The sequence below is a fragment of the Ranitomeya variabilis genome, chromosome 1, assembly GCF_051348905.1.
Source record: "Ranitomeya variabilis isolate aRanVar5 chromosome 1, aRanVar5.hap1, whole genome shotgun sequence".
Taxonomy (NCBI): Eukaryota; Metazoa; Chordata; class Amphibia; order Anura; family Dendrobatidae; genus Ranitomeya; species Ranitomeya variabilis.
Genome location: NC_135232.1, coordinates 114844053 through 114988231, shown reverse-complemented (window position 1 = coordinate 114988231; position 144179 = coordinate 114844053). Strand labels below are relative to the sequence as shown.

At 44.1% G+C, this 144179-nt stretch overlaps 2 protein-coding genes across 2 annotated transcripts in view; both read right to left on the bottom strand.

The window, feature by feature from the left end:
* The window catches only part of MRPS27 (mitochondrial ribosomal protein S27), a 116493-nt gene extending 102115 nt beyond the window's left edge, over positions 1–14378 (bottom strand). Inside the window, exons 1-2 of the mRNA XM_077287901.1 lie at positions 14230–14378; positions 10851–10928 (exon numbers count right to left, since the gene is read on the bottom strand). Coding sequence (XP_077144016.1) covers positions 10851–10928; positions 14230–14305 — 154 coding nt within the window. The 5' untranslated portion in view covers positions 14306–14378. The remainder of the gene's footprint in view (positions 1–10850; positions 10929–14229) is intronic.
* A 20937-nt stretch (positions 14379–35315) lies between these two features.
* ZNF366 (zinc finger protein 366) lies at positions 35316–124052 on the bottom strand. The gene is made up of 5 exons (XM_077280761.1): positions 123917–124052; positions 53108–54416; positions 50206–50397; positions 39701–39875; positions 35316–36268 (listed from the first exon to the last, which is right to left on the bottom strand). The coding sequence occupies exons 2-5, from the start codon at positions 54407–54409 to the stop codon at positions 35826–35828; spliced, it is 2112 nt and encodes a 703-aa protein (XP_077136876.1). The 5' UTR covers positions 54410–54416; positions 123917–124052; the 3' UTR covers positions 35316–35825.
* Between the last annotated feature and the right edge of the window lie 20127 nt (positions 124053–144179).

Below are 144179 nucleotides of genomic sequence, written 5' to 3'. Positions count from 1 at the left end.
AAAGACCCCTATGAAGCACCACGTCCGACCTCTCTATCCGTTTCAGCGATTACAAATAGACTTTATCCAGCTGCCAAAAAGTAATGGGTATGAGTATGTGTTGGTGTGTGTGGACATGTTCTCAGGGTGGCCAGAGGCCTATCCAGTTCGGAAGGCTTCAGCTAAAAACACTGCTGTAAAGCTAGTTGCCGAACTGATACCCCGTTACGGTCTCCCTGAAGTGATCGAGTCAGATAGGGGTACTCATTTTACTGGAGAAATATTTCAAAATGTACTGAAAATGTTGGGTGTTGAAAGTCAGTTACACACTCCATACCATCCTCAAAGTTCTGGTAAGGTGGAACGCATGAATGGAACTTTAAAATTAAAAATACAGAAAGCCATGGCTGAAACAGGAAAGCCTTGGACAGAATGCCTTCCACTGGCCCTTTACTCAATACGCAATACCCCAAGGGGTAAGACTAAACTGTCTCCATATGAAATTTTGTTTGGCAGGACTGCCAATTTAGGATGTTATTTTCCACAACAACTTGTGTTAAATATTGAGTCATTGACTTCTTATGTGCAAAACCTCCAGAAACAATTAACTAAGGTGCATGCACAAGTTTTTGCTTCCCTTCCAGATCCTGACAACATTGAAGGAAGTCACAAGTTGGAACCAGGTGATCAAGTCTATGTAAAAAGACACACCAGAAAGGCTCTTGAACCAAGATTTGACGGACCCTTCCAAGTCCTGTTGACAACACCTACATCAGTCAAGCTTGAAGGAAAGGCATCATGGATACATGCAAGCCACTGCAAAAAAGCAGTACAAAACTCATGATATTGATGTTAATAGTATTATGAGTATGACATTTAAATTAAAGGATGTACAACGACTCAGAGATCAGTATGACAAAGATAATGACCAGAATAAGGATAGCTGGTGGTCAGATACCTTTTCTTTTCTTAACCCAGCCAACTGGTTCAGAGGAATCGGTGGGTGGGTTGCTGGGATTATGCAGAGCATAATACATATAGTTATGATTATTGTAGTCATATACGTACTATTCCAGATTGTGCTCAAGGGTATCTCAGTATGCACAGATAAACTTTGTGTAATAGATGCAAGAGTATAAAGTTTTTTTTCTTTCTCCTTTATTCTTATGTTATCCTCTAGTGATTCTGATTAATATTACTGTACTAATTTTTGTTTTTATATTTTAGTATACTGCTAAAGAAGAAAATAATTTGCGATAGAAGAATTAATACTAGATTTGATTCTCTTATTAATAATATAAGTGTGTGCATGTGTAATACCAAAAATAAAGGCTTTGTCTTTGGCCCTATGGTAATAAATAAAAGGAATATGTCAAAGGGGGGAATTGTAGAGATTAGACTGAAAGAATCCATTGTATCTTTCTCCTGAAACATCTGGCTCATATCAAGAAACTTGAGCAAGTTGACATTTCCTTTTTATGCACGCATTCCTTCTGTTATTATAGCCTTTTACCTACATACTAGAGGTTGTAAATTTCACAGTATAGATAAGCTTTGTAAGAGAATGTGAAATAATGAGCGCTTGTGCGCATGTCTGTAAATGCATAACTCTTTTTATAAAGGAGGGGTAAAGCCCAGAGAGTCAGACGCGCTCCTGAGCTTCCCCTGTATATGATCACACAATACTTTGTTTGCGTGTCATTTACCTGGAAGCTTACCTCCAGTAAGCCAGGGACTGAGAAGGACTTAACAATGGGGATGACTCTTGTTCTATGCGGGAACGCTTTGCACGGTCCTTGTGATCCAAATATTTTTTTAAATTAAATTCTTCATCAGTTGATGAGGGTGAAGATGTGGCAGGACGACCAAATTCTTCTTGTTCCTCCTGACTGTTCTGCATCCCTTTCATCCTTACTGCTATTTCAAACAGAGCTTCTTTTCCTTTAGTTAGCTGTTGATCATCTAGAAGAATCCGATGCATTGGGTCTACATTAAACAGCTGCCAAAAGAATGTTATTTTGTAATAGTAGCTCCTCTCTCCGTTTCATTGATGTAGCAATGCCACTTGCAATTAACCCTCCTCTTTGGGACAGGCGAAACATCAGGTTCTTCCACTCCTTTAAGAAAATACCTGGAGTTAAGTCCTCTGCTTGTAACTTTTTAGTCACTGTAAATGGGTGCTCTAGCAATTTTTCCAGCTCAGTCACCTGATTCCACTGACTTTCATTTAGCGTCAGTTGAGGGTTAGCCATGTCTACAAGAAAGGTTTTCAGTTCAACCAAGCGCTGAATCATTAAGTAAGGACTGCCCCATTGTGTGGCTTGATCAATTATTGCCCCTTTTCCAGCACGTCTCTTCAAAATTGAGTCAACTTTAGGGGTTCTGGCAGCAGTAGCCAATTTTCTCACCTTGCCAATCAGTGCAGCAGCATGTCCTTCTTGCAGACTCTCTCTTATAGCCAGCGGTAGCGTATGCACAACACAGCGCATGTGATGAATGAAAGAACGTATTGACACAGTTTCAACAAGATCATCTAAACTATCATGTTGCTGTTCATCTGAAGCAACTTCAGTTTGCTCCTAAGTTACAATACTGTGTTCCTCTATTTCAAACATTTCTGTGTCTGTGGACCCAGAATGTTCTTCTAGCTGCTGGTCACCATCATTACTCTCATTCATTAGCTTAATAGTACTTATCATATTTGAAGCATTGTCAGTTACGACAGAAAGAACTTGCTCTTTTTTAAGTTCATAGTCTTGCAGAACCTTTTCCACCAAGACCTGGAGAAACTCACTGGTGTGATGAGCTTTGGTGTCTTTTACTGCCAGTGTCTTGGTAACTATTTCATTTTTGTCACAAACAAATCGGAAATTGATGGCAAAATAGTTCACTCTGTGACGTGTGCAGGCATCCATTTTAAGAAACAGAAAGCGTCCCTTGAGAGTTTTTTAAGTTCTTCCTTTTGTTTAAAAGCTTCTTGGATTACTAATTTTCTATTACTCTCTCTCTCTCTCCAGAGAAACACCAAGCTTGCGGGCCATTTCCCCATTCAGACACATAAGAGCTAATCGTGAAAATAATGAAATAGGCACACTATCCTTTACAACAAGCTCTATGATCTGTTTTTTAAATGTATCTACTTGTCATTGTCACAGTAACTGTCACTGACAAAATATCTTGCAACTGATGGCTGCAAAGTTCTCTGCTCCTTTGTTTGGCTGGAAGAGCTGGGCACTGGTTCATTGGTTTGGATGCAGTCTCTCTCATCCACTGCTTTCAGTGCTTCTGGATGAAAGCGCTGTAAATGTCTCTTTAGATTAGAAGCACTGGTAGGAGAATTTTTATCTTTGCCTGAATATGCACTGATCTTGGCTTCACAGCATTTGTTTTCGTCTGGATCATTTGTCATACACTGACAGACATAATGTTTTCTATCTTGAGTGATGGTGAAATGTTCAAATACAGCTGATTTAATGTGACGCTTCTTTGACATTCTCAGGTTTTTAATTCTGCATTCACAATCCAAATGACAATTGTTTTTCCTAAAAACAATTGTACAAAATTATTGCCAGGTCGTACAACTGATATAGTGGTCAGTAATACTGTTATTTCTCATGTACTCACAGTTAACTGATGCAAAGTTTGTTGAAAGGATAATACTTCTTACAGTCTTCCTCTTCTGAGAAGCAGCTGTGAGATGCTTGGAAGAGGCACACCTAGTAAACATCTAGTCTAGAGGAGGAGCTTTACTACTAAGAATTTGCAACACATTTTCACTTTCAGTTTCATACATTGTAAGTAGGGGGGTTGGGGCACCATGAGGTTAACCAAGTATAAGATTAGATAAGGGCAGTGGAGAACAGTGACACACAAGAAGTAAGAAATGTCTCTATCTCCAGCAGAACTGCTTATCACTGTTGTTCATAGTTTGATAGAACATATATATTTGAGTAACATTTATAAAATTCATATGAAAGTTCAATTATGAAATATTAATACATTTTTTTAAAGCTGGAGTCGGAGTCGGTACATTTCTACTGACTCCAACCAAAACTAACTCTGACTCCACAGCCCTGATCCAAACCCTAATCCCAACCCTAACCCCAACTCTAACCCTAACTTTAGCCCCAACCCTAACCCTAAGTTTAGCCCCAACCCTAACCCTAAGTTTAGCCCCAACCCTAGCCCTAAGTTTAGCCCCAACCCTAACCCTTGCCCTAATTGGAAAATAGAAATATATACTTTTTTTATTTTATAATTTTTTCCTAACTAAGGGGGTGGTAAAGAGGGGGGGGGGGGAGGTTATTTACTATTTTTTTTATTTTGATCACTGTGATAGGATCTCACAGTGACCAAAATAAAACAAGAGGAAGAATCTTCCTCTGGCGGCCGGCATATCATGTCGGGCGCACTGCGCATGCACCCGCCATTTTCTTCCCGGAGGAAGAAGCCGGCGGCCATGAGGGGACGGAGAAGGACCCAGGGACACCGGTAAGTATGACAGGGTTCCCGAATCCCCCTATTTCTCTGTCCTCTGATGTGCGATCACATCAGAGGACAGAGAATGACACGCTTTTTTGGGGGGTTTTTTGCGGTCGCCCGGAAGCCGAGACCCCAAGGATCTTCCGGGTGCCGGTAGCACTGCGCATGCGCCCGAAAAAATTTTCCCGGAAAAAGATGGCGTCGCCCATCGGGAGCCACGAGGAGCATCGGGGGAGATGGGTGAGTATCGGGGGGCTATTGGGGACCCTATTTCTCTGTCCTGTGATGTGCGATCACATCGGATGACAGAGAAATTTAATGGGGAATCGCGTTTGGGTTTTTTTGCGGCCGCCGGTATACTGTTATTTACCGGCGATCGCAACCCGGGGGTCGGTAAAAACCGACCAGAATCATGTTCTCTGGGGTCTCGGCTACCCCCCGGCAACTGAGACCCCAGAAAAATTCACACTCTGGGGGGCTATACACTTTTTCCACAGTGCCGTTAATTAATGGTGCTGTGGTTTAAGTACCCTTAACTGCCGTTAAAAGGAGTATCGGCAGTCGTTAAGGGGTTAAAAGAATCCCAAACCCTTCTCTCAACAGCTTTCATTTTTGTTTCGAACACATCGTCATTCCTCAGTTTCCGAATATCCAGACCCACAAAAATGACTTCCTTCAGTTTTGCTTCTGACAGTCCCTTAAACTTGGTTCAAAGGTACTTAAAAGTCTCACCATCTTTCAGTAAAGCTTTCACCAACTGTTTCATCAGTCCAAGTTTGATGTGGAGTGGTGGCAGGAGAATTTTAGTGCGATCAACTAAACTTTTCCAACTATGTTCTTGAGTCCAGGTTGCAATGACGTTCTCATTGGCCAACTTTTTTGGCTCCAGTGATGGGTCGTATCTCGGCTGTCCCAGTCACACAAAATCATGGGTACTTCGTGTATCTTCCTTGCTGCCAAGGAACAAATAGAGAACTTTCAAATCACCACATACTGACTATCCTTGATCCTCGTAGTTACGTTTCCTGAGAATAAAGTCTAAATTCTCACAGCTTTCCTTCAAGTGCACAGAATGCCCTACAGACACTGAATCATGCTTGCTGCCAATGTGCAGCAGCACAGTTTTCAGACTTTTTTGGATGAATCAATGAAGAGTCTGCACTTGATCACCTTTTACTCAATGTTACATTTTTCCATCAGGCCAGGAACATCACCGCAATACACTAGAGCACAGTCTTGAGAAAAGTATGGAATTAATTCCTTTTCTCTGCTTCTGTACCATGAAAAAATATTTCTAACCAAACTAATGACAACAAGATCATCCACTAAAGGTCACACAAAGGGGTCAAAGTATGGTGCAAGAAAAAACCTGGAGTCCGTGTTTGTGAAAAAACTTTACATGATGAAACTTTTTTGATATTTTTACTGAGTTCAGCGATCAGCAGTATCTACAAATCACCTCTTACTTTTCAAAAACATTTACCCTGGCAGACCTATGATAAAAGCAGTGTATATAGGTACACTCATTTCAGTGAATCCGTCCAAAAACATCTGCCTCTATACATATTTGCACTGGATATACTGGAAGTAATAAAATAGAATAGGGATACCCTCCTGCGCAACGACTGCAGTAAAAGTATATACTGGCCTGAAGGGCGATTACCCCTACCATTGTCTGGAGCAGTGGTCTACCAAAACTACGGCTATCAGAACATGATGTAAAAAATATGTTCTTTGGGGGGTTGAACATAAGGGTAAAAAGCATATTTACCGTATATACTCGAGTATAAGCCGACCCGAGTATAAGCCGACCCCCCTAATTTTGCCACAAAAAACTGGGAAAAATTATTGACTCGAGTATAAGCCTAGGGTGGGAAATGCAGCAGCTACCGGTGAATTTCAAAAATAAAAATAGATGCACCATACCGTTCATTATGGCCCCATAGCTGTGCCATATAGTGCTCTGCACCATCCATTCATTATTGCCCCATAGCTGTACCATAGAAAGCTGTGCCATATAGTGCTCTGCACCGTTCCTTATTGCCCCATAGCTGTGCCATATAGTGCTCTGCACCGTTCCTTATTGCCCCATAGCTGTGCCATATAGTGCTCTGCACCGCTCCTCATTGCCCCATAGCTGTGCCATATAGCGCTCTGCACCGCTCCTTATTGCCCCATAGCTGTACAATAGAAAGCTGTGCCATATAGTGCTCTGCACCGTTCATTATTGCCCCATAGCTGTGCCATATAGTGCTCTGCACCGTTCCTTATTGCCCCATAGCTGTGCCATATAGTGCTCTGCACCGCTCCTTATTGCCCCATAGATGTGCCATAGAAAGCTGTGCCATATAGTGCTCTGCACCGTTCATTATTGCCCCATAGCTGTGCCATATAGTGCTCTGCACCGTTCATAATTGCCCCAAAGCTGTGCCATATAGTGCTCTGCACCGTTCCTTATTGCCCCATAGCTGTGCCATATAGTGCTCTGCACCGTTCATAATTGCCCCATAGCTGTGCCATATAGTGCTCTACACCGTTCCTTATTGCCTCATAGCTGTGCCATAGAAAGCTGTGCCATATAGTGCTCTGCACCGTTCATTATTGCCCCATAGCTGTGCCATATAGTGCTCTGCACCGTTCATAATTGCCCCAAAGCTGTGCCATATAGTGCTCTGCACCGTTCCTTATTGCCCCATAGCTGTGCCATATAGTGCTCTGCACCGTTCATAATTGCCCCATAGCTGTGCCATATAGTGCTCTACACCGTTCCTTATTGCCTCATAGCTGTGCCATATAGTGCTCTGCACCGTTCCTTATTGCCCCATAGCTGTGCCATATAGTGCTCTGCACCGTTCATTATTGCCCCACAGCTGTGCCATATAGTGCTCTGCACCGCTCCTTATTGCCCCATAGCTGTGCCATATAGTGCTCTGCACCGTTCATAATTGCCCCATAGCTGTGCCATATAGTGCTCTGCACCGCTCCTTATTGCCCCATAGCTGTGCCATATAGTGCTCTGCACCGCTCCTTATTGCCCCATAGCTGTGCCATATAGTGCTCTGCACCGCTCCTTATTGCCCCATAGCTGTGCCATATAGTGCTCTGCACCGTTCATAATTGCCCCATAGCTGTGCCATATAGTGCTCTGCACCGTTCCTTATTGCCCCATAGCTGTGCCATATAGTGCTCTGCACCGTTCATTATTGCCCCATAGCTGTGCCATATAGTGCTCTGCACCGTTCATTATTGCCCCATAGCTGTGCCATATAGTGCTCTGCACCGTTCCTTATTGCCCCATAGCTGTGCCATATAGTGCTCTGCACCGTTCATTATTGCTCCATAGCTGTGCCATATAGTGCTCTGCACCGTTCATAATTGCCCCATAGCTGTGCCATATAGTGCTCTGCACCGTTGCCCCATAGCTGTGCCATATAGTGCTCTGCACCGTTGCCCCATAGATGTGCCATAGAAAGCTGTGCCATTGCTGCTGCTGCTGCAATAAAAATAATAAAACACATACTCACCTCTCTTGCTTGCAGCTCCTCAGCGTCCCGGCGTCTCTCCGCACTGACTGATCAGGCAGAGGGCGGCGCGCACACTATATGCGTCATCGCGCCCTCTGACCTGAACAGTCAGTGCGGAGAGACGCTGGGAAGACAGAGCGGCGCCCGGCGTGTGGAACGCGGACAGGTAAATATGACATACTTACCTGCTCCCGGCGTCCCGCTCCTTCCCCCGGACAGATGGTCTTCGGTGCCGCAGCCTCTTCCTCTATCAGCGGTCACTGGCACCGCTGATTAGAGAAATGAATAGGCGGCTCCACCCCTATGGGAGGTGGAGCCGCCTATTCATTTCTCTAATGAGCGGTCCCACGTGACCGCTGAACAGGGGAAGAGCTGCGGCACCCGGAGACCGTGGGACGGGCAGGGGGAGCGCCAGGAGCCCCGGAAGCAGGTAAGTATGCCTCAGCGCCCTCTCCCCCTCACCCGCCGACCGTGACTCGAGTATAAGCCGAGAGGGGCACTTTCAGCCCAAAAATTTGGGCTGAAAATCTCGGCTTATACTCGAGTATATACTGTAATTTCCTTATTAAAGTAAACTCTGAGCAATCTCCAGGTCTGGACTAGAACCAGAATTAGTATATAAAAAAAAAAAAATACTAAACTTTCATAAATGAAACAGAACTTAGGCAATAGCCTCCCCTAGTGTTCACAAGGCAAAGGGCAACAGAAGAAAAACAGGCACACTTTTTTCTTTGTAAAATTGTGTGGAATCAAACAGGTAAAACTGTGCATCTATGTAGGAAAGTGAACTCTTTTAGTGATACAGTAAAAAAGTCTCATCAACCTCTATAGAGGAGCTATTTTAGAAATGTTCATAAAGAACCCAAGAACTTGAAATTTTATGTTGTAGGCCAATGTATTAAACACCGTATTTTTCAGACTATAAGCATCGGGTCACAGGAGGCTGGAGCCGGTGGTTGCTGCTAATCAGAAATGAATATGCACTGCAGTCCACACCCATGGGCGTGAAATGCAATGCATATTCATTTTTCTGGCATCCTGGTATAAATAGCCCCATCCTGTTCCTGGTATTATTGGTCCCCTCCTTTTTCTTTTATAATTGGCCCCATCCTATTCCTGGTATCCATGGCTCCATCAGGAAGATTAAAAAACAAACAAACAAACCATTACACTCACCTACACAGCGCTCCCTCGCAGCGTCCTGCTCCGGTGCCAGCAGATGCTTATTGTAAGCAGCGCATGGCAGGGACGTCATGTGCTGCTCACAAGCAGAGCACAGCTGCAGGAACACTCACCGGGACCGTTCATTGCAGAGAGAGGTGAGTATCCATTCCTCTTCAGTAGCACGCACTGTCAGCCGCCTGTTTCCTGCTGTGGCCGGCGGTCACGTGTGCCGATACCTATGAGAAATGAATATTCAGAATATTATTTGTCAGCACACGTGGCTGCCGGCCGCAGCAGGAAGTCTCCAGCTGACAGTGCGTGCTACTGAAGAGAAATGGATACTCACCGCTCTCTGCAATGAACGGTCCCGGTGAGTATTCTGGCAGCTGTGCTCTGCTTGTGGGCAGCGCATGACGTCCCTGCCATGCGCTGCTTACAATAAGCATCTGCTGGCACCGCAGCAGGACGCTGCGAGGGAGCGCCATGTACGTGAGTGTAATGTTTTGTTTGTTTTTTAATCTTTCCTGATGGGGCCATGGATACCAGGAACGGGAAGGGACCAATCAATTATAAAAGAAAAAGGATGGTGCCAATCATACCAGGAACGGGACGATTTATACCAGAAAAAGGATGGGACCAATCATACCAGGAACGTGATGGGCCATGCATACCAGGATAGAGATGAGGGGTTCATGTGTATCAGAATGGGGATGAAGGGACCATATATACCAGGATGGGGATATTACAGTACAGAATTGACTATTTTTTGCTTCAATTTTTTTTCCCTAATTTCCTCCTCTAAAACCTAGGTGCATCTTATGGTCCGATGCATCTTATAGTCCGAAAAATACGGTATATAAGGATGCTCAATCTTTACATTAGCAAAGAAGGTAAGACACAAAGCTTTATAAAAATTATTCTATTTTATTCAGTCTGTATCCCATAATAGCGCTTTAGTTGCATTTCCTAATTTTGTAGGTTTTTCCACTATGAATACATGAAAGCGTTTTTTCACGTCCTGCCTGCCTTAGGTGGAACTGAGACATCTACGTTTTACAATCCAGAAACGGTACACAAAGCACTGATAAAACACGGGTGTCCTGACCCAAAATTGAAGCCTCATATATGGCTTTTAGCTCGGGTGCGGTCTGTCTACACACTATGAAACATGGACATCTGAATTGACGCTAAGAAACGGATACTAAGAGTTGCATTCATATTACAATATAATTCCTATAATCCAGTGGATAGCGGCTAGATTATCACACTGTGATAGAAAAGTATATCCCGATTGTGTCTCTCTACATAGTTTTCTGCATCTGAGAAATTGCACATTCTACAGCCGTTTTGTACTGAAAACAAGTCCGAGATCATGAGACTTTCTGGGTCTGAGAAATTATACAGTACAATCAGATGCCCTCCCGCACTAATTTCTGACTGCTGCGTTTTTGATACAGGTGGCACCACGGACTCATGGTCACTAACAGCTGCCTGTAGTGTCAATCACAGGGCACAAAAAGACAACATCTCACTAATCTTCCTGATGATGTAACCTTTTGTATCAGTGATTGTAGAGTATATGCAAAAACCAGACTAGTGTCATGGCAATGTCAATGTCATAGCAAAATGTTTGAGGTTCAGGTGTGGAGGGACACGAACTCCTATAGCATAATATAATTTACTGATCTTACCAGGACTTACCTAAATCATGGGTCTCTTTCTCCCATTTCTCCCATGCTTTGTCATTGATGTATGCTGGAGAAAGTAGGAACCTTTTTCCTGCAGAATAAAGAAGCCACTGAGTAAATGACACATAGGGTCACAGGTATATGGGCATTTCAGGGCATGTACTGCATTCAGGTCTGTAGTTAGGGAAGGCCTTTATTATAGTTCGGACTCAGGGTGCTGCACACATTACAGGAGACCTAATGGGGTATTTGAGAGACCCCATGTACAACTACCTAGATGCCACTGTTGCTATTGCGTGGCTGCTGCGCTGGCATGTCAGATGTGTATTATAGTAGGCATCTGTTGCTGATCACAATGATAACTCCGGCAAAAGCTGGGTGCATGAATGAGTTAACATATAGCAAATTAGAGGTATTGCTCATTTGAAAAAAAAAAAAATTTTTTATTTGAAATATAATTATACACAGCAGACTAATAAACCTAAATGAAAAAAAAAAAAGAAGATGCACTGATCCTACCAGCTCCACATCACTGCTTTGTTTAGTCACAGAAGGCAGTTTCTAATGTTGGCACATGACCAGGGCAGAGTGTAAAGAGGAAGGCTGACCGGCCAATCTGAATATTTAACCCACTCCTCTATCTATTCAGCAGCCATTTCAGAACATGAGGTTGGGATAACCATTAAAATGAACAGTCAGCTAGTCCCCCTCCTACATGCTAATGACTGGGAGAGGGAGGACTCATGTTTATGAAAAGATGAAAATGGAGATGCTAGGACTGCTTGCAATATAAAGAGATGAAGGCAGCTTTACAATGATATTGGTAACTTGTATACATTTATATATATAAAAAAATACATCGGAAGATTTATTTTAAGTGGAAAATCTCTTTAAAGTTTATAGGAGAGCGTTTTTTAATCACACCACTTATTTTGTACATGAGTTGAGTGATCTTTTATTTTTTTTACTGCGGATCACAGCATAGGTTGTTATAACATTACATTAGTATGGCAATAACATACATTAAGGACAATGTTTGGGTACAACTAATAACACCATTAACTTTCCAACATATACTTAGGCATCTGAAAAAGAGAGTAAGGGTGTGAACCGGGAAGGAACAACCACGGGAAGGGCAGCATCCAATAAAGGAAAACATCCAATAAAGGAAGACCACCTATGCCAAGCATGGTATCCATCCACAGACAGGTGGATGCTTGGCATAGGTGGTCTTCCTTTATTGGATGTTTTCCTTTATTGGATGCTGCCCTTCCCGTGGTTGTTCCTTCCCGGGGAAAGGCCTGGCTATTCACTGCTTGCGTTGAGAAACACGTGATGGTGTCTCCGCAGCTACTCTACATGCATTTGCATATTTGGGGGCAGTGTTCTGGATCACTGCGTTGAGAAACACGTGATGGTGTCTCCGCGGTGTTGGATGTTTTGGTCTCCCCGAGGTCAATCATCCGTGCCTTTACAGCCTTTTTACTAGGCACTGCCCCTAATAGCCAGTTTCCTACTCCACACTGATGAGGGGCAAAACCCCCAAAACAGCTGTCTGTGGATGGATACCATGCTTGGCATAGGTGGTCTTCCTTTATTGGATGTTTTCCTTTATTGGATGCTGCCCTTCCCGTGGTTGTTCCTTCCCGGGGAAAGGCCTGGTTATTCACTGCTTGCGTTGAGAAACACGTGATGGTGTCTCCGCAGCTACTCTACATCATTGAGTCCCTGTCCTGCATGTTTCATGGCTGTTAAGACACCGAAAAAAAACAAACATGCAAGGATCTGTGACACTCCATCCATACTTGATGCAAACTCGAGTAGTGATCACTTGCACGCAACACTAGCCGTCATATCGTCATTTTATTTTATTTTTTTACTTTTGAAACCCCCCAATTCTAAACCCTAAATCAACCCGTCGCATTTTGGCACTGTCCAGGTTGAAACATATTTATCCCCAGACATTGTTTACGGCATGGGACAGAACGACAGACAGGTGAGGGATATGGTTGTTTTATATTTTTGTTTTATTAAAGGAGACACGGACACTGAACGTTACTGTTTGGGTTTGCCCATCTCTACTTATGACTTTTGGCAAGGCTCCTTAAAGTTACTTTTAAGATTAATACTTCCAATAGGTGGCACTACAGTTACAATCGTCTCCTTCTCTGAAGAGGCAATCTGAATATTTAATTTAAAAGAGAAGCATGCATGACATTTGTGTCCTCGCTCTGACATGCCAGACCTGGTCTGCCACTCTCCACAATGAGATACGTCACCCCTTATATCTCACTCTATAAACAATCACTCATGCTGTCATCCGCCCATGTAAAAAGGCCTTAAAGAGTTTGTCAAGCATAGCTCACTTTTGCCTAGGGAGGACAGTGGCACTTCTGACCTCCACCCCCCAGCAGCACTCACCTCCACCGCCCCCCCAGCAGCACTCGCCTCCACCGCCCCCCCCAGCAGCACTCGCCTCCACCGCCCCCCCAGCAGCACTCGCCTCCACCGCCCCCCCAGCAGCACTCGCCTCCACCGCCCCCCCAGCACCACTCGCCTCCACCGCCCCCCCAGCAGCACTCGCCTCCACCGCCCCCCCAGCAGGACTCGCCTCCACCGCCCCCCCAGCAGGACTCGCCTCCACCGCCCCCCCAGCAGCACTCGCCTCCACCGCCCCCCCAGCAGCACTCGCCTCCACCGCTCCCCAGCAGCGCTCACCTCCACCGCCCCCCCAGCAGCACTCGCCTCCACCGCTCCCCAGCAGCACTCGCCTCCACCGCCCCCCCAGCAGCACTCGCCTCCACCGCCCCCCCAGCAGCACTCGCCTCCACCGCCCCCCCAGCAGCACTCGCCTCCACCGCCCCCCCAGCAGCACTCGCCTCCACCGCCCCCCCAGCAGCACTCGCCTCCACCACGCCCCCAGCAGCACTCGCCTCCACCGCGCCCCTCAGCAGCACTCGCCTCCACCGCCCCCCCCAGCAGCACTCGCCTCCACCGCCCCCCCAGCAGCGCTCACCCCCCCAGCAGCACTTGCATCCACCGCCCCCCCCAGCAGCACTTGCCTTCTGATCACATCTGTTGCTTCCCTTATGTTACATAGAGAAACTGAGAAGCTCTGATCTGAGATGTAACAGCTGCAGCCACAGCTCAGTGTCAGGACTCTGCAGCCCCCGTGTCCCCAGTCACTGACAGCAAGCACAGACTGTGATATTGGTGGGGACACACATGACATCGCCCCCCGCTCATGGACTCTGCCTCTCATGTGCACTGACACTGGAGCGGTCAAAATGTCATGTCAGAGAGGGCAGCGGGTACAACGCCATCATCTCTGCAGCCACCATACAAACGGCCCGCAGCGCTCCGGAAAAGTCCACTCATTACTGCGCTCCTACCTGTCACAGCGGCGCCTAACGAGAGCCCCCGGCGGCGGGAGAGAAGCATGCACCGGCTCAGCATGGAGGCCGCCATCTTGGAACGTCACCTCCTACTGTCCCCTGGTGATGACGTAGTGGGAGGAGCCACCTGAGCCCGGCGTTCGCTGCATCTTCTAGTGCTTTCCGTCAGACTGTCACTCACCAAGAGCGCCCCCTAGCGACATAGGGGCACGTTACACGCACATTTTATTATTAATATTCTGCACAGTTTTATTAACCCCTTCCCCTGCAATCATTCTGCACCTTAATGTCTTCAGCAAGCAATTTTGTTATATATTTAAATGGGTTGTCCAGATAAAAAGTAACATTGCCCCGGGGCTTGAAGAAGAGTTATACGATATCAAAAATAATGATGGACACCCACCCGGATCCAGATCAGGTCATTCTGTGGAAAACGTCATCGCTCATCCAACCACAATACCTCAGTGGCCTGTGATTGGCTGCAGCAGTCAGGTGACTTGAACAGTCTTTAGTAGGAAAATCATTGGATGACGTGCTGCTCAAGTCACCTGACCGCTGCAGCCAATCATAGGCCACTTCAGTCCTGTGGATGGCTGATCGATGACATTTTTGGTTCCGTGCAAACCATGGAGCGGCCTGCACTGGATCAGTCTGGATGCCAGTAGGGGTCATTGATTTTGGTATTTTATAACCCCTAAGCAATGTTACCTTCTGCCAGACAACACGATGAATAGGTTATCATTTTATAGGAATTGTATGTATCGCAGTGAATTTCTTTGGGTGGGTGAGAGGAAGAAACAGGGCCTTCATGTGGATATATCCAGAACTAGAGATGAGCGGATTGCTGGTCTACGGTGCAGGTCGGTGCACACTGGTCATGGACAGGACCGAATTTCCTGATCTTCCTGGATCCTGTGCTCGTCCTTTGATTTGCTGAGCTGGTGAGTCATCACCATTCCGGTGCACAGATGACGTCACGCCAGGCCGGTGAATCAAGCGCTGCAACCAAGGAACCCAAAAGATCAGAAGATTCGCACGGCTCCTGTCTATGCTCAGAGAGCACCGGCCTGTAGCATGGACTGGGATTGCGCTGAGTGATCGATTTGCTCATCTCTATTCAGACAGATGTGGAAAATATTCTGCAAAGTAAGAAAGCTTTAAAAAATCGAAGTGTTAATAGTTTATTTACATCAATAAAATGCAAAGAGAATGAATAAGTGAGAAATCTAAAATATTTGGAGTTATCGCCCTTTGCCTTCAAAACAACGTTTGTAAAGGAACTCAGCAGGGAGGTTGTTCCAAACATGTTGGAGAACTAACCACAGATCTTCTATTGATGTCACTTGTGCAAATTCTTCTATGTCGTCATGTAATCCCAGACAGACTGGATGATGTTTAGATCAGAGGTCTGTGGGGTCGGATCATCACTTGTAGGACTCGTTGTTCTTAATGACAACTTTGGCACATTACAGAACGTCGATGGACTCAAACACGTCACAGAAGACTTCGGCCAATATTAGATTTTTTCTTTAATTTTAGCAGCAACAACGTGTGAGGAATTTCTCTACTCTGTGAGCTCCTGTCACGCTGTGTATTAAGGCTTCCAGCTAACTAAGAATTTCAGCAAAGTTGAGGAGATTTATAGAAATCTCATGCCCACTGTGTCTTCATTTTTTACTTAGCATAAACTGACCTGTGGTGCTTGTTTAAAATTCACAGCATGTCAATTTCTCTTATGCTGAGTCTAAGGCTACTTTCACATTAGCGTCGTGCACTGCACGTCGCAATGCGACGTTGCGGTGCACCGACGCATACTGTGGAAGCGCCGCACAATGGGGGCAGCGGATGCTGTTTTTCTACGCATCCGCTGCCCCATTGTGAGGTGCGGGGAGGAGGGGGCGGAGTTCCGGCCGCACATGCGCGGTCGGAAATGCTGGACACGACGCACCAAAAAACGTTACATGCAACGTTTTTTGGTGGCGATGGCCAACGCAACACGTCGCAACCGTCGCACGACGGTTGCGACGTGTGGCAATGCGTCGCACTGTGTCGCTAATGCAAGTCAATGGAGAAAAAACGCATCCTGCAAGCACTTTTGCAGGATGCGTTTTTTCTACAAAACGACGAATAGCGACGTGCAGTGCACGACGCTAGTGTGAAAGTAGCCTTATTTGCAGATTTTCCCCATAGACTTGTATTAGGCCACGCTCACACGTTGAGTTTTGGTCAGTGTTTTACCTCAGTATTTGGAAGCCAAAACTAGGAGATGAACAGTCTGTGGAAAAGTATAATAGAAACATGTCACCACTTCTGTATTTTTCACCCACTCCTGGTCTTGGACATACTGTATCTACAGTTAAAAAAACAAGCATGCCCTTATGGAATTACTCTTATCAGTGATCTCAGAATTTCCCTTCCAAGGGTAGTGAGTCGCCCGCCAGGGCCGTGGGGTACCCGGTACCGGGCCCAGTGTTCACAGGGGGATGTTACGGTGGTGACCCAGTCCGTGGCCCTGGGCGCCCATGTAAAAGGGAAATTGAATAAAGTTTATGTTCGTGACGCCACCTGTGGTATTCGGTCAGTGGGGACCGACGCTGCCTTAAGGGGTCCTCTGGGGTGATGTTATGGCAGCTAGTTGGTATAACTTCCCACAGGTGAAGTATATCCCCAGGGCTCCCGGTGTGTAGATGGAAGATGGTGGTGAATGATGTGGTAAGGAACAAGGACACAGGTTTGCAGTCTCTTTACCTGGTTTACTGAAGACTTCAGGCAGCCACAGTCCAGGGTACAGATCACAGGACAGGTAGAGTCCGCCCGGCTTGGAAGCAAATCCAGAGTCCCCTTTTCCAGGTGGAGATTAAAGCCTTCCCTCTAGCGCAGTGGTATTGTTGTCCCTTACTGCCTGTGGCTTCAGATAAGGTCCTCACAGTTCTCTCTGTCCCCCATATAGGATAGGACAATACCTGTATGACAGGTAAATCGAGCCTTTTTACAGGGACTCTAGCACGCCCCGGGCTCTATGTGTTACTGTGTCTTCAGATGTGTGTGGCGGACAGGTAACTTGCAATTCAGCTGTCCTGCCGGTCTCTGATGTAAGTCTTAGAGTCCCTTACAACCTCAGTGAGCCGGCTACCGGTTGTCTGCGCTTGGCCAGGGAGACAGTCTGCTCGCTGCTGTCCTCCCCCTGGTGTGCTCGCCTGTGCTCCTCTCTCCTACATACTCACTGCAATATGTCCTGCTTTCGGTATCTTCTCTGTCCAGGAGCTGCAGCACTTTCTCGTGGTTGCACGGCCCCTCTGCTTCCTTTCCCTCTGTCTCTCTGACAGGAACTCATTAACTTTCCCTCCAAACCACAATATATATAGGGGAGTCACCTAGGAATAGGATCAAAAGCTCCCCCTTGTGGCCTGGAGTGTGAACATGTTGCATGTTTGTGTTTACCTGGTCAAAGTTATCCTTCCTTGCCTCCAAGCGTGACATCACTCTCCCCGTGAGAAAAGCAACGCCACTGTGACGACCAGGACCCTGGGGCGCCACAGTAGTCTTCCCAGAAAATTTCTTTCTTTTGAAGCCCTAAGAGTAGGTGCAGAAAACAGTATTTTTAGGAGGATTCTACTTGTAACCCAGCTAAAAAAGCACCAAAAAGAATAAAACATAATGCACAGATTTTGGCACTTTTTTTAGCCAATTCTGACTTAGAAAACTGTGAAGCGGCTAAAAGAAGTGATGGGCCCATTCTCCTGGCAGTTTCTGTTTGGAAGCTGCCACTATGTTATATATGGAATATAAATAAAAAATGCTGGCTGCAACAAACTGCTGATGTTTTCCTGTAGCATCTTCTGCTTAAAAAAATGATGCAGGTATGTCAGTGTCTAAAAGACATCATATGCACATACATGTAGTGCCTGAAAGCTCACGGGCAGAAGACCAAGATTCTGCACTGTTGAAAATAGTTCCTCAACATAGAGCAAATGGAGCTCAAATTACTACAGAATGTCCGAAAGTTCTAGACACGTTTTATTTACTGAGAAGGCAGGGACTTTTCCAGACAGTCTTTTGACATTACCCTAGGAAGTTGCATCTGCCACCTAGGGTTTACAGATGTAAGGTGCCCAGGGCTTTAGCCGTGGATGAGCCTCTGCTTGTCCACACCCTGGCACCCCACAAATAAAATGTGTCCCAGTTCACATGTGCTGTGTATAGTGCAGAACACTTCTCTGTCTCCAGGCTTCCAGATCCAGGAACAGCCGCACACAAATACACAGTACATTTTCATGTTCTCCGTTTGTTCAGCCTGAACTATCTCTTCACTTACTCGACTCTTCAGCCTCAGGGATCTTCCCTTTGGCTCTACAGTATTCTGGAGACTCGCCCTGTCTCCCTCTTTTGGTTCCCCATCCGGCTTCCACTCATTGGAAGGGATTAAGGCACTTTTCCTAGCACCTAGTTCAGGCAGTAGGCTCCAGACGTTACAGGAATGTCCAAAGAAAGTTGTCAACGTTCTCATACTGCCAGAACAATATGTACTTCTCGTGGCTCCAGCCCTCAGGCCTTCAACTCTCACTAACACTATATGATCTAATCAGGAAGTACTCCCCTCTTTATATGACCTTGCTCCCTCTCATGGTGGACTGGTTCCAAGCAAATTAACTGTGGCTTAACTCATGCACTAGCTCCTGCAACTAATATGCCAACCACTTCATATTTCCTTTCCTTAATATAACTTCTAAGCCCTATGCTACACCTTTTGTCCTAAACCTAACTCTATACTTTCCCTATACGTTACACATTGCTCAAATTGTACAATAATTACATCACATTACAATAATCGCATCAATTAGTTCCTGTAAAGTTCTATGAAATTACACATATCACAACAGTCATAAAAATACAATAAAATCAGATGTCCAAACCATTTTGCAAACATTGTCTTTTAGGTGAAAAGGCACATGACGGCTGTCACACTCTTACACAGCCACATGCATATGTAAAGTCCAGCTCACCAACACTTCCAAATGGATCCTGCCAGTTGGTGGTTGGTGCTCCTCAGATCTCACATGTGATCCTCATCAGGCTGAAGATATGGAAACAAGCTGTATCCAGCTCTGATTGGAAAACGTTCAGTTTTATCATTCCAAATAGGATAACATCAAATCCAACAAGTAGCTGCTGTTGGGTTTGATGTTTTTCCATTTGGAATGGTAAAGCTGAAATATGTTTAATGAGTGTGGCCTGAGCTCTGGATAAAGCTTGCTTCCCTGCCATGCAGGGTTTAATCCACACTGTTCTCTTTCCAGCAGTGGACTAGGGAGGAGCAAATCAGCTGAAATTTGAATTTAACAGATTCACTTGAATTTGCCCTGGAAATATAATTTTCATCAAATTTATTGAAGCAAGTCAAATGGGCTTTGCTATGGCCTGAGGTCTCCCCAGACCCCAGAGCATAATAAATATATAAGGCTTTCAAATAAAAAAATATATATAGACCAACATCTTGCTGCCTCACCCTCACGTTCTACTCCCAGGTCATATCCAGGTCCTCACATTTCTGATCCAGTCTTCATTTCACAGATCTTCGGTCTTCATCTTCAGCTCAGACTACGATATATGTCATGGTGATGAGTGAGGCCCAGGCAAAACTGGAGATGCCGAAAACTGGAACTATGAAGATAAAGATGGAAGGCCTGTTAAGAGAAAACCAGCTTTGAGAAATGGATAGAAAAGATAAGTTTGTTTTTTTTAATGTAACTCGTTCATGGTCCTTTTGCATCCAGGAAAATGGCAACCAGTGAATTTGAGGTGAAATCAATTTTTCTCAAATTAATTTGCTCACCTTTTGTCAGAGCCAAAGATTTGGCTGCTAACTTTGTCCAAACACCAAAAGCGCTTAACAGGTATTCCATCACCAGGTCGATATTGTTAGGGATTCACCTAATTAAGGGAGTCTTTAAGCTGTGGATCAGGGTGTGCAGCATGGACCAGAAGTGTTGATGCAGCAGAGCAGGAGTTACTAGATTGAACATTAAAGGGAACCTGTTACCCCCAAAATCGAAGATGAGCTAAGCCCACCAGCATCAGGGGCTTATCTACTGCATTCTGGAATGCTGTAGATAAGCCTCCCAATGTATCCTGAAAGATGAGGAAAAGAGGTTAGATTATACTCACCCAGGGGCGGTCCTTTTCCGGTCCGATGGGCATCGCGGTCCGGTCCGGGGCCTCCCATCTTCTTACGATGACGTCCTCTTCTTGTATTCATGCTGCGGCTCCGGCGCAGGCGTACTTTGTCTGCCCTGTTGAGGGCAGAGCAAAGCACTGCAGCGCGCAGGCACCAGGAAAGGTCAGAGAGGCCCAGCGCCTGCGCACTGCAGTACTTTGCTCTGCCCTCAACAGGGCAGACAAAGTACACCTGGACCGGAGCTGCAGCGTGAAGACAAGAAAAGGACGTCATCCTATGAAGATGGGAGGCCCCGGACCGCAACGCCCATCGGATCGGACCGCCCACCCAGGTGAGTATAATCTAATACTTAATCTGATAAGCCCCTGATGCTGGTGGGCTTAGCTCATCTTCGATTTTGGGGGTGACAGGTTCCCTTTAATCAGTAGGGACCAGGACAGCAGGGTAATAATAATAATTTTTATGTCCATAGCGCCATCATGTTCCACAGCTCTTAACAATTCAGAGAGAACTTGTACAAACAGGATAAGACATTATAGAGTAACAAATAGTTTACTTTTGGTGTCATGAGAGGCAAACCAAATCTTTATCTAACCTGGGAAGCATCAGAAATGTACTGTAGCTTCTTCTGGGAGTGAAGTCAGACCTTATGTCCTTAGGATGTTCAGATGATACCAGGGTATGTTTGGATAATTTGGTTATAGCCACTCCATATTTTACTCATTCTACCAAGTATATGTTAGGAATACTTACCATGGACGCAATCGTTGTTCTACGGTTTCCGTACTGCTCCGCCGGTCTTTCTGCGCTGTGAGGAGAGCTATCATGCACTTGGGTGGTGCGAGTACTCATCGTGGTACATCAAGTGTAGAAGTGGTGAGAGATGTGGCATCACGGGACGCTGTGCTTCCCACTTATTTTGCAGCCCAGGAGACATGGGACTCTGTGTCTCCTGGTTGCCAGGCAGCACAGGACGCTGCCTTGCCTACTGTGAGGATTATATCTTAATTACTCAGATGACTATTTTTAGTAACCCAAGAATAATATGCTGTTATTTATACTTTCTTGTAAGCTGATATTTCATATAACATAGTGTGCGCTTATCATTGATGACTAGTGATGTTTGCTGATATGCTAATTATGCATTGTATTATGGAGCCAATTTGTTGACTTTGAAAGCAGAGAGGGAAAAGCTATGCAAATAGATTAAATAATCAAGTAATGCTACGACCATTGTTCCCTTTATCTTGATGCTGGACTGAAGGACACTTGCTAAATCTAAAAATAAGTTACATGACTCTGTATAAAGAGACTCAGAGACAGAGACCCTGGGGGAGAGAGACAGCCAGAGATTCTGCCAATACATATACATCCAAAGGACCAGAGACAGGACAGCAGCCAATATCATGGCACCTTCACGATGGATACAGATCTATCATTCTACAGGAAACAACCTGTAACATCTGCCATTATCCCGGCGGGTCAGCAAAAGGGTTAAACTCTGTAATGTGCACCATCTGGTGTACTGTGCTTGGACTTTTCTATGTGTTATCTGCCTGTTTTGTGGTTCAATAAAGTATTGCCACACTGTTTTATCCTCACCCTGTTTTGTCTGAGTAGCGTTATGCTCATGTTAATGGGAGAGCGGACGTTAGGTGGGAAAATCCCTGGTCCATGCGGTTCCAGCTAGCAGACCCTGGGGTGCTCCCCCCTGCTCCCCACGTGTCTCCACACCTAGTGTTAACCATTGGTGGGAATGTGTTCACCCTATCGTACAGGTGAGCAGGATTTGGCTCCCTGGACATGACTGGGAGGAATGCACCATCTGATTGTTGTACTTAGATTTGGGCTGGCTATTTAAATCCTGCTTCAAATCCAGTTTAGTGCAGTTTATTCAGTTCCCATGCATAGTGGTATGGTGAGTGATTCCTGGTTGAGATATGGTTGCTTCACAGTAGTTGCTAATGGTCGCTATTGTTTCTTGTTTATTAGAATCCTGGGGGTTTGCTTTGGTTTTCATTTGCGTTTTATGCTGCTAGCTTTGGATTTACTCTTGTACCTGACTGCATATTGTTCGTGTCACTAGACGCCAGCTACTCTGTGAGGGCAGTCTGAGAAGGGCTTTGTAAAGCCTCCCTCCCCTTTGGGAGTGGGTAAAGAATATCCGGGCTTTAAGGACTTGCCTAGCAGTGGTGGCTTGCGCAAGGTGCATCTGTGTATTGGCTTTTGCTGGTCCAATGCAAGTGACAACAGAGTGGTAATTCCTGCACATAACAGCATATAGGAACTTGAACCTTTTATTCTGGAGTGGGACTCTGGGGTTTTCAACTCCAAAGACAATAAATCTGAGAGGGAGCCATTTACTTTGTAGAACTTAGACATATAGAGGTGCATTTCAGATGGCATCTATTCCCAGAACTCTTTATATGAGGACAGTCCAGACTGGACATTTATAAAATAAGTCAAATTTAGTTTACAGCGAAAAGAGAGGAGGCAACTAGACTGATAGTGCCGTTATCAAAAAACAGACACTAGATGGCAGTGGACTAAAGATAGAAAGGCGTAGTTTAACTATCCATATATCTTTCTACATCTATCTATCTCATTCCCTCTATCTCTATCTATCTATACACTTCAAAAAAGCAGGCAGCACTCCTTATTCTTTTGGTGATATGCAGGATTTATTCAGACCCACATTATGTGGGTCTGAATAAATCCTGCATATCACCAGAAGAATATAGAGTGCTGCCTGCTTTTTTGAAGTGTATGGACTAGAGACAACCAGTGGAGGGGCTGTCTGGGGGCTTTGCACCCGAAGATAAGTAAAGGATTTGTGCTGTTACTCTTTTTATTATTATCTATCTATCTATCTATCTATCTATCTATCTATCTATCTATCTATCTATCTATCTATCCATCCATCCATCCATCCATCTATCTATCTATCCATCCGTCTATCTATCCGTCTATGTGTGTAATGGAGTGTGGGTTGGACAAATGTAAAAGAGGAGGTTGGACAAGACATGACATCACAAATCTTTTTTTTTTTTGTTCAATAATACATCTTTATTTAGCTTTCAAAAACGCATAATAAACCGCATCAAAAAACGCGCAAAAAACGCACCTACGTTTTCTGCCAAGAGCTGCGGAATTAGTGCAGAAAAATCTGCAGGCAAATCTGCAACGTGTGCACATAGCCTTAGCTCCTGTATTTTGTGGTTGAGGAAAGTGTGCGTGAAAATGGGTGTGTCTCTCAAAATGGGCATGGTTTCTAAACACAAACAGGGAACCTGTTGTTAAAAATGTGAATACCACCCTTGTGTGTGAGCCACCATATAGTGTTGGGACCTCTGTGCGGGGCCCTAATAAAGTGTGAGGGCCAGTATACAATGTGGGGTCATTGATTGCGTTGTCATCATTGATGTGCCGCTATAACCTGCTTCACAGTAATGGTAATGCATGTGCGAAATTAGGTCATTCATGTGTTGTGAAAAACAGCAAGAGGCGGCAATGAAGGTAACGTCAATAAGGAACACTTTAGATTAGACAATCTCCACAAAATTGTTGACTTTGCTTCCTTCTGCTGGCAGAGTCAATTTGATCCTAATAAACTCTGTGTGAATTTAAAATTCCCTGATGGCAATGAAGAGAAATGTATTACCCTCTGTCATTGATGTGCATTGCCCCTTATGTGACCATGTGAGGTCCATAAGTTGCCTCAGTGCTGGAAGAACCGGAGCCCTCCACAGGGCAGCAGGAAACTGAGGTGGAAGCGGCATAAAGATTTAGGTGAGGGCCAAGGGCAGAGGAGTAAAATGTCTTGCTTTTCCAAAATCTGAAATGTTGGGAAATTCATAACAAATTCAACTGATTATGGTTCAATTCACTCATCTCTAAAGACAGCAGGCATACTCAGACAGAAACAAATCACTTGTACCATTAACATCATCTGATAGAGGAGCCAGCAGGGTAACATGTTGGTGTCAGACTCTTGGCAGCGGAACGCAATTTTAAAAGGCTATAAACCACAAAGCTGCCTGAAATAGTTAAAGAAGTTGTTATATTTCCAGAAACAGCGCCACTGTTGTTGCTGGCCTGGGTCTGGTACTGCGTCACAGCCAAATCTAGAGTTTTAATCAATAAATGCCTCTATGATAACGTACTGTAAACCTTCACAGTTAGCCACAATGAGAATACAGTCATCTGTAGACTAACAACCTGAACATAAGAATCCCACAAGACGACTCAAACCACACAGCAAAAAGAAAGGAGAAATTCAGCAGAGAATAAAAGGCCAACAAGGAACTGAAATGGGGAAAGTGGAAGTTTTCAATTGAATTGATAATAATCGTATACAGATATTGAAGTGGAAAACAGGAAGAGAGAGAATGAAGCAGAGGTGAACGTGTTCCAAAACCTTCCTGACATGAACACAGATCGTATCTTCAATCCTATTCAACTTCATTAACTCACAGTTTTCATTACCTAAGTTCTTTGTTAATTAGCATAATGTGGGGACAGGTTCTCTCCTAACACAGCACCTAAGGAGCCTTAAGACCAGATGCAGCAGCTTCCATAAAATATCAAATAAGGTAACCGCATTGGAAGTGTTTCTGCTGGAGTTATGACACAAGTAGTAATAGATTAAATTGCAGTTTTATTGTCAGTGAGTTTCAGAGTCCACCGACGTTTCCTCAGGAAAACCATACGATTATGGAAATACCAAACCTGCTTAGTTTTTGTTTTATTTTTCATTCTGATAGATCAGATTTTTACAAACGCAGTGACGTAAAATATGTGTATATTTATTTTTTATTTCTTAATTTTTAATAAGAGAAAAGGGGGATGGGTTGAACTTTTTTTTGTTTTTTTTTCATACTTTTTTGAACCTTTGTTTTGTACTGTTCACTGTATTTGCTAGTCCCTTTAGTGGAATTGAACTTGCAATCATCCAAGGAGAGAGAGAGACACGTACACAAAAAACATTAGTATGTACGTTGTCTCCGTCCGACGGACAACGACTTTACGACGGAATAGATGGCCATCCGTCGCTAATACAAGTCTATGAGAAAAAACGGATTCAGCAGCAACAGTTGTTGGATCCATTTTTTTTTCAAAAAACGAAGGATTGTGACTGATTCTAAAAAACGGATGTGTGAAAGAGGCCTAAGAGCCACGAACAGAGCTTCACTCTATCCACAGCTGTTAGGGGGCAGATAATGGCTTAAAGGGAATCTGTCACCTACTTTTTCGCATATAAGCATTCTGTAATGCTGTAGATAAGCCCTCGATGTAACCTGAAAGATAAGAAAAACAAGTTATATTATACTCACCTGGGGGGGCGGTCCGGTCCGATGAGCGTCGCAGGTCCGGGTCCAGCGCCTCCCATCTTCATGTGATGACGTCCTCCTCCTTGCTTCTGTCGCAGCTCCTGCTCAGGTGTACTGATTTGCCCTGTTGAGGGCAGCGTAAAGTACCGCAGTGTGCAGGCGCTGGGCTTCTCGGACCTTTCCCGGCGCCTGCGCACTGCAGTACTTTGCTCTGCCCTCAACAGGGCAGATAAAGTACGCCTGCGCAGAATGCTGTAGATAAGCCCCTGATGGCAGTGGCCAAAGCTTATATACGAAAAGTAGGTGACAGATTCCCTTTAATGAAGGCTCATAGCCAGTACATCATATGTCGGTAAGTGGATAAAGATGGTAGTCAGGGCCCTAACATACAGATACCAGTGTAAATTATATTCTATTGATGGCTCTTATGTCACCTACATTATACATTAGTCCTCCATCACACGCATCTGGAGCGCCCCCACGCAAGGGCAATGGGGTACTCCGCACCGGGTCCTTCAGTTCGGGGATGTCACGGTGGCCCGACCCGGTCCGTGGCCCTTTGAGGGACGTCCAATAAAGAAAAGAGTTTTTATGGTTTTGGGAAAGGTCTTTAAAGAGGAATTGTTCGTGACGCCACCTGTGGTATTCGGTCAGGGTGACCAACGCTGCTTAGGGGTCCGCTGGGGTGATGTTATGGCAGCTTCACCCACAGGTGAAGTGTATCCCCAGGGCTTCCCAGAAGTGTAGGTGGTGATGACGGATGATGTAAGGCGCAGGGAATAATGAGGACACAAGGTTGCAGTCTCTTTACCTTTTACTGAAGACTTCAGTGTCCACAGTCCAGGGTACAGACCACAGGGTAGGCAGAGTCCGAAGGCAAATCCAGAGTCCCCTTATCCAGGTGGAAATCAGTAGCCTTCCTTCTAGCGCCTGTGTGTTGTAGTACCTCCCTGCTGAGCTTCTCGGTAAGGTCCTCACAACTCTTGTAGATGTTCTAGATGTTACTTCCTCCTCTCTCTCCCCCAGATGATATGGATAGGACAAACCCGTATGACTGATGGCCTGAGGCTTGTTTATAGGGACCCTAGAGACGCCCCAACCCCCACAAGTTGCCACCGTGTCTACTTAGGTATTAAGGTCGGGCAGCCAACTTGGAATTGACTGTCCTGCCGGTCTCTGGAGCAAGGCTTGGAGACAGTTGCTCCCTCGGTGTTCCGGCCACCGGCTACGCGCCTCAGAAGGAGGCAGCCTCTACAGGGCAGAACTCCTGGTGTTATCTCCTTGTGCTGTGACTTCGTTTCTCACCCTCTACAACACAATTCTCTTCGTGTCCTTTCTTAGGATGCTGCCGCACGTGGGGCAGGCGCAGCTCTGTGTCTTTCTATCTTGCTCGGCCTCTGACAGGATCCCACCCCTGTCAGGGACCCTCTGTCTGCAGCTCCGATGTTCCTCCTTTCCCCTCTGTCTGCCTGACAGGAACTCACTGGGTCAAACCCAGGCAGCATCTGACTAACTTCCTATCCCGTCCACCAGTTTTACCCTTCTGTGAGGAGTGCCCTACTAGATAGGAGCATGGCTCCCCCTGGTGGATTGGAGTGTGAAGTGTGGTGTATGGTTTGTGATACCTGGAAAGAAGAACTCCTTTATTGCCTTCAGACGTAATATCACTCCCCCTGGTGGAAGAATGACATCACTGCAACGACCAGGACTCTGGGGCGCTGCACATCTGGTAATAAAGATGATGATGATGATGGTAGATAGATAGATATACAGTTGGCTCAAAAGATTACAAACCCCAGCATAATTTTTGCTTTCTTGGCCTTTTTTCAGAGAATGTGAATGATAACACCAAAACTTTTTCTCCACTTACGGTTAGGGTTTGGGTGAAGCCATTTATTGTCAAACTACTGTTTTCTCTTTTTAAATCATAATGATAACCCAAAACATCCAAATGACCCTGATCAAAAGCTCACATACCCCATTTCTTAATACAGTGTATTGAGGGGGCAATTAACATCAATGCTCACTTATTTTTAAAACCGATACGTTTATGACTTAATGAAACTCTATGGATCAGTGTGCTGTCCGAGAAAAAATCTGACAGCACTACGTCATGTCACATGGATCTGTGAATGACATCTTAAGTACGGTAAGGCTGTAAGGTGCCCAGGCTGGAAGCTGTGGGCGAGCAGCTGCTTCTCCTCACCCTGGCACCCCACAAACAGTGTCCCAGTCTGTATGTAGTGTGCCGTGAAGTTTGCTTTGCACTCACTTGTTGGCCAGAGGCCTCCGATGCCTCCACATCTTTAGGTTCAAACATAAATTCGGCACAAATATGGCACATTTGAATTTGTGATCAGAAACACAAGAACATTTTCATAAAATCGGGAAAAAAAGAAAATATTTGCATTGCCACTAAAGTATTTTTAGCACTTTGTCAATGATACTGGTAGTGCATAACGAGTGTGGGGCAAGTGTTTGATTAGGGGAGGGGGTGAGGAGAGCTCAGGGTGCAGGAAATATCCACAATGTCCAGACACAATAAAATCTTCATGGAAACCACACTATTGCTCATTTATCAAAAACATAAATTGGTATTAATATAGAGCATGGCCTGAAAGTATCATGGACAATGAGGGGATAAATCGCTAACCTTAAAGACCAGACAACCACGATCAATTATCCCAAAATTATTTAAAGTACAACATTTTTTCTATTGAATATAACAAAGGTGCAGGAGCATGGGGGGAAGGAAAACACATGCACATACGATCATCAGGGCACATATGCTACATAGGCATACAGCATAATATCATGTGTAATTCTGGTTGTAAGCATTATGTAACCATCATTATTGCACATTCCCTAATGGCCAAATAAAAAACAGTGACAGGTATCACATATATAAGTAAATACAAATTTTCATTGTTTATCAGCAAATATTTATACCTGGTAAGGTGGCCTGGGAAATACTGCAAGTGCACCCTCCGCGACGCGCGTTTCAGCTGGAAAAGCCTTTGTCAAGGGGCAGAATATGAACAGAAAATGTGAGATTAGAAAGACGCCTCCCAGCAATCAGAGCGCAGCGTCCACTATGTATGAAGCGATGGCACAAGCTGTAATGTCCAGACACAACAACTTGTGCCATTGGGTGCTGAAATCATATGTCCCTCTCTATGTAAAGAGCGGACATCCTGTTTTATTGCCATTTTGTTGGTATAACAGCTCAGAAAGGCTGCTCCTGACGCTGGTCCTGGGTTCCGATAGATTTCAGCTAGTTAGCTAGGCAGTTGTTTCTAAAGGCCCCGTCTCACATAGCGAGATCGCTAGCGAGATCGCTGCTGAGTCACAAGTTTTGTGACGCAACAGCGACCTCCATAGCGATCTCGCTATGTGTGACACGTATTAGCGATCAGGCCCCTGCTGCGAGATCGCTGGTCGTGTCGGAATGGCCTGGACCATTTTTTGGTCGTTGAGGCCCCGCTGACATCGCTGAATCGGTGTGTGTGACACCGATCCAGCGATGTCTTCACTGGTAACCAGGGTAAACATCGGGTTACTAAGCGCAGGGCCGCGCTTAGTAACCCGATGTTTACCCTGGTTACCAGCGTAAATGTAAAAAAAAACAAACACTACATACTGACCATCTGATGTCCGTCAGGTCCCTTGCCGTCTGCTTCCTGCTCTCACTGACTGCCGGCCGTACAGTGAGAAGTGAGAGCACAGCAGTGACGTCACCGCTGCGCTCTGCTCTCACTGTACGGCCGGATCTCAGTCAGAGCAGGAAGCAGACGGCAAGGGACCTGGACACCGAAAGGCGAGTATGTACTGTTTGTTTTTTTTGGTAACCAGGGTAAACATCGGGTTACTAAGCGCGGCCCTGCGCTTAGTAACCCGATGTTTACCCTGGTTACCCGGGTGCTGCAGGGGGACTTCGGCATCGTTGAAGACAGTTTCAACGATGCCGAAGTCGTTCCCCTGATCGTTGGTCGCTGGAGAGAGCGGTCTGTGTGACAGCTCCCCAGCGACCACACAGCGACTTACCAACGATCACGGCCAGGTCGTATCGCTGGTCGTGATCGTTGGTAAATCGCTTAGTGAGACGGGGCCTTAAGTCAGGTAGTTTAGCGGTGTCCTGTGTGGCTGTGAAATTGACCTTCCAGCAGATTTATTTTTTCTTGTACCATTAGTAAAGTCCCCAAAGTCAGCAGGGCACATTTCATAGAAGTGTGTTGAGCACTGCTTCTATTGTGCTCCAAGCATGAGTAGATCTTTCAAAATCACTTTTTTTCAGTTGCTAAACGTGATTCAGCCAGGCATATGTCACCCTGCCATTTAGTGGCGCAGAACTTAATCTGTGTGCAGAGGTGTTGCAGAGTAAAAAAAACTTTTTTTCAGTTGCTAACGTGATTCAGCATGCCATATCTCTCATATACCTTTTCATTTAATGGCGGTGAAATTCATCTTTATGCACAGCTGTTGCAGAGTAAAAAACTATTTTTTTCTGTTACAAATTCGATACAGCACACCATATCCTACTTTGTCATTTAGTGGCAGTGAAATTCATCTGTTTGCATAGCTGTTGCAGAGTTTAAAAAAATAAAAAATTCTGTGACAAACATGATACAGCAGGCTAGATCTAAGTTTGAAATTGTTTGGAGCATATATTCTATTGTAATCAGGCCTCATCCACACTGAAAAAATACTTGCAAGTATCAGGTGGATACCCAGAGCCGGGGAGAGAGCGGTGCGCTGAGAGCAGGTATTCAAAAAGGGGCGCGTCATGCAGGGAGAGAGTTGAAAGTTCAGGATGAAATCCGGCGAAACGCGTGTAGAGGCAGCAGGCTGGGACTTACCACTTCATTACCATGTGAGTTATAGCCGGGCACTGGCACATTATTTACTGCTTATTTGCACAACTTGCACTGCAGCACTTTTTAGAGCACGATCCCTGCAATTATGGACCCATCTCATTTGAGTATGATACTATCAATGGGTTAACTTGAATATAAATGCATATGTGATCTCTTTACTGATTGTTTACAACCTCTTGCAATGCCATATGTATAAGTATTTATAATATGATAATTTTACTAGCTTCTCAAATGCACAACTGCCCTTAGATTGTGATATCCCAGCTATACTCAGGTTCATCACCCCCTAACTTTCCTGCTTTGGTAGTGCTACTCTGAATTGATACACTTTTTATGTATAATTCAACTAATAAACTTACGGTAATATGTTTGCTTAAATATACTCTCTGACCTTTTTCTGTGTTTTACACTCAGTGGAATTTTTTTGTATTATCCGATTCCTTGAGTTTTATCTACTTTTGTTTGATACTTAATTTGGAAAACGCTTGTGCATGAATATAATGGAAAATAATATATACATGGTCGATCTATGCCGGTTCCAACACGTAGACACGAGGATACGATTTGCACACTTGCTGTCATGTGCCAACTAGAGTCAGCCACGTCTGCAGTGTTTATTCACTGACAGCCGACACTAGTTGTCAACTGACTGCAAGTATGTCTGCGCTGGAGCCAGCAGAACTGAAAGCTAACGGACATCTATATATATATATATATATATATATATATATAAAGCTGAGTGTATGTATGTGTGTGTGTATGTATCAAGCCATGCCCACTCCACATAGCCCCGCCCATTCTGCATAGCCACACTCCACAAGCAAAGCCCCGTCCACACGGCCTACGTTGTTAGCGCACACGGTCGGAGACACATTCAACTTGAAAGCCACCCTGCGAAACTCACTAGCTGTGACGTCCCAGCTGCTGCGAGCTATATTCAGGGCCGCCGCCTTTAGAGTATCAGTGCGCGGCAGGGACAGGCTACATCTAGCTCCATCTTGTCTAGAATGGAGTTGCTCCTGTGAGGCATGACATCAAGGGAACGGTAGGAGCCTCATGGATTACACCGCTGTGCACATGTGAGGGGAAGAGAGGGGTGAGGGGAAAATGAGAGGTGTGAGGTGAAAATGAATAGGTGTAAGTGGAAGATGAGAGGAGTGAGGGGCAAATAGTGGAGTGATCGGAAAATGACAGGTTTGAGGTTAAAATGACAGGTGTGCTGGGGAAAATGAGAAGTGTGAGGGGGAAAATGAGAGGAGGGGGAAAATGAGAGGAGGGGGAAAATGAGAGGAGTGAGGGGAAAATGAGAGATGTGAGGTGCTGCTGCAGTATGAGGCTGTGTATAGAGAAGAGTGAGGCGCTGCAGGTGGAGGCTGTGTACACATATTCAGTATTTGGTCAGTATTTTACCTCAGTATTTATAAGCCAAAACCACGAGTGGGAGAAAAATATAGAAGTGGTGGTGTATTTCCAATAAACTTTTCCTCTGATTGTTTTACTCTAAGTTTTAGCTTACAAACACTGAGGTAAAAATACTGACCAAATAACGTGTGAACGAGGTCTAAAGGAGAAAAGTGTGGTGCTGCAGAAGAAGTAAGCTGTGTTTATGATACGCTTTATTGCAATTAGTGCAATTTTTCTCAGGATTAAGTGTTTCCAATTGTATATGGAAGAGGAGTGTGAGGTGCAGCCGGAGGAGGCGACTTTAAAGGAGAAAAGCTGTGCTGCAGAAAAATGCTGTGTAAAAAAAAGGAGCATGAGGTGTAGGAGGAATAAGGCCCCTTAACTTCAGCCGTTAAAAGTCGTATCGGCAGTCGTTAAGGGGTTAATATTGTGTTCAAAAAAACTTTTGCTTCAACAAAATGGCGAAGGTTGTGTTCCGTGTACCAGCGCTGGAGCGTTCCTATGTTCAACAACGACACGTTCAAGAGTTGGAACTGCCAAAAATCTGTTCATCTTTGCACCAGAAGGAAAAAACAAAAACATGGTTTATCAAAAGGCTCTTGAATGAGTTGAAAATCAAATACTATCAGTACTTGGGTAATCATTTAGTTAATTTGCAAATCTGTAGTGTTGAAAATATGATGTGAAATGTTTTTATGTGCAATATAATCATTATAATTTGTTATAACTAACCACAGTTAGTTACTATGCCCGGGCAACGCCAAGCTCTTCAGCTAGTATATACACTCACCGGCCACTTTATTAGGTACACCTGTCCAACTTCTTGTTAACACTTAATTTCTAATCAGCCAATCACATGGCGGCAACTCAGTGCATTTAGGCATGTAGACATGGTCAAGACAATCTCCTGCAGTTCAAACCGAGCATCAGTATGGGGAAGAAAGGTGATTTGAGTGCCTTTGAACGTGCCATGGTTGTTGGTGCCAGAAGGGCTGGTCTGAGTATTTCAGAAACTGCTGATCTACTGGGATTTTCACGCACAACCATCTCTAGGGTTTACAGAGAATGGTCCGAAAAAGAAAAAAAATCCAGTGAGCGGCAGTTCTGTGGGTGGAAATGCCTTGTTGATGCCAGAGGTCAGAGGAGAATGGGCAGACTGGTTCGAGCTGATAGAAAGGCAACAGTGACTCAAATCGCCACCCGTTACAACCAAGGTAGGCCTAAGAGCATCTCTGAACGCACAGTGCGTCGAACTTTGAGGCAGATGGGCTACAGCAGCAGAAGACCACACCGGGTACCACTCCTTTCAGCTAAGAACAGGAAACTGAGGCTACAATTTGTACAAGCTCATCGAAATTGGACAGTAGAAGATTGGAAAAACGTTGCTTGGTCTGATGAGTCTCGATTTCTGCTGCGACATTCGGATGGTAGGGTCAGAATTTGGCGTAAACAACATGAAAGCATGGATCCATCCTGCCTTGTATGGAGCATCTTTGGGATGTGCAGCCGACAAATCTGCGGCAACTGTGTGATGCCATCATGTCAATATGGACCAAAATCTCTGAGGAATGCTTCCAGCACCTTGTTGAATCTATGCCACGAAGAATTGAGGCAGTTCTGAAGGCAAAAGGGGGTCCAACTAGCATGGTGTACCTAATAAAGTGGCCGGTGAGTGTATATTTATTACACACACATACAGTGTATATATCTCTCCATCTCAGTGAATAAATAAATATATATATATATATATATATATATATATATATATATATATATATATATATATATATATTAGAGGTGTGGGGAGGCCCAAATAGTACTTCTGCTATGGGGCCCTGTGATTGCTATGTACGCCCCTGCTTGTTGGGCAGTAATAATTAGGGCAATCTGGCTTGTTTCTCGGAGCCCAAGACTCCAGCGGTCCCATTAGATTGCCCTCATCATAAGCAGTATAACGGGCTGGGAGGCAGCCCAGACACATTTCTTGCCTAGGAGCCCTAAGCTGTAAGTAGCTGTCTGCCACTGGTGAGAATGGGAGTGTGCATTTACTACAGTGAGCTTGTCAGCTACAGTGACTTGTATTTTGTGGTTGAAGAAAGTGTGTGTGTGTGTGTGTGTGTGTGTGTGTGTGTGTGTGTGTGTGTGTGTGTGTGTGTGTGTGTGTGTGTGTGTGTGTGTGTGTGTGTGTGAGAAAATGGGGGTGACTATCAAAATGTGTGTGGCCTTCAATAGGCATGGCTTTTTGCATGGGAGCAGTTTGCTAACACAAATGGGGAATCTTTTGTTAAAAATTTGAATCCCCTCCCTGGATATGTCTTCCCTTTGGCGCACTTCAGCTCTGGTCCTCTGCACACAGTGTGCGCGCAGAAGAGAAGACATATATCGCCGCTGCTCAAAGCATCAATTACATGGACTGTGCATAATATTTCCTCCAATAGCAAGTGAAAAGAACTGTGCTCCAGCTGCCCTGAGGGGCCGTGAATTTGCTTGTTTCATAAGGAGAGGACGCCTTCTTTCTTTTGCACAATTTCAGTGTAACCTTTACTGTGAATAACCACCACTTTTCTTTTAAGGGAGACTGTACCGTTTCCTCCTTCAGTAAAGTGTTGCATTTACAAGTTCACACGTGTGTCTGGCTTCTTGAAGTTGCACGAACATCACAGTTGCGCCAGCACCTGCACCCAGACATCACCTGTGCAGGAGTGCCCCCGGAGGGGGTCTTATACCATCTCCATTAGTGTCACCTCCTGCCATTGACATGGACATGAGGGAAGTATTTAAGGGTCCAGTGACACACTTCAGCTACCGTGACATTAAAATCAACTGCCAGTGGAACTACATGTCCCAGTTGGCCTCTCGGCAACATCGGGCGCCTCCCCCCGAGGATCACCACATATTGATTTGCTGTGTCTGCTGGCTGAGGACAGTTTTTAGCAAAAATAGAATATGTTGAGTGACTTTCCTTAGTGTACCAGCCAAACGACAATCCAATGAGTTATTTCAAGTTGTCAGAAAGGATATATTTGTCTTCCACCTCTTAGGATATTTTGGCATCTCTTTAATTTTTTCCAATTATTAGCAATAAACTGGAATTTTGTAAATGATTTAGCATTAATAGAATCATAAATGTGATATAAAGGAGACAACTCACTGCCATCTTCATGTTTTACAGTGTGTGGTGTGATGTTCACAGTGCACATTGACTCTCAAACTGTTGAAAAACTACCCAGTCTGGTAGAGTAAGCTGAAATTTATAGGTTCTCTCTAGCTACTGAACCAAACGTTAGATGCCAACTGCATTCTGCTTCTTCTGAAGGACAGACATTTTCACATTTGGCCAAGGAGAATTACTTGAAAATGTCTCTTCTCTAAGTGATCCTCCTGGTATCTTCCCAATATTTAGAATATAAAATAAAAAAGAAACCACCATAAGTTTTAAGTCATTGTTTTTTTTTTCATTACTACTTTTTTATTATTATTATTATTATGCACTCAGTAAAGAGTACAATATATTTGCTATAAATTATACTGTAGAACTTCAGGCTGTTAATGGCTGTTCATGCAGAGTCACATATTTGGCCTATTGTACATAAAAAAAAGTGCAATTATGACATTGTTCTAGTAACACAAAGCTGATGGAAATATGACTACAATCTATGATAAAACAGTGCTGGACAGACTAGTCAATAGTATTTCATTTCCGTGAGATAATATGAACCTCTGTTTGCCGACTGCAGATTCTTTGCAATAAATGTTACTTTATACTGTATATTTAGGTGTGTTGTCACTTCTCTTTTGTCCATTTATGGTTTATTCCACTAACTGCTCATCTGTGTTTCTGTTCTTCATATAAAAGAAATAGGGAACAGATAGTCCTCCTAAACTTCCCTCTTTGTGGCCTAGGTCCACACTTTTCCCTTCTTCTTCTTCTTTGTGCTGGTGACTTATTCTTTCTGCACTGTTTTCTTTGTGGAGAATCTCACAATTGTCCTTGCTTGGCATCTCCTTGAAGTTGCTTAGATGTTCCTCAGAGCAATGTGTTGGCTCTTTATAGATGCTTTTTTGAAATGTGTCCTTAACTTTATATCTGTCTTCTTCCTCATCCTGGAAAGAATTGTTCTTTACAATTTCTCCATCTGAATGATAAGTTGATTCTTCATCTCTCCTTTTACTGGATAAGTCAAAGGGCTCTTTCTGCTCTAGACTACGAAGGACAATTGAGCGAGAATGATTTGCTCTTACCCGGGCAAACCCTGGAGAAAGAAGGAAATTGATTATTATGGAGATTTTCTCTATAAGGCAGTAGAATGTCAAACTCCCTCATTAAGCTTTCCATTTGAGGTCCAAATTTGAAGGGTGATGTCATCTTGTAGTTCACAGGAACTTAGAGGCTGACCTCCTGTCTACATAGTAGAACATAAGGTGGACTATTTATCACAGTGTAGACTACATGACACTGCAGCCCAAAATGAAAGGATCCAGAATGTATGGTTATAACAAAGCATAACTACCAGGTTAGCAGGCATTGCAGCTGCTCTGTGACTTACCACTTAAAGCACCACTCCAGAACTATTGATTATTTCAGCACTGGAGTGGTGGCACTAACATACAGTTGTGGCCAAAAGTATTGACACCCCTGCAATTCTGTCAGATAATACTCAGTTTCTTCCTGAAAATGATTGCAAACACAAATTCTTTGGTATTATTATCTTCATTTAATTTGTCTTAAATGAAAAAACACAAAAGAGAATGAAGCAAAAATCAAAACATTGATCATTTCACAGAAAACTCCAAAAATGGGCCAGACAAAAGTATTGGCACCCTCAGCCTAATACTTGGTTGCACAACCTTTAGCCAAAATAACTGCGACCAACCACTTCCGGTAACCATCAATGAGTTTCTTACAATGCTCTGCTGGAATTTTAGATCATTCTTCTTTGGCAAACTGCTCCAGGTCCCTGATATTTGAAGGGTGCCTTCTCCAAACTGCCATTTTTAGATCTCTCCACAGGTGTTCTATGGGATTCAGGTCTAGATTCATTGCTGGCCACCTTAGAAGTCTCCAGTGCTTTCTCTCAAACCATTTTCTAGTGCTTTTTGAAGTGTGTTTTGGGTCATTGTCCTGCTGGAAGACCCATGACCTCTGAGGGAGACCCAGCTTTCTCACACTGGGCCCTACATTATGCTGAAAAATTTGTTGGTAGTCTTCAGACTTCATAATGCCATGCACACGGTCAAGCAGTCCAGTGCCAGAGGCAGCAAAGCAACCCCAAAACGTCAGGGAACCTCTCCCATGTTTGACTGTAGGGACCGTGTTCTTTTCTTTGAATGCCTCTTTTTTTTCCTGTAAACTCTATGTTGATGCCTTTGCCCAAAAAGCTCTACATTTGTCTCATCTGACCAGAGAACATTGTTCCAAAACATTTTAGGCTTTTTCAGGTAAGTTTTGGCAAACTCCAGCCTGGCTTTTTTATGTCTCGGGGTAAGAAGTGGGGTCTTCCTGGGTCTCCTACCATACAGTCCCTTTTCATTCAGACGCCGACGGATAGTACGGGTTGACACTGTTTTACCCTCGGACTGCAGGGCAGCTTGAACTTGTTTGGATGTTAGTCGAGGTTCTTTATCCAACATCCGCCCAATCTTGTGTTGAAATCTCTTGTCAATTTTTCTTTTCCGTCCACATCTAGGGATGTTAGCCACAGTGCCATGGGCTTTAAACTTCTTGATGACGCTGCGCACGGTAGACACAGGAACATTCAGGTCTTTGGAGATGGACTTGTAGCCTTGAGATTGCTCATGCTTCCTCACAATTTGGTCAGTTCTTTGGTCTTCTTTCTTTTCTCCATGCTCAATGTGGTACACACAAGGATGCAGGACAGAGGTTGAGTCAACTTTAATCCATGTCAACTGGCTGCAAGTGTGATTTAGTTATTGCCAACACCTGTTAGGTGCCACAGGTAAGTTACAGGTGCTGTTAATTACACAAATTAGAGAAGCATCACATGATTTTTCGAACAGCGCCAATACTTTGTCCACCCCCTTTTTTATGTTTGGTGTGGAATTATATCCAATTTGGCTTTAGGACAATTCTTTTGGTGTTTTTTCATTTAAGACAAATTAAACGAAGATAATAATACCAAATAATTTGTGTTTGCAATCATTTTCAGGAAGAAACTGAGTATTATCTGACAGAATTGCAGGGGTGTCAATACTTTTGGCCACAACTGTACAGTCCCTGGCACCAACACTATACTTACCAGATGTCGTCTTCAGTTGTTCCTGGCATTGCTCCGGTCCAATTTCACCATTTTGTGGCTGCAACTTCTGACTGACTGGAAGTCGGAGGTAACGGTCACAAGTTCTCAGAGTAAGTCTATGAGCTCCTCTTTCTGACTTGTTCTGGCTCTCATAAACCTACACTGAGTTGTGATTTCCGGATCTTCCAGCAAACACTGGAGTGATCTGTCAAATTGCTGGAGACTGACTGGACAGTTGCCTATAACTGATGAAGATGGCTGCTAAGTATATTACTAGGGGCAGGAAACTTAGATTAGTGGCACCACTCCAGCGCTGAAATAAAAAAAAGCACTGGAGTGGTGCTTTAAAGGGAACCTGTCAAGTGATTCATGATGCAGCAATTGCAGCAAGGTATATTTTTCTCAGAAATGCTACAGTTTCAGAGAAAATATATTTACTAGATGACCTAGCCGGGTATCATATCTGGAAACAAGACTAGAATGGTGCTGCTACAGGTGATTGACAGATATCTTCAACTTCTCTAGTAGGGCTGAGAATAGCTGTCCGAAATTGGCTTGTAATCTAGTCTCATCTCAAGTTATGGTCGCAGATCTTCTATGACATTTTGGCACTTCAGGGAAAAATGTACCTGACTGCCATGATGCAGCTAGGCTTTGATTCATGATGACTTGTGGTTTCCGTAGTATGAATCAGGAGACAGGTTCCCTGTGAATAATCTGCTACATATTCCATAAAGAAGACATGCTGGTATAAGTGCACTAACACTGTCACAGAGTTAGCAGTATAAACAAACAAGGCAGCACACTGTAGTGCCAAAACATGCAAACATGAAACATGAAAGTTAGACTGCATTACTGCACTAGAAATATGAAAAAATGAGAGCATTTAGCGCATAAATTGGCCAATTTACGTGTACCTGGTAGCCACTTTACAGCATCTCTCGAATACCAGGTCCTACACTTTCCCTTCCTCGCTGAGAACAAACGTCTTCATCTGAATGGGTACCTGTGAAACCTCTTCTTAGACTAAATTTCTCTCTCTCTGTTGAGGGGACCTGCTGCGATTAAAACACCTGTGGCTACGAGGCGGAGTGCTCGGTCAGAAGGCTAGTAAATACAAATTTAAAAAAACTGACCGTCACATCCAAACATAGATCAAGTGTGAACAGGTGCTGAACCTAGAGTCACCAACTCGTACACAGTCAAACAAACAAGGCAGCACACTGTAGCACCAAAACATGCAAACATGAAACATGAAAGTTAGACTGCATGTTTTGGCGCTACAGTGTGCTGCCTTATTTACTTGACTGTGTACGAGTTGGTGACTCTAGGTTCAGCACCTGTTCACACTTGATCTATGTTTGGATGTGACGGTCAGTGTTTTGAAATTTAGAGTTAGCAGTATGACTTATACCATTTATTTTTTACCTCGAGAGTGGATGCCTCTTTCGGTGACACCATGTTTGACCTTCATATGGCGAGTCAGGTTTCCCTTTAGCGTGAACTTGCTGGGGCAGTAGAGACATTTGAAGGGTTTGCTGTCTGAGTGCAGATGCATGTGGCCCATTAAATTGTGCATACGATTGAACTCCTTCCCACACAGCTGTTAAAAAAAAGAGGTTAAAAGAAAAATCAGACCTTAGTATTGAGAAGGTCAAGAATGGATGTTATTCTTTAATATTAACTTTTAGACACTTCCTTGAGGGCTAATAGAAATGCAAATTACCTTTCTACACTTTTTGACAGTTTGCTTGCTTTGTGGCAGCTGTGACAAATAAAGGTTCATTGGCAGAGAAATGTCATAGATCTAATTAAAGCACAGCCCCTTCACCAAAGCTGGGGGAGATACTTTTTATACTTTTTATTTCAATACATTTTTATACAGTTATTTAATACAAAGTTTGATTCAAAAATATATTTTTTGTAAAAATCTGATTTGCATAGCATGTCACGTTCATACTTTAACAGTCATCAAACGTTTTCTGATCATACAATTATTATATAATCTTTTCCAATGAATGTTTTATGGAACTTTATTAAAGGGGTAAAAAAAAAACTAAAGGATATATCATTATAAATAAATTACTTTATTTATAAATTATAAATAAATACATTTAAATAGCAAAATCGCAATAGTTTTGTCCAGGACGATCATCACTACTGTGAGGGAGGAGGGAGACACCATTTTGATTTATTAATTTCAGGCCCAATATATTATCCAGACTTCTCCCTCTCCCCCTGCTGCTGAACTATGGCCCCCACCCATGGGATAAATACACAATTCCTCAAAAGAACAGGATCTTGCAATATGGCCAGAGAATTAGAGGCGTGTTAATTAATGTGAGGAGGAACAGAGCTGGGAGCCCCTGCTGTCTTTTGTGCAGGGCGGCCAGCTATCAATCAGCTATCAATGGAAGCCCTAGCTGGAGCGGCCCCAACAGATAGAGATGAATTATGAGAGTACCGTGCATCTCAGAGTTAAGTTCAATATACCACCAGAATCCTGGGAGCCCTCCGCACACACACCTGGGTCTCATCATTCTCTAGCTGTCTCAGATAGTAAGCTATCGAGACTGGATCTCCAGAACCACTTAGCTAACCCAAGTTTGGATTCTCCATATTTGTCAAGCCCAATCGATCCCGTTGAGATGTCAGTTGTCCCACTAGGAAGTTATGACCCATCCTAGATATTGGGAATTCTTTCAGCTAGGAGGTCAAGGGAGGAGATTTCAGTTTGGCCCAGAGGGGCGGTGGCAAATATGGAAGGGGGCGAGCAAAGGGATTAAAACTAGCTATATGCATTTAGCCAGTGTTATTATTCTGCCATGTAATCTGCATCACGTCACGCGTGGAGATGGACCAGAAACTAAGAAAGTACCTGTGGACTCGAGTGCTTCCCTGGATCCACATATTATAAGGAATGGTCTGGCTAGTACTTATACGCTACCTGGGATTGGTTTCTGACCCGATATAAGCTTGTTAGCGGTCTGGCCTTGTATCTAATCAGGAACTGGTGGCAGCATGCCATTCTGGTGTTATTGGGGATCCCGGCAGTGAGGAACCGGAGGTTTATATATATATTCCCATCTGGGACTGGTGATATATACTGTCCTCACTGCAGAGTGCCCCGATAACCAGTACGATAACCTCTGTAAGTATTCCAGTGGCTGCTGACAGGGCAGGCGGTTGGCGTTGGCATCGGGACAAGTGCCGGGGTCCTGAGCAGGCGGGGACACCGGCGCGCTATGGGGGCCAGGTGCCTGTGCCGCCACTTGCTCAGGCCAACAGCACTTGCGATATTCGTCTGTCCCCGTTCCACCGCGGCGCTGTGTCTTCCGCGTCCTCTGGCTGTGATGTTCAGATGATAGGGCGCGATGACGTGATTAGTGCGCGCCCTCTGCCTGAACAGTCACTGCAGAGAGCTGGCGACGCTGAGTCACACCGGACAGCAACGAGAGGTGAGTATGTAATTTTTTTTTTTATCGCAGCAGCAATATAGGGTAAATGATCAACATAAACTGCATGACTGAGCATTATATGAGCATCTTATGGGGCCCATCATCATCTTTATGCAGCATTATATGGGGCATATTTTTGTATGGTGCATTTTATGGGGCCATCATCCACTTTATGGAACATTATATGGGGCATATTTTTGTATGGAGCCATCATCATCTTTATGCAGCATTATATGGGGCATATTTTTGTATGGAGCATCTTATAGGGCCCATCATCAACTTTATGCAGCATTATGCGGTGCCTTCTCTGAACAAGCCGAGATCCTAACATCCAGATTTGAAGATAGGGGATACTCAAGGCGCAGTATTAAGAGAGGTTTAAAGAGAGCTCACAGAGTGAAACGGATGGATCTACTAGCACCCAAGATCAAAGAACAAACTGAATCTAAAGTGAGATTTATCTCAACTTACAATGAAAAGTGGTCTGAGGTAAGAACGGCCCTTGAAAAATATTGGCCGCTACTATTGACTGATAGGACTCTGGGTAAACACATTAATGACCGGCCTTCAATTACCTATAGGAGATCTAGTAATTTAAAGGACCAATTGGTCCATAGTTACTACACTGGATCAACACCAGAAAAAGCGTTTGGTTCCAAGGGGCAAAAATGGGGGTTCTTCCCATGCAATAGCTGCATAGCGTGCACCAATATGGTGAAAGCATCTACCTTTGAATCTAGCAAGGGAACTAGGACATTTACAATTACTCAACATATCACCTGCAACAGTATAGTTGTGGTCTATTATGCTATTTGCCCCTGCAAAAACATTTATGTTGGTTTAACTTCTAGACCCCTAAAAATTCGAGTAAGGGAACATTATAGGGACATCATTAATGCCAGAGAGATTGAGGCTATAACCAGTCTGAAACCAGTACCCAGACACTTCAGGCAATTTCACAACTGTGATGGCGGACTCTAGAAGGTAATAGGGATTGACAAGGTACATATAGATCAGAGAGGTGGGAATTGGAGGAGAGATCTAGCTTAATTGGAGGCAAAGTGGATCTCCAAAATTGACTCCGTGCAACCTAGAGGTCTAAATGAGGTCTTAAGCTTTGCCCCCTTCCTCTAGTGTGTGCTCTTCTCTGTTATTGTGTTCATTGCGTTTTACTTGTTTTAATGTCATATATTTTATCATTGTTTTATTTATTTATCTATTTTTCTAGTACACATTATCTCTATCGTGCTTTTCTCTAACCCGTGGTGATTCAAGTGTCTCTACGTATGCTGATAGAAATCCAGGAATCAGGCCGAAAAGCCCACCCTCACGCTGTGTCTTCGTTGGAGCCGACTTATTAAAATAAGTGACTACCCGGATGTAATTAAGTAAATGATATACCAGTTGAAGTATCGGGTTAATATTGGACTTTGGCCTACTTTTAAGGCCTTGTTTTTACAAGCCCTGTCACTAATGTTTTGACACAATCTAACGGTTCAAGCACTAAGGTGTTTAAACACTATATGTACTTGTTTATATAAAAAATACCTTTGTAAAAAATGTACTATACTGGATACTATGGATGTTAAAATTAATTTTTCTGTATCATCATGGTTATCTTAAACTCCTGCCTTATTTTAGGCAGCACTGTTTCATGCACTTCAGGAGATCAGTCTAAATAAAATGAAACCATCCCCTTTGAAATAATAGTTATTGATATATTATTTTTTGTCTAGCACTGTTAGTCATTTGGCTATTAGATATACACTAATTAATACTTCACTGGATACACTTTTTAGACCTCACAATAAATCTTTACGTTAATGATATTACTGATCTATGTGTGGGTAGGCTTATTGTAATCACTTTTATTCCATTGCACTATTCATTAATACAATACAATTGATAGCTTAGACACTCATCTATCTCACTTTATTCACTCATATCACATGGGTTAATTCAAACTCTCAGGGGGTTGCACAATTGCTGTGTAATAAAAACACAAAAGCAAATAGATATATCTCATTTCCAAGCTTTAAGATAGGCTTTTAGGGACTATAGGTAGCAGTATTCACTTTAGAACTGATACGGCTGTTTGCATTATGGAGGACACTGACATGCAGGTTCAGCGTTATGCAGCGGTGAGCCCTTCTGCAGACTTCCGGGTATGGGTAGCCCTGGAGACGCGTCCAGACTGCTGCTGGCTCCGCCCCCCTATCTTGACGCATCGGATGGGGGTGTGCGCGCCGGCAGCAAGTGACGCCGACGGGGGCTGACGTCATGCCCGGTACGTGGGCGGAAGCGCCGCAAAAACCACTGCCACCACTGATTTATGAGTAGATAAAAGCACGCTAGATATGCTCACACATAAGGTAAACCCCCCAGGAAGAAGTGGAACACGAAACGCGCGTCGGGGACCCACGCTGCCAAACTAGGTCGTATACCCTTTCATCCTTATGTTTATTTAGACTGATTTCTTATGTCCATTTGTGGTTGCTGCTAAAACAGCTATACTATAGATGCATGCTCTAATTTATTGAGTGCATGTAATCTTTGTCTATGCCCGCCTTATTGGGATTATTCTTTGGCGTTAGCCTTGTTTAGCACGGTGCACTTTATTTATGGCTGGTGTTGTTATTTTCAGTAGTATATGTAGTATATTTTGAACTGAATACTCATGTAAAAATGACCCTATAGATCCATTTGTGTCTGCCGCATTTTAATTATACTGAGGTTTGTTTTGCCCTGTTAATTATATATGATTTGTGATAGACCCTATATTAGCACTATGCACTTTATTATGTGGTATTAGTTATTAGCAATTACCTATGTACACTATTGGCATCACTTATAACTCTTTTTATAGTCTTCTTTATAACTTGTAGGCTTGGATAAGCCACTCTGAACAGAAGTAATTTATAAATTGGGGCATCATATGTTTTTATAGGAGCCCTCAGTACATATGTGATGTTTAGCCAAATGGGCGTTAACCAAGAGGGATACTTAGGATACATAAGGGGTGTACTACCCAGTTGGGCGGCTTTATTGTGCACTTGTATCTTCATTTTTTAACCTATTTGTATTTTGTATTAAAATTGTTTACAATAAAGTGTTTACAATTTTATACTGGCATTTGCTTCCGTCTTTCTCAGATTGGTTTATATTTATGCAGCATTATATGGGGCATATTTTTGTATGGAGCATCTTATGGGACCCATCATCAACTTTATAGAGAATTATATGGGGCATATTTATGTATAATGCATCTTATGTGGCCGATCATCAACTTTATGGAGCATTATATGGGGTGTATTTTGTATGGAGCATCTTATGGGGCCCATGTCTCAATTATATGTAATTTTATTGGCATCTATTTTTATTTTTGAAATTTACCAGTAGCTGCTGCATTTCCAAATCTAGGCTTATACTTGAGTCAATAAATTTTCCCAGTTTTTTTTGTAAAATTAGGTGCCTCGGTTTATACTCGGGTCAGCTTATACTCGAGTATATACGGTACCTTACAAAATTATTTTAGAAAAATAAGGAATAAAAATAACTGTTTTTCACTCTTTAAAAGTTACTACAATATAACAATTTTTTTTATAACCATTCCAAAGTTTATTAAGTGCTGAGGAGGAAAGTTATCAAACTTCTTCAGAATACAACCACAGGATAACTTTGAAACTCGTCGAAAATAAAACCGCATGTCTTCAACCTCTCTGTGTCCTGGATGCTTCCTGTGGGACTTCACCAGTAGAGAAGAAAAAAAACTCACTTTTCCTCCACAGAACTGTCTTGGTTTTGCAACCTGTGGTTCTGCAGCAGCTGTACTACCAAAGCTTTGAAATTGTTGTGAACTACACAACCCCATCAGATGAGCATGTACTCCCCATTAATATACCTATTGCTATTTGGAATAGACACTATTGTGCTTTTCAGCTCTCCAGTGCCCGTGAACACTCCTGAATAAAAAAGAAAACCCATGCAAAGCATATTTAATCAATCAAAAGCAATATCTATCATGCCGGTAAATGTAAAAGCCTGCACTATGATACAACAAGGGGAAAAGAAAGTTTTAAATCTGGGAAAAAAATGAAAATAAACAGAAACCTTCATGAAATGTGATTAAGATCCCGTACACACCTAATAAGATCGGCACAAAGTGTGTGTGTTTTTTCCTTTGTTTTTCACATTCACTTATAGAAATAAGGAATGGAAACCTGCAGCCTGCAGAGAGCTACAAAGGCTGCCACTGAGCTGTCTTCCTTTATAAGAAGGGTGTTTCTTTCCTTAGAGAGGCAGAGAGAGAAAACCAGAATGAGAATGACTGTAAACTGTCCAAAAAGACCGTGAGAAAACAGGAAACTTCGAGAAGTACAAGAGAAAGCAAGATGAAATCTAGTTGCAAGCCATTCCCAGGGGACATGTGAGCCATTGTTATGGAGGCAGTTCAGTCAGTTATATCCTTCCTTCTCCTGAGGAGGAGCTCAATGCCAAAAAGTTGCTATCTGGTCATTGCCTTAATTCTGCTGGCCATAGGCCAAAAGTCAGAATTGTGCTACCAGGGTTCCTTTGAGCTTTTTGCCATGTTGGCAGGGGGTGTGCTAAAGTCTAAACACGTTTCATTTGTTCTTTCTTCAGTACTGAAGATGAAAGGGGCACATGCAGAGTCGGAGAACTCAAGTGTTAACATGTCTATCAGACAAGTGCACGGCCATTGCTGGAGCCCGCTCGTATCCCACTTCTGTTTCCTAGTAATCAGTCGTATTCACAAGGCACGACGGGGAGCATCACTGTTACGGCACAAGCTGTTCTAATGCGTTGTGATTGTGAAGGAAAGTCATGTTCAGCTTTCAATTTGGAATAAAACAAATTATGTGAGAGATTTAGTATCTTTATCTTAAACGATTTGAAAGCTTAATTATTGGGCAATTTGTGTTTTTGATGATTAATTTTATTACTGAATTACTACAGAGCTGTCGGACAATCCAAAAAGATAATAAATCTGAAACTTGTATATTTAGGAAAGTAAAAGTGAGGTTTTGTCTTTCTTAAGAAAATATTTGTGTGTGCAGAATTATTGGGCAAAAATTAGTGTGCAGAATTATCAAATGTAAATTTTACCATCACAATTAGGTGACAATAATAACCAAAATGTAAAAAAAATACATTTCTGACATTTCTAAAAAAAATAGCAGTGACCAATGTAAGGCTGCTCTCACACATCAGTTTTTTGCCGTCAGTTACAATCCGGCGAATTTTGAAAAAAACGGATTCGGTAAAAGTTGCAGCCGGATCCGTTTTTTCTCATAGACTTGTATTAAAGATGGGTTGTGACGTGGGTTGTGACGGATGGTCTCACGTTTCATCCGTTTTTCGCCGGATCCGTTGAAAATTGTTTTTCCAGCGGCCAGAGAAAGCGGACATAGCAATGTTTTTTGTGTCCTTCGAAAAAACGCACAGTGACGGATCCGTCGCCGTCCGTCGTTTGCTAGAGTGGAACCCTATGGCGCTGGATAGGTCAAATGACGGAATCCGGCAACGGATTCTGTTTTTTTTAACTGTGCATGCTCCAATTTTTTTAGGATCCAATTAGCTGGATCAGCTAGTCGGATCCGTCGAAAAAACGGATCCATCGCATCAGTTTTTCACAATCTGAGACGGATCCGTTTTTTCCAACATTCGATGCATTGTGACTGATGGCAAAAAACTGATGTGTGAAAGCAGCCTAACACCTCTTCTTTTTACAGTGAAAAGCTCCATCCATGGAGTCTGTCAGTTTCTCACTCTGTTGACGATCAACTTTTTAGGCAGCACCAACCACAGTCTCCAGGCACTGTTCAGGGAGGTGACCGTTTTCCTTCACCATAAATCTGCTATTTAAGAAGTGCCCACAAGCTCTCTGTAGGGTTTGGATGTCATGCTGTGAGGGTCTTTGGTGAAGAAGAAGGGTCTCAAACTTTGCCTGGAAAGTTATGGGACTATAACTATTCCTGTCCTGGGGTACTCTTGAAGGAAGAGTGGCCCAAGTCTCCCACCTTGCTCATGTTAAACCCTTATGTGTCCCCTTCTCCACTCGATGAGGCACGGGACAGAAATGTAAGGTAAACAAGAAACAAAGACAAAACAGGGATAACAGAAAACCTCTATCATACAAAATCACTAACCAGCAATAGGGTGGAGGATAGGGACAGGGAGGAATAAAGTAAATGGGAATAGGGACCAGGAGATAAACACACATGTACTATAGCAAACCACGGAACAATACTATAATAACTCTATTCCAACCACTTAGCCTTAGCACTAGCACAGGAAGGCAAATATTTCACCAGCAGGAACAAGAAAGTCTGACCAAATCAGAAGCAGCTGAAATGGAGCTGCATATTTCTGACGAGCATAGAAATGATTGTTAACCCTTACCGCAACAGAGGAAACTAAATTAATTTAACCCCTTAACGACTGCCAATACGCCAATATGCCTTTTAAGTTAAGGGTACTTATGCCTCAGCGCCGCTTTTTAACGGCGCTGAGAAATAAGTGTTTAGCACCCTCCAAAGTCGTAATTTCTCTGTGGTCTCAGCTACAAGGGGTAGCTGAGTCCCCAGAAAATATGATTTGGGTCCGTTTTCACCGACCCCAGTGTTGCAATCGCCGTTATTAACGGAAAAATGGCGATCGCAAAAAAAGTCTGATTTCTCGATCAAGCAGTGGTGACTTTGGTACATGCAATTGAGATATGTCCTGCATATTCCTGCATGAATAATCAGAACTACAATTTTAGTTAAAGAGACAAGTCACCCCCCCAGGCGTTTTTAACTAGAAGAGCCACTTGTGCAGCACTAATGCTGCATTCTGTCAAGGTGGCTCTTTTAGTTGGGGTCCCTGCCAATGCTGAACTATTCGTTTTTAGAATTTGCCTTTCCTACCTGTAGTTTGTCAGGAGGGCACGTCTTTTCCCCCCTGACACAAACGCCTCCCAACCATCACTCAGCGCCTCCACTTCCTTCATAAATGTGCCCGGCGCCTGCGCTGTAAGTTCCCATCATGTGATGGGAGTCGAAGGGCAGCGCAAACTGCGCATGCCTGAAAAAAAAACTTACTGCACAGGCGTCGGGGACATTAATGAAGGAAGTGGAGGCGGCGCACGAAGGCCCTGAGTGATGGCTGGGAGGTGTTTGTGTCAGGGGGTCTTTTTCAAACATTGCTGTGACCAGACGGCCAAGTAGGAGAGATGAACTACGCTGCATATGCTACCACCACAGTTCATGGCACAGACACAAAGATGACCCACCGCAAAGGTAATAAATGAAGTCATAGTTCCGGCATAATGAACGCAGGGATTACACCTGTAATGTAAACAACGATATCTTTCAACAGATATCCCAACACAGAAAAAATGACCAAAGTGACCTAATAATAATAATGCCATACAAAAGACACCCCTATGCACAGTGCCCCAGGCTGTGAATAAACAAAAAAAAACATAGCTCTGTCTAGCGCCAGCTTATTTAGTACTTGAGCAGCTATGTCAGTGGTTGATGCAACGTCATTCCCTCTAAAGACATCAGCACCAATGAAGCGCTCTGTTCACATTAGCCATTGGTGATTATCCCTTCAAGATGAGCAAACTAGACATTTTGTAGGAAACTTTAGCTTTCTGGAAGACTTGCTCTTTTCTGGAAGTCTCTTCGACATATATTGAGGGTATGTAGGTAACAGTGAAAAAATGCCCCATACCTATTAAATGTGAATTCTGCACTAATTCTGTTCACATTTATAGTTTTATGAAAACACGTATTATTACATGGAGGTTAATGATGGAGTGGAGTTCACTAGGCTGATCGAACTCAATTGTATTCTGCAGGATGTTTCTTTTTTATTTAAAATGGTAAAAAAATCAGATGATTATTAATATAATTTTTTTTTTTCAATCTCCCAGTGACTCCAAATGATAAGAAAAATCATACTGAATTTCATAAAAAAGAAAGTTTAATCGTAATAAAACTAAAGTAGACTGATGCAAATCTATTTTTTCCCGTCAAAAATACAGTACATGAACCCATCGAAACCCGGCGGATCCTATTATTGATCCACAGTCAATAATTACAATTTGAAGTACGATAGATTCATTATAGACTTCATGGATCTGTTACAATTAAAAACCATGGTGCTATTGGAAACAGAATATACCGTAAGTGCCATAGAAAGAATAGGATCCAGCACTATCAATTTTTTAGCAAAAAACATACTTAAATAATACTGCAAGCTAAGCCCTTGTAGAGTTATATCCAGGTGTGAAATGCCTAAGTACACGACTTCTCTAAGCAATGATGCACTATTTGTACTTTTGCTAGAATAGAGTATTGCACCAACAGTGGATAGATTCTAGTAAGCGATAGCTGCCAACAAGTAATTAAAATAATGAAATAATTAAATTACCTATTGCATAACCTTCAGGTCAGCACGTTTTCTCACCTTACACTTGAACGGCTTAATATCAGAGTGGACGATCATGTGTGCCTTAAGAGTCTGTTTCTGGACAAAGCTCTTGAAGCAGAGATGACACTGGTAGGCTCGGATGTTGGTGTGAATCAGGATGTGCCGCTTCATGTTTGCCAGAAGAGTAAATTCTCGACCACAGATCCCACACTTGTGTTCTTTCACACCCTAAATACATGAAGAAGCAAATGAGTTTTGAGTTCTTTGCAAGGTGGGTTTAATCGGTGGGAGCGTTTGGTTTCTCAGCTCACAGGCGCTCAGTCCCAATGCAAGTGAATGAGAGTGAGCTGCAGTAGCGGGTACAGTCACCAACCGTATGTGCCTGGTCATACAATAAAGGGGACCAGTTCCATGGCTTTATATTTAGCTGAAACCTTCACTAATGAAATATTGATGCCCAACCTAAAGACAGGACACCGATATTAAAGTCCTGGAAACCGGAGCTGCTTGACCATAACGCCATTCTAACAGGTTGACTACAGAGGCAATTTCTCACAATCTGCTGGCATTGGACCCCCAGTAATCAGAAACTGTGATAAGTTTTTATGGTGGGCCAACCAATATAAGTTCAACAGAGCCTGTGGCCGCAGGGAACGGTGGCGGTACAGGTTCCCCTCCAGAATAAATTGGGCCCTTATGCAGCATATTTCCAGTGGGCCACATTTTGTAAGATCTGACATGCTGCAGTAACATTGCAGACAGCAAACCCCAAATTGGTGACAGATGGCATCTGTCAGAATCAAACGTCCAAATGTATGAGTTAAATGGAAGGATTAATGTGTTATGAACATAGTATTGACTTCTGCACTGAGCAGTGAAGTTGCTGGATAGTTGCAGGCTATGAAAGTGTGTGAGCGATCATTTTTGCTGAAATGTCTGATCAGATTTTCTCAAAGTCAGAAGTCGTCACATTACGGGAACCTGTCCTGGACACTGTCACACTGGAGTGCTGGGTACCACTGCCACAGGTCACACAATGAAAACCAGATGCTTTTAGCTAAGGTAGGGAGAGCTTTGGTGTGTAATGAAGATGCCTGTGCCCCCAGGTCTCTGCGTGAGCACTTTCCATTCGCTCAGCGGCCGGACCATGAACATGTCATGTGTATGTTCACCTAAAGCCGGGGTCACACTTACCGTATGGAAAATCGGTCCAAGTCTCCCTCCTGAGAGTTGCACAAGTGTTCTCCATATGGTCATCCATGTGTAATGCGTTTGCAATGCGATGATGCAATTTTCTCGCATCTATGCATCCGTATGACATGCGCATGGCTTTACATTTCTCACTGATTTTCCTCATTGAATTTAATGGCTCAATGGGCTGAAATGAGGAAAATGTGTGCACATTTCTCGCAAGTCACACGGATGGTACGTGTTGGGGTCCGATTTTTTTCTTGCACCCATAGGCTTGCATTGGCAAGACTCGGACGATATACGTGTAAAATCGCAGCATGCTGCGATTTCACCCACCCATCGAATACGCCTGAGAAAAAATACGGTGATGGGAGCTGCCCCATAGATTAACACTGGTCCGAGTGCTGTGCGATGTTTTCTCGCATAGCACTTGTCCATATTCTACGCTAGTGTGACCCCGGCCTTATCGTGAGAATACTGAGCTGCTGGGCTTTACAAACATGGCTGACATAGTGGTCTTCAGTAGGCCCTACACTGCCATGACAGTGCTATTGTTACCTCTCCATCGCACCACAGGGACCTCACATAATGTCAAACCACTTAAAGTGTTTTTCCCTTTTAAAGAAAATCCCAGTCCCTGGCCAGATATGAGGGAAGTGATGTGGATTGGTGGAAAGTTTTGTGTGTGAGTGTGATACATTAAAATTTTAATCTAAAGCCGATAGTCAGCCATGACAATTACTGGAACAAGGTGGAGGCACTGGTGGAGTTACTCACCCTACCCATGTCCAGAGCTGAGTCTCCTGGGGTCTGTTGTTGATTGCAGCGCTGACGTTACATTGACAGCACAGCAGCCAATCACCGAGCTTGGTGGCTCCGCTTGTATAGAATGAACACCGCTCTCTGAGCCGCTGAGCTCCATGATAGGATGCTGGGCTTTCAAAGTGTTATTAGCTCTAAAGCGATGAGAAATACGCTGAGAAGCAACGGAGACTGAGCACTGAACCCAGAGACGTTGAGTAAAATGTGATTTGATTTTATTCTAATAAACTCAACCTAAAAACTGGGATTTTCTGAAAGGAAACAAATCCTTTAATTGTGCACAAACAAGAAGAAAAGACATTAAGCACTCACCTGGTCCTTTATGGTCAATTTATTTAATCCATATTAGAATGGTATCCAGATTTCAATAAAGTGCAATGTGTGGTGTGCAGGTGGCAGGGGAGTGAGCAGATGAACAAGCCTGACGGACTACGGCCGTTTCGCGCTGTCCATGCTCTTCTACGGGTCCATAGAAGCACATGAATAGCGTGAAACGGCCGTAGTCCGTCTGGCTTTATGCATATGCACCACCCTGAAGAGGTGCTGAATATTGAAGTGTGAGGAGTCATTTATATTTAACAAAGAACAGCTACCAGCTGTCAACATTCGTACCTAATCTCCCAAAGTTACTGTATTTATATAAATCCTCTAATTGCCATTGTCACAATTAACAACACCATATGAGGGATCAAATTGCTGTAACAAGACCTAGCTCTGATTATAGCACCCAAACACCCATTCTGGGTACTAAAAAACTAAAATCATGGCTAAGTGGACTCCTTATGTGTAGTGGGCCCCCTCAATTGCCTGAATTTGCTAAGTGCTGATGCCAACAGTTTCCACACATGTTGATATTAATTGTATGTATAGAAAAATGCTGAAACAGATCTGATAAACTGTTCATTCAGTGATGGTTGCAACTTACCTTATGTGTCAGTGAATGCTGCTTTAGATGATGCGGTTGTACAAATTCCATGCCACACTCGGTGCAGATATGTGGCCGGATGTCCTTGTGTTTCATCATGTGATTCTGCAGTTGGCTTGGGTATTGAAATACTTTATCACATTCACCACAATTGTACTGAACGGGGCCCCTGTGGGCTGTCAAGTGTCTTTTAAGTTGTGCCAGTGTTGGAAAGTCAAGTCCGCACTCCACACAGATATTTTCTCTCCCACTCTCGTGCTTGGACTCATGGACTTTAAGTTCACTTGGATAGGCAAACCCTCTGCCACATATCCTACAGTTGTAAGGTTTCACTTCACTGTGTTGCATCATGTGGCGCTTTAAATGACTGGTTTGGGTAAAAGCTTTATTGCACACTTGGCACTTATGAGGTCGGGTGCCCTGGTGAGTTAGCATATGTGTATGCAAATGACTGAGCTGTTTAAAGAACTTGCCACAACGTGAACAAGCATGGGGTTTGATGCCACTGTGCCCTAAAATATGTGTCACCAAATTATATTTAGATGTATAGGACTTTTCACACATTGGACATTTCCAACGTTTGTGATCGCCCACCTCCATGTAGAAGCTATCATCAATCTGAATGTTGACATCAACCCTCTCCACCTTCTGTTTTTTATCCTCATGCCCTTTGATTTGTCTTTTATCCAGAGCATCATCTGCTGGGCGGCCTGTATCAGAAGCTTGATGTTCATGCATGGTTTGAGTGGGCATGTGGAAGGGAAACACAATGCCAGGGTAATTTTTGTGAAATAATGGATAAGAAGGGTGTAGACATAGTGATCCAGTAGGCCACATTGCACTTGTTCTTATAGGTTCTTGATTTAAAGGATTAATCCAAAATGGGTCCATAGTTCTGTAATATTGAAGACCAATATTGGGCAAATCAACCATTTTGGCATTGTAGCTTGATATGGGTGGTAGATGATAAAACAAGGGCAGATGAGATGGGACAAAACGCTTTGTTTCTTCTTCTGTCTGAATGCCGAGTTTGTCGTCTTCATGATCATGGGGCATCTTAGATGGCAAATTCTTTCTTTTACGTGACCCATTTTCTAGTACTTCGTGCAAATGGTGCAGATTATTTTCTGGATAGCCATACTGGTAGTGTGGAAAGTGATGTGGATATCCCTGAAGGAAGGGAGATGGTCTACACTTCACGATGGATGGCATTGCTTGTCTGAGTGGAAAAACTGGAGGTTTCTTAATGTCAGCATTAAGAGAGGAGGTATAATCTTTTTCTATGTATGTAACATTCTGCATAGTTCAGCTGAAAGAAGCAGAGAAATAGCAATGGGGTAATAAAAATCTGAAATTCAATCAACTACAATTCAAGGTATAAATCTAAATAGTAATGTACAGTATGTACAGGAAAGACTCTAAAAGAAAACCACTTTACCCCCAAATGACTAAACCTATTTTGATTAAACACACAAGAATTGTCTTTTCTTTTTGTGTCCCATCACTAAATTCAAAGAGTCGTACCATTTTTTGGCAATGTGGCATTGTTGGGCCTCATTTTTTCTATGGAATGAGTTGTGTTTTTAACAGTATAATTTGGGGTACATTTAACTCATTGATTAACAACAGTAATAGTAACTATTTTTATTATTATACTGAGCCAACATATTTCGCAGCACCATACAATTCAGAAGATACATGCACAAGCCAAATGAGACATTAAAGATTATCACATAATTTAGCAACTCAAACAAGAGAAGGTCCTGCTTGCAAGCTAACAATCTGTAAGGAAGTAGGGAGTGACACAACAGGTAAAATGTGCTTACATTTTACGGTCCAGCCATCTTTCATAATAAATAAAGGTCTTCATGTAAACCTGTAAGGACCAGTCATCTGCCATTATCTGTGTATTTCCAGATACAAAGTGGTATTGATTGCTTGGAGGGTTTGAGAAACAGATATCAAGGGACCAGATTCAGAAAAAAACATGTAAGAGGGGAAAATTGAAAAAAATACATTAATAAATTGATGTGATAGGCCTGCCTAAAATGATGTGTGCTTAGGGCAATTTAAAACTCCGGACAGTGGGAATTTAACCTACTTGATTGAGGTAGTGTAATCCAGAAAACTTGTGCAGCACAAAAAAAATCAGTGAGAGGTTCAAATTATGGAGGATGTTAGTCTTAGATCATTAGCAGACCAAAGAGCATGGGTAGAGTGGTAGACAGATATGAGGGAAGAGATGTGGAGGGATCTTTTGTTGCTGAATGTGATAAATTTACATTTTATTGTGAAGCCAATGGGCAACCAGGGCAATGATTGGCACAGGGTGGAGGCACTGGTGTAATGCTGGACATAAATATGAGTTTGGCAACTGCACTCAGGATAAATTGGAGAGGGGAGAGTATAGTAAGAGGAAGACCTAATAGTATAGGGTGGCAGCAGTCAGGTCAAGAATAAATCTTAATGACAGTAATAGTTTTTACAGTTTCAAAGGTAAGAAAAAGGTGAATTCTGGAGATGTTTTTGAGATGAAGAAGATGTGAATGTGAAAGTGACCAGATATAGAGAGTGAAAGAAAGATCTGAGTCAAGTATAACCCAGAGAGAGCATGCATGTTGCCTGGTAGTTATGGTACTACTGTAAGGCGGCCAGGGTGCTAATTCTGCTGTAGTTTGTTGTGTTTTTATATTATTTACCCCATGGTTGCAGAAACGCGTTATCTTTATTTTACATTACGATTAATGCAATACTTTACATGTGCTTTTTTAAAAGTTTTATAAAATAAAGGAAGTTTTAATGGAAAAAATTGCTATTCTTTCTTGTGTTTAAAAAAAAATATATATAACTGTATATATTATGCGCTGTCAGGCCATTGTGGGAAAAGCACAATACAAAGGTTCGTTGTTGTTGTATTTATTTAATTAATACAACATTAATAATTTAGTTTTACATGGGAACGTCACAATGCCATCCTCTAATTGCTGAAATAAAGCTTTTGTATACTTAATATTCCAAGGTTATTGCCTGTCAGTAGCAAACTGACAATCTACTGGCAGATAGCCCCGTGAGGCCTGGAAGCCATTGTAAGGTGCCCTGCTGTTGTGGCAACTCAAAAGCCCTGTGCAATCATATTTTTCATCCACATCTGTCTTAGCACCTGAGGGGATAGATGTTGTGCATCATATCCCGGCTGTCAGTCACCAGAGAGACCCCATGGACACTGCCAGTGTGCATGTGCAGTCACAATGATATTTATATATGGCATTCTGCGAAAACTAATTATTACTGATAACTAGGGGCTACACCATATTTTTGTTAATAGGATTGCCACCAGACTGGGACCCCAGCAGCCTAATCAGTATTCACATGGAGAAGTCGATGCCAGTAATTTTATTTACCAGCAATAACAAATACCAGTAAGTCAGTGCAGTCATATTCTGGTTACACTCTTCTTTCCTTTTCCTTTCCAGCCGTAGGCTAATTAGCAGGATCAGTTCTAAATAAAAGACAGCTTTGCTCATACTGACCACCTGCGCTGCCCTATACATGAATGTCAAAGGAAGATGATACTATATGGGCAAGGGTCCGCTTACGGGCGGCACTAAAAAAACGCTGATTAGCTTCTTGTTTGCTGATTGGCGGTCATTTAATAGCTGGTTTACATTCGCACACTGCTCTAACAATCTATTGTGACACCCTTACACTGTCACAGACGGTTCAGTGCACATAGGCGGCCATTGTTCTCGGCAGCACAGGTCCTGTTTTGATATGATAATGCACTGCCGAGATTGGTGATCTTTTGTGCAGCTGTAAAAAGTTCGGTAGCCTGTTTAGACAGAAAGATTGTCAAGAAAAGAGCGTTCCCAGTGTTAACAGGTATGAGGATGCAGGAGCACCTTAACCCCCTTTACCCCCAAGGGTGGTTTGCACGTTAATGACCGGGCCAATTTTTACAATTCTGACCACTGTCCCTTTATGAGGTTATAACTCTGGAATGCTTCAACGGATCCCGGTGACTCTGACATTGTTTTCTCGTGACATATTGGGCTTCATGATAGTGGTAAAATTTCTTTGATATTACCTGCGTTTATTTGTGAAAAAAATGGAAATTTGGCAAAAATTTTGAAAATGTTGCAATTTTCCAACTTTGAATTTTTATGCCCTTAAATCACAGAGATATGCCACACAAAATACTTATAAGTAATATTTCCCACATGTCTACTTTACATCAGCACAATTTTGGAACCAAATTTTTTTTTTGTTAGGGAGTTATCAGGGTTAAAAGTTGACCAGCAATTTCTCATTTTTACAACACCATTTTTTTTTAGGGACCACATCTCATTTGAAGTCATTTTGAGGGGTCTATATGATAAAAAAAAACAAGTGTGACATCATTCTAAAAACTGCACCCCTCAAGGTGCTCACAACCGCATTCAAGAAGTTCATTAACCCTTCAGGTGTTTCACAGGAATTTTTGGAATGTTTAAAAAAAAATGAACATTATACTTTTTTTCACAAAAAATTTACTTCATCTCCAATTTGTTTTATTTTACCAAGGGTAACAGGAGACAATGGACCCCAAAAGTTGTTGTACAATTTGTCCTGAGTACGCTGATACCCCATATGTGGGGGTAAACCACTGTTTGGGCACAAGGGAGAGCTCGGAAGGGAAGGAGCGCCGTTTGACTTTTCAATGCAAAATTGACTGGAATTGAGATGGGACGCCATGTTGCGTTTGGAGAGCCCCTGATGTGCCTAAACATTAAAACCCCCCACAAGTGACACCATTTTGGAAAGTAGACCCCCTAAAGGAACTTATCTAGATGTGTGGTGAGCACTTTGACCCATTAAGTGATTCACAGAAGTTTATAATGCAGAGCCGTAAAAATAAAAAATCATATTTTTTCACAAAAAATTATTTTTCGCCCCCAATTTTTTATTTTCCCAAGGGTAAGAGAAGAAATTGGACCCCAAAAGTTATTGTACAATTTGTCCTGAGTACGCTGATACCCCATATGTGGGGGTAAACCACTGATTGGGCGCAAGGGAGTGCTCGGAAGGGAAGGAGCGCCGTTTGACTTTTCAATGCAAAATTGACTGGAATTGAGATGGGACGCCATGAAGCGTTTGGAAAGCCACCGATGTGCCTAAACATTGAAAGCCCCCACAAGTGACAGCATTTTGGAAAGTAGACCCCCTAAGGAACTTATCTAGATATGTGGTGAGCACTTTGACCCACCAAGTGCTTCACAGAAGTTTATAATGTAGAGCCGTAAAAATTAAAAAAATGTTTTCCTACAAACATTATTTTTTAGCCCCCAGTTTTGTATTTTCCCAAGGGTAGCAGGAGAAATTGGACCCCAAAAGTTGTTGTCCAATTTGTCCTGAGTACGCTGATACCCCATTTGTGGGGGGAACCACTGTTTGGGCGCATGGGAGAGCTCGGAAGGGAAGGAGCGCCATTTGGAATGCAGACTTAGATGGAATGGTCTACAGGCATCACATTGCGTTTGCAGAGCCCCTAATGTACCTAAACAGTAGAAACCCCCCACAAGTGACCCCATATTGGAAATTAGACCCCCCCAAGGAACTTATCTAGATATGTTGTGAGAACTCTGAACCCCCAAGTGTTTCACTACAGTTTATAACGCAGAGCCGTGAAAATAAAAAATCTTTTTTTTTTCCACAAAAATTATTTTTTAACCCCCAGTTTTGTATTTTTTAAAGGGTAACAGTTAAAATTGAACCCCAAAAGTTGTTGTCCAATTTGTCCTGAGTACGCTGATACCCAATATGTGGGGGGGAACCAACGTTTGGGCGCATGGCAGAGCTTGGAAGGGAAGGAGCGCCATTTGGAATGCAGACTTAGATGGATTGGTCTGCAGGCGTCACATTGCATTCGCAGAGCCCCTGATGTAACTAAACAGTAGAACCCCCCACAAGTGACCCCATATTGGAAACTAGACCTCCCAAGGAACTTATCTAGATGTGTTGTGAGAACTTTGAACCCCCAGGCATTTTCACTACAGTATATAACGCAGAGCCGTGAAAATAATAATAAAAAAAAATTTCCACAAAAATTATTTTTCAGTACCCACTTTTGTATTTTCCCAAAGGTATCAGGAGAAATTGGACCCCAAAAGTTGTTGTCCAATGTGTCCTGAGTACGCTGATACCCCATATGTTGGGGTAAACCCCTGTTTGGGCACACGGGAGAGCTCAGAAGGGAAGGAGCACTGTTTTACTTTTTCAACGCAGAATTGGCTGGAATTGAGATCGGACGCCATGTCGCGTTTGGAGAGCCCGTGATGTGCCTAAACAGTGGAAACCCCCCAATTATAACTGAAACCCTAATCCAAACACACTCCTAACCCTAATCTCAACGGTAACCCTAACCACACCCCTAACCCTGACACACTCTTAACCCTAATCCCAACCCTATTCCCAACCCTAAATGTAATCCAAACCCTAACCCTAACTTTAGCCCCAACCCTAACTTTAGCCCCAACAATAACTGTAGCCCTAACCCTAGCCCCAACCCTAACCCTAACCCTAGCCCTAACCCTAGCCCTAACCCTAACCCTAGCCCTAACCCTAGCCCTAGCCCTAACCCTAACCCTAGCCCTAACCCTAGCCCTAACCCTAACCCTAGCCCTAACCGTAACCCTAACTCTAACCCTAGCCCTAACCCTAGCCCTAACCCTAACCCTAACCCTAGCCCTAACCCTAATGGGAAAATGAAAATAAATACATTTTTTTAATTTTTTAATTTTTCCCTAACTAAGGGGGTGATGAAGCGGGGTTTGATTTACTTTTATTGTGGGTTTTTTAGCGGATTTTTATGATTGGCAACCGTCACACACTAAAAGACGCTTTTTATTGCAAAAAATATTTTTTGCGTTACCACATTTTGAGAGCTATAATTTTTCCATATTTTGGTCCACAGAGTCATTTGAGATCTTGTTTTTTGCGGGACGAGTTGACACTTTTATTGGTAACATTTTTGGGCACGTGACATGTTTTGATCGCTTTTTATTCCAATTTTTGTGAGGCAGAATGGCCAAAAAACAGCTATTTATGAATTTCTTTTGGGGGTGGCGTTTATATCGTTCCGCGTTGGTAAAATGGATAAAGCAGTTTTATTCTTCGGGTCAGTACGATTACAGCAATACCTCATTTATATAATTTTTTTATGTTTCGGCGCTTTTATACGATAAAAACTATTTTATAGAAAAACGAATTATTTTTGCATCGCTTTATTCTGAGGACTATAACTTTTTTATTTTTTCGCTGATTAGGCTGTATGGTGCTCGTTTTTTGCGTGACAAGATTACATTTTCAGCGGTACCATGGTTATTTATATCCGTCTTTTTGATCGCGTGTTATTCTACTTTTTGTTCGGCGGTATGATGATAAAGTGTTGTTTTTTGCCTTGTTTTTTTTTTGTCTTTAACCCCTTAAGCCCCGAGGGTGGTTTGCACGTTAATGACCGGGCCAATTTTTACAATTCTGACCACTGTCCCTTTATGAGGTTATAACTCTGGAACGCTTCAACGGATCTTGGCGATTCTGACATTGTTTTCTCGTGAGATATTGTACTTCATGTTAGTGGTAAAATTTATTCGATATAACTTGTGTTTATTTGTGAAAAAAATGGAAATTTGGCAAAAATTTTGAAAATGTCACAATTTTCCAACTTTGAATTTTTATGCCCTTAAATCACAGAGATATGTCACACAAAATACTTAATAAGTAACATTTCCCACATGTCTACTTTACATCAGCACAATTTTGGAACCAAAATTTTTTTTTGTTAGGGAGTTATAAGGGTTAAAAGTTGACCAGCAATTTCTCATTTTTACAACACCATTTTTTTTTAGGGACCACATCTCATTTGAAGTCATTTTGAGGGGTCTGTATGATAGAAAATAACCAAGTGTGACACCATTCTAAAAACTGCACCCCTCAAGGTGCTCAAAACCACATTCAAGAAGTTTATTAACCCTTCAGGTGTTTCACAGGAATTTTTGGAATGTTTAAATAAAAATGAACATTTAACTTTTTTTCACACAAAATTTACTTCAGCTCCAATTTGTTTTATTTTACCAAGAGTAACAGGAGAAAATGGACCCCAAAAGATGTTGTACAATTTGTCCTGAGTACGCCGATACCCTATATGTGGGGGTAAACCACTTTTTGGGCACATGACAGAGCTCGGAAGCGAAGGAGCGCCATTTGACTTTTCAATGCAAAATTGACTGGAATTGAGATGGGACGCCATGTTGCGTTTGGAGAGCCCCTGATGTGCCTAAACATTGAAACCCCCCACAAGTGACACCATTTTGGAAAGTAGACCCCTTAAGGAACTTATCTAGATGTGTGGTGAGCACTTTGACCCAACAAGTGCTTCACAGAAGTTTATAATGCAGAGCCGTAAATATAAAAAATCATATTTTTTCACAAAAATGATCTTTTCGCCCCCAATTTTTTATTTTCCCAAGGGTAAGAAAAGACATTGGACCCCAAAAATTGTTGTACAATTTGTCCTGAGTACGCTGATATCCCATATGTGGGTGTAAACCATTGTTTGGGTGCATGGCAGAGCTCGGAAGGGAAGGAGCGCCATTTGACTTTTCAATGCAAAATTGACTGGAATTGAGATGGGACGCCATGTTGCGTTTGGAGAGCCCCTGATGTGCCTAAACATTGAAACCCCCCACAAGTGACACCATTTTGGAAAGTAGACCCCTTAAGGAACTTATCTAGATGTGTGGTGAGCACTTTGACCCAACAAGTGCTTCACAGAAGTTTATAATGCAGAGCCGTAAAAATAAAAAATCATATTTTTTCACAAAAATGATTTTTCGCCCCCACTTTTTAATTTTCCCAAGGGTAAGAGAAGAAATTAGACCACAAAAGTTGTTGTTCAATTTGTCCTGAGTACAACGATACCCCATATGTGGGGGTAAACCATTGTTTGGGTGCATGGCAGAGCTCGGAAGGGAAGGAGCGCCATTTGACTTTTCAATGCAAAATTGACTGGAATTGAGATGGGACGCCATGTTGCGTTTGGAGAGCCCCTGATGTGCCTAAACATTGAAACCCCCCACAAGTGACACCATTTTGGAAAGTAGACCCCTTAAGGAACTTATCTAGATGTGTGGTGAGCACTTTGACCCAACAAGTGCTTCACAGAAGTTTATAATGCAGAGCCGTAAAAATAAAAAATCATATTTTTTCACAAAAATGATTTTTCGCCCCCACTTTTTAATTTTCCCAAGGGTAAGAGAAGAAATTAGACCACAAAAGTTGTTGTTCAATTTGTCCTGAGTACAACGATACCCCATATGTGGGGGTAAACCACTGTTTGGGCGCATGGCAGAGCTCGGAAGGGAAGGAGCGCCATTTGACTTTTCAATGCAAAATTGACTGGAATTGAGATGGGACAACATGTCGCGTTTGGAGAGCCCCTGATGTGCCTAAACATTGAAACCCCCCACAAGTGACACCATTTTGGAAAGTAGACCCCCTAAGGAACTTATCTTGATGTGTTTTGAGAGCTTTGAACCCCCAAGTGTTTCACTACAGTTTATAACGCAGAGCCGTGAAAATAAAAAAAATGTTTTTTTCAGAAAAATGATTTTTTAGCCCCCAGTTTTGTATTTTCACAAGGGTAACAGGATAAATTGGACTCCAAAACTTGTTGTCCAATTTGTGCTGAGTACGCTGATACCCGATATGTGGGGGGTAACCACTGTTTGGGCGCATGGCAGAGCTCGGAAGGGAAGGAGCGCCATTTGGAATGCAGACTTAGATGGATTGGTCTGCAGGCGTCACGTTGCATTTGCAGAGCCCCTGATGTACCCAAACAGTACAACCCCCCCACAAGTGACCCCATATTGGAAACTAGACCTCCCGAGGAACTTATCTAGATGTGTTTTGAGAGCTTTGAACCCCCAAGTGTTTCACTACAGTTTACAACGCAGTGCTGTGAAAATAAAAAATCCTTTGTTTCCCACAAAAATGATTTTTTAGCCCCCAGTTTTATATTTTCACAAGGGTAACAGGATAAATTGGACCCCAAAAGTTGTTGTCCAATTTGTCCCGAGTACGCTGATGCCCCATATGTTGGGGTAAACCCCTGTTTGGGCGCACGGGAGAGCTCGGAAGGGAAGGAGCACTGTTTTACTTTTTCAACGCAGAATTGTCTGGAGTTGAGATCGGACGCGATGTCGCGTTTGGAGAGCCCCTGATGTGCCTGAACAGTGGAAACTCCCCAATTCTACCTGAAACTAATCCAAACACACCCATAGCCCTAATCCCAACTGTAACCCTAACCACACCCCTAACCCTGACACACCCCTAATTCTAATCTCAACCCTAATCCCAACCGTAAATGTAATCCAAACCCTAACCCTAACTTTAGCCCCAACCCTAACTTTAGCCCCAACCCTAACTTTAGCCCCAACCCTATCCCTAACTTTAGCCCCACCCTAACTTTAGCTCCAACCCTAGCCCCAACCCTAACCCTAACCCTAGCCCTAACCCTAGCCCTAGCCCTAACCCTAGCCCTAACCCTAGCCCTAACCCTAGCCCTAACCCTAACCCTAGCCCTAACCCTAGCCCTAACCCTAGCCCTAACCCTAACCCTAGCCCTAACCCTAATGGGAAAATGGAAATAAATACATTTTTTTAATTTTATTATTTTTCCCTAACTAAGGGGGTGATGAAGGGGGGTTTGATTTACTTTTATAGTGTTTTTTATATCGGATTTTTATGATTGGCAGCTGTCACACACTAAAAGACGCTTTTTATAGCAAAAAAGTTTTTTTTGAGACCTATAATTTTTCCGTATTTTGGTCCACAGAGTCATGTGAGGTCTTGTTTTTTGCGGGACGAGTTGACATTTTTATTGGTAACATTTTCGGACATGTGACAGTTTTTGATCACTTTTTATTCCGATTTTTGTGAGGCAGAATGACCAAAAACCAGCTATTCATGTATTTCTTTTGGGGGAGGCGTTTATACCGTTCCATGTTTGGTAAAATTGATAAAGCAGTTTTATTCGTCGGGTCAGTACGATTACAGCGATATCTCATTTATATCTTTTTTTATGTTTTGGCGCTTTTATACGATAAAAACTATTTTATAGAAAAAATAATTATTTTGGCATCGCTTTATTCTGAGGACTATAACTTTTTATTTTTTTGGTTATGATGCTATATGGCGGCTCTTTTTTTGCGGGACAAGATGACGTTTTCAGCGGTACCATGGTTATTTATATCCATCTTTTTGATCGCGTGTTATTTCACTTTTTGTTTGGCGGTATGATAATAAAGCGTTGTTTTTTGGCTCGTTTTTTTTTTTTTCTTACGGTGTTCACTGAAGGGGTTAACTAGTGGGACAGTTTTATAGGTTGGGTCGTTACGGACGCGGTGATACTAAATATGTGTACTTTTATTGCTTTTTTTTTTTTTTAGATAAAGAAATGTATTTATGGGAATAATATATATATTTTTTCTTCTTTATTTAGGAATTTTTTTTTTTTTTTTACACATTAGGAAATTTTTTTTTAAACTTTTTTACTTTGTCCCAGGGGGGGACATCACAGATCGCCGATCTGATAGTGTGCACAGCACTCTATCAGATCGGCGCTCTCACTCACATCGCTGCAGGCTGCAGCTTTCATCTGCAGCCTGCTCCGGACCCGGAAGTACTCCCTGCAGGACCCGGATGCAGCCCCGCGGCCATTTTGGATCCGGGGCCTGCAGGGAGGAGACGCTCGGTACAAGGTGAGTACATTCCCTTGTACCGATCGTCTCAGGGAAGCCCGCAGGGAGCCCCCTCCCTGCGCGATGCTTCCCTGTACCTCCGGTACACCGCGATCATGTTTGATCGCGGTGTGCCGGGGGTTAATGTGCCGGGGGCGGTCCGTAACCGCTCCTGGCACATAGTGCCGGATGTCAGCTGCGATAGGCAGCTGACACCCGGCCGCGATCGGCCGCGCTCCCCCCGTGAGCGCGGCCGATCGGCTATGACGTACTATCCCGTCACTGGGAATTAAGTCCCAGGTCACCTTGACGGGATAGTACGTCATATGGGATTAAGGGGTTAACGGTGTTCACTGAAGGGGTTAACTAGTGGGACAGTTTTATAGGTCGGGTCGTTACGGACGCGGCGATACTAAATATGTGTTCTTTTATTCTGTTTTTTTTTATTTAGATAAAGGAATGTATTCATTGGAACAATATTTTTTTTATTATTATTATTTATTTAGGATTTTTTTTTTTCACACATGTAATTTTTTTTTTAAACTTTTTTACTTTGCCCCAGGGGGGGACATCACAGTAAAGTGACAGATCGCTGATCTGACACTTTGCTGTGCACTGTGTCAGATTAGCGAACTGAGATGCACTGCAGGGAGGCTTCCCGGCCCGTGCTCTGAGCAGGCGCTGTGAAGCCACATCCCTGCAGGACCCGGATGCAGCCCCGTGGCCATTTTGGATCCGGACCTGTGTAAGATGGTGAACTGTAGTCCCACTGAGAGGGCACTAGGACCCTGTGGTTTTTGCTTGCTGCAGCAGAGAACAGACCCTGCAAAACTCCCGGAGACAATGTGTGCTGGGGGGTGGGGTCTGGTGTCTCGTGTGTAAAGTGAAACAAGGAAGTGGGAGCAGAGAGAGAAAGGCGGGAAGAAAAGGCAGAAGCTGCGGTGACATCTTAAAAGAGACTGTGTGTGGATTTACTGCGAGTGTGTTTTGAGGCAAAGAAGCTTTAGAGAGACTTTTGTTGCTAACGTTTCCTGGAGAAGAGCTAACCCTTTATCTAAGAAAAGACTGAGACTTACTACAAACCCAGTACGTATTTGGAAGTCTGTGATTCCCTGTGCATTTAGTGAAGAAACAAGTCTGGACAGACTGCTGATGCAGAGACGGACAGGTTGTCGTGGAAGCATTCCTAGGAGCTACAGAAGCAGAGACAACATCGTGAGACCACTAACTAAGTCCCCGGCGTTTGGGCTCGGCATCGGCCGATAAGACAAGAGGAGCTTGCTGTAACTTATTGGCGCTGAAGATATGGACTGGCTGCAGCCTGTGAGGATTCCTGCCTGAGAGGAGATCCATCTCAGGATACGGTACCATAAGTTATAGATACTAACATTACACTACATTCAATTTACACTTGTTCCTGTTTTTAGTTGCCCTGTTAGGTAAATTTCTTACTAGTCTGTTGTAGCAAACAGTTCTCAGGAGACCTTGGAATGGCACAGTGATTTCAGCTGCCGCTGAGCTGGTGTATCTTTGGGGTGCATCTGCCTTAATATTCTCCATATTACCTTTATTATTTTGCCTTTGAGTAAATACCGTTGGAGATTTCTGCCTTGGTCTTGGTTTTATAAACTGTGCAGGAGGTGTGGGTTAAATCCGCGCTGCCTTAATGATGAAGTTCCAAGGATAATAAATTTAAAAGGTGGTTTATTCAACGCGTTTCAAGGTCAGTGCGACCTCTTCTTCAGGAAATTCCACATACAACATACAGATACAAGGTGCTTACATTGTTTAAATACCAACAGAGTAAAAAAAAAAAAAAAAAAAAGGCCAGATGGTCAGATGACATATGGTGTTAAAGTTCACAAAAGGTTAATACAACTTTGTTGGCACACTACTAAAAAATAGATAAAAAATAGATAAAAAAATATATATATAAATTCCTATTATCTATTTTTTAGTAGTTGTTTTAATAATAAAAGATTTCTTTTTTTAACAATACATTTTTTGTTTAAGGTGGAATTCAAACTTAATAATCAATAGCTTTTATATGCAAAGAAAGGAAAGGTGTGGCTCAGTAACCTGGGCATTATGCAGCAGACCTTGGTAACTGGGGAATCTCATCTCACAGGTTATTTTTTTGCCTTTTTTCATTGAAGAGACATTTAACCTATTAACTTAACCAACTGATTACCATCTCTTTTAATTTAATATCCTGTAAATATAAATTAATGTAAGATTATCATTCAATGAATTCTGTGCCAACAAAGTTGTATTAACCTTTTGTGAACTTTGACACCATATGTCATCTGACCATCTGGCCTTTTTTTTTTTTTTTTTTTTTTTTTTTACTCTGTTGGTATTTCAACAATGTAAGCATCTTGTATCTGTATGTTGTATGTGGAATTTCCTGAAGAAGAGGTCGCACTGACCTTGAAACGCGTTGAATAAACCACCTTTTAAATTTATTATCCTTGGAACTTCATCATTAAGGCAGCGCGGATTTAACCCACACCTCCTGCACAGTTTATATTGTCACACGGCCGTTGATCGGCTTGTGGATCTGCAGCAGCCGAAATCGTTACATGCTCTTCATTCAACAAAATCAGGTGAGCAATTCTAAGAAAGCTCTCTTGGTTATCTAAAGGATAAGACCCTATTTTGCGCTTTGTGTCTCCATTTTTTTTCCTATAGTTGGTCTTGGTTTGTGACTCACTGGATCTTATTCGGACCTCTGGTCATTACACCTGCAGGGAGGAGGAGGTAAGAGACCCTCGCAGCAACGCGATCACATCGCGTTGCTCCGAGGGTCTCAGGGAAGCACGCAGGGAGCCCGTCTAGTAGGCGTGGTCGACTAGAGGGCGCGGCCTCGCTCCTTACAAGTGTATGAAGTGGGAGGCCGCTCCCACTGGCCGGGGGTAAGTATAACGCATATGTAAGGAGGTCGACGAGATCCCAGGTACCTGCATGCCGGGTCCGGAACTAGAAAAGATGCATCGTCTGTTCTCGGGAGGAAGCCTGAGTGGGGCGGACCTTCCCCTGCTGTCTGGGGAAAGCCTGAGCAAGACGGAGCTTCCTGCTGTCCCTGGAGGGCGGGGAGAGCTAAAAAAAGGTGCAGTGGAGGAGTAGAAGTGGAGGAGAGCGCGTGAAGCACAGCAGTCTGGCAGTACAGAGGGTATGCAGAGAGCAATGTACAGAGCGGTGAGCAGCGTGCTCTGCTTCCCCCACCTGAGAGGACTGACTTAGCAATGGGCCATATAGAAGGAGCCCCCGTTGCCTGCAGAGAGGGCCGTGCAGAGCAGAGCCACGCGAAGCAGAGCCATGTGGAGCAGAGCCGTCCAGAGTCGTGCACCAAGAGCGGAGCCGAGGCGGGTGTCGCAGCAGTCATAGAGAGGAGTGCTCCGGCCGGGAGTACCAATGCCAAGCTGACCAGCATCAACCGCTGCCAACAGCGGGGACCAGGGAGAGCGGGACATGTGGTGTGTGTCCAGTGACAGCCAGAGAGTACCAGGTGCCGTACATGACGTGACTGTGAGTTCTGCACACGCGCTGCCCAAGAGTGACCACATATAGGACTGACACTCGCACCCTGACGTGGACACACAGTAGTTGTCCTGACCCATGTGACCTTGTGGCTCGTACAGGTCTGTGGCCCGTGCCTTTAAAAGGCACATCAGTTTAGGGACAAGGGGCAGTGGAAGGTACTGGAGACCAACCACTGCCACCAGAAGATGGAACCAGCGACTACAGTACCATCCAGGAGGAGGCGCTGCCCCCTCCGTGGCCGGAGCTGCAGTGTTAGGAATACCTGATACTTTTGCTACCTAATTGTCGTGATTTGAACAGTTGTATTGTACTGTGCCTTTAATACTGTTTAATTATTTTCCTCCCTGCGTGGAGTATTCCTCTGTAAATAAACCTGTTGACCCTTGCTCTGCCTCCCGCACATCACTGCTTCCGGCATTCCTGCGATTTCTACACATACGAACCCTCCGGTCCCAGGTCTGAAACCAGCGAATCCACGCAGCGCAGAGTGCGTGCACAGGGGGGAGTCATAAGTCTGCAGTCACACTGAATGACTGCGGACTTATCTGTTTTGACCGGACAACCGCTTTAAGCCTGTCTCAGGATCCAACATTTTTAGGTTACAAGTTGCTATGGGGCCCATGAAATGGGGGGTCCTGGTGCCGGGTGCCCGGCACCACACTTGCAATGGTTTCTGCATGCTGCATGTGTGTGGGGGCACTGTGGGGACATCATACTGTCTTGAGGGTCACTGAACAATTAGGACTTCTGCTATGGGGCCCCATGCTGTCTTTGCACACCCCTGGTTAGGGACATCCCTGGACACTTTATACAGGCATATACACATGAAAAGTTTGGTGATGATCTTGTTTAGCTAGCCAGAATATTTTTTTTTATTTTATGTTCTCATGTTTACAGTCATAATAGCCATACCTTTATATATGGAAAAACTTCACTATATGTAAGATTTACATTTACAATATTTCTTTATGGATTAAGTAAGAAAATAATATGTGCTTAATTTTTTTTCAGAATGTACTAATCTCCATGAATAATGTGTTCAATGTATTCTACAGCTTGGTAATATTGCAGGGCTATCAAATATGTCTGTGTTATTCACTGCTTTGTGAAACTGATTTTAAAACAAGTAAATTACAACATTGTGATTATTACGGTAATTATTTTTGAGCAATTTTTTTTTAAGCTTATGGAAAAAATAATATCTCTGGCTTTTACATTTCAGGTTTTCATTTTACCCATAATGTACAGATATGTAGAGATGAGGTGGTACAAAGAGATTCACCAGATGCAATATTTCTGCACGGAAGAATACCGTTTAGGTATAAACAATTACACATAATAGTGCCACTGTTATTGTTTATGCCATACATGCTACAGGAATTAAATTTGAATCCAGACATTATACTGTATGGACTATGGAGGACTATGTGAAATGCATTATACTGAATGGACTGGGGAGTGCATTACTGTATATTATATGGAGGACTATGGGGAGTTCATTATACTATATGGAGGACTATAGGAGAGCATTATACTATATGGAGGACTATGAGGGGGCACTATAATGTATGGAGTACTAAGGGGATGCATTATACTGTATGGAATATGAAGGACTATGGGAAGTGCTGTAATGTGCTGCTGCAGTGCAGAATAGTGCAACCTCCACCAGAGGGTGCTGGTGAGGGAAGAGAGGTTGCACATACAGCGTAGCAACACTGAGCAGCAGCACAAGTGCCACAGGTAACGAAAGAGTAGTTAGACAAGCCGAATCCAAAACTGTCAGGAGCGGAAGTACCAAATATAACAGCAAAACACGTAGTCAGGGACAAGCAAGAGGTCTGAGCCTACCGGGAACGTGGCAACCAAAACGTGAGACGTAAGACGAAGTCAGGGTACAAGCCAGAGTCAAAGCCAGTCAGGAGCATGGTATCAGAGACGGAAAACAAGGGGTGAACTCCAGAGATCAGGTCGAATCATACACGGGTACAGGCAGTCAGAGGCATAAGGAACACTAAGGTATACAGATCAGGGGCTCAAGCCAGGAAGCATGAACTATAGCTGACACTGGCCTGCAGGCTGCTGAGGACTGAAATAGCCCAGCCAGCTTCAAAATGAGGCAGAAGGGATTAACTCCCGCATTACCAGTCCAGACACAACACAACTGAAAACAAACTCAGGACTGGATCATGAGAAGTGCATTATACTGTATATGCCCCTATGACTCACAACTACTGGAACAACACGTCCATTGTGAACTGTCCTCCCACATCTTTTCCTGTTCCCTCTTCGACCACTTTCAATCTGGCTTCCTGTCACACCACTCCACTGAAACTGCCCTAACTAAAGTCACCAATGACCTATTAACTGCCAAAGCCAAGCGGCACTACTCTGTCCTCCTCCTCCTAGACCTGTCCTCTGCCTTTGATACAGTGGACCATTCCCTACTATTACAGACCCTCTTATCTCTTAGCATCACTGACTAGGCCCTATTTTGGATTTCATCGTACCTAACAGACCGGACATTCAGAGTCTCCCACTTGCACACCACCTCCTCACCTCGCCCCCTATCTGTCAGAGTCCCGCAAGGTTCAGTCCTAGGGCCTCTGCTCTTCTTCATCTATACCTTTGGCCTTGAACAGCTCATAGAGTCCCATGGTTTTCAGTATCATCTCTATGCCAACGACACACAGATCTAAATCTCTGGATCAGATATCACCACCCTACTAACCAGAATCCCACAATGTCTGTCTGCTATTTCATCATTCTTCCCCACTAGATTTCTAAAACTTAACATGGACAAAACAGACTTCATCATCTTTCCCCCATCTCACTTGACTCCCCCAACAGACCTATCCATTACAGTAAATGGCTGCCCACTCTCCCCAGTCCCACAAGCTCACTGCCTCAGGGTAATCCTTGACACTGATCTCTCCTTCAAACCACATATTCAAGACCTTTCCACTTCCTGCCGACTCCAACTCAAAAATATTTCCCGGATCCGTACATTCCTCAACCAAGAATCTGCAAAAACCTTAGTCCATGCCCTCATCATCTTGACTACTGCAACCTCCTGCTCTGTGGCCTCCCCTCTAACACTCTCGCACCACTCCAATCTATTCTAAACTCTGCTGCCTGACTAATCCACCTGTCCTCCTGTTATTCCCCAGCTTCTCCCCTCTGTCAATCCCTACACTGGCTCCCCATTACCCAACGACTCCAGTTCAAAACCATGACATACAAAGCCATCCACAACCTGTCTCCTCCATACATCTGTGACCTCGTCTCCCGGTACTTACCTGCACGCAACCTCCGATCCTCACAAGATCTCCTTCTCTACTCTCCTCTTATCTCCTCTTCCAACAATCACATACAAGATTTCTCCCATGCATCCCCCATACTCTGGAACTCTCTACCCCAACACATCAGAGTCTCGCCTACCGTGTAAACCTTCAAAAAGAACCTGAAGACCTACCTCTTCCGACAAGCCTACAACCTGCAGTAACCACCGATAGACCAAACCGCTGAACGACCAGCTCTACCCTCGCCTACTGTATTCTCACCCATCCCTTGTAGATTGTGAGCCCTCGCGGGCAAGGTCCTCTCTCCTTATGTACCAGTCGTGACTTGTATTGATTAAGATTATTGTACTTGTCTTTTATTATGTATACCCCTCCTCACATGTAAAGCACTATAATAATAAATAATAATAATAATACTGTATTGACTATAGGGAGTGTATTATATTGTATGAAGGACTAGAGGGAGTGCATTATACTATGGAGAAGTATAGTAGGGGTTGCATTATATTATATGGAGGACTATGGGGGTGCATTATACTGTATGGAGGACTATGGTGGGCCCATTATACTATATGGAGGACTATGCGGAGTGCATTATTCTGTATGGAGGACTATGGGAGGTGCATTATACTATATATAGGATTATGGGGGTGCATTATACTATATGGAGGACTATAACGAGTGCATTATACTATATGGAAGACTATAGAGAGTGCATTATACTATATGTACTATATGGATAACTATGGCGAGTGCATTTTACTATATTTAGGACTATGGAAGGTGCATTATACTGTATGGTGGACTATTAGATGCATTATACTATATGGATGACTATAGGGAGTGCATTATAATATATATCTATAACTTTGGTTGTGCATTATATTATATGAAGGACTATGGGGTGGATTATACTATTTTAAGGATTAGGGGGAGTGCATTATACTGTATGGAGAACTATGGAGGGTGCATTGTACTGTTTGGAGGACTATGGAGTGAATTATACTACTTGGAGAACTATGGAGGCGTGCATTATATTGTATGGAGCTATTTTTGTTGCATTATACTATAAGAGGACTATGGGGACTATGGGGATTGCACAATACTGCATGGAGGACTATGGAGGGTGCATTATACTATATGGAAAACTTTGGGTTGCATTATACTACAAGGAGGACTATGGGGAGTGCATAATACTGTATGGAGGACTATAGAGGGTGCATTATACTATAAGGAGGACTATGGGAAGTGCATTATACTATATGGAGGACTATGGGGTGCAGTATATAATATGGAGAGCTATGTGAGGGCTATTATAATATTTGCAGGGCTTTGTGTGAGCCATTATAATATTTGGAGGGCTATGGGGGCATTATAATATTTGGAAGGCTTTGTGGTGGGCATTATAATATTTGGAGGGCTATGTGGGAGCCTTTATACTTTCTGGAGGGCTATATGGGGGCCATTGTACTGTATGCAAGTAATTATACAGTGTGAAGGTTTGTGTAGGTCCATCATACAGTGTGGGGGGCTGTGTGAGGACCATTACACTGTTTGGAGGGCTAGTGGGGCCATTATACAGTGTGGTCAGGTGTGGGTCCATTATACAGTTGGGGGTACAGTAGGGTCATCATACTGTGCATGTGGAGGATACTGTGGATGAATTCATTGTGGAGGTATCATACTATGTTTGTTAGGCACTTTTTTTGGCATTGTACTTTTTGGGTGCAATGAAAGAGGAATCTAGGGATTCAGTAGCAGGAAAATTACTTTGTAAAGGCTGCAAAGTTGTGAGATATGCTCTTCTGTGACCCCACCAAATGTTTTTTTTTTGGGGGGAGAGGCCAATTAGAAGCTCTGTTATGGGGTCCCATGGTTTCTATGTACGCCCCTGCATATCGATAAAATTAACTATATGCACAGATCAGCTTGTCTAGGAGCAGACAAAGACAGAAGAGAGGCCCTGTCATAATGCACATTTAAACCTACTTTGGAGGTAAAGGTGGGCCTCTGTGTGGCTGCAAAGGTTGCGCTAATTGTATTACCTCCCCTAAGCCCCTATGTCCACAGTATATGTTTAAGGAGTGTGGACTGGTCTGTCAAATTCCTTCCCATGAAGACACTAATCACGTCATGTGTATAGTGTCCTGCGTCTTTTGTATGTATATATATATATATATATATATATATGTATATATATATATATATATATATATATATATTGTCATGTGAAATGTATCAGTAACATTAGTAGATGTAAGTGTAAAGCATAGGGTAAGACATAGTTTAGGACTTAGAACATAAGATAGGTAGCATAGATAGTGACTGTAGATAGATAGTGACTTGTGTTGGGCGAACATGCTCGGATAACGTCTAACTGGCTGTCTAACAACCGCAAATCATGCAGCCACAGGGACGCGAACATAATATACGAGCACATCCATGATACTTAGATAGCACCCAAGCATGCTCGGATAAGACGTTATCCGAACATGTTCACCCATCACTAATTGTGACACTACGGTAAGTGAGTGTTACGCTACTTTCACACTAGCGTCGGGCTCGGGCGTTCTCTGCGCCGCACAACGGTGGCAGTGGATGCATTTTTCCAGCGCATCCGCCGCCCCATTGTGAGGTGCGGGGAAGTGCGGGGAGGTGGGGGCGGAGAAAAAGCGGACCGTCGGCGGCAAAAAACGTTACATGTAGCGTTTTTTTGTGCCGACGGTCCGCCACAACACGGCGCAACCGTCGCACGACGGTTGCGACGTGTGTCAATCCGTTGCAATACGTCGCTTAATGTTAGTCTATGGGGAAAAAACGCATTCTGCAAGCACTTTTGCAGGATGCGTTTTTTCGGCCAAACGACGCATTGCGACAGATTGCAAAAAATGCTAGTGTGAAAGTAGCCTTAATGTTTGGGACTAGCTCATAGCGGGAGGTGCTTATTGTTAGTTACTTCTTCCTGTACATAGTTAGACAGGGACAAGTTCAAGTAAAAGTAGGAAGTGTCTGAGCAGTGCTGCCGTTGGGTGAACTACAGCAGAGGAGACTTAAGGCCCCGTCTCACATAGCGAGATCGCTAGCGAGATCGCTGCTGAGTCACAAGTTTTGTGACGCAACAGCGACCTCCATAGCGATCTCGCTATGTGTGACACGTACCAGCGATCAGGCCCCTGCTGCGAGATCGCTGGTCGTGTCGGAATGGCCTGGACCTTTTTTTGGTCGTTGAGGCCCCGCTGACATCGCTGAATCGGTGTGTGTGACACCGATCCAGCGATGTCTTCACTGGTAACCAGGGTAAACATCGGGTTACTAAGCGCAGGGCCGCGCTTAGTAACCCGATGTTTACCCTGGTTACCAAAAAAACCAAACAGTACATACTCGCCTTTCGGTGTCCAGGTCCCTTGCCGTCTGCTTCCTGCTCTGACTGAGCCGCCGTACAGTGAGAAGTGAGAGCACAGCAGTGACGTCACCGCTGCTCTCACTTCTCACTGTACGGCCGGATGTCAGTCAGAGCAGGAAGCAGACGGCAAGGGACCTGGACACCGAAAGGCGAGTATGTACTGTTTGTTTTTTTTGGTAACCAGGGTAAACATCGGGTTACTAAGCGCGGCCCTGCGCTTAGTAACCCGATGTTTACCCTGGTTACCCGGGTGCTGCAGGGGGACTTCGGCATCGTTGAAGACAGTTTCAACGATGCCGAAGTCGTTCCCCTGATCGTTGGTCGCTGGAGAGAGCTGTCTGTGTGACAGCTCCCCAGCGACCACACAGCGACTTACCAACGATCACGGCCAGGTCGTATCGCTGGTCGTGATCGTTGGTAAATCGCTTAGTGAGACGGGGCCTTAAGGGACAAGGGATAGCTACACACTTAAACCCATATTCAGTATCTAGGGCACCAACAAACTGAATCACATATATCTACCACAGAAGAGAACTACTGCATAAGGTGCCAGATAAAAATTAAATTTTATTAAACATACTTAAAAACACGAAAATGTCCAAGGTAACTGCTTACAGAGCAGGGAACAACCACTATTAAAAATTTAGTTCAAACAAGACTGCATCAGTAAATGAATTAAACTCAAAGCCAGTTAATATTAAAGTATATAATGTAGGGATATCCCTCCCTATCCAGGTAAATAGTGGCGATGTAATAGAGTCAAAAATAACAGCACTTACCTGAGATGAATCTATGTGTGGCGTCCCAGCCGCCCCAACGCACATTTCGCTTCTTCGACTTTAATATTAACTGGCTTTGAGTTTAATTCATTTACTGATGCAGGCTTGTTTGAACTAAATTGTTAATAGTGGTTGTTCCCTGCTCTGTAAGCAGTTACCTTGGACATTTTCGTGTTTTTAAGTATGTTTAATAACATTTTATTTTTATCTGGCACCTTACGCTGTAGTTCTCTTCTGTGGAAGATAAGGGACAAGGGAGTAGCACAACCTAGAATTGATTGAAAAGACAGAGTGGCCTTCCACCTCAAAGGGGTCCTTGGACAGTACAATGTGTCACAAGAAACTTTGGGCTTGCTAAATGCTGAAGGTAATGGACCTAAACAACACTGTGTTTGTAGGACTAGTAGGTGGTCCCGAGCGGTAGATCTAGGCAGGGCCGGCGTCAGCACCCGGCGTACCCGGGCAAGTGCCGTGGCCCTGGCGAGACAGGGGAGCCCATTCAGGGCTGGCGTTAGGGGCAGGCAGCTGCTTAGGGCCCCCGCTCCCCCAGGGGCCCTCAGCTAGCGGCACATCATGCAGCCGCTATGGGGTCTCTGTGAGGCAGGGGGGCCCACCTGTCGCCAGCGCCAACTCCCCCGCTGCCGCATTGAACTATACCGGCGTCTGCCGGTAAAGTTCAAAGCAAATGATGGAGGAGAGAGCGTCACCTGACGCTCCCTCTCCCATCATTCCCCACTCTGCCTCTGACACTGCCGCTGCGAGTGCGCGATGACATCATCGCGCACTCGCTGTGTGTGTCAGGCAGTGCAGCGCCAACCGCCGAGACCGGAGCAGGGAGCAGCGCGGGCACGTTGAGAGGTGAGGAGTGTTTTTTTTTTGTAACTATAACAGTGAGTACTGGACTATGGGGCCATTCTTGGGGGGATGGGGGCTGTGCTGTATGCTACATGTCTGTGCTATATACTATATGGCTGTGTTATATACTATGTGGGCTGTGCTATATACTATATGGGTTGTTATATGCTACGTGGGCTGTGCTATATACTACGTGGGCTGTGTTATATACTATGTGGCTGTGCTATATAATATATGGGCTGTTATATGCTACGTGGGCAGTGTTATATACTACATGGCTGTTCTATATACTACATGGGCCGTGTTATATACTATGTGGGCTGTTATATGCTACGTGGGCTGTTCTATATACTACTTGTCTGTGCTATATACTACATGGCTGTGTTATATACTAGGTGGGCTGTGCTACGCTATGTGGGCTGTGCTATATACTACATGTTTGTGCTATATACTACATGGCTGTGTTATATACTATGTGGGCTGTGCTATATACTATATGGGCTGTTATATGCTACATGAGCTGTGCTATATACTACATGGCTGTTCTATATACTACGTGGGCCGTGTTATATACTATGTGGGCTGTTATATGCTACGTGGGCTGTTCTACATACTACGTGGGCCGTGTTATATACTACTTGGGCTGTGTTATATAATATATGGCTGTGCTATATACTATATGGGCTGTTATATGCTACGTGGGCTGTGCTATATACTACATGGCTATGTTATATGCTACATGGGCTGTTATATACTACATGGCTGTGTTATATGCTATGAGGCTGTCTTATATACTACGTGGGCTTTGTTATATACTACATGGCTGTGTTATATGCGATCATGAATCATGGTATGTGTTAAAGGGGGGGCCCACTGAGACTCTTTCGCCCGGGGCCCTCAAAAACCTGGAGCCGGCCCTGGATCTAGGGCACCAGTAGTGGAAGAAACAGGATGCAGAACTGCTGAAAAGGTAAAGAGACCTGGTGATCAGGACTGTGGCGACAAGCTAGGCTGTGAAGAAGTAGGGCAAACCAGTGTTCTTCACCGGCCCTGAAGTAGACTGCAGTGGAAGGAAACGATATGTGCGAAAATGCTTTTCACTGTGAAGAAAACATCCTTAAGACTTTGTATCCACTACCCCTTGTACATAACCCTTACCAAGTTCACGTAGTAAAGTAAAGACGCTATGTTTGAACGGAAGTGTTATTTATTGAACTTTAATGCCTATGGCCATGGCTGGCCAACACCATCGGCCACAGGCGGCCTGCATGTACGTGTGGCGCCCCTAGGGGTATTTGCCACAAAAATAGTTATTGACACCAAATACAAATATTAAAATAGCAAGACTGCACTACCATCTCCGACCAGAAGGGGGAGCTCCAGAGACTCCCCTTGATCTATTCTGGTCTGAGAAAAGGACGGGCAGTTGGGTTGAGGAGCTGAAAGTGAGAGGTCGTATAACTGAACTCCTAACAGCCCTATGACGGATTATAGGCCCGTAATACCCATAGTAGGAAAAGAGGAATAGAGAAAAAGGACACTGTGAGAACCGGGTAGCAATAACCTCTACCCAGAATAGGCGCAGAGACGGATACCGGATCCGTGGCTATATTCATTATATATAATACAGCAACCGGAAGAAAGTGAGGTGATATCAGCTTCACCAGGGTAAGACGCAGCAACAGACACAGAGTTCAGCGGTACTCCCAGAGGGGGTAAGCCGACAAAAAGGACTCGGGTTGTCCGTCGAACCAGAGTACAGAAGAGACAGATTGGGTCGGCAGCCAGTTCAAGTGGTTGTTTGGTGATTATGGGCTGCAGTGGTGCTCTTTGGCTCTTTTGATCGTTCCTTCTGAGGTTGCACGGGCCACAGTTTCTACACCACTGTTCGATTGATTTTCTCATCCCGACCCAATAAAATCTTTCTCTCAGAAGTACTTCTAGCTTTTTCCAACCAAAGTGACCAGCACCATTGTGGTAAGCCTCGAGGAGCATCCTCACATCTTGTTTAGGCACGATAATCTGCCAAACCAATTCATGTGTTTTCGGATTGGTGTATCTTCTACAGAGTTTCCCTTGATACAGGAACATTTTGCCTCTCTCTTTACAGAGTTGATGTGTCTCTTCTGGGGCATCCTCATCAGGATATGCACTTTGCTCAGTCAATAGTTCCTTCACTAGCTTCACAGCCGGATTGCTATCTTGGGTGTCAGCCCATCTATGGTGTGCTAACGGATTAAAATTCACTTCTTGTTGTTTCTGATAGGTATTTGACTGACGATGTTTTACCTTGGGCTGATGAAAGGCTGGTAGTTCAATTTCTTCAAGCTCCCCCGTTTCTTCTTCTACATCTCTCAAGCGTGGCATCCGGGATAGGGCATCGGCATTTCCATTCTTGCGACCTGCTCGATACTTGATCACGAAGTTGTAATTAGATAACCGGGCTATCCATCGCTGTTCTAACGCACCTAATTTAGCCGTGTCTAGGTGGGTCAATGGATTGTTGTCAGTATAGACAATAAATTCTGCACCGGTCAAATAGTGTTTGAAACGTTCAGTCACAGCCCAAACTACTGCCAGTAGCTCCAATTTGAAGGAGCTATAATTTTCAGAATTAATGGACGCTATTTGAAGTTACTTTTTACAGAATTCCATTTTTTTTTTGTTTCTTTGAGTGGATTTTGTAACTTTTCATTTTTAAGACTCTGTACATATCAGTTGTTATTTCAAAATGTTATCGTCCCACAGTCCCGGAGTACTGTTCTTAACTAAGGGGGAATGTGGCGCCCCTAGGGGTATTTGCCACAAAAATAGTTATTGACACCAAATACAAATATTAAAATAGCAAGACTGCACTACCATCTCCGACCAGAAGGGGGAGCTCCAGAGACTCCCCTTGATCTATTCTTGTCTGAGAAAAGGACAGGCAGTTGGGTTGAGGAGCTGAAAGTGAGAGGTCGTATAACTGAACTCCTAACAGCCCTATGACGGATTATAGGCCCGTAATACCCATAGTAGGAAAAGAGGAATAGAGAAAAAGGGCACTGTGAGAACCGGGTAGCAATAACCTCTACCCAGAATAGGCACAGAGACGGATACCGGATCCATGGCTATATTCATTATATATAATACAGCAACCGGAAGGAAGTGAGGTGATATCAGCTTCACCAGGGTAAGACGCAGCAACAGACACAGAGTTCAGCGGTACTCCCAGAGGGGGTAAGCCGACAAAAAGGACTCGGGTTGTCCGTCGAACCAGAGCACAGAAGAGACAGATTGGGTTGGCAGCCAGTTCACAAACAGCAGCAGGGCCATACAGAAACTGCGCACAATAAGAGGTGGAAATCCAGACAAAGTCAAAGTAATTCAGAGTTCTTATACAGACTCCGGTGACAGTATTGGTTGCAAATCCCTTTTTGTTGAAGTAAACTGGTTAAACGTTTCAACGCCTCAGTCTTTCATTTGGACAATAGCCATCGATCCAGAATCGGGGTCATCACAGCTGAGAGGACCTGCTGCTGATCAAGTAAGTGTCTGTTCCTTCATGATATCCCTTACATTGTGCATCGCCTGAGGCCACAGCATTGGGTCAAGCCACTAGTGACATCCCCCTCAAGAGACGGACCTCATTGATCTGGTGCTGGGTACCTCGGTCTCCCGGGCGTCACATACGCAAGGCACTCAGAGCCCCAACACCCAGCCAGGACCCACTCTTAGATGTAGCCCGACATGTCATTACAGGAGAAGACCAGTGCCTCTCCCTTGGCCACCACCCTGTTCAGCACTACATGCAAAGTCATGCAGATTATGGGGCCATTTCATCAAACACATTGTGTCATAAATCTAGTATAAAAGTGTTTGAAATCTTGCAAATTTTTGTTCAACTCAAAGGTGGGCAAAGTTTTGGAGACTTTTCACATTTTTACTCTGGCTCGTCCAAGTTTTTGAAAAGTGTGCAAAGCTTATAGCATGAGCTGGCATAGTTGAACCCAGCCCAACAAATTCATCATAATTTACACCACAAAACTGTCTGAAATTATGACCCAAATATACTCCACTCTAAATGGAGTAAATATCTGATACAACAGGTGAAAGACACACTAAATTCAATAAGAAGTACATGCCTCCTAATACATTTTGCACATCTTTCTCCAGCATACCCTGGATGAACATTGGCATACAAAACACCAGGTTTGAAGAATCTGATCCTATATCAGTTATACACTAACAAGCCTATATATGTATATTATTCCTGGTTGATCAGTGGAAACTGTAATTACTCTTTAAGATAGGGGATCATTCTAACCCGTTGCTGCCAAGACATATGTGGCTTCAGGGCCACTGCTGTATGGTTCACCGCCATCCACTAGCTATGGGCATTACCACTGTTGGGTATAGCAGATAGCCTTGAGCCAGACAGTAGTCAAAGTAGGAGGAAGAGAAGCCAGGAAAACTTGAAGAATAGCAGCATCGTGGCTGCCTCCTCCTCTTCCTCTTCCTTGCTGGTGAGGTGACCTCATCCTCATCAATGTGCACCTACTTCCAACATTTCCTAGCTTCTTCCGGCACCATCTTCCACAGCACTGCATAGCCATTTCCTGCTTACAACTACATACACATTTAAACTCAGTATGAGTATGCACAATGTACTCACGTTACCCCCCATTGCCCACCAAAATTGCCATGCTCCGCATTCTCCTTCAGTAATAGGTTTTTAGTGAGAAGAAGGCAGGTCATCTGAAATGGCTATTTTACAAATTTATGGTTAAATGATTATTCCAGCTTTGCTCACTTCCAAACTGCATAATGTCTACAAATTGGCAGGCATTGCATTCCTGTTCTATGCATTAAGGCATATGCCAATGGTGCAGAAGTATTGTGAGATTGTGGAGCGCCCCCAGACGCAGGGCAGCGGGGTACTCGGTACTGGGTCTCTCTCAGTTCTGGGGATGTCACGGTGGCCTGACCCGGTCCGTGGCCCTGCTAAGGGGCGTCCAATTAAAGGTGTAGGTGACGGTGTAGGTCGCAGTAAATAACGAGGACACAGGGTTGCAGTATCTTTACCTGCACTGCTAGCACTGCTAGCAGGGCTGGCTGAGACCGGCCGGTCTGAAGGCACATCCAGAGTTCCCTTTGCAGGTGGAAATCAGTAGCCTACCTACTAGCGCCTGGGTGTTGTAGTACTTCCCTGCTGAGCACCACAGGATAGTCCTCACAACTGTCGTGTATGTTTCTGTTCTTTCTCTCCGTCCCCCAGATGATATGGATAGGACGCACCCGTATGACGGGGTAGGCCTGGAGTTATTTTATAGGGACCCTAGAGACGCCCCTCTCCCACAATTGCCTCCATTGTCTTCATTAGGTGTAAAAGGTGAGACAGCCAACCTAGAGTTAACTGCCCTGCCGTTGGTTCAAAGTAACGTGTAGAGTCTATTACTTCCTCGCCGTTACGGCCGCCGGCTACTCGCCTCAGTAGGATGTTGCCGATCTCGGGGCACGACTCCTACTGGTTCTATCGCCTTTGTGCTGTGATCTCGTTTCTCACTTCTTCACAATATCCTTCGCTTCGTGCCCTTTCTTAAGATGCCACCGCAATGAGGTGCAGGTACGGCTCCGTAACGATCTGTCCTTTGCTAGGCCTCTGTCAGGATCCCACCCCTGATAGGGACCCCCCTGACAATAGAAAAAGAAGGAGCAGCAACCATTCCAGGTGAAAAATGTCCACAGAAGTCTTTATTCTGCCATAGTGAAATTACAACGTTTCGGCCATAGTGGCCTTTATCAAGTATACTATGGCCGAAACGTTGTAATTTCACTATGGCAGAATAAAGACTTCTGTGGACATTTTTCACCTGGAATGGTTGCTGCTCCTTCTTTTTCTATTGTGAGTATTGGTCCTATTGGATCCCTGGACTTTGGAGCGTGCAGCCCTCAGCTGTGTGCTGTTGGTTACTTTTGGTTTAAGGGACCCCCCTGAGTCTTCCCAAGTAACGCTCTCCTCTCACTAGATGTTACCTGGGCAAAACCCAGTCAGCTGCTCTCTAACTTCCTATCCAACCCCCAGTTTTACCAGAGTGTGGGGAGTGACCTAATACATAGAACCTTTTGCTCCCCCTGGTGGCCAGAGTGTGAAGTGTAATGTGTGACTGTGATACCTGGTCAGGTGAACTCTTTTAGTGCAATCAGAAGTACCATCACTCCCCTTAGCGGCAGAGCGACGTTACTGCAATGACCAGGTCTCTGGGGCGCTGCAATTGCAATATAGAAGTGAGGAGAGCAAGAATATCCCTATAATGACCAGTGACAGATATACAGTATTCGTCATTGGTAGCGTCCCTGTGTTTGGAGAGTGCGCAGATGCTCAGCTGTCTCTAGACACAGTGGGTAGTTGCACTGGCAGACAGAAGAGCCCCCTGGACAAGAACAAAATATGAACCCATTGAAGTCCAATAGCTCATTATAATGCACAATTCCACCTGGTTTGGAGGTGTTAGTAGGCCCCCAACCTCTTGTGCCCTTTTGTAGCTGCATATGTTGCACCAGTAATGCGTCCGCCCCTGGGATGTTGGGTTTTACGCAGTCTGCTCTTGGATGAAGCTTCCTGGACCAGAGATAACTCTGATCCTAGCAGCTTTATTCCAAAGATGTTGAAGTCAATACCAACTCTGACAGCTAAAGAACAAGTCATGGGTGTCCTCCGATCACTTGTTTAGTTATTTCCTGTATACTATTGATTATGCACCTTCTACGATTTCATCACATAGAATGTAGATCATGACAATTTCTCAAAACTGAATGTGGCTCTCAGGGTAAGAAATCTTGGGGACAACCGTTCTACGACAGTCACATTAGTGGTATTCTGTGTTGAAGAGTAAATATTGTGTTCCCATTATGCTCTACATTGAAGTTAGATTTCATCCAAAGTCATTAATTAGATTTCAATTGTAAGAATGAACTTGACGCAATAACAAGCGGAGGGGTCGTTCTGTCAGACGTCATTTCTTGTCCTCATTGATGATTTTTCCATCCAGTATTTTACTTTAATTTCCTAAAGAACATCTCAGATTTCCTGGATTTCAAGTCACTGACGCCAGCTCCTAAATGAAGGTTTTCCACAAAATGAAATACATAATTTGTGCTCATTTGTCTTCATTTACCTGGTCTATAAAATGCTTTGTGCTCTGAAAATACTGTCTGGTTTTATGAAATTATTATGGAGCATGTCTTCCAGCGCTACCATAGTTACATCAATAAAGCAAGAGGTTAATAAAGCTTAAAGCCTCCACATCTTTTCTATTGATTACCTATTCTTAGGATATATCATCAATATCATATCCGTGAGGGTCTGACACCCTGCACCCCCGATCAGCTGTTCCCAGCATCTAGCAATTGCTAAGCATCCACAACAAACACAAGCACATTTAGTATCACTACATCCGGAAATGTCCAACCTATCAATGCATAAAATGATCTAGATTTTTTTTAAAAATGCAAATGCCAAAAAAGTGATCAAAACATGATATGTATCCCAAAACAGTACTAATAAAAATGACTCCTTGCCATGTGAAAAAAACAAGCCCTCATATTGGCTCAGTGATAGAAAAATAAAAAAGTTATCGGGACCAGAAAATGGTGGCACAAACCAAATTGTGTGCATTATACTATATAGAGGCCTATGGGGAGTGCATTATACTATATGGAGGCCTATGGGGAGTGCATTATACTATATGGAGGCCTATGGGGAGTGCATTATACCATATGGAGGCCTATGGGGAGTGCATTATACTATATGGAGGCCTATGGGGAGTGCATTATACTATATGGAGGCCTATGGAGAGTGCATTATACTATATCGAGGCCTATGGGGAGTGCATTATACTATATGAAGGCCTATGGGGAGTGCATTATACTATATGGAGGCCTATGGGGAGTGCATTATACTATATGGAAGCCTATGGGGAGTGCATTATACTATATGGAGGCCTATGGGGAGTGCATTATACTATATGGAAGCCTATGGGGAGTGCATTATACCATATGGAGGCCTATGGGGAGTGCATTATACTATATGGAGGCTTATGGGGAGTGCATTATACTATATGGAGGCCTATGGGGGGTGCATTATACTATATGAAGGCCTATGGGAAGTGCAGTATACTATATAGAGGCCTATTAGGAGTGCATTATACTATATAGATGTCTTTTAGGACTGCATTATACTGTATGGAGGCATATGAGGAGTGTATCATACTATAGAGAGGCCTATTGGGAGTTCATTATACTATTTAGATGCCTATGGGGACTGCATTATACTATATGGAGGCCTATGGAAAGTGCAGTATACTATATAGAGACCTATGGGGAGTGCATTATACTATATGGAGGCCTATAGGGAGTGCATTAAACTATATGGAGGCCTTCAAGGAGTGATTATATTATATAGAGGCCTACAAGGTGACACAAACCAACATTTTTCTATGTAGTTCAGAATTTTTGGCAATCACTTAAATAAAAATAAGTTTGGTATGAATGATGAAAAAACAAAACACAAAAAGGTGGAATTGCATTTTATTCACCATTTCACTGTGCTTGGAAGTTCCTAGGTTTTAGTACATTGAATAGTAAACTGAATGTTATCAAACTACATATAACTCATAATGATACCAAAAATTTATTAAATGCATCACTAAATATGGATTGCGCATAAGTAAGTTTTATTATGGCAACATTAATTTGTTAAAATTCTCTATGGTGTTATGGGTGGCAGGGTTTAACCCCTTCTTCTGGTATATCGCGATGATAAGTGACCTGCAAAAATGGAAGGCCTCATGTTGGTATATTGATGGAAAAATAAAGTTATGAAGGCGAGGTGAAAAAGCGAAAATACAAAGCATAAATGCGTTGCGGCAGAAATAGGTTAATAGTGTTGGTTTTCTCATAGGGATCACATATGAGCCAAGAGGACCTTTTAAGTCCTAAGTGTAACTATAGTTATGCCTCAAATCCTGCTATTAAAATAAGCGGACGGCGAAGAAAAATTAACAGCTTTCAAAAAAGGATTATACAGCCATTCTGACCTAAATTTTTAAAGTAAATGCTCCAATCTCATCTGGTCCTAAGAGATCTACACTCACTGGCCACTTTATTAGGTACACCTGTCCAACTTCTTGTTAACACTTAATTTCTAATCAGCCAATCACATGGCGGCAACTCAGTGCATTTAGGCATGTAGACATGGTCAAGACAATCTCCTGCAGTTCAAACCGAGCATCAGTATGGGGAAGAAAGGTGATTTGAGTGCCTTTGAACGTGGCATGGTTGTTGGTGCCAGAAGGGCTGGTCTGAGTATTTCAGAAACTGCTGATCTACTGGGATTTTCACGCACAACCATCTCTAGGGTTTACAGAGAATGGTCCGAAAAAGAAAAAAAATTCAGTGAGCGGCAGTTCTGTGGGCGGAAATGCCTTGTAGATGCCAGAGGTCAGAGGAGAATGGGCAGACTGGTTCGAGCTGATAGAAAGGCAACAGTGACTCAAATCGCCACCCGTTACAACCAAGGTAGGCCTAAGAGCATCTCTGAACGCACAGTGCGTCGAACTTTGAGGCAGATGGGCTACAGCAGCAGAAGACCACACCGGGTACCACTCCTTTCAGCTAAGAACAGGAAACTGAGGCTACAATTTGTACAAGCTCATCGAAATTGGACAGTAGAAGATTGGAAAAACGTTGCTTGGTCTGATGAGTCTCGATTTCTGCTGCGACATTCGGATGGTAGGGTCAGAATTTGGCGTAAACAACATGAAAGCATGGATCCATCCTGCCTTGTATGGAGAATCTTTGGGATGTGCAGCCGACAAATCTGCGGCAACTGTGTGATGCCATCATGTCAATATGGACCAAAATCTCTGAGGAATGCTTCCAGCACCTTGTTGAATCTATGCCACGAAGAATTGAGGCAGTTCTGAAGGCAAAAGGGGGTCCAACCCGTTACTAGCATGGTGTACCTAATAAAGTGGCCGGTGAGTGTATATAATAATGTATGCAGTTTGTATTGTGATATCTGGTTAGAGATCTATTTTAGCTAAATGGCTTATATTAGAAGTGAGAATGGGAACCGCATTTATTTAGCAGCTATGGCTTATAAAAAGGATCGCTGACTTACCAAGTCCTTTTATCAGATCCATTTGGTGGGAGCTCCAACAAATAGCCCCCAACTATAGTCAACATGCCATAAATGTCTTAGGCAGAAATAATGCTTGCTACGTAGGCATTTTACATCAGATTTCTTCTCTTTCTCGTCAATAGATCCTCTTTTTTTCCATGCAACCAAAATTAACGCATATCTTTTCCAAGAGGTCCATTTATATGTACAACTGTATACAGATCGCACCTAAGAAGTTGCTGCCAATCTACAAAAATGAGTTATTAAGAGAAGTTTACATTTAGCCGTTCTTGGCCACCAGCAATACAGACAACTTCTACTTGGTGCCACCACTCCAAATTTACAGAGATCTCTGCATTTTTTGTTGAAAGCAGCACTGTAGTTATAGGTCGAATATGTTTGTGACTCTATGTGTTATTGGGGGGTGTAGTTCCACTGTTTGCCAGTAGGAGTCTGTGTTATCCAACTTTTTTCATATATACCAATACCTATGTAATACTGCACTATGCCATTATAGGGTATACCGCTAGACTATCTACTGTGCATGGATAGCCAACAAAAATAAAACCACTCACTGTGACATATTTGATGCAGATTTTTTTATTAAGTTATCAAAAATTGACAGCCATCATTTACATATTCATATTTCACCCCCCCCCCCCAAAAAAAAAAAGCAACTTTTTTTTACTATGATGTACCAGTACGTAGGTCAAAAGTCCATTTAATTTGCTGCAGATGTAGGAAAATGGACTGTGCCGGTAATACCTCTCTCGTGTTAGTTTCGGAACTATCGGTGCTGTCACCATTGTTGCTGGGGGGAAAGTTTTCTGACCCGTACAGACCTTTGCACCCGACTGTAGGGGGCTTGTCAGGGATAAAAGGGACGGTAGGCGGGAAAGCGAGTCAGTTGGCGGGAAGACAGAGCGCGCAGCAGGAGAAGGTTTATTCACTCTCTGTGGGGCTACGCAATAGTCCAGACCTGAGCTGCGCTGCAACTGTGTGAAACGTATCTCTGCGTGCCCGCTTACCCCAGTCTCAGGGAATCCTTCCCGCACCATTCTGCCTTTTGCAGCGGGCTCACGGCCTAAGTCAGACCCGCTGAATCATCAAGAGCCGGGTAGCGTCATCCCCGCCTCTGCCATCAAACTGAGTCCCAATCTGGCGGTACCACAGACAACTTCACAGCACGGACGTCATCCCGGTATTCCAGGACCTCGCCTCGGAGAGCCAGGATACACCACGTTCATCAGGATCAGGCCAGAGACTTCACGCGACGCTTATGTCGCTACCATGGGATTTCAAGCTTCGACAAGCCAGCCTGGAACCCATCAGACTGATAAGTTTACCTGTTTCATAACCGTTTGTTCTTACCCTAACGTAATATTTAGTTTAACTCTCCTCTTAACCCTTTCTCTCCCTGCGTGGAGTAACCCCTGTAATAAACCCTTTTACTCTTGCTCTGCGTCCTGCTCGTCACTGCATCCTGTGTCCCTGCTATTCCCACACAGAAATATAGGGACGTGCATTAAATCATATGGAAGGAGTGCATTATACTATATGGAGGTCTATGGGGAGTGCATTATGCTATGTAGAGCGCTATGAGAAGTGCAGTATACTGTATACAGGCCTATGAGGAGTGCATTATACTATATAGAGGCCTATGGGGAGTGCATTATACTATACAGAAGCCTATGGGGAGTGCATTATACTACAGTGGGTATGGAAAGTATTCAAACCCTTTACATTTTTCACTCTTTGTTTCATTGCAGACATTTGGTAAATTAAAAAAAAGTTCTTTTTTTCTCATTAATGTACACTCTGCACCCCATCATGACTGAAAAAACTGAAATGTAGAAGTTTTTGCAAATTTATTAAAAAAGAAAAACTGAAATATCACATGGTTATAAGTATTCAGACCCTTTGCTCAGACACTCATATTTAAAGGGAACCTGTCACCCCGTTTTTTGAAGATGAGCTAAAAATAGCGTTAAATAGGGGCAGAGCTGGACGTTACATTAGTGTTTTTGTGTGCCTTTATTACCCACCTATGCTGCCGAAATACCTTTGTAAAGTCGCCGTTTTCTGCTGTCACTCACGCTGGTCTGGTCCTATGGGCGTGGTGACAGCGCTGTTTCTCCCCCAGAATCCTGCTCATCATTACGTTGGTGGCGTAGTGGTGTGCGCATGTCAAAAAGGCGAATCCACTGCCCAGGTGATGAAAAACAGCGCGATCTGCGCTATTCAGCCGTTTACCGGTGGGCGCGGCCATCTTTTCTGTGGCCGCGCGTGCGCAGATGGAGCGCTCTGCTGCCCGGGGCTTCAGGAAAATGGCCGCGGGACCATTCTTGACTGGCCCAGCCAGAGCCCTGACCTAAACCCAATTGAGCATTTCTGGAGAGACGTAAAATGGCTGTCCACCAACGTTCACCATCCAACCTGATGGAACTGGAGAGGATCTGCTAAGAAGAATGGCAGAGGATCCCCAAATTCAGGTGTAAAAACTTGTTGCATCATTCCCAAGAAGACTCAGGCTGTAATAGCTCAAAAGGGTGCTTCTACTCAATACTGAGTAAAGGGTCTGAATACTTATGACCATGTGATATTTCAGTTTTTCTTTTTAATAAATTTGCAAAAATGTCTACATTTCTGTTTTTTTCAGTCAAGATGGGGTGCAGAGTGTACATTAATGAGTAAAAAAATTATCTTTTTTGAATTTACCAAATGGCTGCAATGAAACAAAGAGTGAAAAATTTAAAGGGGTCTACTCTGAATACTTTCCGCACCCACTGTATATGAAGGACTATGGGGAGTGCATTATGCTATTTAGAGGCCTATGAGGAGTTTAGTATACTGTATACAAGCCTATGAGGAGTGCTGTATACTATATAGAGGCATATAAGAAGTACATTATATTGTACGGAGGGCTATGAGGTGCTTTCTACTATACTAGCTGAAGAGCTCGGCGTTGCCTAGGCATAGTAAATATCTGTGGTTAGTTATAGCACCTCACTTCTCTTATTTTCCCATCACGCCTCTCATTTTCCCCCTCACATCTCTCGTATTCTCCCTTACACCTCTCATTTTCCCCCTCACTCCTCTTATTTTCCCCCTCACTCCTCTCATTCCCCCCTAACACTTGTCATTTCCCCCTCACATCTGTCATTTTCCAATCACTCCACTATTTTCCCTCACTCCTCTCGTTTTGCACTCACACCTTTTCATTTTCACCTCACACCTCTCATTTTCCCCTCAGTATATACATGTTTGTCATCTCCCTTATATATAGTATACACCTGTATGCCATCTCCTGTATATAGTATATACAGTGGGGCAAAAAAGTATTTAGTCAGTCAGCAATAGTGCAAGTTCCACCACTTAAAAAGATGAGAGGCGTCTGTAATTTACATCATAGGTAGACCTCAACTATGGGAGACAAACTGAGAAAAAAAAATCCAGAAAATCACATTGTCTGTTTTTTGATCATTTTATTTGCATATTCTGGTGGAAAATAAGTATTTGGTCAGAAACAAAATTTCATCTCAATACTTTGTAATATATCCTTTGTTGGCAATGACAGAGGTCAAACGTTTTCTGCAAGTCTTCACAAGGTTGCCACACACTGTTGTTGGTATGTTGGCCCATTCCTCCATGCAGATCTCCTCTAGAGCAGTGATGTTTTTGGCTTTTCGCTTGGCAACACGGACTTTCAACTCCCTCCAAAGGTTTTCTATAGGGTTGAGATCTGGAGACTGGCTAGGCCACTCCAGGACCTTGAAATGCTTCTTACGAAGCCACTCCTTCGTTGCCCTGGCGGTGTGCTTTGGATCATTGTCATGTTGAAAGACCCAGCCACGTTTCATCTTCAATGCCCTTGCTGATGGAAGGAGGTTTGCACTCAAAATCTCACGATACATGGCCCCATTCATTCTTTCATGTACCCGGATCAGTCGTCCTGGCCCCTTTGCAGAGAAACAGCCCCAAAGCATGATGTTTTCACCACCATGCTTTACAGTAGGTATGGTGTTTGATGGATGCAACTCAGTATTCTTTTTCCTCCAAACACGACAAGTTGTGTTTCTACCAAACAGTTCCAGTTTGGTTTCATCAGACCATAGGACATTCTCCCAAAACTCCTCTGGATCATCCAAATGCTCTCTAGCAAACTTCAGACGGGCCCGGACATGTACTGGCTTAAGCAGTGGGACACTTCTGGCACTGCAGGATCTGAGTCCATGGTGGCGTAGTGTGTTACTTATGGTAGGCCTTGTTACATTGGTCCCAGCTCTCTGCAGTTCATTCACTAGGTCCCCCCGCGTGGTTCTGGGATTTTTGCTCACCGTTCTTGTGATCATTCTGACCCCACGGGGTGGGATTTTGCGTGGAGCCCCAGATCGAGGGAGATTATCAGTGGTCTTGAATGTCTTCCATTTTCTAATTATTGCTCCCACTGTTGATTTCTTCACTCCAAGCTGGTTGGCTATTGCAGATTCAGTCTTCCCAGCCTGGTGCAGGGCTACAATTTTGTTTCTGGTGTCCTTTGACAGCTCTTTGGTCTTCACCATAGTGGAGTTTGGAGTCAGACTGTTTGAGGGTGTGCACAGGTGTCTTTTTATACTGATAACAAGTTTAAACAGGTGCCATTACTACAGGTAATGAGTGGAGGAAAGAGGAGACTCTTAAAGATGAAGTTACAGGTCTGTGAGAGCCAGAAATCTTGATGTTTCTGACCAAATACTTATTTTCCACCATAATATGCAAATAAAATGATAAAAAAACAGACAATGTGATTTTCTGGATTTTTATTTCTCAGTTTGTCTCCCATAGTTGAGGTCTACCTATGATGTAAATTACAGACGCCTCTCATCTTTTTAAGTGGTGAAACTTGCACTATTGCTGACTGACTAAATACTTTTTTGCCCCACTGTACCTGTATGTCATCTCCCCTGTAAATAGTATATACCTGCTGTATGTCATCTCCTCCTGTATATTGTATATACAGTACCTATGTGTCATCTCCCCTGTATATAATATATACCTGTGTGTCATCTCCCCTGTATATAGTATATACCTGTGTGTCATCTCCCCTGTATATAGTATGTACCTGTATGTCATCTCTCCTGTATATAGTATATACCAGTGTGTCATCTCCTCCTGTATATAGTATATACCTGTGTGTCATCTCCACTGTATATAGTATATATGTGTGTGTCATCTCCTCCTGTATATAGTACATACCTGTATGTCATCTCCTTCTGTATATAGTATATACCCGTGTGTCATCTCCCCTGTATATAGTATATGTGTGTGTGTCATCTCCCCTGTATATAGTATATACCTGTGTGTCATCTCCTCCTGTATATAGTATATACCTGTGTGTCATCTCCCCTGTATATAGTATGTACCTGTATGTCATCTCCCCTGTATATAGTATATATGTGTGTGTCATCTCCTCCTGTATATAGCATATACCTTTGTGTCATCTCCTGTATATAGTATATACCTGTGTGTCATCTCCCCTGTATATAGTATATATGTGTGTGTCATCTCCTCCTGAATATAGTATATACCTGTGTGTCATCTCCCCTGTATATAGTATATACCTGTGTGTCATCTTCCCTGTATATAGTATGTACCTGTATGTCATCTCCCTTGTATATAGTATATATGTGTGTGTCATCTCCTCCTGTATATAGCATATACCTTTGTGTCATCTCCTGTATATAGTATATACCTGTGTGTCATCTCCCCTGTATATAGTATATATGTGTGTGTCATCTCCTCCTGTATATAGCATATACCTTTGTGTCATCTCCTGTATATAGTATATACCTGTGTGTCATCTCTCCTGTATATAGTATATATCTGTGTGCCATCTCTGTTGTGAATTCCGCTCTTGGGCTCCCTCCGGTGGTTGTAAGTAGCACTTTTGTGAATTCTGCTCTTGGGCTCCCTCCTGTGGTTTTGAGTGGTATAGCTGCTTCTTGGATTTAGCATCAGCAGCTGCTTCCACTGATCGTCTTTCTGGCTCGGCTATTTTAGTCTGGCCTTATCCCTCAATCAATGCCAGTTGTCAATTGTTCCTGCTTGGAGCCACTGCTCTTTTGGATTTCCCTGACACTCTGTCCAGTTCAGCAAAGATAAGTCCTTGCTTGTCCTTTTGCAGTCCACTTTGTTGTGAATTCTGTTTGTGGGCTCCCCCGGTGGTGTTTTATGGTATTGCCACTTATTTGCCTTCTTCTATCCTTGATCACCTGTTGACACCCATTAGGGGAGTTTCCTATTTAAGCCTGCTTGGCTGCTGGTCTGATGCCGGCCAACAATGTATCAGTAGCATTCTGTTGCATTCTCCTGCCTCAAGTTCCAGTTCAGCTAAGTTGAATTTTGTTCCTAGTTAATGCTATTTTTTGTCCAGCTATCTGCAATGTGACTCTCTGTAGTTGGAAGCTCTCGTGGACTGAAATTGCCACTCCAGTGGCATGAGTTGTCACTGGAGTTTTAAAGTAATTTCAGGATGGTGTTTTTGAGTAGTGTTTTGAAGTTGACCGTGAAGTAACTCTTTCCTGTACTTCTGCTATCTAGTATGCGGACCTCACTGTGCTAAATCTGCTGTTCATCCTACGTATGTCTTTTCCTCTTGACTCACCGTCAATATTTGTGGGGGCCTGCTATCTCCTTTTGGGGTTCATCTCTGGAGGTAAGGCAGGCCTGTATATTCCTCTGATAGGGGTAGTTAGATCTCCGGCTGGCGCGTGGTGTCTAGGGCATCGTAGGAAACACTCCCCGGCTACTTCCAGTGTCGTGTCAGGTTCAGGTCACGGTCACTTTAGTTTCCATCACCCGAGAGCTAGTCCGTTTGTTATTTTTGATTTCCCTGCCATTGGGAAAATCATAACAGTTTGGCCGGCCCACATGTGTTAAAACTATGCACTAAAGCAGGAAAGGATATGAAAAGGTTTTTTTTTTCCTTCTGTGTTTGGAAAGTGCACCTTAGTGCTTATTTGTACTCCTTGCTTAAACTGCAGTCTTCAGCCTTTTTTTTTTTTTTTTTCCTTCCTCTCCTCTTAATCTCTGAATGGCTTTGGTTACACCTGTTTGAATCATGGATCCACAGAGTTTGGTTGCAGGTCTGAATAACCTGGCTACAAAGGTCCAGAACTTACAAGATTTTGTTATACGTGCTCCAATGTCTGAACCTAAGATTCCTATGCCTGAATTTTTTACCGGAGACAGATCCCGTTTTTTGAATTTCAGAGAGAATTGTAAATTGTTTTTGTCTCTGAAATCTCACTCTGCTGGTGATCCTGCGCAACAGGTTAAAATTGTTATTTCTCTATTGCGGGGTGACCCACAAAGTTGGGCATTTGCATTGTCGCCAGGGGATCCTGCGTTATTAAATGTAGATGCGTTTTTTCTGGCTTTGGGGTTGCTTTATGAAGAACCTAATTTAGAGATTTTGGCTGAGAAAGCCTTGATAGCTCTTTCCCAAGGGCAAGATGAAGCTGAGATATACTGCCAGAAATTTCGTAAATGGTCGGTGCTTACTAAATGGAATGAGTGCGCTCTAGCAGCTAATTTCAGAGAGGGTCTCTCTGATGCCGTGAAGGATGTCATGGTGGGGTTCCCTGTGCCTACAGGTCTGAATGATGCCATGAAATTGGCTATCCAGATTGATCGGCGTTTACGGGAGCGCAAATCTGTGCACCATATGGCGGTATCTTCTGAGCAAAAATCTGTGCACCATATGGCGGTATCTTTTGAGCAAAAACCTGTGCACCATATGGCGGTATCTTCTGAGCAAAAACCTGTGCACCATATGGCGGTATCTTCTGAGCAAAGACCTGTGCATCATTTGGCGGTGACCTCTGAAAAGGCACCAGAGCATATGCAATGCGATAGTGTATTGTCTAGAGGCGAACGACAGAATTACAGGCGCAAAAATGGGTTGTGCTTCTATTGTGGAGATCCAGCTCATGTTATATCAGCATGCTCTAAACGCATAAAGAAGGTTGATAAAAAGGTTGATAAATCTTTTTCTATGGGTACCTTGCAGTCTAAATTTCTTTTGTCCGTGACATTGATTTGTACTTTATCATCTGTTACTGTGGATGCTTATGTGGATTCTGGCGCCGCTCTGAGTCTCATGGATTGGTCCTTTGCCAAGCGTTGTGGGTTTGATTTAGAGCCTCTGGAGGTTTCTATTCCCTTAAAGGGTATTGATTCTACACCTTTGGCTAGCAATAAACCACAATATTGGACACAAGTGACTATGCATCTTTCCCCAGACCATCAGGAGATTATTCGTTTCCTTGTGTTATATAATCTACATGACGTATTAGTACTTGGATTACCATGGTTACAAATTCATAATCCAGTCTTGGACTGGAGATCAATGTCTGTGCTGAGTTGGGGATGTCGGGGGATTCATGGGGATGCACCTTTGGTTCCCATTTCTTCATCTACTCCCTCTGAGATCCCAGCATTTCTGTCAGATTTTTATGATGTCTTTCAGGAGCCTAAAACTGATTCTCTCCCCCCTCACAGAGAGTGTGACTGCGCTATTGAGTTGATTCCCGGTAGTAAATTTCCTAAGGGTCGCTTGTTTAATTTGTCTGTACCTGAACATACTGCTATGCGGGAGTATATCAGAGAATCTTTGGAAAAGGGTCATATTCGCCCCTCTTTGTCTCCATTGGGGGCAGGGTTTTTTTTTGTGGGTAAAAAGGATGGTTCATTGAGACCTTGTATCGACTATCGACTTCTGAATAAGATTACTGTTAAATACCAGTACCCGTTACCTTTACTGACTGATCTTTTTGCTCGCATAAAGGGGGCGAAGTGGTTCACTAAGATCGATCTACGTGGTGCGTATAATTTGGTGCGGATTAAGCAGGGGGATGAGTGGAAGACCGCATTTAATACGCCTGAAGGCCATTTTGAGTATTTGGTAATGCCTTTCGGTCTCGCGAATGCCCCTTCCGTTTTTCAGTCCTTTATGCACGATATTTTCCGTGAATATCTGGATAAATTTATGATTGTGTATTTGGATGATATTTTGATTTTTTCGGAGGACTGGGAATCTCATGTTCAACAGGTCAGGAGAGTTTTTTCAGGTTTTACGAGCTAATTCTCTATTTGTGAAGGGCTCAAAGTGTATTTTTGGGGTTCAGAGAATTTCCTTTCTGGGATATATTTTTTCCCCTTCATCTATGGAGATGGATCCTGTTAAGGTTCAGGCTATTTGTGATTGGGTACAACCTACTTCTCTAAAGAGTCTTCAGAAGTTCTTGGGATTTGCTAATTTCTATCGCCGATTCATAGCGGGTTTTTCTGCCATTGCTAGACCTTTGACTGATTTGACCAAGAAGGGTGCTGATGTTGCTAATTGGTCCTCTGCGGCTGTGGAGGCCTTTCGGGAGCTTAAGCGCCGCTTTTCTTCTGCTCCTGTGTTGCGCCAGCCTGATGTTTCGCTCCCGTTCCAGGTTGAAGTAGATGCTTCCGAGATCGGAGCAGGTGCAGTTTTGTCGCAGAAAGGTCCTGACTGCTCAGTGATGAGACCATGTGCGTTTTTCTCTCGAAAGTTTTCGCCTGCTGAGCGAAATTATGATGTTGGAAATCGGGAGCTCTTGGCCATGAAGTGGGCATTTGAGGAGTGGCGTCATTGGCTTGAGGGTGCTAGACACCAGGTGGTGGTCTTGACTGACCACAAAAATCTAATTTATCTTGAGTCAGCCAGGCGTCTGAATCCTAGACAGGCGCGCTGGTCGTTGTTTTTCTCTCGATTTAACTTTGTGGTCTCATATCTGCCTGGGTCTAAGAATGTGAGGGCGGATGCCCTCTCTAGGAGTTTTGAGCCTGACTCGCCTGGTGATTCCGAACCTACTGGCATCCTGAAGGATGGGGTGATATTGTCAGCTGTCTCCCCAGACCTGCGGCGCTCTTTGCAGGAGTTTCAGGTGGATAGGCCTGATCGCTGTCCGCCTGGTAGACTGTTTGTCCCTGATGACTGGACCAGTAGAGTTATTTCGGAGGTTCACTCTTCCGCGTTGGCAGGTCATCCTGGAATTTTTGGCACCAGGGATCTGGTGTCTAGGTCCTTCTGGTGGCCTTCCTTGTCTCGAGATGTACGTATTTTTGTGCAGTCTTGTGATGTTTGTGCTCGGGCTAAGCCCTGCTGTTCCCGGGCCAGCGGGTTGTTGTTGCCCTTGCCTATTCCTAAGAGGCCTTGGACGCACATCTCTATGGACTTTATTTCTGACCTTCCTGTTTCTCGTAGGATGTCCGTCATCTGGGTGGTGTGTGACCGTTTTTCCAAGATGGTTCACTTGGTACCTTTGCCCAAATTGCCCTCCTCCTCTGAGCTGGTCCCTCTATTTTTTCAGAATGTTGTGCGTTTGCATGGTATTCCTGAGAATATAGTGTCTGACAGGGGTACTCAGTTTGTGTCTAGATTTTGGCGGGCGTTCTGTGCCAGGATGGGCATCGACTTGTCGTTTTCGTCTGCGTTCCATCCTCAGACTAATGGCCAGACTGAGCGTACTAATCAGACCTTGGAGACTTACTTGAGGTGTTTTGTGTCCGCTGATCAGGACGATTGGCTTGATTTTTTGCCATTGGCAGAGTTTGCCCTTAACAATCGGGCCAGTTCTGCCACTTTGGTTTCTCCATTTTTTTGTAATTCAGGGTTTCACCCTCGCTTTTCGTCCGGTCAATTGGAGTCTTCGGATTGTCCTGGAGTAGATGCTGTGGTTGATAGAATGCATCAGATTTGGGGACAGGTTGTGGACAATCTGAAGTTGTCCCAGGAGAAGACTCAACAGTTCACTAATCGTCATCGGCGTGTCGGTCCTCGTCTTTGTGTTGGGGACCTGGTTTGGTTGTCTTCTCGATTTGTTCCTATGAAGGTCTCGTCTCCTAAGTTTAAGCCTCGGTTTATCGGCCCTTATAGGATTCTGGAGGTTCTCAATCCTGTGTCCTTTCGTTTGGACCTCCCAGCATCTTTTACTATTCATAATGTTTTTCATCGGTCATTATTGCGGAGGTATGAGGTGCCGGTTGTTCCGTCTGCTGATCCTCCTGCTCCTGTGCTGGTTGAGGGTGAGTTGGAGTATGTGGTGGAAAAGATCTTGGACTCCCGTGTTTCCAGACGGAAACTTCAGTATCTGGTTAAGTGGAAAGGCTATGGCCAGGAGGATAATTCTTGGGTGACAGCATCTGATGTTCATGCTCCTGATTTGGTTCGTGCATTCCATAGTGCTCATCCAGATCGCCCTGGTGGTTCTGGTGAGGGTTCGGTGCCCCCTCCTTAAGGGGGGGGTACTGTTGTGAATTCTGTTTGTGGGCTCCCCCGGTGGTGTTTTATGGTATTGCCACTTATTTGCCTTCTTCTATCCTTGATCACCTGTTGACACCCATTAGGGGAGTTTCCTATTTAAGCCTGCTTGGCTGCTGGTCTGATGCCGGCCAACAATGTATCAGTAGCATTCTGTTGCATTCTCCTGCCTCAAGTTCCAGTTCAGCTAAGTTGAATTTTGTTCCTAGTTAATGCTATTTTTTGTCCAGCTATCTGCAATGTGACTCTCTGTAGTTGGAAGCTCTCGTGGACTGAAATTGCCACTCCAGTGGCATGAGTTGTCACTGGAGTTTTAAAGTAATTTCAGGATGGTGTTTTTGAGTAGTGTTTTGAAGTTGACCGTGAAGTAACTCTTTCCTGTACTTCTGCTATCTAGTATGCGGACCTCACTGTGCTAAATCTGCTGTTCATCCTACGTATGTCTTTTCCTCTTGACTCACCGTCAATATTTGTGGGGGCCTGCTATCTCCTTTTGGGGTTCATCTCTGGAGGTAAGGCAGGCCTGTATATTCCTCTGATAGGGGTAGTTAGATCTCCGGCTGGCGCGTGGTGTCTAGGGCATCGTAGGAAACACTCCCCGGCTACTTCCAGTGTCGTGTCAGGTTCAGGTCACGGTCACTTTAGTTTCCATCACCCGAGAGCTAGTCCGTTTGTTATTTTTGATTTCCCTGCCATTGGGAAAATCATAACACCACTTGTTGTGGACTTTATTGTTCAGCACATTCTATGTTTTGCTCATTTGTCCAGCTTATCAGTATGGATCTATTCAGCTAAGCTGGAAGCTCTGGGCTGCAGATTTTGCCCTCCACACCTTTAGTCAGGTGTGGAGATTTTTGCATATCTCTGCGGTGGACTTTTTCTAGTTTTTATTACTGACCGCACAGTGTTCTTTCCTGTACTATCTATCTAGCTAGAAGTGGCCTCCTTTGCTAAATCTTGTTTCATACTACGTATGTCATTTCCTTCTCCTCTCACAGTCAATATTTGTGGGGGGCTGTCCTATCCTTTGGGGATCTTCTCTGAGGCAAGATAGCTTTCCTATTCCTACCTTTAGGGGTAGCTAGTTCTCCGGCTGTGACGAGGTGTCCAGGGAGTGACAGGAACATCCCACGGCTACTGCTAGTGTTGTGTTAAGATCAGGAACTGCGGTCTGTATAGTTACCACCTGCTCAGAGCTAGTCGCATGTCGCTCCTAAATTACCAGTCCATAACACATCTCCCCTGTATATAGTATATATCTGTATGTCATCTCCTCCTGTATTAGACCGCGTTCACACGTTATTTGGTCAGTATTTTTACCTCAGTATTTATAAGCTAAATTGGCAGCCTGATAAATCCCCAGCCAACAGGAAGCCCTCCCCCCTGGCAGTATATATTAGCTCACACATACACATAATAGACAGGTCATGTGACTGACAGCTGCCGTATTTCCTATATGGTACATCTGTTGCTCTTGTAGTTTGTCTGCTTATTAATCAGATTTTTATTTTTGAAGGATAATACCAGACTTGTGTGTGTTTTAGGGCGAGTTTCGTGTGTCAAGTGTGTGTTGAGTTGCATGTGGGTACATGCATGTAGCGACTTTTGTGAGATGAGTTTTGTGTGGCGAAATGCGTGTAGCAACTTTTTGTGTGTCAAGTTGCATGTGACAGGTTAGTGTACCAAGTTGTGTGCAGCAAGTTTTGCGCATGGCGAGTTTTATGTGTGGTGCGTTTTGAGTATGTGCACGTTTTGTGTGAGGCAACTTTTGCATGTGTTGCAACTTTTGTGCATGTGGCAATTTTTCCGCGTGTGCAAGTTTTGCGTGTGGCGAGTTTTCCATGAGGTGAGTTTTGCACATTTGGCGAGTTTTGCGTGAGCCTAGTTTTGCATGTGGCAAGTTTTGCGCGTGGCGAGTTTTGAGCGGCGACTTTTGTGTTTCGACTTTTATGTGGCGAGGTTGGTGTATGTGTGGTGAAATGTGTGCTGAGGGTGATATGTGTTCAAGCACGTGGTAGTGTGTGGCGCATTTTGTGTGTGTGTTCATATCCCCATGTGTGGTGAGTATCCCATGTCGGGGCCCCACCTTAGCAACTGTACGGTATATACTCTTTGGCGCCATCGCTCTCACTCTTTAAGTCCCCCTTGTTCACATCTGGCAGCTGTCAATTTGCCTCCAACACTTTTCCTTTCACTTTTTCCCCATTATGTTGATAGGGGCAAAATTGTTTGGTGAATTGGAATGCGTGGGGTTAAAATTTCGCCTCACAACATAGCATATGACGCTCTCGGGGTCCAGATGTGTGACTGTGCAAAATTTTGTGGCTGTAGCTGCGACGGTGCAGATGCCAATCCCGGACATACACACATACACACACACACACACACACACACACACACACACACACACACACACACACACACACACACACACACACATTCAGCTTTATATATTAGATGAAGGCTATTTAGGGGGTCATCATACAGTGAGGGGGCTAATGTGGGGAAGTTGTATAGTGTGGGGGCCATCATACAGTTTTGGATCCATAAAGCAGTTTGGGGGCTACTAAGTGGTCGTATTCTATGTGAGGGGTACTACACTGCTCAAAAAAATAAAGGGAACCCTTAAACAACAGAATATAACTCCAAGCAAATCAAACTTCTGTGAAATCAAACTGTTCACTTAGGAAGCAACACTGTTTGACAATCAATTTCACATGCTGTTGTGCAAATGGAATACAACAGATGGAAATTATTGGCAATTATCAAGACACACTTAATAAAGGAGTGGTTCTGCAGGTGGGGACCACAGACCACATCTCAGTACCAATGCCTTCTGGCTGATGTTTTGGTCACTCTTGAATGTTGGTTGTGCTTTCACACTCGTGGTAGCATGAGATGGACTCTACAATCCACAGAAGTGGCTCAGGTAGTGCAGCTCATCCAGGATGGCACATCAATGCGAGCTGTGGCAAGAAGGTTTGCTGTGTCAGTCAGCATAGTGTCCAGAGGCTGGAGGCGCTACCAGGAGACAGGCCAGTACACCAGGAGACATGGAGGTGGCCATAAGAGGGCAACAACCCAGCAGCAGGACTGCTACCTCAACCTTTGTGCAAGGAGGAACAGGAGGAGCCCTGCAAAATGACCTCCAGCAGGCCACAAATGTGCATGTGTCTGCACAAACGGTTAGAAACCTACTCCATGAGGATGGTCTGAGTGCCCGACATCCACAGATGGGGTTTGTGCTCACAGCCCAACACCATGCAGGACGCTTGGTATTTGCCACAGAACACCAGGATTGGCAAATTCGTGACTGGCGCCCTGTGCTCTTCACAGATGAAAGCAGGTTCACACTGAGCACATGTGACAGACATGACAGAGTCTGGAGACGCTGTGGAGAGCGATCTGCTGCCTGCAATATCCTTCAGCATGACCGGTTTGGCAGGGGGTCAGTAATGGTGTGGGGTAGCATTTCTTTGGAGGGCCGCACAGCCCTTCACGTGCTCTTCAGATGTTGCCTGACTGCCATTAGGTACTGAGATAAGATCCTCAGACCCCTTGTGAAACCATATGCTGGTGCAGTTGGCCTTGGGTTCCTCCTAATGGAGGGCTATGCCAGATCTCATGTGGCTGGAGTGTGTCAGCAGTTCCTGCAAGATGAAGGCATTGAAGCTATGGACTAGCCTGCCCGTTCCCCAGACCTGAATCTGATTGAACACATCTGGGACATCATGTCTCGCACCATCCACCAGCGTCATGTTGCATCACAGACTGTCCAGGAGTCGGCGGATGCTTTAGTCCAGGTCTGGGAGGAGATCCCTCGTGAGACCATCCGCTGCCTCATCAGGAGCATGCCCAGGCGTTGTAGAGAGGTCATACAGGCACATGGAGGCCACACACACTACTAAGCATCATGTCCTTGTCTTGAGGCATTTCCACTGAAGTTGGATCAGCCTGTAACTTCATTTTCCACTTTGATTTTGAGCATCATTCCAACTCCAGACCTCCGTGGGATATTAGTTGTGATTTACGTTGATCATTTTTATGTTTTATTGTTCTCAACACATTCCACTGTGTAATGAATAAAGATTTACAACTGGAATATTTCATTCAGTGATATCTAGGATGTGGGATTTTAGTGTTCCCTTTATTTTTTTGAGCTGTGTACAGTGGGGCAAAAAAGTATTTAGTCCGTCAGCAATAGTGCAAGTTCCACCACTTAAAAAGATGAGAGGCGTCTGTAATTTACATCATAGGTAGACCTCAACTATGAGAGACAAACTGAGAAAAAAAAATCCAGAAAATCACATTGTCTGTTTTTTTATCATTTTATTTGCATATTCTGGTGGAAAATAAGTATTTGGTCAGAAACAAACAATCAAGATTTCTGGCTCTCACAGACCTGTAACTTCTTCTTTAAGAGTCTCCTCTTTCCTCCACTCATTACCTGTAGTAATGGCACCTGTTTAAACTTGTTATCAGTATAAAAAGACACCTGTGCACACCCTCAAACAGTCTGACTCCAAACTCCACTATGGTGAAGACCAAAGAGCTGTCAAAGGACACCAGAAACAAAATTGTAGCCCTGCACCAGGCTGGGAAGACTGAATCTGCAATAGCCAACCAGCTTGGAGTGAAGAAATCAACAGTGGGAGCAATAATTAGAAAATGGAAGACATTCAAGACCACTGATAATCTCCCTCGATCTGGGGCTCCACGCAAAATCCCACCCCGTGGGGTCAGAATGATCACAAGAACGGTGAGCAAAAATCCCAGAACCACGCGGGGGGACCTAGTGAATGAACTGCAGAGAGCTGGGACCAATGTAACAAGGCCTACCATAAGTAACACACTACGCCACCATGGACTCAGATCCTGCAGTGCCAGACGTGTCCCACTGCTTAAGCCAGTACATGTCCGGGCCCGTCTGAAGTTTGCTAGAGAGCATTTGGATGATCCAGAGGAGTTTTGGGAGAATGTCCTATGGTCTGATGAAACCAAACTGGAACTGTTTGGTAGAAACACAACTTGTCGTGTTTGGAGGAAAAAGAATACTGAGTTGCATCCATCAAACACCATACCTACTGTAAAGCATGGTGGTGGAAACATCATGCTTTGGGGCTGTTTCTCTGCAAAGGGGCCAGGACGACTGATCCGGGTACATGAAAGAATGAATGGGGCCATGTATCGTGAGATTTTGAGTGCAAACCTCCTTCCATCAGCAAGGGCATTGAAGATGAAACGTGGCTGGGTCTTTCAACATGACAATGATCCAAAGCACACCGCCAGGGCAACGAAGGAGTGGCTTCGTAGGAAGCATTTCAAGGTCCTGGAGTGGCCTAGCCAGTCTCCAGATCTCAACCCTATAGAAAACCTTTGGAGGGAGTTGAAAGTCCGTGTTGCCAAGCGAAAAGCCAAAAACATCACTGCTCTAGAGGAGATCTGCATGGAGGAATGGGCCAACATACCTGTTGTGGATTCTGTTTGTGGGCTCCCTCTGGTGGTTACTGCTGGTACTGGGTGACTTTGGTGGGTTGCAGCCTTTGGTTTCCACCTGTCCATCAGTGGCTGGGTGTTTCCTATTTTACCTGGCCTTTCTGTCATTTCCCTTGCCGGCTATCAATGTATTCAGATGTGCTCTGTTTGGTTCCTGCCTACCTGCTCCCAGATCTTTCAGGATAAGCTAAGTGCTGATTTTCAGTTGTTTGGTTTTTTGTCCAGCTTGCTTATTATGTCTCTATGCTAGCTGGTAGCTCTAGTGGACTGAGGTTCTCCCCATGTGCCATGAGTTGGCACATGGGTTCTTGTAATCTCAGGATGGTTTTTTGATTAGGGTTTTTTGCTGACCGCTCAGTCCCCTTTTGTATCGTTCTGCTTTCTAGTTTACAGCGGGCCTCAATTTGCTAAAACTATATATATCATCTCTATGTGTGTGCCTTCCTCTCATTTCACCGTCAATACATGTGGGGGGCAACTATATCTTTTGGGGTTCATTCCGCTGGAGGCAAGTGAGGTCTTTATTTTCTCTGCAGTGCTAGTTAGCTCTTAGGCTGGTGCGTGGCGTCTAGAACCAACGTAGGCACGCTCCCTGGCTATCTCTAGTTGCGTTTGTCAGGCGTAGGGCAGCGGTCAGCCCAGGTTCCATCACCCTAGAGCTCGTCCGTAATATATTTGTACTTTGCTTGTCCTGTGCTATCCCTAGCCATTGGGATTCATGACAGTATAGCCGGTCCACAAAGTGTTAATTGTTTGGGCTGAAGCAGGAGAAAGAGAAGTGTTTAAGGGAATTTTTTTTTTTTTTTTTTTCCCTTCAGAGTTTTGCTGCCTAGACCTTAATTGCTGTCTAGCTGCTTCTTACCTCCTCTTAACCCTTGAATGGCTCTGATCTTAGCTGTTTAACATGGATGTCCAGAGTTTGGCTTCCAGCCTGAGTAATCTCGCGGCAAAAGTTCAAAACATACAGGATTTTGTTGTTCACACTCCCATGTCTGAACCTAGAATTCCTATTCCAGAGTTCTTTTCTGGAGATAGATCTACCTTCCTGAATTTCAGGAACAATTGTAAATTGTTCCTTTCTTTAAAATCTCGCTCCTCTGGAGACCCTGCTCAACAGGTCAAGATTGTAATATCTTTCCTGCGGGGCGACCCTCAGAATTGGGCATTTGCATTGGCACCAGGGGATCCTGCATTGCTCAGTGTGGATGCGTTTTTTCTGGCATTGGGATTGCTCTATGAGGAACCTAACCTGGAGATTCAGGCTGAAAAGGCTTTATTAGCCCTCTCTCAGGGGCATGATGAAGCGGAGATATATTGTCAGAAGTTTCGGAAATGGTCGGTGCTTACTCAGTGGAATGAGTGCGCCCTGGCTGCAAACTTCAGAAATGGTCTTTCTGAGGCCATTAAGGATATTATGGTGGGGTTCCCTACGCCTACAGGTCTGAATGAGTCTATGGCTATGGCCATTCAGATTGATCGGCGTTTACGGGAGCGCAAACCCGTGCACCAGTTGGCGGTGTCTTCTGAACAGGCACCTGAGACTATGCAATGTGATAGAATTCAGTCCAGAAGTGAACGGCAAAATTATAGGCGGAAAAATGGATTGTGTTTCTATTGTGGTGATTCAGCTCATGTTATATCAGCATGCTTTAAACGCACAAAAAGGGTTGATAAATCTTTTGCCATTGGTACTCTGCAGCCTAAGTTCATTTTGTCTGTGACTCTGATTTTTTCACTGTCTTCCATTTCCGTCGATGCCTATGTGGATTCGGGCGCTGCCCTGAGTCTTATGGATTGGTCATTTGCTAAACGCTGCGGTTTTAGTCTGGAACCTCTGGAAGTTCCTATTCCTCTGAAGGGAATTGACTCTACACCATTGGCTATGAATAAACCGCAGTATTGGACACAAGTGACCATGCGCATGACTCCCGTTCATATTGAGGTGATTCGCTTCCTTGTACTTTATAATTTACATGATGTACTAGTGCTTGGTCTGCCATGGTTACAAACTCATAATCCTGTCCTGGACTGGAAAACAATGTCTGTGTTAAGCTGGGGATGTCAGGGGGTTCATGATGATGCACCTCCGATTTCTATCGCTTCATCTACTCCTTCTGAGATCCCTGCGTTTTTGTCTGACTATAGGGATGTTTTTGAGGAGCCTAAGCTCAATTCGCTCCCTCCGCATAGAGATTGTGACTGTGCTATAGAATTGATTCCTGGCAGTAAGTTCCCTAAGGGTCGTTTATTTAATCTGTCACTGCCAGAGCATACTGCTATGCGGAATTATATTAAGGAGTCCTTGGAAAAGGGACATATTCGTCCATCTTCGTCCCCTCTGGGAGCAGGTTTTTTTTTTGTGGCAAAAAAAGATGGTTCCTTGAGGCCTTGTATAGATTATCGCCTTCTGAATAAGATTACAGTCAAGTATCAGTATCCATTGCCATTATTGACTGATTTGTTTGCTCGCATTAAGGGGGCTAGGTGGTTCACTAAGATAGATCTTCGCGGTGCGTATAATCTGGTGCGGATAAAACAGGGTGATGAGTGGAAAACCGCATTTAATACGCCTGAGGGCCATTTTGAGTATTTGGTAATGCCTTTTGGACTCTCCAATGCTCCGTCAGTCTTTCAGTCCTTTATGCACAATATTTTCCGTGAATATCTGGATAAGTTTATGATTGTGTATTTGGATGATGTTTTGGTGTTTTCTGATGACTGGGAGTCTCATGTTCTACAGGTCAGGAAGGTGTTTCAGGTTCTGCGGGCCAATTCTCTGTTTGTGAAGGGCTCAAATGTCTCTTCGGAGTCCAGAAGATTTCTTTTTTGGGGTACATTTTTTCTCCTTCTACTATTGAGATGGATCCCGTCAAGGTTCAGGCGATTTGTGACTGGACACAACCTACATCTGTTAAGAGCCTTCAGAAGTTCTTGGGGTTTGCTAATTTTTATCGTCGGTTCATTGCTAATTTTTCCAGTATTGTTAAACCTTTGACTGATTTGACTAAAAAGGGTGCTGATGTTGCTGATTGGTCTCCTGCGGCCGTGGAGGCCTTTCAGGAACTTAAGCGCCGGTTTTCTTCTGCTCCTGTGTTGTGTCAACCAGATGTTTCACTTCCTTTTCAGGTTGAGGTTGATGCTTCCGAGATTGGAGCGGGGGCGGTTTTGTCACAGAGAAGTTCTAATGGCTCGGTGATGAAGCCATGTGCATTCTTCTCTAGAAAATTCTCGCCCGCCGAGCGCAATTATGATGTGGGTAATTGGGAGCTTTTGGCCATGAAGTGGGCATTTGAGGAGTGGCGTCATTGGCTTGAGGGTGCTAAACATCGTGTGGTGGTCTTGACTGATCACAAGAATCTCATTTACCTTGAGTCTGCCAGGCGTTTGAATCCTAGACAGGCTCGTTGGTCGTTGTTTTTTTCTCGTTTCAATTTCGTGGTTTCATACCTGCCAGGTTCAAAGAATGTGAAGGCAGATGCTCTTTCCAGGAGTTTTGTGCCTGACTCTCCTGGAGACTCTGGGCCTACTGGTATCCTTAGGGATGGGGTAATATTGTCCGCCGTATCCCCAGACTTGCGACGTGCATTGCAGGAGTTTCAGGTGGATAAACCGGATCGTTGTCCACCAGAAAGACTATTTGTTCCGGATGATTGGACCAGTAGAGTCATCTCCGAGGTCCATTTTTCTGTGTTGGCTGGTCATCCTGGAATATTTGGTACTAGAGACTTGGTGGCCAGGTCTTTTTGGTGGCCTTCCTTGTCTAGGGATGTGCGTACCTTTGTGCAGTCTTGTGAAGTGTGTGCTCGAGCTAAGCCTTGCTGTTCTCGGGCCAGTGGGTTGTTGTTATCCTTGCCCATCCCGAAGAGGCCTTGGACGCACATTTCCATGGATTTTATTTCTGATCTCCCGGTTTCACAGAAAATGTCCGTTATCTGGGTTGTGTGTGACCGCTTTTCTAAGATGGTTCATTTGGTGCCCTTGCCTAAGTTGCCTTCCTCCTCTGAGTTGGTCCCTTTATTTTTTCAGAACATGGTTCGTTTGCATGGGATTCCGGAGAATATCGTTTCTGACAGGGGATCCCAGTTTGTGTCTAGATTTTGGCGGACGTTTTGTGCCAAGATGGGCATTGATTTGTCTTTCTCGTCTGCATTCCATCCTCAGACGAATGGCCAGACGGAGCGAACTAATCAGACCTTGGAAACTTATTTGAGGTGTTTTGTTTCTGCTGATCAAGATGACTGGGTTGCTTTTTTGCCACTGGCCGAATTTGCTCTTAATAATCGGGCTAGTTCGGCCACGTTGGTCTCTCCTTTTTTTTGTAATTCGGGGTTTCATCCTCGTTTTTCCTCTGGTCAGGTGGAGCCTTCGGATTGTCCTGGAGTGGACGTGGTGGTGGACAGGCTACATCAGATTTGGAATCAGGTGGTGGACAATTTGAAGTTATCTCAGGAGAAGACTCAGCAGTTTGCTAATCGCCGTCGCCGCGTGGGTCCCCGACTTCTTGTTGGGGATTTGGTGTGGTTGTCTTCTCGTTTTGTCCCTATGAAGGTCTCTTCTACTAAGTTCAAGCCTCGGTTCATCGGTCCTTATAGGATCTCGGAGATTCTTAACCCTGTATCTTTTCGTTTGGATCTCCCAGCATCGTTTGCTATTCATAATGTGTTCCATCGGTCGTTGTTGCGGAGGTATGAGGTGCCCGTTGTTCCTTCGGTTGAGCCTCCTGCTCCGGTGCTGGTGGAGGGAGAATTGGAGTATGTTGTTGAGAAGATCTTGGATTCTCGTGTTTCCAGACGCAAACTCCAGTATTTGGTTAAGTGGAAGGTTTATGGTCAGGAGGATAATTCCTGGGTGGTCGCCTCCGATGTTCATGCGACTGATTTGGTCCGCGCCTTCCATAGAGCTCACCCTGATCGCCCTGGGGGTTCTCGTGAGGGTTCGGTGACCCCTCCTCAAGGGGGGGGTACTGTTGTGGATTCTGTTTGTGGGCTCCCTCTGGTGGTTACTGCTGGTACTGGGTGACTTTGGTGGGTTGCGGCCTTTGGTTTCCACCTGTCCATCAGTGGCTGGGTGTTTCCTATTTTACCTGGCCTTTCTGTCATTTCCCTTGCCGGCTATCAATGTATTCAGATGTGCTCTGTTTGGTTCCTGCCTACCTGCTCCCAGATCTTTCAGGATAAGCTAAGTGCTGATTTTCAGTTGTTTGGTTTTTTGTCCAGCTTGCTTATTATGTCTCTATGCTAGCTGGTAGCTCTAGTGGACTGAGGTTCTCCCCATGTGCCATGAGTTGGCACATGGGTTCTTGTAATCTCAGGATGGTTTTTTTGATTAGGGTTTTTTGCTGACCGCTCAGTCCCCTTTTGTATCGTTCTGCTTTCTAGTTTACAGCGGGCCTCAATTTGCTAAAACTATATATATCATCTCTATGTGTGTGCCTTCCTCTCATTTCACCGTCAATACATGTGGGGGGCAACTATATCTTTTGGGGTTCATTCCGCTGGAGGCAAGTGAGGTCTTTATTTTCTCTGCAGTGCTAGTTAGCTCTTAGGCTGGTGCGTGGCGTCTAGAACCAACGTAGGCACGCTCCCTGGCTATCTCTAGTTGCGTTTGTCAGGCGTAGGGCAGCGGTCAGCCCAGGTTCCATCACCCTAGAGCTCGTCCGTAATATATTTGTACTTTGCTTGTCCTGTGCTATCCCTAGCCATTGGGATTCATGACACATACCAACAACAGTGTGTGGCAACCTTGTGAAGACTTACAGAAAACGTTTGACCTCTGTCATTGCCAACAAAGGATATATTACTATTATTGAGATGAAATTTTGTTTCTGACCAAATACTTATTTTCCACCAGAATATGCAAATAAAATGATAAAAAAACAGACAATGTGATTTTCTGGATTTTTTTTTCTCAGTTTGTCTCCCATAGTTGAGGTCTACCTGATGTAAATTACAGACGCCTCTCATCTTTTTAAGTGGTGGAACTTGCACTATTGCTGACTGACTAAATACTTTTTTGCCCCACCGTATATAGTGTGGGGGTCATTGTACTGTGAATAGGAGAGCATCGTACTGTGTAGAGGGGAGCTGTACAGGGGGAGACTCTGGACATTATTAAGTGTAAAGTGGGCACTTATTGTTATAAATGAACTCAGGTTATTGTGACTGTTAAAGGGGCACACAGGGTATTATTACTTTCTAGGGACCAAAATGTGGGCACTGTATTCTAGCCTAATTGCACCCGGCATTACTATATTCTAGAGCAGTGATGGCGAACCTATGACACGCGTGTCAGTGCTGACACGCGTAGTCATTTTCAGTGACACGCCGGCCGCCGGCCGCGGCCCCATAGAAATTGCTTCTTTCCCAGGGTCTGAAGGAGAGGAAACTCTCCTTCAGGCCCTGGGAACCATATTAATGTGTAAAATAAAGAATTAAAATAAAAAATATAGCTATACTCACCTCTCCGACGCAGCCTTGACCTCAAACAACAAGCAAACAACGCTGCCGGTTCCCTCGGTGAGGTCAAGGCTGCGTCGGAGAGGTGAGTATAGCTATATTTTTTATTTTAATTCTTTATTTTACACATTAATGTTGTTTCGATACCGATACCCGATACCACAAAAGTATCGGATCTCGGTATCGGAATTCCGATACAGCAAATATCGGCCGATACCCGATACTTGCGGTATCGGAATGCTAAACAATGGCATCCGATCCGATTTTTTATTGGATCGGATGCCATGCAGGAGGTCTGTGGGTCCAAACAACAGAGCTCCGGTGCAGAGCGTCTAGGCCTGGGACTTCCGGTAGGCCAGGCGCAGCTCCCGGAAGTCCCAGGCCTCTGCGTCGGATCTGTGTTGTTTGGGCGGCATTGCGCTGCTCCCTGCTCCCTGCTGCGCCAGCCAGAAGTCCCAGGCTGCACTTCTGAGGCCTGAGGAGATCGCTGTCTGGAGGCCCTGTGATTGTTGTCTGGAGGCCCTGTGATTGCTGTCTGCAGGCCCTGTGATTGCTGTCTGGAGGCCCTGTGATTGCTGTCTGCAGGCCCTGTGATTGCTGTCTGCAGGCCCTGTGATTGCTGTCTGGAGGCCCTGTGATTGCTGTCTGCAGGCCCTGTGATTGCTGTCTGCAGGCCCTGTGATTGCTGTCTGCAGGCCCTGTGATTGCTGTCTGGAGGCCCTGTGATTGCTGTCTGGAGGCCCTGTGATTGCTGTCTGGAGGCCCTGTGATTGCTGTCTGGAGGCCCTGTGATTGCTGTCTGGAGGCCCTGTGATTGCTTTCTGGAGGCCCTGTGATTGCTGTCTGGAGGCCCTGTGATTGCTGTCTGGAGGCCCTGTGACTACTACAGCAACCATCATCCAGTGAACTGTGGGGTGTCATTGGCCATTACTGAGATAAGTGAGAGGGAGGCATCAGTGATGGCGAACCTGTGGCAGTCCAGCTGTTGCAAAACTACAATTCCCATCATGGCTGGCCATTCAAAGCAAAGGCTTTGGCTGTGAAGACATGATGGGAATTGTAGTTTTGCAACAGCTGGAGTGCCACAGGTTCGCCATCACTGGAAGAATTCCCCCTCCCCCTCACTTATCTTAGTTCACGGCACCCCACACAAGTTAAATAATAGCAAGACCAACAAAAGAAACCAACTGACAGATGAACAAAGAAGTCACTAAGCAGGTAAGTTAATTCTAATTATACATATTTGTTATTTAAACTATACATGTCGCAAAATTATGGTTTTTTATCAAGGTGACACACCACCCAAGTTATGCTCGGTTTTTTGGCGAATTTTGACACACCAAGCTCAAAAGGTTGCCCATCACTGTTCTAGAGGTTTGTTTTACCATCTAAAGAGCACACAGTACCACACAGCACCACCCAGCAGTTGCAGTAATAGGGACATGTACGGTAGCAGCGGCTCAGCATTGGGATATCAGTAGGATAAGGAATTTGTGACTTTGTTGTAATCTTTTCAGCTGAGTCCTGGCTGGAAGAAATTGCTATGTTGGTCTGGGCCAGATGGAAAAGATGTGAAAAGTGAACGATTCCATCAGAAAAAAACTCACCATCTATAACTCTACTGTAATATCTTATATGTACTGCAGGACTGGTATCTACATATGGCGGTAATATCAGTGTTGGTCTTTGTATAGAGATTTTCTTAGTAACGGTTGTATTATCAGCTGAGGTTCTCCTACATCCACTCTATTAGGGTACGCCACCATATTTGTAATCAGGGTTACCCGATTAGGAGCCCACTCAGAAGTTTCTCCACCCTCACCCCCCAAAAATCAAAACCCTAGCTACGCCTCTGAGCAAGTGATTTTGTAACCCTACCTTTATGGATTGTCCAAGATCAGACAAAATTAGGGCAGAGGCAGAAGTATAATGATGTAGAAATATCACAGCTTCATAGTTTTTATTATATTTCAACATTTTTTGTGCAGTAAGCTGATGTTTTTATTGGTGCGAATGTTGTGTGCGTACAATACTTATGATTACATTTTCTTAGGGCTGTGAGCTGACCAAAAAAAACGCTTTTCTGCCATTTTTATTTTCTCATTACGTTGTTTACCAATCGAGTTAATTTATTTCATTTTTTTATAGATTGGGTTTTTATGAATGCGACAATACCACATACCGTATGTGTATTTATTTCCTTTATTTTTAAAAGGAAAAAAGTGGGTGATTTGAACATTTATATACTTAATAATAATAATAATTTTTATTTATATAGCGCCAACATATTCCGCAGCGCTTTACAACTTATAGAGGGGACTTGTACAGACAATAGACATTACAGCATAACAGAAATCACAGTTCAAAACAGATACCAGGAGGAATGAGGGCCCTGCTCACAAGCTTACAAACTATGAGGAAAAGGGGAGACACGAGAGGTGGATGGTAACAATTGCTTTAGTTATTTGGACCAGCCATAGTGTAAGGCTCGGGTGTTCATGTAAAGCTGCATGAACCAGTTAACTTCCTAAGTATGTAGCAGTACAGACACAGAGGGCTATTAACTGCATAAAGTGTATTAGAACATGATGCGAGGAACCTGATTATGTTGTTTTTTTTTAATAGGCCACACAGGGATAGTTAGGTTAATGCATTGAGGCGGTAGGCCAGTCTGAACAAATGAGTTTTTAGGGCGCGCTTAAAACTGTGGGGATTGGGGATTAATCGTATTAACCTAGGTAGTGCATTCCAAAGAATCGGCGCAGCACGTGTAAAGTTTTGGAGACGGGAGTGGGAGGTTCTGATTATTGAGGATGCTAACCTGAGGTCATTAGCGGAGCGGAGGGCACGGGTAGGGTGGTAGACTGAGACCAGAGAGGAGATGTAGGGTGGTGCTGAGCTATGAAGTGCTTTGTGGATGAGGGATGTAGTTTTGTACTGGATTCTGGAGTGGATGGGTAGCCAGTGTAATGACTGGCACAGGGTAGAGGCATCGGTGTAACGGTTGGTGAGGAATATGATCCTGGCAGCAGCATTCAGGACAGATTGGAGCGGGGAGAGTTTGGTAAGAGGGAGGCCGATTAGTAGAAAGTTACAATAGTCCAGACGAGAATGAATAAGTGAGACAGTAAGAGTTTTTGCAGAGTCAAAAGTAAGAAAAGGGCGAATTCTAGAAATGTTTTTGAGACGCAGATAAGAAGAGAGAGCCAGTGATCGGATGTGGGGGGTGAATGAAAGCTCGGAATCAAGGATGACCCCAAGACAGCGGGCATGTTGCTTTGGAGTAATGGTGGAACCGCACACGGAGATGGCAATGTCAGGCAAAGGTAGGTTAGTAGAGGGAGAGAACACGAGGAGTTCAGTTTTTGACAGGTTCAGTTTCAGATAGAGGGAGGACATGATGTTAGAGACAGCGGTAAGACAATCACTGGTGTTTTCTAAAAAGGTCGGCGTGATAACAGGGGAAGAGGTGTATAATTGGGTGTCGTCAGCATAGAGCTGGTACTGGAAACCAAATCTACTGATTGTTTGACCAATAGGGGCAGTATACAAAGAAAAGAGGAGGGGACCTAGGACTGATCCTTGAGGAACCCCAACAGTAAGGGGAAGGTGAGAGGAGGAGGAACCAGCAAAACATACAGTGAAGGATCGGTCAGAGAGATAGGAGGAGAACCAAGAGAGAACGGTGTCCTTGAGGCCGATGGAGCGGAGCATAGCGAGGAGGAGCTGATGATCCACAGTATCGAATGCTGCAGAGAGATCCAAGCGAATTAGCATGGAGTAGTGACCATTAGATTTAGCTGTTAATAGGTCATTAGAGACTTTAGTGAGGGCAGTTTCAGTAGAGTGTAAAGAGGGGAAGCCAGATTGAAGACGGTCGAGAAGAGAGTTATTTGAGAGATAGCGGGTAAGACGGGAGTGGACCAGGCGTTCGAGGAGTTTAGAGATGAAGGGAAGATTAGAGACAGGTCTATAATTAGCAGCACAATTTTGGTCGAGGGAGGGTTTTTTAAGTAATGGATGTATGATGGCATGCTTAAATGAGGAGGGAAAAATACTTGTTTTTATATATTTTTTTAAAAAGTTTTTTTATTATTTTTTTTATTTTTTATTTAACCTGCAGTTGTCTGACTGCTTTTACTATAAACTGCAATACCACAGTATTGCAGGTCATAATGAAAATGTGTCTCCTAGGAAGCTCAGCCTACTGACCTTCACAGGACAACTGAAATAACAGCGATGGGGTCTACAGCAGGGCACAGCTATCATAATAACTCATCAGGCAGCAGTGTGCGTTCCATTTAAATGCCATAGTCAGAAATTGACAGCGATATTTAAATGACTAACAGCCACGGCCAGCTAGCCGCGACTGATAGAAACATAGCCGGCACCTGCTGCGTGTGGCGGGAGCTTAGCATGTGATGACCCCTTCCCGCAAAAGAACATTGTAATCACGTCCCGAGAAGGGACTGTCACGTGTGAAGGGGCTCAGGATCAGAGTTCCCTCCACAAGCGGCACCTGCTTCAACAACTATGATTCTTATACAGCATTGTTCAGAGACAATGGAGAACCATCTATAACTGGATTAATTACTGCTGGCTGCAGACGGAATGAATATTAGAATGGCCATTTAAAGCAGATCCGTCACCAGATTTCACCATACAAACTGCAAACATTAGCCCCTTTCTGATGCTGGGCATAATAGTACACCCAAGTCGGACTCCCTCCTTTTGATGTGGGCTTCGGCGATGAGCCCACATCTTTCCCGGCACATGTCAGCTGTTTTGAACAGCTGACATGTGCCTGGAACAGCCATGGGTGGAATCGCGATCCACCCACCGCTATTAACACATTAAATGCCATTGTAAAACGCTGACAGCAGCATTTAACATGCGATTCCGGCAATCTTGCCGGAAATCTGCCCACCGCCCACATGATCGCGGGTCACCAGTGAGTTGGCATGACAACCAAAGGTCTCCTGGAGGCCTCTATGGTTGTTACTGCCAGCTTGCTGTGAGCGCCGCCCAGTGGTCAGCGCTCAAAGCAAGCGAGTAATTCAGCTACATATAGGCGAACTGATCACAGTGTGGTAAACTTAGAACAGAACATGTGGGATATAAATGATGCACATTTTTACACAGTACACCTGCACAACTGCGCTGTAATAAATTATTTTGGTTTATATTGAGTAGCGTGGGCTTATAGTCCCAGTATCACATCACCCCATTGTGCCAACTTAGCCCCTATCGCTGAGTGCCCAAACAAATTCTTAATCAATTCTCCAGCTAAATTTGTGCATCCTTTCTTTCAAAAACATTAATGCCAAAATTACTGGAAAAGTATGGCGGGGAGTGGCAGACAATTATCTGATGAAAAAGTTTTGCTTCATTAGAGAAATGTTGCAGACAAAACTAATGTCACTAAAAGCAAAACTGATCCCATAAGAAAATATGAGATCAGATAAGTATTGTATGGAAGAATAAAAATGAAATACTTCCAAGCTTATGTTATAGCAATAAGAAAAACGATAAATGTAAACAAAATTACATATATATTTATATATGTGTACAAATGCTGGCGTCTCCGGTAAAATCTTGGCAGCTTTATTACATTTTCATTAGAATCAGGTCACAAACAGGACAGTGTTCTAGTGTGATGCGTTAATCGTACTATTAATTGTGGTTACGATTAAGGCTGCTAAAGTCGAAACACGTCAGCACTAGAATACTGTACTGTTTGTGGCATGATTTTAATAAAAAGCTGCCAAGATTTTACCGGAAACGCCGGATTTTTTAAAATTATGTTGGATTTATTTGCCCAGGCCAAGGAGCTTGCTGGATCTCCAAAACCTATGTTATGGTGGATCCCTACAAGGGAGAGCTCATCCAGTTTCTGCATTTACATACATATACATTTATATCTGTACTAGATGGTGGCCCGATTCTAACGCATCGGGTATTCTAGAATATATATGTATGTATGTATATAGCAGCCACATAGTATATAGCACAGGCCATGTAGTATATAGGAGCCATGTAGTATATAGCAGACAAACTGTACGTGGCCTGTGCTATATACTATGTGGCTGCTATATGCATACATATTGTAGAGTACCCGTTGCGTTAATACAGGCCACGCAATATATAACAGTGGCCACGCAGTATATAACACAGCCCAAACAGTATATAACACAGCCCACATACTATATAACACAGCCCACGCAGTATATAGCAGCCACGCAGTATGTAAAACTGGCCACGTAGTATATAACACAGGCCACGCAGTATATAACACTGCCCACGTAATATATAGCACAGCCCACGCAGTACAAAACACAGCCCACATAGTATATAACACTGGCCACGTAGTATATACAGTGCCTACAAGTAGTATTCAACCCCCTGCAGATTTAGCAGGTTTACACATTTGGAATTAACTTGGCATTGTGACATTTGGACTGTAGAGCAGCCTGGAAGTGTGAAATGCACTGCAGCAAAATAGAATGTTATTTCTTTGTTTATTTTTTTTTTAAATTGGGAAAAGTTTTTTCAGAGGGTCATTTATTATTCAACCCCTCAACCCACCAGAATTCTGTTTGGTTCCCCTAAAGTATTAAGAAGTAGTTCAGGCACAAAGAACAATGAGCTTCACATGTTTGGATTAATTATCTCTTTTTCCAGCCTTTTCTGACTATTTAAGACCCTCCCCAAACTTGTGAACAGCACTCATACATGGTCAACATGGGGAAGACAAAGGAGCATTCCAAGGCCATCAGAGACAAGATCGTGGAGGGTCACAAGGCTGGCAAGGGGTACAAAACCCTTTCCAAGGAGTTGGGCCTACCTGTCTCCACTGTTGGGAGCATCATCCGGAAGTGGAAGGCTTATGGAACTACTGTTAGCCTTCCACGGCCTGGACAGCCTTTGAAAGTTTCCTCCCGTGCCGAGGCCAGGCTTGTCCGAAGAGTCAAGGCTAACCCAAGGACAACAAGGAAGGAGCTCCGGGAAGATCTCATGGCAGCGGGGACATTGGTTTCAGTCAATACCATAAGTAACGTACTCCACCGCAATGGTCTCCGTTCCAGACGAGCCCGTAAGGTACCTTTACTTTCAAAGCGTCATGTCAAGGCTCGTCTACAGTTTGCTCATGATCACTTGGAGGACTCTGAGACTGACTGGTTCAAGGTTCTCTGGTCTGATGAGACCAAGATCGAGATCTTTGGTGCCAACCACACACGTGACGTTTGGAGACTGGATGGCACTGCATAAGACCCCAAGAATACCATCCCTACAGTCAAGCATGGTGGTGGCAGCATCATGCTGTGGGGCTGTTTCTCAGCCAAGGGGCCTGGCCATCTGGTCCGCATCCATGGGAAGATGGATAGCACGGCCTACCTGGAGATTTGGGCCAAGAACCTCCGCTCCTCCATCAAGGATCTTAAGATGGGTCGTCATTTCATCTTCCAACAAGACAACGACCCAAAGCACACAGCCAAGAAAACCAAGGCCTGGTTCAAGAGGCAAAAAATCAAGGTGTTGCAGTGGCCTAGTCAGTCTCCTGACCTTAACCCAATTGAAAACTTGTGGAAGGAGCTCAAGATTAAAGTCCACATAGACACCCAAAGAACCTAGATAACTTGGAGAAGATCTGCATGGAGGAGTGGGCCAAGATCACTCCAGAGACCTGTGCCGGCCTGATCAGGTCTTATAAAAGACGATTATTAGCTGTAATTGCAAACAAAGGTTATTCCACAAAATATTAAACCTAGGGGTTGAATAATAATTGACCCACACTTTTATGTTTAAAATTTATAAAAATTTAACTGAGCAACAAAACTTTTTGGTTTGTAAGATTTATGCATCTGTTAATAAATCCTGCTCTTGTTTGAAGTTTGAAGGCTCTAACTTATTTGCATCTTATTAAACCTGCTAAATCTGCAGGGGGTTGAATACTACTTGTAGGCACTGTAGCAGCCACGCGGTATATAACACAGCCTACGTAGTATACAGCAGTGTGGACGCCATATCCCTGTTAAAAAAAATAATTAAAATAAAAAATAGTTATATACTCACCCGCCGGGATCCAGCGAAGCACTGGAACTTCCGTTCTCAGGATGCATTGCGAAATTACCCAGATGACGTAGCGGTCTCGCGAGACCGCTAAGTCTTCTGGGTAATTTCGCAATGCATCTCTGGGAACGGAAGCTGGCAGCAGCCGCGCGCCTCGACGGAAGGTGAGAATAGCAGGTTTTTTGTTTTTTTATTATTTTTAACATTAGATCTTTTTACTATTGATGCTGCATAGGCAGCATCAATAGTAAAAAGTTGGGGACACACAGGGTTAATAGCAGCGATAACGGAGTGCGTTACCCGCGGCATAACGCGGTCCGTTACCACTGGCATTAACCCTGTGTGAGCGGTGACTGGAGGGGAGTATGGAGCGGGCGCCAGGCACTGACTGCAGGGGAGTAGAGAGGGACTAATCGGACTGTGGCCGTCGCTGATTGGTCGCGGCAGCCATGACAGGCAGCTGGCGAGACCAATCAGCAACGCGGGATTTCCATGACGGAAGTTGAGGACAGAAAGACGGAAGTACCCCTTAGACAGTTATATATATAGATATATATACATAGAGAGAGAGAGAGAGAGAGATAGAGAGAAACATTGGTGATAGATTATACAAAATAAATAAAATATAAATTACTATCCAATTATTGAGATTTAAGACCCTATACACTTTAGATACCTGTCAACCCAGTGATCAGGAACGCTCGGCTTGGCTGACTTTTATCTAATGTGTATGAGGGCCATCACATACAGAATAGATAGACAGATAGACGGACATGGGTAATAAAGTTTGTTAGAGGCTGGTGATATTTGAATGTAACACGCATTACTGATAGGGGGAGTCTGGATTGTGATTAGTTATACACTTGTACTATATTGAGTAATTATGTTTCCAAGCACTTTGACAACTGTTGAATATGGTATGCTCATCAGACTATAACACAGTGATAAGGGAATACTATTTGTTCAAATATGAAATTATATCTAACACACAAATCACTTTATATCTTTGCATTTTGGCATATTGTTGATGATCATTCATGTAATTGGTGAACCTACAGCTGTTTCTCACAAAATTAGAATATCATCAAAAAGTTACCTAATTTATTTCAGGTCCTTAATACAAAAAGTGAAACTCATTAATGTTGATGATTATGGCTTACAGCCAATGAAAACCCAAAAGTCATTATCTCAGTAAATTAGAATAATTAACAAAAACACCTGCAAAGGCTTCCTAAGCATTTAAAAAGGTCCCTTAGTCTGTTTCAGTAGGCTCCACAATCATGGGAAAGACTACTGACTTGACAGATGTCCATAAGGCAGTCAAAAACACACTTCACAAGGAGGGTAAGCCACAAAAGGTCATTGCTAAAGAAGCTGGCTGTTCACAGAGTGCTGTATCCAAGCATATTAATGGAAAGTTGAGTGGAAGGAAAAAGTGTGGTAGAAAAAGGTGCACAAGCAACGGGGATAACCGCAGCATAGAAAGGATTGTTAAGAAAAGGCCATTCAACAATTTGCGGGAGATTCACAAGGAGTGGACTGCTGCTGGAGTCATTGCTTCAAGAGCCACCACACACAGACTATCCAGGACATGGGCTACAAGTGTCACATTCCTTGTGTCAAGCCAGTCATGACCCATAGACAACCCCAGAAGCCAGAAAAGTCTTCCCTGGGCCAAGGAGAAAAAGAACTGGACTACTGCTCAGTGGTCCAAGGTGTTGTTTTCAGATGAAAGTACATTTTTCATTTAAGTTGGAAATCAAGGTCCCAGAGTCTGGAGGAAGAGCGGAGAGGCCACAATCCAAGCTGCTGGAGGTCTCGTGTGAAGTTTCCACAATCAGTGATGGTTTGAGGAGCCATGTCTTCTGGTGGTGTAGGTCCACTGTGTTTTATCAAGACCAAAGTCAGCGCAGCCGTCTACCAGGAAATTTTAGAGCACTGCACGCTTCCCTCTGTTGATAAGCTTTTGGGAGATGGAAATGTAATTCTCCAGCAGGACTTGGCACCTGCCAAAAGTACCAATATCTGGTTTGAAAACAACAGTATCACTGTGCTTGTGTAATGAGAAGACCCGGATCAGTCATACCTATTCCGTGACGGATTTGTAACTGTTGGGGCTGTCACCCAGGTTGCACGGGGAAAAGCACAAGGCCCCGGACTGACCTTTGCACTCGGGAGTAGGGGGCGTGGCTATGATAAAAGAGCTGCAGCACGCGTGAAATCAGTCAGTCAGAGCTGGAACACACAGCGCGCAGGAGGGCAGTGTCAGGGCTCCTACTGTAGAGCATCCAGACAGAGCAGACCACAGCCAAACAGGTCTGAGAGCCATGACCAGACAAAGACGCATCCGGTCCCAGCTGACATCGCTGACCGTGAGTGACAAATCCCACAGTCAGGATATAGACACCTGACGGAGAAGCCAGGTCACCCACTGTGAGTGGTTTCCCGTTACACCTGCTTTCGACCGATTATTGTCTCTGGACTCTGACAAGGCAAAGGACCGTGTTCTTTCCTGCTCATCGTTTCTAGACCTGCCGATTGCTGGCCGGACAACGATGAATCACCGCTGCCGCCAGAATCCAGGACGTCATCTACTTCAGGACTACACCGGACCCCTTATGCGCCAAGGCCTTGGCGCTGACGATCACATCTCAGAAACCGCGTTCTGATGTTGTTAGACTGATAAGTTAGCTATTCTTGAACTTGCTACCTTAACCTTTACACCTGTTTTACCCTGAGTTCCAAACCCCTTGTTCGTTTATGCTTATTCCCTAATTTCTCCCTGCAAGGAGTATATCTGTTAAAGTAAACCCCACGTTAACCCTTGCTCTGCCTCCGACCTGTTACTGCATCTTGCAACCTGCTCACACTTGATTGGCCAGCAAACTCGCCTGACCTTAACCCAATAGAGAATCTATGGGGTATTGTCGAGAGGCACCAGACCCAACAATGCAGACGAGCTGAAGGCTGCTATCAAAGCAACCTGAGCTTCCATAACACCTCAGCAGTGCCACAGGCTGATCACCTCCATACCATGCAGCATTAATGCAGTAATTGATGCAAAAGGAGTTCCGACCAAGTATTGGGTGCATTTACTGAACATACATTTCAGTAGGCCAACATTTTGGATTTTAAAATCATTTTTCAAGCTGTTGTTATAAAGTATTCTAATTTACTGAGATAATGACTTCTGGGTTTTCATTGGCTGTAAACCATAATCATCAACATTAACAGAAATAAACACTTGAAATAGATCACTCTGTTTGTAATGACTCTTTATAATGTATGAGTTTCACTTTCTGTATTGAAGAACTGAAATAAATTAACTTTTTGATGATATTCTAATTCTGTGAGAAGCACCTGTATATACATCTGATGATATGCACTTATACTTTGCTTAAGAAAGGTTCACACATGAACTGAAACGTTACCATGTTGGGCGAATAAACGCCATCCTTTTTGTTTAATTGGAGTGCTGCTATTCCCGTTTTTATACATAAACAGATAAAAATATGATCTGACTCTTACTGTGGTGTGTAGTAATTTATTTACTATACTGACTTATAAAGCGCCGCCATATTCTGCATCAATTTCCAGACATCATCATCACTGTCCTCACATTAGGGCTCAAAACTTCCCCATCTTTATGTCTTTGGAGTGTGGACGGTAACAGGAGCAAACTCACACAAACATACGTACTCCTTGCAGATGTTATCTTTGGAGGGATTTTTACCCAGGACTCCAGCGTTGCAAAACAACAGTGCTAACAACTGAGCCACCATACAGTGCTAACCACTAAGCCACCATACAGTGCTAACCACTGAGCCACCATACAGTGCTAACCACTGAGCCACCATACAGTGCTAACCACTAAGCCACCATGCAGTACTAACCACTGAGCCACCATTCTTCTACTATAAGGCTATGTGCACACGCTGCGGATTACTCTGCAGATTTTTCCAGACTGATTTTTGTAAATCCAAAGGTAATCCGCACTGCGGATTTCCTGCGGAATTACCGTGGATTTACCCTGTTTTTTGGTGTTTTTTGTGCAGATTTCACATGCGGTTTTACACCTGCGGATTCCTATTATGGAGCAGGAGTAAACCACTGCGGAATCTGCACAAAGAATTGACATGCTGCGGAATAAACAACGCTACGTTTCCGTGCATTTTTTCCCGCAGGATGTGCACTGCAGATTTTTTTTTCCATAGGCTTACATGGTACTGTAAACTCATGGAAAACTGCTGCGAATCTGGAGCGGCCAATCCGCTGCGGATCCGCAGAAAAATCCACAGCGTGTGCACATAGCCTTAAATTGTAATGATGCTGTCACCTCCCTGCTAACACTAATGCATAAATGGACAATGGTATTTGGAGCTTAAACATCTGAGCAGGCACCTGCAGGGACGCAAAGAGAAAATGTGATTTCTAACTCACTGGCAGGGGAATACTGACACAGACAAGTAAAACCATTATGATATCATGGATAGATGGATGGATAGAAAGAAAGAATAATGGAGCAGCACAATGACAAAAATGATGGTGGGTGCAAGGTCTCCCAAACAATTATTCAGTTGTAAAAGACATATAACACAATAAAAGAAGGCATCACTCCACAGCTGTTGTAAAAGGAATATGGACTTTAATTAGCACATTTGGTGTGGCAAAGTTATGGTTATAAGGAACCTTTATCAAGATGGATAAATAGATAATATAATAACGTAGCTCAATACAATTATTAATACTGGTTTGAGATTTAATGACATAGTGGAGATATATGTGATATATATGTGAATATATTAAGTCTCATACGCTTTAAAGAGATATATTTTGCTATAGATAGTTAGAAATATATTCAATAAATAACTGAATATTTACAGCAATAGAAAAATAATAAAATGGACAATTGAAATCATAATGGGACCATAAACAGACAATGTGTAACTGAATATATATATATATATATATATATATATATATATATATATATATATATATATATATACTGAATTTTAACACACAGAGAGCTGACATCGGCACTGTAGGTAGGAACAATGTAGATTGTTGATAGTTAATTGCTAAATTATTGTGCAAATAAAAACACATTAAGTACATGTGATTAATAGATAGATAATAGATAGATAGATAGATAGTAGCGGCAGCACTCCAAATTTCTAGGCGAAAAACAGCGCAGTTGCTTTATTAAGCAACATCTCACAATCACACGTTTATGAACTGAAATGATCACTGTCTAACTGAATTGTTGCTGTCGGACATGGATAAATAAAGTAACCCCTCTTTTTTCACCTGGAAATTTGGAAAGCTGCCGCTATTAGATAGATAGATAGATGGATAGATAGATAGATAGATAGATAGATAGATAGATAGATAGAGATAGAATGATAAATAGATAGTTTGATTAATTAAATTACATATATTTAGTCATTTGTCACCAGACAGCCATTTTATTAGATCCAGATTCCCAGGTGCAGGCCACTGCAAATTCCAAGATAGATACCAAGGAACCCCACGTGTGGCCGTCAGTCCTTTCTGACATTTCTATAATTGTATTACTCATCTAGTTCTATTTTATCACTCATCAACTTCATGTCCTTAGTGTGTAAGCAGGAAATCTACTTACTGATCCCTGAGGAGGGAGGGCTGTCTTCTCTCTGATGCTCTTAGCACCCTTTTATCAATGTCTTGTCCTTTCGCGCTCCCTGTCAGTGAGATTTGGTGGAGAGTTTAGTGAGGACAGTGCATAACAGTGGCTTAAGAAAGAGAACAGGAACAATCATTTGCTTCTCTTCTCCTTTTTCAGATGAGTACCTTCGGAAAGAAGGAAGGAAGGGAGGAGAGAGGAAGTCAACAACCCTATGTTTTCCTGAAAAAGAATAAGGAAACGGCAGATAGACATCTATTTCTTCTATGAAAATTTTGGCTGAAGAGAAGTGAGAAGGAATTCCAGTGACATTCCAGTCTTGACGGCTGCAGAGGAGCGCGGTGGAGCTGACATGACAGTTGTATGGTGGGAATTTTTTCATGGAATGACATCTCTATGTATAGTTAGGGCCCTGGCATACAATGGCCACACCTGGAGGACCACATATAAAAGACCATACATATATACAAAGAAATAATGTTTTCAGTATTATATCACACACACATATATATCTCACTGCTATACACCTGTTCAAGGTCCAGGCTCTACTGCCCTCACCTCAGTCTGCTAAACTCTCTCCTGTGCTCCATGGTGGGATCTGCAAGTAGCCTGGCGTGCTCCCATGTGATACAATACAATACGATACGATACATTTTATTGATCCCGAGGGAAATTATGGTATTACAGCAGCATTTCAAACATTACAGCATTACAAATAGCATTACATAAAATAATTACTAGACACAGATCTTGCACATGACTAACCACATTAAGTAACAAACACATTTGGGTGAATGTAGTTACTTAAATCTCTGATCATTGCCATGAGTACCAGCCATAGGTCATTGTCATCTTTCACCCTTAGGAAATTGTTATATATCCCCATAGCAGTAGGCACAAACAATTTCCTGAATTTCTCCTTCTTGCACCTAAGTAGGATTAGACGACTGCTGAATGTGCTCTTCTGCTTCAAGAACAGCTCGTAAAGTGGGTATTATTGATAATTATAGCCCTACACTTCTTCTGAATCCTATCTTGCTCTGCCTCCTCAAAAGAGTCAAGATGGAGGCCAACAGCCGCGTTTGCCTTCTTGATAAGTTTGTTGAGCTTATCAGCATCAGCTACTCGCACACTACTGCCTCAGGAAATGATAGCAAAAAAGATGGCGCTTGCCACAACGGACTGGTAGAACATTTCCAGCATTTTACTGCCCACATTAAACAACCTGAGCTTCCGAAGAAAGTAAAGTCTGCTCATTCCCTTCTTATAAACCTTCTCCATATGACACCTCCAATTAAGTTTGCCATCTAGGTGAACCCCCAAATATTTGTAGCTCTCAACCATCTCCACCTCCTGGCTAGCAATAGTGATCAGTAAGTAATCATACTTTTTCCTTCTATAACTCATCACCATCTCCTTGGTTTTCTTCACATTTAATTCTAGATAGTTAGTCTGGCACCAATCCACAAAGTCAGAAGCCACCCTTCTATATTCCTCCTCCCCCCAGTCCCCCACAATGCCCCCTACAATCACTGAGTCATCTGAGAATTTTTAGAGGTGACTGAGATCTGTTTTACACTGAAAGTCAGCTGTATACAATGTGAAGAGGAAGGGCGACAGCACTGTACCCTGAGGGGCTCCAACACTGCTCCGTACACTGCCAGATACCACCTCCCCCATTCTTACAAACTGCGACCTGTCCTTCAGGTAGTTGCTTATCCAGTTCACCATCCCCTCATCTACCGCCATATCTGTCAACTTATTTCGTAGTAAGGGTGGCTGTAAGGTATTGAAAGCACTTGAGAAGTCAAAGAACATAGCGCGCACTGCAGTTCCATCATTGGCCAAGAATGAATGTACTGTATTTAGCAGAGACACTACCGCATCATCCACCCCCAATCTCTGCTGGTACGCAAATTTTAGGGGGTCAGTGTAGGCCTTCACCCTCGGGCACAAGTAGGCAAGTACTATTCTCTCCAACGACTTCATAGCATGCGATGTTAAGGCCACTGGATGATATTCGTGTAGGGAAGTCGGAAAAGTGATCTTGGGAACCGGCACCAGGCAGGTGGTCGTCCACAACATTGGTACTCTCTGTAATTGTAGGCTCCAGTTAAACAGGAGCTGGAAGACAGTACACAGCTGGTTTGCACATGCTCTGAGGACTTGTGGACTGAGGCCATCAGGCCCAGCTGCTTTGCCAATAACTAGTTTATTAAACTGTTGTCTCACATCACTTGGGGAGACAGTGAAAGCAGACAGTTTATACCCCAATGTCAATGCTGCTGATCGTTCCCCTGCTCCATCCCCCATTCCTGATGACGCTGCGCATGTGTTGGTGAATCTGTTGAAAAACTCGTTTATTTCATTAGCCGTGGGCAGATCATCTACCTATGCCCATATAAGGCCTTCCGAGACACACACCTTGTCTTGGTATTAAGACTCTTATTTTGTCTGTGCACCATGGCCTGGTCAGTACATGTCTGCGGTCTCCAGGACCTCTGCTGCCTATCAGGGATCTCCAGGACCTCTGCTGCCTGTCTGCAATCTCCAGGACCTCTGCTACCTGTTTGCAAACTCCACGACCTCTGCTACCTGTCTGCATTCTCCAGGACCTCTGCTACCTGTGTACAGTATCCGGGACCTCTGCTACCTGTCTGCAGTCTCCAGGACCTCTGCTACCTGTCTGCAGTATCCAGGACCTCTGCTACCTGTCAGCAGTTTCCAGGACCTCTGCTAACTGTCTGTTTCCTGTGTGTCTCAACTGTCTGCTTCACCAATGCTCGTGGCCAATGTGACCACCCGGACTTTGGACTTTGAGGATCCACTTCACCTAGTGAGCCTAACACTCAACTATTATCCCATTAACGATCAATGATGAACATACCACGTCATGAGTGGGTGTCAGTTCCTGCACCATGATGTGCTATTCCCTTTGTGACTTTAAACTGTCACTGTGTGTAAACAAGCAGTGACAGTTCCATGCCGACAGCTGACAATGACAGCTGAGCGTCGGGGAAGAGGTGCTGGGACCCATCCTGTCAGTCCCGGCACTCAGATAGCTATGAAATATCAGCACCTTTAGCCAGATCACAGCAGGAGCTCAGCGCTGCTAGTGGCTGAGCCCCTGCATTAACAGCCATGGACAGTGCCAGTACCGCCCCTGGCTGTCATGATCTCTGCAGGCAGAGATCATAGCAAGCCTATAGAGGGACAAGCTCTCGGAAGATGGAACTATACTGACCATGAACTAAGCCTGCCGCGCAACTAGAAATAGCCAGGTAGCATTTCCTATTTATCGCTAGATGCCCAGCTCTGGCCTAAGACCTAAATAGCTAGCAGAGGGAAATATAAGACCTGGCTCACCTCTAGAGAAATATTCCAAAGAAGACAGTAGCCCCCCACATATAATGACGGTGAGTTCAGATGAAACAACAAACGCAGCAGGAAAATAGTCTTAGCAAATTTGAGGTCCGCTTACTAGATAGCAGAAGACAGATAGTATACTTTCATGGTCAGCAGAAAAACACTAACAAAACACCATCCAGAGATTACCTTAAACTCTGGCATTAACTCATAACGCCAGAGTAGCAATCCCTGATCAACGAGAGCTTTCCAGACACAGTAACAAAACTTCAGCTGTGAACTGGAACAAATAGGCAAAACAAAACATGGACAAAAGTCCAACTTATCTAGTAGCTGTCTAGAAGCAGGAACAAGCACTGAGAGGCATCAGATAACATTGTTGACCGGCAAGAAACCACCAGAGAAATGAGCTTAAATAGCGACACCCACTACTGATGGAATCAGGTGAAACAGGAAAGAGGATGACAAGTCCAATTCCACAAGCGGCCACCGGGGGAGCCCAGAATCCAAATTCACAACAGTACCCCCCCCTCAAGGAGGGGGCACCGAACCCTCACCAGATCCACCAGGGCGACCAGGATGAGCCCTATGGAAGGCACGAACAAGATCAGAAGCATGAACATCAGATGCATTGACCCAAGAATTATCCTCCTGGCCGTAACCCTTCCAGTTGACCAGATACTGGAGTTTCCGTCTGGAAACACGAGAGTCCAAAATTTTCTCCACAACGTACTCCAACTCACCCTCAACCAACACCGGAGCAGGAGGCTCAACTGAAGGCACAACAGGTACCTCATACCTGCGCAATAACGACCGATGAAAAACGTTATGAATGGAAAAGGACGCAGGGAGGTCCAAACGGAAAGAAACAGGATTAAGAATCTCCAATATTCTATAAGGGCCGATGAACCGAGGTTTAAACTTAGGAGAAGAGACCCTCATAGGGACAAAACGAGAAGACAACCACACTAAATCTCCAACACAAAGCCGAGAACCAACACGACGATGACGGTTGGCAAAACGCTGAGTCTTCTCCTGGGACAACTTCAAATTGTCCATAACCTGCCCCCAGATGTGATGCAATCTCTCCACCACCGCATCCACTCCAGGACAATCCGAGGATTCCACCTGACCGGAGGAAAATCGAGGGTGAAACCCCGAATTACAGAAAAACGGGGACACCAAGGTGGAAGAACTGGCCCGATTATTGAGGGCGAACTCTGCCAATGGCAAAAAAGCAACCCAATCATCCTGGTCAGCAGAGACAAAACACCTCAGATATGTCTCAAGGGTCTGATTAGTCCGCTCGGTCTGGCCATTAGTCTGAGGGTGAAAAGCAGATGAAAAAGACAAATCTATGCCCATCCTAGCACAGAATGCCCGCCAAAATCTAGACACAAATTGGGTACCTCTGTCAGAAACAATATTCTCAGGAATACCGTGCAATCGGACAACATTCTGAAAAAACAGAGGAACCAACTCAGAAGAAGAAGGCAACTTGGGCAGAGGAACCAAATGAACCATTTTAGAGAAACGGTCACAGACCACCCAGATGACAGACATCTTCTGGGAAACAGGCAGATCTGAAATAAAATCCATCGAGATGTGTGTCCAAGGCCTCTTAGGAACAGACAAAGGCAACAGCAGTCCGCTAGCCCGAGAACTACAAGACTTGGCCCGAGCACAAACGTCACATGACTGCACAAAGACTCGCACATCTCGAGACAGAGAAGGCCACCAGAAGGATCTTGCCACCAAATCCCTGGTACCAAAAATTCCGGGATGACCTGCCAATGCAGAAGAATGTACCTCAGAGATGACTCTGCTGGTCCAATCATCCGGAACAAACAGTCTATCAGGCGGACAACGATCCGGTCTATCCGCCTGAAACTCTTGCAAGGACCGCCGCAGATCAGGAGAAACGGCCGACAAAATTACTCCCTCCCTAAGGATACCTGTGGGTTCAGAATTACCAGGAGAGTCCGGGTCAAAACTCCTAGAAAGGGCATCTGCCTTAACATTCTTAGAACCCGGTAGGTATGACACCACAAAATTAAAGCGAGAAAAAAATAAAGACCAGCGCGCCTGTCTAGGATTCAGGCGTCTGGCAGTCTCAAGATAAATCAAATTTTTGTGGTCAGTCAATACCACCACCTGATGCCTAGCCCCCTCGAGCCAATGGCGCCACTCCTCAAACGCCCACTTCATGGCCAAAAGCTCCCGATTCCCAACATCATAATTCCGCTCTGCGGGCGAAAATTTGCGAGAAAAGAAGGCACAAGGCCTAATGACGGGGCAGTCGGAACCTTTCTGCGACAACACTGCCCCAGCTCCGATCTCCGAAGCGTCAACCTCAACCTGAAAAGGCAGATTCACATCAGGCTGACGCAACACAGGGGCAGAGGCAAAACGGCGCTTAAGCTCCTGAAAGGCCTCTACAGCATGAGGGGACCAATTAGCAACATCAGCGCCTTGTCTGGTCAAATCAGTCAGTGGTTTAACGACATCCGAAAAACCAGCAATAAATCGGCGGTAAAAGTTGGCAAAGCCCAAAAATCTCTGAAGACCCTTAAGAGAGGAGGGCTGAGTCCAGTCACAAATAGCTTGCACCTTGACGGGATCCATCTCAATGGAAGAGGGAGAAAAAATATACCCCAAAAAGGAAATTTTCTGGACCCCAAAAACGCACTTAGACCCCTTCACACATAAAGAATTAGACCGCAGAACCTGAAAAACTCTCCTGACCTGCTGAACATGAGAGTCCCAGTCATCAGAAAAAATCAGAATATCATCCAGATATATTATCATAAATTTATCCAGAAAATCGCGGAAAATATCATGCATAAAAGACTGGAAAACTGAAGGGGCATTAGAAAGACCAAAAGGCATGACCAAATACTCAAAGTGGCCCTCGGGCGTATTAAATGCGGTCTTCCACTCATCCCCCTGCCTGATCCGCACCAAATTATACGCCCCACGAAGATCAATTTTGGAGAACCACTTAGCACCCTCTATACGAGCAAACAAATCAGTAAGCAATGGCAATGGGTATTGATACTTAACAGTGATCTTATTCAGAAGCCGATAATCAATACATGGTCTCAAAGAGCCGTCTTTTTTTGAGACAAAGAAAAACCCAGCTCCCAAGGGAGAAGAAGATGGACGAATATGTCCCTTTTCCAAAGACTCCTTTATATATTCCCGCATAGCAGCATGTTCCGGCACAGACAAATTAAACAAACGACCCTTTGGATATTTACAACCCGGTATCAAATCTATGGCACAATCGCACTCACGGTGCGGAGGTAACGACCCAAGCTTGGGTTCGTCAAAGACGTCTTGATAATCAGAGAGGAACTCAGGGACTTCAGAGGGAATGGACGACGAAATAGAAACCAAAGGTACGTCCCCATGGATACCCTTACATCCCCAGCTCAACACAGACATTGCTCTCCAGTCCAAGACTGGGTTGTGAGACTGCAACCATGGCAATCCCAGTACCAAATCGTCATGTAAATTATACAGCACCAGGAAACGAATAATCTCCTGGTGATCCGGATTGATACGCATGGTTACTTGTGTCCAGTATTGTGGTTTATTATTAGCCAATGGGGTGGAGTCAATCCCCTTCAGAGGAATAAGAGTCTCCAAAGGCTCTAAATCAAAACCACAACGATTGGCAAAGGACCAATCCATAAGACTCAGAGCGGCGCCAGAGTCAACATAGGCGTCCGTGGCAATGGATGACAAAGAGCAAATCAGGGTTACAGACAAAATAAACTTAGACTGAATGGTGCCAATGGAAACAGACTTATCAAGCTTCTTTGTACGCCTAGAGCATGCCGATATAACATGAGTAGAATCCCCACAATAGAAACACAATCCATTCTTCCGTCTAAAATTCTGTCGCTCGCTCCTGGACAGAATTCTATCACACTGCATACTTTCTGGCGTCTTTTCCATAGACACCGCCAGATGGTGCACCGGTTTGCGCTCCCGCAGACGCCTATCAATCTGAATAGCCATTGTCATGGACTCATTCAGACCTGCAGGCAAAGGGAACCCCACCATAACATCCTTAACGGCATCAGAGAGACCTTCTCTGAAAGTTGCCGCCAAGGCGCACTCATTCCACTGAGTAAGCACAGACCATTTACGGAATTTTTGGCAGAAAACTTCAGCTTCGTCTTGCCCCTGAGATAGTGCCATCAAAGTTTTTTCTGCCTGAAGTTCCAAATGAGGTTCCTCATAAAGCAAGCCCAAGGCCAGAAAAAACGCATCCACATCGCGTAACGCAGGATCCCCTGCTGGCAATGAGAAGGCCCAATCTTGAGGGTCACCCCTGAGCAAGGAAATCACAATCCTAACCTGCTGAGCAGGGTCTCCAGCTGAACGAGACTTCAGGGACAAATAAAGCTTACAATTATTTCGGAAATTCTGGAAGCTAGCTCTATTCCCTGTGAAGAACTCCGGCAAAGGAATTCTCGGCTCAGATACCGGAGCATGTACCACAAAATCTTGTAAATTTTGTACTTTCGTGATGAGATTATTCAACCCCGCAGTTACACTCTGGAGATCCAATATTGTCAGGTGCACACAGAGCATACAGAGATTAGGAGGAGAGAGAGAAAAAAGACTGCAGCAAGGCAGACTGGAGGAAAAAAAAAAAAAAAAAAATTCCAGCAGACTTCTTATAACTCTCCTTTCTCAACCTGGGTCTTTAACACTTTACTGGCCGGTCAAACTGTCATGATCTCTGCAGGCAGAGATCATAGCAAGCCTATAGAGGGACAAGCTCTCGGAAGATGGAACTATACTGACCATGAACTAAGCCTGCCGCGCAACTAGAAATAGCCAGGTAGCATTTCCTATTTATCGCTAGATGCCCAGCTCTGGCCTAAGACCTAAATAGCTAGCAGAGGGAAATATAAGACCTGGCTCACCTCTAGAGAAATATTCCAAAGAAGACAGTAGCCCCCCACATATAATGACGGTGAGTTCAGATGAAACAACAAACGCAGCAGGAAAATAGTCTTAGCAAATTTGAGGTCCGCTTACTAGATAGCAGAAGACAGATAGTATACTTTCATGGTCAGCAGAAAAACACTAACAAAACACCATCCAGAGATTACCTTAAACTCTGGCATTAACTCATAACGCCAGAGTAGCAATCCCTGATCAACGAGAGCTTTCCAGACACAGTAACAAAACTTCAGCTGTGAACTGGAACAAATAGGCAAAACAAAACATGGACAAAAGTCCAACTTATCTAGTAGCTGTCTAGAAGCAGGAACAAGCACTGAGAGGCATCAGATAACATTGTTGACCGGCAAGAAACCACCAGAGAAATGAGCTTAAATAGCGACACCCACTACTGATGGAATCAGGTGAAACAGGAAAGAGGATGACAAGTCCAATTCCACAAGCGGCCACCGGGGGAGCCCAGAATCCAAATTCACAACACCTGGCTGTTTAACCCTGTAAATGCTGCAACTGAGAGTGATTGCAACATTAAGAAGGCAGGCAGAGAAATTGAACTCCATCTGCCTTCAGATCGGTGCCCCATGTGCATTATACACACGTGGTCAAAATTGCTGGTACCCCTCGTTTATTGACAGAAAAAATCCACAATAGTCACAGAAATAACTTGAATCTGACAAAAGTAATAATAAATAAAAGATCTATGAAAATGAACAAATGAAAGTCAGACATTGCTTTTCAACCATGCTTCCACAAAATTTTTAACCCCTTTCTGCCATTAGATATACACTCACCGGCCACTTTATTAGGTACACCATGCTAGTAACGGGTTGGACCCCCTTTTGCCTTCAGAACTGCCTCAATTCTTCGTGGCATAGATTCAACAAGGTGCTGGAAGCATTCCTCAGAGATTTTGGTCCATATTGACATGATGGCATCACACAGTTGCCGCAGATTTGTCGGCTGCACATCCCAAAGATGCTCCATACAAGGCAGGATGGATCCATGCTTTCATGTTGTTTATGCCAAATTCTGACCCTACCATCCAAATGTCGCAGCAGAAATCGAGACTCATCAGACCAAGCAACGTTTTTCCAATCTTCTACTGTCCAATTTCGATGAGCTTGTACAAATTGTAGCCTCAGTTTCCTGTTCTTAGCTGAAAGGAGTGGTACCCGGTGTGGTCTTCTGCTGCTGTAGCCCATCTGCCTCAAAGTTCGACGCACTGTGCGTTCAGAGATGCTCTTAGGCCTACCTTGGTTGTAACGGGTGGCGATTTGAGTCACTGTTGCCTTTCTATCAGCTCGAACCAGTCTGCCCATTCTCCTCTGACCTCTGGCATCAACAAGGCATTTCCGCCCACAGAACTGCCGCTCACTGGATTTTTTTTCTTTTTCGGACCATTCTCTGTAAACCCTAGAGATGGTTGTGCGTGAAAATCCCAGTAGATCAGCAGTTTCTGAAATACTCAGACCAGCCCTTCTGGCACCAACAACCATGCCACGTTCAAAGGCACTCAAATCACCTTTCTTCCCCATACTGATGCTCGGTTTGAACTGCAGGAGATTGTCTTGACCATGTCTACATGCCTAAATGCACTGAGTTGCCGCCATGTGATTGGCTGATTAGAAATTAAGTGTTAACAAGAAGTTGGACAGGTGTACCTAATAAAGTGGCCGGTGAGTGTACTATTCCATTCATATAACCAGGGCCCTAATTCCCATGGACGGAATAGTAAGTCACATGCGATCAGCTACGCTCAAGTGGGGAGCACGGCTGATCGCGGCGAGTGTCAGCTGATTCTCGCAGCTGACACCCAGTACTAAGTGCCAGGAGCGGTCACGGACCGTTCACGGTACTTTAACCCCGGAACACTGCGATCAAACAAGATCGCAGCATTCCGTGGTATAGAGAAGCATAACACAGGGAAGGGGCTCCCTGCGCGCTTCCCTCAGAACAATGCGATGTGATCGCGTTGTCCTGAGGGTCTCCATGGGGACCCCAGAACTAAGATGGCTGCAGGGTCCTTCCAGCTCCTGGTAGGTGGCTTCTCAGTGCCTGCTAAGAGCAGGCGCCGGCAATATCCTTCACTGCCTCTCAGATCGTTGATCTGATACAGTGCAGAGCAGTGTCAGATCAGCGATCTGACTTTATACTGTATAGTGATGTCTAGGGTTGAGCGAAACGAATCGGTCATTTTCATAAATCGCCGACTTTTGGCAAAGTCGGGTTTCGTGAAACCCGACCCGATCCCAGTGTGGGGTCGGCCACGCGGTCGTCGATCTTCGCGCCAAAGTCGCGTTTCGTATCACGCTTTCAGCGCCTTTTCCCAGCCAATGAAGGTGGACGCAGAGTGTGGGCAGCGTGATGACATAGGTCTCGGTCCCCACCATCTTAGAGAAGGGCATGGCAGTGATTGGCTTGCTCTCTGCGGCGTCACAGGGGCTATAAAGGGGCGTGCACGCCGACCGCCATCTTACTTCTGCTGATCTGAGCATAGGGAGAGGTTGCTGCCGCTTCGTCAGAAGCGGGGATAGCGTTAGACAGGGTACATTAACCCCCAAACTGCTTGTGCTGTAGCGATTTCCACTGTCCAACACCACCTTTTCTTTGCAGGGACAGTGGAGGCTAGATTTTTCTTCATCAGCTCTGTAGCTTATTGGGCTGCCCTAGAAGGCTCCCTGATAGCTGCATTGCTGTTTGTACGCCGCTGTGCAAACCAACTGCTTTTTTAAAAGCACAAATCCTGTTGCTCCTTCCTTTCTGCACAGCTATCTTGTTTGTTTGTCCACACTTTTGTGTGCAGCAGTCCTTTGTATTGCTGCCTGCCATACTTTTCAGAGATTATTGTAGGGAGATAGTAATTGTAGCACAGTCCCATTTTTTATTTTTTTTTATATATATATATATAACTTCCAGCCACTTTCTGCCCCTGAAACTGTGTAGTGTAAAACAGTGGGACTGTATTTTTCTGCACTGTCCCACACCTAAAAAGGAGATTAATATTGCCAAATCTGTGCATCTGTGCCAGTCCTGTCTGTGGTATCTCTGTCAGTCATTTTCTGCCACAGAAACTATACTGTAATACAGTGGGCCTGATTTATTCACTCGTCTCCCATATTAAAAAAAAAAGGGAGATTAATATTGCCAAATCTGTGAATCTGTGCCAGTCCTGTCTGTGGTATCTGTCAGTCATTTTCTGCCACAGAAACTATACTGTAATACAGTGGGCCTGATTTATTCACTAGTCTCCCATATAAAAAAAAGGGAGATTAATATTGCCAAATCTGTGCATCTGCGCCAGTCCTGTCTCTGGTATCTCTGTCAGTCATTTTCTGCCACAGAAACTATACTGTAATACAGTGGGCCTGATTTATTCACTAGTCTCCCATATAAAAAAAGGGAGATTAATATTGCCAAATCTGTGCATCTGCGCCAGTCCTGTCTGTGGTATCTCTGTCAGTCATTTTCTGCCACAGAAACTATGCTGTAATACAGTGGGCCTGATTTATTCACTTGTCTCCCATATAAAAAAAAGGGAGTTTATTATTGCCAAATCTGTGCATCTGCGCCAGTCCTGTCTGCGGTATCTCTGTCAGTCATTTTCCGCTACAGAAACTATACTGTAATACAGTGGGCCTGATTTATTCACTCGTCTCCCATATAAAAAAAAGGGATATTAATATTGCCAAATCTGTGCATCTGCGCTGTTATGAACTGGTGGCCTAGGAGCAGCATGGACGAGCTCTGGAGTAGGTGGCCTCTATACTGACCGCAGACCCTGAACTTTAACACCGCAACTAGAAGTAGCCGTGGGATGTTCCTGTCACTCCCTAGACACCTCGTCACAGCCGGAGGACTAATTACCCCTAAAGAAAGAAACAGGAAAACTATCTTGCCTCAGAGAAAATCCCCAAAGGAAAGACAGCCCCCCACAAATATTGACTGTGAGAGGAGAGGGAAATTACAAACGCAGACTGAAAACAGAATTTAGCAAAGGAGGCCATGCTACCTAGAAAGAAAAGACAGGACAGAGTACTGTGCGGTCAGCATTAAAATACTACAAAAATCCACCACAGAGAATACAAAAATCTCCACACCTAACTAAAGGCATGGAGGATAACTCTGCGACTCCAGAGCTTCCAGCTTGGCTGAATAAATCCTTACACAGACAAAGCTGGACAAGAAAAAACATAGCAATTCACTGAACTATAAAGTCCACCGCATGTGGACTGCAAAAACAAAGCCAGGACTTATCTTTGATGATTTGGACAATCCAGCAGGAGAAACCAAGCAGAGATGTGAATCCTCCAGAAAAACAATGGACAACTGGCACTCGCTAAAGGGTGAAGCCAGACTAAATAGCCCTGTCCAAAGTGGAAGCACCTGATGACTGCTGTGAAGGACAAACAGCAGCACTACCACTTATAACCACCGGAGGGAGCCCAAGAGCAGAACCCACAACAGAATTCACAACAGCCTTCGATAACGTCGCGGCTTCTGATTGGTCGCGTGACCGCTCATGTGACCACTCACGAGACCAATCACAAGCCGCGACATCATCGCAGGTCCTTCACGCGCTCATTCTTAGGAACAGAGGCTGCCGGTTACATCGGTAAGGTCCAGGGGCCGCCGGAGAGGTGAGTATATCCATATACTCACCTCTCCGGCGGCCCCTGAACCTTACCGCTGTAACCGGCAGCCTCCGTTCCTAAGAATGAGGAGTTTAGGACCTTCGATGACGTCGCGGCTTGTGATTGGTCGCGTGAGTGGTCACATGAGCGGTCACGCGACCAATCAGAAGCCGCGACGTCATCGAAGGCCCTTCACGCGCTCATTCTTAGGAACGGAGGCTGCCGGTTAACAGCGGTAAGGTCCAGGGGCCGCCGGAGAGGTGAGTATATCCATATTTATTATTTTAATTCTTTATTTTTTACATTAATATGGATCCCAGGGCCTGAAGGGGAGTTTCCTCTCCTTCAGACCCTGGGAACCATCCAGGATACCTTCCGATACTTGAGTCCCATTGACTTGTATTGGTATCGGGTATCGGTATTGGCGATATCCGATATTTTTCGGGTATTGGCCGATACTATCCGATACCGATACTTTCAAGTATCGGAAGGTATCGCTCAACACTATTCCTAAGTGGACAGTTTGATTTCACAGAAGTGTGATTTACTTGGAGTTATATTCTGTTGTTTAAGTGTTCCCTTTATCTTTTTGAGCCCTTTTAGAGATCATATCATCTTCAACTTACTTAACGGTTCAGAATAACAGTAATTTTGCCCATCTTTTCCATGCCACTGTATTTGAGCAACCCTAATATATGTTGCCAGCACTTCAGCCCAAAGGATCATGATCATGATTACATTATTGTAGTCTGGATTATCCAGTATTGCTTTTTTGTACTAGTCTTCTGTACTTTGAGTCTATTGTGAGAAAAGTGCAATAAAAATGTTTGTTGGTGGTGTAGAGGAGTATGGGGGGTGCAGACAACAAATTGTTTGCTGTTATATTTTAACTGTTTTGTTCTCCAAATTGCAAGTAGATCATAGTGGTCTGAGTCCTGAGACCCCCACCGATCGCTCAAAAATGTTCCCAAGGGTGTGCAGCTAAGGAGACAAGAGCACACACCTTCTTCCCCAGCGCGCTCACAAAGCGGACTATGGATGCAGTACAAAGCTTACTCTATGCTGTCAGGGCATTTTTTGAGCAATCTGGGGGTATTAGTACTCCGTATCCCTACTGATTTACTTGCAATTAATAAAACAACAAGATACGTGTAATGTTGCTTTAGGTTTAGGTTCTTGCACTCAGTGCACGCAAGGGTGTGACCTCTCTTTTCTTTGAGCTGGATATTAAGTTGGGCAGCATGGTGACTTAGGCTTCTTTCACACTTCCGTTGGTATGGGGCTGTCACAAAGCGTCGACGTGAAGTACTGACGGACAGTGGTGATTTTTTGCACAACGTGGGCAGCGGACGCAGTGTTTCAACGCGTCCGCTGCCCATTATGAAGTCCCAGGGAGGAAGGGGTGGAGTTCCAGCCGCACCTGCGCAGTTCAAAATGCAGGACTCGACGTACGAAAAAACGTACATACGTTTTTCGTTACGACGGTCCGCCAAATACCGACGCATCCAGTGCACGACGTATGGAACGTGTGTCCATACGTCGCGATGCGTTGGTAATACAAGTCTATGGAGAAAAAAACGCATCCAGCGGGCAAATTTGAAGGATGCATTTTTTCTCTAAAACTACGCATTGCGACGGAGGCCAAAAGACACAAGTGTGAAAGTAGCCTTAGTGGTTAGCACTGCAGCCTTGCAGCGCTGGAGTCCTGGGTTCAAATCCCACAAAGGACAACATCTGCAAGGAATTTGTATGTTCTCCCCATGTTTGCGTGGGTTTCCTCTGGGTTCTCCGGTTTCCTCCCACATGACAAAGACATACTGATAGGGGATTTAGATTGTGAGCCCCATCGGGGACAGCAATGATAATGTGTGCAAACTGTAAAGCGCTGCGCAATATGTTAGCACTATATAAAAATAAAGATTATTTATTATTATATAGCTCCCATGGCTGGGTGTCCAACAGTCGGGGTATCGGTCCTGCTCGCCTCTTATTCACATTTACAGTACGTCATTTGACACATGATAAGGTTTTAATATTAGAGGTTAGGACTGTCCCTCATAGGGTCACCTTGACGTGGTGGTATGACTTTTACATTTTTTTTATCTATGTTAACTAAGTATCCCAAATTATTGTCATGCTATATTATTTAATTACTGCAGGGTATTTGCTCATTTTGTTTTTATCTTAGGTTTTTTTCTGTTTATTGGCCAGTGTGAACATTTGTCTACACGTTGCATGTATACCAACTTATACTCCAGTTAATCTGTTTAGGTTTTTACTGTACAAATATATCAGCAAATGTTTAGTGTACTGTTCATCCTTCATAAGGAAACAATTCAAAATTTTTTCAACCACGACGGATATGCAGTCATCCTGAAACCAGACACTTAACCAACTTTGTGCAACCTTTGTAAGTCATTAAGCATCATTCACTAGTATTTGTGTCCGCAGCCCCCAGCCTTACCTGCTCTTTCACCTGCAATAAAAGTTTTTGTACACAGGCACTTTGAACCTATTTACAGATTTCATGAACTTGCTGATGAAAGATACTCTAGAAATAATATGGAGACCTTTGTTATTAGATGGTATGTGTGTTATACATAAAAGTATTGTATGTAGGAGACTGAGAAAACATAAGCATTAGAGATGGGAGTAGGGCGATCACTAAAAGATTGTATTGTCTCCACGCAGTAACATGTTATTGGCAGCACATCTGCTGATTGCGATGTGCTGCCGAAAACACACACACTTGATGTTAAACACATACAATATGTTACATCAGTATACAACACACAGGACACCCATTCTTGTCTAATTAGTGCTTGGAGTTTATCACAATTACTGTGTTTTGTCTTTTCCCCATCTTTTTGAGGATTGACGACAAGTACTCTATGGGAATGACATTTTTTGAGTCTTCCCGTTTGCCCCCACCCACCTTACCACACACCCTAACATAAGCCCTGAACACACCTAAAAATAGTTGACTTTATTAGGGGTAAAAAAAATGTGAAAGCCAAACTTCATGGATTAAAGTTGTTGTCTCATATTGTTCAATAAGTAATATTCCAAAATACTTCTAAAAACAAGCAACTTTGCAAATTAGCTCTTAGGCTGGTTTCACACTTGCGTTTTGATCTGCAGCGTTTTAGCGCTAAAAAACGCATGCGTTTTTTTCTATACTTAACATTAAAAACGCATGCGTTTTTTAGCATGCGTTTTGACGTGTTTTCGGCAACACATGCGTTTTTTGACGCGTGCGTTTAGTTGCAGAAATGCAACCTGTAGTAATTTCTAGGGCGTTTTTTTGCCGCAAAAAAACGCATGCGTTTATTCGCGGCAAAAAAATGCATTGCTGTCTATGTAAACGCATGCGTTTTTAAGCACATGCGTTTGCTTGCGTTAAAAACGCATGCGTTTTTATAGAAAAACACAAGAAAACACAAGAAAAAACAAGAAAACCCTAACCCTAACCCTAAACACAAGAAAAAACAAGAAAACCCTAACCCTAACCCTAGGGTTACTAGGGACCCTAACCCTAACCCTAACCCTAAGGTTAGGATCCCTAGTAACCCTAGGGATCCTAACCCTAACCCTAACCCTAGGGATCCTAACCCTAACCCTTAGGGTTAGGATCCTAACCCTTAGGGTTAGGGTTAGGGTTAGGATCCCTAGGGTTAGGGTTAGGGTTAGGATCCCTAGGGTTAGGGTTAGGGTTAGGATCCCTAGGGTTAGGGTTAGGGTTAGGATCCCTAGGGTTACTAGGGATCCTAACCCTAACCCTAACCCTAGCTATTTCTGTTTATAGTGGGTTTTCTAGTTGATTTTGATGATTGGCAGCTGTCACACACTTTTCAGCATGCGTTTAAAAAACGCAAATGCAGGAAAAAATGCATGTAAACACGGCAAAACGCCGCGTTTTTTTCTGCATGCAAAAACGCATGCGTCTAAAAAACGCTGCGTTTTGCCGCGTTTACATGCGTTTTTTCACCACATGCGTTTTTTTTTTAAAACGCTGCAGATCAAAACGCAAGTGTGAAACCAGCCTTAAAAAGTTCCACTTAGTTCTCAAAAATGAAGAGATTTTTAATTATATATTTTTCTTCTTGCTGCCTATGCTACTGGCCACCTCTGCAGTATATTGGAGGTGACCAAGCCAATGGTATAACCAGGCTTCATCACCACCGCCACCCACAGAATGAACACAGGGCTGTCTGGTGACCAAAGAAGAAGACATAAGATCATGTTAATGTGGAGCTGTAAAACAGGGCTTCCCAACACTAACCCTTGTTAAAGTGACAGACCCTATTAACCGTTGGGACACCAAATCTCACATTTGATCTTGAGTCTCAGCTAAACCTGATGATGTATAAAACTGATACTAAATGCAATCTGGTCAAATGAATCATCATTATCTCCTGCTATATTAGCCACTCCTGGAAAAGAAGAGTGAAGATCCAAAAGGCCTCATTTAAACATCCTGTGAGGGACAAGGGAGAATCCATTTTGGATTTTAAGTCTCCCTCCACTCCTGAAATATGCCCCCAACCTTGGGATTCCCCTGGCTCTTTGTTTTCTTTTAATTAAAGAGCTAGGACAAGCTCTTTTGAAGTTGTTAACACAAGGGTGCGAACTGTTGGGCAGCTGCGGAAATCTGAACCTCTTTGTGTGACCAAGCACATGGAAAAGCAAGGCTAGGAGGTATTGAATGTGGGAAATGACTATAATAACATAATGCATTATGTCTAATATGAACCAAGCACATATTCCGAATCGGCATCCCTTTTCCCACATGCACATATTAGTTAGCCACCTGTAGCACTCTGGATCACGGAGTTATAATGCATAGCTAGCAATAATTACAGTAGTCATATTTACTCTCTATGCGCAGAATCCAGTGGCGGTTCAACCACCCCATTCAGAGCTTCAGGTGCCAAGATATGGGCCAGACACGGTTCTAGGCAGAAAATAATATTCTCAGACATGGGAGGAGAGAGGCTGCCCCACCCAGGGGTGGGAGCAGATGTGTGAGGTAGCAGTCTAGGAGATATAAGGCAGCCCCTCATTTTGGTCAGTTTTTTTCTGATGGCCGGAGGATAAGTTTGCTGACACAGCCCGGAAAGCCTGTAACTAAGATTTGGACCTGTGATCCATCAGCGCCTGTGGTCACATGCTACCTAACATGGTAATTGCAACCTATCTATACCCTATCCTAGTACTACACTCCTGACTGTAAATATTTGCTCTTGTATGTATAGCTTTATTTTCTAGTGCGCCTCTTCGGCGATTAAATATAAAATTAATCTTGGGCTGCTCTTTTATCTCGATCCATGAATCCCCAAGTCCGCACGCTCTGTTGGTTATATCATACGCTACCCCAGGGTTGGTTCCTGACCCGATCTAAGCCTGCTGTCAGACGGGGCTTATTTTAAATGAGGAACTTGTGGCAGAGTACCGTATTGCTTTAATGAGGAACTCTGGCAGTGACGGCCAGGAGGTTTAGATATATGTCCCCAGCCTGAACTGGTGATTGTGATGGTGGTATATTCCACCTCATTGGGAGCGCCTCACTAACTCGTACCTATAAGGGAAGACTTTCCGGCGACTATTTGCCTTTGGTGCAGTTCCCTGACTGACCTGAGGCAAGTGGTGGTGCCAGAGAGCCGACCCCTGCTGGGCCCTTCTCTCCCCTCCCCCGAGGTGAGCGAAGTCGACGCCCCCTTCCCCTATGAGATTCATCCATTTTTCAAGGCTGTGTTCTATCCATGCTTTCCACAGATAGATAATAACGGTATGTGTTCTCTGTGACTGCTCACATGCCCTTATTTTTGTGTGGACCAACTGTCCACAAGAAAAACTTTCATACCAATTTAAAATTTTAAAAATGGCACAAAATATACCAAAATAGTTCACACGGAATACGATATTTGGTGCCACTTGTTAAACATGTTAGATGTGTTCCCCTTCTATAGGTCACCTCATGGATGACATACTTTACATGTACTGTATATTTTTCATGAAAAGATGGTGCACACTGGTAGCAAGTTTGGTACATTTTATAATTTCCCCACTATATGCTCCTATATTTAGCATATGTTCACACTTTGCTCTTTTGCAGCGTTTTTTTCTTTCTGCGTTTTTTAATGTAGCAGCAGAAATCTCCTCTGGTTATACCCTCGTAATGAATTTAGCGCATCTTACTCCAGCTTTACTTTTAAAGGGAACCTGTCACCCCGTTTTTTCCGTATGAGATAAAAATACTGTTAAATAGGGCCTGAGCTGTGCATTACAATAGTGTATTTTGTGGACCCCGATTCCCCACCTATGCTGACGAAATACGTTACCAAAGTAGTCGTTTTCGCCTGTCAATCAGGCTGGTCTGGTCAGATGGGCGTGGTGTCTTCCCCCAGATCTTGCTTAGTTTTCCGTTGGTGGCGTAGTGGTGTGCGCATGCCCAAGTCCAGAATCCACTGCACAGGGGAGGGAAAATAGCGCGATCTGCGCTATTCCCCTGGTGATCGGTGGGGGCGGCCATCTTCCTGTGGCCGCGCGTGCGCAGATCGAGCGCTCTGCTGCCCGGGGCTTCAGGAAAATGGCCGCGGGATGCCGCGCGTGCGCAGATGGAGATCGCGGCGGCCATTTTCCTGAAGCAGAGTTCGCATCTCTGCTTCAGGAAAATAGCCGCCGCGATCTCCATCTGCGCACGCGCGGCATCCCGTGGCCATTTTCCTGAAGCCCCGGGCAGCAGAGCGCTCGATCTGCGCACGCGCGGCCACAGGAAGATGGCCGCCCCCACCGATCACCAGAGGAATAGCGCAGTTCGCATCTCTGCTACAGGAAAATGGCCGCCGCGATCTCCATCTGCGCACGTGCGGCATCCCGCGGCCATTTTCCTGAAGCCCCGGGCAGCAGAGCGCTCGATCTGCGCACGCGCGGCCACAGGAAGATGGCCGCCCCCACCGATCACCAGAGGAATAGCGCAGTTCGCATCTCTGCTACAGGAAAATGGCCGCCGCGATCTCCATCTGCGCACGTGCGGCATCCCGCGGCCATTTTCCTGAAGCCCCGGGCAGCAGAGCGCTCGATCTGCGCACGCGCGGCCACAGGAAGATGGCCGCCCCCACCGATCACCAGGGGAATAGCACAGATCGCGCTATTTTCCCTCCCCTGTGCAGTGGATTCTGGACTTGGGCATGCGCACACCACTACGCCACCAACGGAAAACTAAGCAAGATCTGGGGGAAGACACCACGCCCATCTGACCA

Bases quoted from the DNA above. Each gene is read 5' to 3' on its own strand.
- ZNF366 (XM_077280761.1), bottom strand. From the start codon at position 54,409: ATGCAGAATGTTACATACATAGAAAAAGATTATACCTCCTCTCTTAAT. The intron at 50,398-53,107 runs GTAAGTTGCAAC...TCATGTATTTAG, and splicing joins AGCATTCACTGACACATAAG to GGTGTGAAAGAACACAAGTG. The intron at 36,269-39,700 runs GTAAAAAATAAA...TTCTTTCTCCAG, and splicing joins AAGAGGCATCCACTCTCGAG to GGTTTGCCCGGGTAAGAGCA.